Here is a 144179-nt window from a genome sequence, read left to right as displayed (position 1 = left end):
ATGTGTTACGTATTCTGGGTTTAAAAAGTGCTTTTTATAGCTTTCTGTTAAATTCTCCTTGCCCTACCTACAGCTTCTCCTCTTGTACAGCAAAATCATTTTAACAAATCTAATGTGTGCACAAGCTTAGCACACAAGATTATAGGTCTAAATGGGAGGGAAGTGAGAGAAATTAGGGAGAAGCGTTTTCTGAAAAATCTGTTCTTGCAGTATGTATATGTATCTTATCATTTTAACATTCAGTGCAGTCACTTAAAGAACAAACAAAAGAGCAAAGAGCAGAGGTACAAAAAGGGCGATTAGAACATTGTCAAAAAGGAATAACACATAAAAAAATTCATGTCAATACTTAATACAGTGGTTAAGAGGTTAAAATAAAAATTAAAATATTCTGACTTGTACATCATCTAGCATTTAGACAAAATTAATGACAAAATGAAATGAAAGTGGCAGCTCCCGGGCTGAAAAATGAAGCCAGTGCGGAGGTGCCAAAAGCAAGGCTGCAAAAGCAAGTCAGTCCCCATAGACCCTCATGTTAAAATGCTGAACTTTACAGTAGAAGTAAACATGTTTACAACCTGAAACAAAAAAGGATTTTGATCTCTTTAGCACATTCATTTAGAACATTCATGTTTATAGAACTCACCAACTTGCATTTTATCAAGGCTCAAAGTTATGCATATTTAACAGTGGGGTCTCTTGAGTGACAGGCTGCCTCCCGATGGTGTCCTCCGCTTCTCGGTCAAATACACCCCTCGCTCCTCCACAGCTCCACCCTCTTGTCCAAAAAAATGGCCACTTCTGGCTCCAAAAAACCAAGATGGCGATGGCCAAAATTGCAAACTCGGGAAACAACAAAAATCCCCTTTTTAGATTTTACTATCTCAAGAAATTGTGGCTCAAGGACTGGAAGAAGTCTTGCTCAAGAGTTGCCAATCTCATGAGCTCTGGAACATTCTTTAAAGACAAAATACAGACACCGTCAGAACGTATTTTGTTTAGCACTGAGACGTGACCACAATATTTTGGTCAGAGAAAGTATGTGAGCTGTGACTGTTTTTGCTATACATAACATGTATATTATATGTACTTACCAGTATGTATTTATTAATTTATGGTCTTTATCTTTATCTTTATTAGGATCCCCATTAGCACCAGCAACAGCATCGGCTATTCTTCCTGGGGTCCAACATACATACAACATACACATAAACATTCTCACTTATAACAAACACATATCAAACATACATTTACACGTTAACAAAACAAAACAAAGCAACGACAGCTCCCTTAGTAATAAACAAACCACATAAGAAAATCTAATGGTCATCATTTAACAGACATCACAGATTTACAAAATCCCTTAACTCATTTTCACATTCAGATTTCATTCCGTACTTCAGTACTACCTTAAATAATGTAATATTAATACACCAAAAAAACAAATCAGTCTGAAATGACCTTATCCTTGTATTCTGACCACATTTGACACACATTAATTCCAAAAAGGGTATACGCTGACTACAATTCCATTCAAACTAGAATTATTCCAATTTAAGAATATGAAATATGTTAAATCATGATTCATTAAATACTAAGAGATACTGTTTTAACTGCATTTTGAACCGATCTTTATTACTTTCATGAGCAATATGAACTGGCAGAGAATTCCAGCCAACCATAGCTCTATACAGAACTGTTCTCTGTATTATACCTATTCTCACTTTCGGTAATATGAACCTCCTTTCTGATGCACTTCTTGTTCGATAACTATGTTGAACAAAATGGGAGAGCAATCTTTCATGCAATAATTTTGGTACTCTTGTCTTCTTAGAAAATTCAATATTCAATCAGTAGACTAATTATAAAGATACTAAATAGCTGGATGCTTATCTGAGCGCAAATACTAGATGTAATTTTAACAAACATGGGGTAGGGTGCCAGCAGTATATGTGTCTGAGCTCTCATGAACGTCCATTTTAAATTGAAAACATTATGATATAATTGTAACATAGGAAGACTAAGTTACAAGTCCACTTTATGTATGTATATGGGATCACTCCTTTAGAGTCTACCAGCCTGTGAGTCCTCACTCCTCACTGTCCTATCTGATGCAACATACCAGCCTTATTGACAAGTTTTCGTTGCAAATGGAGTGTGTACGCGGTGTGGCTGCCCAGGCTGGAAGGTGCACATATGGGCCGCAGCCCCGCAGCGGAGGGCTGAGCCTATGGAAGTCTGGAGCCCTTCTCTCCACAGGTTTAGTCTACACCACTAGAGGACTAGGCCCCACATCTGGACATGACCACCATCAATGCCATCAGCACTGACACAGTGCCGAGGCACGTGCACCCCTGTGCCCACCACGGGGTATTAGAGGACAGCACAGGCTGGTGCAGGCCCAAGTGAAAGAATGGAAAGAGGCTGTAACACTTTTCACTGATAGGATACACAACAAATACACCTAATATTTAGATAATGTAACATGCTGTTTAAATGGTGTGCTGTATTCTGCATGTAGAGCATCACATGCAGGTGTTTTTTCCTTAGTTACGAGACAACCAACAAGTTTCTAGCTATGCGTTGCTCAGTCACTGCATATGGCTTCATTTTTCACAATTCAGAAATAGCCAAAAATATGTATGTGTGTTTTTTCTTTCTGCAGCTATGATGTGAGGAGCCCCATTGAGGTGTTAGGGGGTAGTAAACAGATATGGAGCAGAGCGGACTCTTATGGTCTACCTACCAGCAGGCTACTCACAGTTCACTACACATGGCACACTGGAGTGTTCTTTCTCTTTATGACTTTCTGTTTTTCTGACTGTCTCTTACACACTCCGTCTTTACCTCCACTGTCTGTCTGCTCAACCTCAGAGCAGGATATCACAGGTAAGATGCCAGTTTGTCCAAGTTCACCAAAGTGTGCACACAATGTTCCATATCACAGGTTGTTTCCACACAACCACACACATCTGGTGTTTGTACCTCAGCCATAGAAAATTTAAGAGTCACTTGATCGCAAAGAACAGACTGTTTCCCACTGTCTTTCTTTTCTTTTTCATTCCCTCTATCCTTTTGTGACACACGTGGGAGAGCAGGAGCATCCAACGTCGCATGTAATGGTAAAATTCCAGCAGCCTCACTCGGATGTCCCCTCTTCCTGCTATTCTATATATGTCACCAGGCCTTTTGGAGGAGGCTCTTATGGGAGCCGTGCTGGCGAGAGATTTGTCTTCGCACACTCACGCACACTTGGCATGCACATATACATGCATATACACAGATGCCTGACACACATATACACAACCAAAGAGGGATAAATGCGAGGGATCAGTTGCAGGGTCTGGGTATGACCGTGAGGAATGCCAGCCGAGGGCTGTGGTCTGACACCTCTCGCTGTCTGTGTCACTGTCAGCCATGGGAAACACTGCGGCCCAGGAGAGCTCCGGCCAGAGGGTGACGTGATGGGGCAGGATGTGTTTCCAGTGGTGAGGTTTAACCGTGCATGCGGACATGCTCAGAGACCTGTGGAGGAAATTCTCAGCACCCCATGGCCTCTTTTTCTTGTGGGTGTCGGGAACGGTGTGCACCAGCCGGCCACACACACACACAAACACACACACATACACACACATTTTACCCAATTATCAGCCCTTTCACTATGAAACACTATAACTGATATTTCATCTTTAGTTTCACCTGCTAACAGCAGATCTCTATCTGGAATCTTCCTCGCTTTTTGCCTTACTGTACTTTTTTTTTGGACTAAATACTATACTAATCCAGAGGAGCATTAAAAGGCCCCTTGGTGACCATATGGTGGTTTAATAACTCTTGCTGGAGTGATTCACCCAGCTCTACAGTGGAAGTTATGACTGCTCCCTGATGCTCTCCATAAATCCAAGCCTGTGATAAAAGCATCAGTCATTTACATTCAAAAGCAATCTGGAATTTTAATTGTTCCCATTGCGCCACACGCTGATTTCCTTTGACAAGAATATGAATGGTTTCTGTGCTTAATGGACCATGACAATCCTTCAGAGTCTCACAATACAGCCACACGTTTTCAATCACAAACTGTGCCCTTCCATTTATTCTCTTCTTTCTCTCTGCCTCTCACACAGTGTTTATTTCTCTCACCCCCTCTCTGTAACCCATCCCTGCTCTCTTCCCTGTCCCTGAAACCCTCTTTCTTGCCGTCTGATAGAATTAGGGAGTCCTTGAACCATGGTGATCACACTTCCTGAAGCAATTACTATTAAGCAGCGGTGGCCAGAGAGCGTAGTGCGGAGGGCGCTACAGAGGCGGGAGGCTGTTTACATGGAGCCCAGCAAGGAGCTTGGTGACACCCACACCAGAAGCAGCCAGAGGTGCTTTCAATAGGCTGGCAGAAAGAGAGCGTGGGCATGCGGGGGCAGAGGGCTTAAAGGGCACTGAGCTGTTTTTACAGGATCCAAGCTGTCAGGATTTTGCCCACATGGTATGAAATGTTAGGAAACGTTACATTACAGACAGATGTACCTCAGCTTCACATGGAAAATCAGAGGTCCGGTTACACACACTGTATACAGAGAGACAAGAAATGAAGGCAAGATGAAAAGAGGCTAGTTGAGAAATGGTTCCTCACATTTATGGCAGTTTGGAAGTTGCTTATGAAATGGAGATGTTCTCCTTTTTTGTACTGTGGCATTGGTAAGCATGTTTCAGAAATTACAGATTGGTGCAGACAGATGTGCAGATTCTGATAAACATCAGATGTCTAATGCTTATTTCTAGATTTTGACAGCACCCTTCAATGTGTCAAAAGCCAACAGTCCAGACATGAGTCTCTTACAGCTGGAAGGATTTGTTGCACTATTGTGTTATTCCACTCTATTTTGAGACGAAAAACATATAGGAGTCTTACAGAGGGTCTGAAGCTTTTTCAAAACCTAATATCCCTCTCTTCGTGCCTGTCAATACAACCACCTCCTCCGCCCCATCAGCACATCATTTTATTCAACATCATGGACCTCAGGACAAATTCAAGCGTAAACCAGCTGTTTATTTTTGGAATGGTCTGCGTTAAATCTAATTTGTGCAGGATGGGTGCTGGGAGACCCAGGAATCCCCTGCAGCCTTGAAGGAGGAAGAAGAGGAATGTGACCCCCAGAGGTCAGCGGTCCCCTCTCCTGGGTTACAGGGGCTCCTGCGCAAGGGCTGGGCCAGGGTCACAGGTCAGTAGGCTCGCTCATTCGGCTCTGCCCTGGCGCCTGCCGGCACAGCCCTCAATTTGTAAAGCGGTAGAGGGTGACCCCAGAGGGCCTCTCCTCGCTTCCCTGGCCAAACACAGGTCTTAAACACTACCAGCCTCCCCCTGATTCCCTTGTCTCCCCTTGACTCCCCGTCCCAAAACCAGGACCTATGGGCTAACAGACACCCACACACACACACACACACACACTCAATACCAATCCATCCTTAATAAGAGGAATTACCCCAGGCAGGGGCAGGAGAGAAGGGGAGGGGGGGAGCAGGTATGCCGCCATCTCCGCCTCATTACTCAGTGGATTTATGTAGGATCATATGCCCTGTGTGTAGTGGCGCACTCGGCCGCTTAACTTCTTGACCTGCACTGTAAATAAGTAAATTAATAAATACAAAGTGAGGCTGTCTGGGGATAGACATGGATCAGAGAAACTCAGATAGGTTAACACAGCAGACTTAGTGAAGAGGTTGTCACTGGCACCAGATTTAAGATCCAAGTGCTGTATGACAATTTTAATGTTTCAGTGAATAAATATAGAACAGCTACCCACAACGATGCCAACTTCTGCAGCTCATGCTTCGGAAAAAAGCAAAGGTAACATCCAACGTCTGACTGTCTGCTTCTGAGTGAGTTGCCAGTCTGTCTGTTTCCACTGATGAGAGAGACTGAGCTGTTTCTGATACTGACTGTTACAGAGAGACCAATTATCCTGGCCAATGAGGACAGGCCTCTGACAGCATAATTACAGGCAGCCTTGCCTTGCAGCAACCATATGCCTGGGTATGGCTACCAGTCACCCAGCAGTTGGGAACAAGAGACGAGAGGAACGGAGAATTGGGACGTGGGGGTGGGTCTGAAGGTGTCTTAATCCACCAGGACCCAATGTCCTGTCTTGTCCCAGACTCTGGGGCCTCTCTTTGGGCTGCTGAGAGTCGGAGCTGGGGCCTGATTTGGCCCAGCTGGAGGAAGCGGGCGATCAGAGTTCAGTTGGTGCAGACAGAAGTAAAGTAAACAGCCGTGGTCACTGGGCAGGCCGTTAGCAGGCCTCGGACAGATGAGCAGGGGGCCGGGAAGACCACACACATACACATACAGCCAGACCACACAGGGGCTGGAGCTCAGGGGCCTACGCACGCAAGCACACGCCCCATCGGCAGGGTTCCCCAGTGGGCAAAAGCATGCTGCAGGTCAGGGCGGAGCAACATGGAGCACAGAGGAACAACAGACTGGCACAGGGCTGTCCAGGGACCCCCAGAGTGCCTGGATGTTCCTTAACATAGCCTCAGAACGAGAGAGAAACTGGCATGTCTGGTCCCAGTGACTGGAGACATAATCCTCCTATACAGCAGAGCTGTAAGAGAGAGTAAACACAAACAGGAAGAGATTCATAAGTACGCTGCTGTTCCACTGCCAAATCTTAAAGTGCAGTTTTGAGAGTGTGTCCGGCTCCACGTTGAAGGCACGCACTCTCTTCTAGGGAAAACCACACGTACATTAGCTGGGAAATCACATCATGTTGATAAACCAAAAGTCAAATAAGCAATTGTCAACAAGATTTATTTTTTATTTTAGTTATTTGCTTTGCAAAATGTCCCAAACGGGAAAACGGCTACATTGGGGGACATAGTTTACGTTTCATCAGTTATTGATCTTTACATTAAGAACTCATTACGGTGCATATCATAGACCTCTTTTTTTTGTTTTCCAATAATTTTGTACAAATAAGTGCATTTTGATAGAGTTTTTCTGATGCTGAAATGGGGGTGTCGTATAACACCAGATAAGCTTGAGTTTAGTATTTAGTGTAATTGAAAGCTCTCTCAATCCAACCTTGTACTTTATTCACTGGAGTGGTATTTCAAGAAAGAATGACACTTTGCGGGGGGACAGAACCTGAGCAACTGTCCCTGTTTGTTGCTTTAAAACATCACACAAACAGAAATTCATAACCTAAATGTAACATAAAATATGATGCGGTTCTTATTTTACTTTTATTTTTATACTAACAAAATCCAAAACAGGAAAATAGCATATCACATTTCTGAAAACTCTCTCACACACCAACACACACACACACACACACACACACACACGGTTACGACTTTGGCAAACACATTAGCACGCAAAGGCTAAACAAAAATAAATATATACCACACAAACACACTCACACACAGACACACACACACACACACTCTCCCCTTTTCTCTCCACATAACCATCAGTCTCTTTCTTTATCTGGACAGTGTCAGAATGACCCATGGGAGAGCCTGTGAATGTGTGTTAGTGTGTGTGTGTGTGTGTGTGTGTATCACCCTGACATAGGGTGGGGTGAGGAGTAATGCTCTCAATCACAATTACTCCCCACTGCCACCAGTCATACCGCCTGCCTCGCATCACCTTACCACTGGCACATACACGGGCATGTACACTCACACTCACACGCACACAGACACACACACTGAAACACAAGGTCAGCATTTCCACTGGAAAGACATGATGTACTCTGAGAGTTCGGCAGCGGGTCCAAGCTCACCTCCACCGAGGATCTAGTGCAGCTGTCAGAGGGATCAGGCAGCGCAGGGCCGGCCTGCACCATCTGCCTGCTTACAACACACACGCCCTTTTCTGTGTATCAGTAATCCTCAGCACCCTGCCTCCCTCTTCTTTCATCGCTTATCTCCACATTTAATACCACATTTATGATAACGAATGACAGGTAGCTTGGGCTGTGATCCCTCCTCATCTGGCCTTTATCTCATAATGGTACGAGCTGCATTCTTCCTTCGAGCACAGAGCCCTGCACGCCTTGATAAATCCCGATCACAGGGTGGGCAAATCACTTGCTTAAAAGTTTTTCTGGCTGTAAACGAGAGCAGTTGAGAAATAAGTTCGGGAATTGCTGCTAATGAAATATGCAGGCCGTGTGTTTGTCCGTAAGATACATGTGCATGCATTGTGCATGAGAATGAAAGGAGGCACAAGCAGCAGCATCGCTGTATTGTCTCGGGACGTGTTGTTGAGCTGACCTTGAGATTCAAGGTCTCCCTGAGTAAAAGGAAGGACTCCTTAGCAAAGTCTGATTGAACTCTGAAGCTGATGCTGACGTTAGCTATTTGGTGTTTTTGAGCTAAGCACAAGTTGACAGTTTATGTCTGGGGGTCAAGCTTGACAAGGACGTGGTATGGTTCAGTGTCTGGACAGGAGGCCAGGGTCACTGGGGTGAGGAGTGGCTGTGATTTAAGGTCACGGATGCATGTCTGAGGAAAAGGATTGGCTGTGGTCTGTAAAGGTAGAAAACGCTGTTGTGAGGCAGACGGATGATTGAACGTTGTGATGGTGAGATTGGGTCATGGTTGTGGTGAGTCTAGGGGGGGTCTGTGGTATTGAGATGTGGAGGCAGCGAGTTTTAGGGGAGCTGGGCACTTGTATGCTGGGTAGGGAGCTGGTGAAGGTCACAGAGCAGTGAAATATGACTGTCAGGTAGAAGGGAAGAATAACACAGACTCTGTCCTTCCTGCTTTACCACAAGACTGTCTGGGTCCTCGTCGGGTGACACAGTGGGGTCATGCCCTGTACGAAGGCTAAGACGAGGTTCTCACACACACAAGTGCATATTAATAAGATGGACATTCACTGACAAGACCCTCATCCTATTGGACGAAAAGAAGTGTCTAAAGTGTATCTGCAAACTATAAAATAAGTCAAAGTCTGCTTTGTCAGTTGCTTTTTTTTTAGAGAGAGAAATACTGCAGTCAAGATAATAATTTAGTCAATTTAATTAAAATTAATTTAAATTTGGGGCGTCTGTGGCTTAGTGGATAGAGCAGGCGCCCCATGTACAAGGCTGTTGCCACAGCGGCCCGGGCTCGACTCCAGCCTGTGGCCCTTTGCTGCATGTCATTACCCCTCTCTCTCTCCCTCCCATCTATAAAGGCAAAAATGCCCCCCAAAAAATCTTAACATAATAATAATGATAATTTAAATGTATTAATTAATTTAATTTAATTCATTTATTTAAAAAAAATAATAACAACAACAACAACAACAATAATAATAATAATAATAATAATAATGATAACAATAATAATAATAAAAATAATGAACAGAGTTTAAAAAAACCTTCTAATTAAATTATATCTTTTCAGTTACTAAATTGATATCACAGAAACTAGTAATGCTTTATTATGATGCAAATAGTATATACTTTTTTATCATTTCATTATTAATATATTAAAGTATTATATTATTATATTAAGTATAGAATGATATTTAACAGATTTCCTCTTCTCCATCAGGATTTTTTTTAACTGAATTAGCAAAAGTAAGGTTTTTTTTTATCTATATGTAACTGTTTCATAACTGAAAAAGACCCATTGTTATATTTCACGTATTTATAGTAGTTATTGTCGTTAATGAGACTTGCAGAAGCCTTGATCCACATGCTTCAAAGGCCAGAAGTATTAATATTGTTTTCAGACATAAAGCTGTGGTGAGACTGAGCCTGACTGAAAGTTGAAAGACTTTGGCTCTGACTCCTCTATTGTTTGATCAGACAGCAGAAATCCTCAGCTCTCTAAATTGGTCCTTAATGAGACTCGCACGTAGGCCACTTCCCTTTGACCTCCGACATCCTCACGCTTGTCCCGCGATTCCTCTTCGGAAAAGGAGGACCGACTGGCGAGGAAACCTTGCTGAGGGAGTAGAGCTGCTGCACAGGAAGGCTCGAGAGAGAAAGAGAGAGAAAAGAAAGGTGATTCATTCAATTTTCAAACGTGAGCATTTGATCCTAAAATGCAACAACACTCACCGTCTTGGATGCTGCCAAACGCTGCGTAAATTGCGCAGGCCGTGCGTCTCAGTGATAAACCTTGTGTGTGCAGATGGTGACCTCTGAAAAGTCCCACAGACTTAATGATGATATAATTAATTCATTTAATATAGAAAAAGTTGGTTTAATACATGATTATATAGTTAATAAAAATAGCATAAGCCTTAACACCATTACTTATATATTTATTTATCTTCTTGAAATCTTAAACACCAATATCATACAAAAATATGATGCACTTTTTCAGTATAGCAGTTGTTGTTATAATGTCTTCTTTATTATGTAGCTTTTTATAGACAGCAGCACTCCTCCTTAAAATGTCATGTTATTCTCAGTGGTAAAATCCATATTCAGAGTTATGTTTAAGGTCTATCAGACAGAGTTGGATGGATGGGCTCAAAGTGCACTCTCCGTCTGACTTTGAGATGTGAAACACGTCCAACTCTCACTGCTTTCCAGATGATGGCTTCTCTTTTTTTTCTGTTATTATTGCTGTCTAACATGTCCAGTACCGACGACGCTTTGCACCAGTTATATAATCAACACACACTACCCATGAAACATTAAAAGTCTGCTCTTAAAATAGCACCTGCGCTGAAGCTGAAAAACAGCTGGCTGTCTGTGTCACAGCTCTGTCCAACAGATGAATAAACTACAGGGCCCTTCCATGTTGTTGACCTAAATGTTTTATTATAATTATAATCATAATTATAGTTATAATTAACATGGGAAAAAAATAGCAATATGTAACCAAAAAAAAAAAAGACATCAGGGAGCATGCAGGACTGGCCACAGATCTGATCACAGAACAGTGTCAGTCATCAGTGACTCCTTCAGGTGTAGGCGGCCTGTACATTTTAATATCAGGCGAAGTATTTTGAAGACAATCAGACCAGCCCTTATTTTTTAATCTGTTTTTTTGGAATGTCTGAATATCAAATGAAACACAAACACACCTGGGTTTGTGCATTTATTCTGCAGGTCAAGGCCAGGTTCAGATTTAAGCCTAGGCTACAGTTAATTTTGCACACAGAGAAATGGCTTTCCCATGTTCCACCATGGAAATTTAACTATGTATATATATATATATATATATATATATATATAAAGATACAAAAAAATACATTTCCATTTTACACTGTGCAGAAATGGAATGTTTTCTTTAAAAAAATAAATAAAAACATGTTTTTTGCTTTTGGAAAACTGACATTTTCTATAGCTATTGCTTCACCTTAGAAGTGCTCACATTTTATCCTCAGTAACCCAAGACATATTCACATAGAGCCCATCTTAATTTCCTAGTCTGTTTCATTACATTACATCACATTAATCTGTCAGATTCTTTTGTCCAAGACAAAGTTTCAGAGTTGGAAAATAGAAAAGGCTTTCACAACACTGGTGGCTTATTTTAATGTTCACTAATCAATATCACACACACGCGATGACAGTGAGTGTGCAACTGAGTGACCAGTGTGAGTGAGTGTACGGTTTTCTAATAGATCCCTCTAGATGGCGTTAACATGCTTCGAGGGTCTGTGGATTATGATGTGAAAACAGACAATTCACTGAAAAAGAAAATCTTAATTACTGCTCTTTTATTTTGTTATTTTTGTCTTATTAAAAAGAGACTTATCTTTATTTCATTCATCTGTGTCAGTGGTGTGTTGGTATTTGGCACAGGCAGCAGCTGATAAGTTGTTTGTTGACAAGAGATATTTTGAGCGCACAAGTGCGGCATAAAGCATTAAAATAATATGACTTACTGGAAAACAATACTCAGAATGAAAAATGTGAGTTACAAATCTATTTTAAACAAATTAAAATCTGTGTAAATCTATTACGGTTGAGATAGAAAATTGTTCACAAATGGAAGAATCTACAGCATCTCTCTGTCTCTTTCACACACACCCACACACACACGCACATACACACACTGACTGGGTCATCTCTCAGAGACACTTTGGTGTGCCTGTTGCCCTTTCACATATTTTCACATATCTGCTGCACTAAATGCTCATAATTGATGCATCTGTCGGTCAGCAGGCAGCACATGATTGGGCTAAAACAGTCCTGTGAAGGGGGGGGGGGGGGGGGGGGGGGTCATGAAATAGAGTCTCACAGACCCCTTATATCTAATGATTTGGGGTCCCCGGGTCCCAGGCTCCATGGCTGTGTGGTCCTAAGCAGACACAGCAGGCTCAGTGAAAGGCAGCCCTCTCCTCTGGGACAGAAACAACATTCATTCTCTGGATCAAATAGCAGCATAACACTCTCGTCGACATCAGATCTCATTACGGCACAAAAGCACTGTTGTGTCACTCAATATCAAACAGAGACAAGCATTTAGACAACTTACAAGGTCAGTGTCAACAGAATGTGGAAACACGTTCACCTTGTGAAAAGATTTCACCCAGTAGAATTTACGGCAAGTTTTTAATTCTCAACTTAATCTTAAGAAAAAAACATAATGAATGGATATTACCTTTTTTTTTTCTTTCAATACTAATTTTCTTTTTATAAAGGAATTCTTAATTGCTGGTGTTTCTCATGTGTCCAAGTTTTTCCCCTTATCTATATATAGAAACAGTAATGGAATAAGATCCTGAGGCATCCAGAGATGGAATAAAAGCCAAGGGGATCTGAGTGATTGCTACTATAAAACGTCTCCCAGGCCTTGTAGAGCTGTAAAGGACAAAGAGAGATAGTCGAACAGGCCTGTTCTCAGGCTGCAAACAGGCGTCTGGCTGCCTTCAAGACAGCTCTGTCTCTCTCCCTCTCTTTCCCTCCGAGTCCTGGGCTCTTTCTTTTTCTCACTTTCTCTTTGTTTCTCTTCCTATCTGCCTTTCTCATTTTTTTCTGCTCTTTTTGTACCCTTAACTCTCTAAGTTGCTTCTCTGTGTCTCTTTTGGTGTGTAGAAAGCATCCAGCATCAGTCTGACAGGGCTATTTAAGGGTATGTGTGCATGTGTGTGTGGGTGTGCGTGTTGGCGGGGGTTAAGGCAGAAGTCTGGGGAAACAGTAACCAGAGAGTGTCCCTGATGTGTCGGATGGGGTCACAGAGAATCGGGGGTCTTCTGTGACCCATCACTGAGCAGAGCGGTCGACAGGGAGTTCTTATCACACCGCACTGTCATTCACAAATCAGCTTCTCCATACACGCATACACACATGCGTGCATCTGGCGTGCATGCATGCAAAGCAGTCTTTTCTCCTGAGTTTCTGTATATGCAGTCGTCGCACCACATATATCATCTGCTAAAACTTTACTGTCCGACCTTTATTTGTTATTCATCTACTTTCCCTTTAGAGACACACACAAGCACATGTGGATGCAAACACACATAAGTATGCATACAAACAAATACACAGATTGACGTCACGTTCAAAAATGATGGGGTGTTAATGTGTAATTAAAATAAAGTTGAAAGTACATCCAAACCTCACTTCAGTGTCAAGGTAAACAGATTAAATTTCACAGTTTCCAAATCAGAGTTTTCCTTCACGTGCAAAAGTATTCAAGAAAAAGATAAATTATGAATAACAGCCATTAAATCCAAATTTACCCACATTCCTGTGCGCTCATTACGGGCAGAAAGTGGATTAATGCTTATGTGGGTGAGTGTTCAAGTACTTTAATTCTAGTCTTTTGTTTGTGTTGAGTGTGTCTCTGTGCCTCGATAGTGTGTGTGCGTGTGTGTAAGCGGTTGGGGGAGCAGCACACTATGAGGAGAATTCATGTTAGTCAGCTCTCAGAGAGGTCTCAAATGTCTGTTTTCCTGACGTGTGATCCATAAATATTTGAAGTGGAAAGGGCTGCGCTGCGTTGTAGGACAAATCTAATTAACCCAGAACTTCCTAAGGGTTCCTCCGTCTGCGGGGCTGCGTGGGTGTCTCTTACATCGCCAATTCACCTCCCTAAAAGGGTCTGACTCCTCATTTAAGCCACTCAAACCTTGATATATCAATCAGTCACTTGAATTAAAGACCTGATTTTGGTAGAGGAGTTGGGGAAGAATTACTGAGAGGAAGAACTGCTGATTTCTGCTCTCCATGACTTTGTCTTTATGATAAATATCCATTATACATTCTGAAATTGTCTTGGAAAGCATCATGGGTTCACACTCCAACTCAGGAATTTGCTTGGACTAACACAGTGTTAATATAAACATGAAATTAATAAAATATAGTGGAGGGAAAGCACCATGTTGCATTTTGACACAGCTGCCTGAAAGATGATAGCCTGTATTTAAAAGTGTGTTGCCACTGTGGTGAGACAGAAAAGTAAGACAGAGACAACCATATGACCAGAGACAACCCTTTTTTTTCTGTCATTCTGTCCTGTTTCTCATCAGACGATCCATATAAAGTTCAAATTACGACACTTGGCATTGTTTTTTTTTTTAACTCCAGCCCAGTCTGTGTGTTGAGTACACAACAACAGTAGCCTATGATTCAGTGCATTATACATCTCTTCCCTCTCTGTTCTCAATCTGACCCGGGCAGGAAACACAGTGCTTCTGAAATACTAAAGTGCTGCTGATTCCGAGATAGTCTGCCATCCTTTTATCCAGATGAGACATGAGGCCTCTTCTCCTTAAAACCAGCGCTGGAACGCCCAATTGAAAAGACGGCTTGGGTGAGGATGTAGGGAATGAAAAGCCATGCATGGATCTCATTCCTGAGGCCTGGGGTTGCTGATTTCATTAGAGCGCACCACACTATTAGAGCCGCCTCAGTTTGCTTTGCACTCACTCCGAGCCTCACATTTCCATAATGCAGCAGCGGATTCAGTTTCACACGAGAGAGCCACGCTCAAACCATTTCCGCCGTAAACCGCTCGCTTAAGTTATTATACATTTTCACAATAAATACAAAGGGAAACGTGGCCAATGTCTCGTTAGAGGAGGTTAGTTCTAAAGCCACGTCAACCCACGTGGTGTTCCTGTTGATACAGTGTCATGTGTCGACTCTGTGATAGAAAAGTACTCATTACTGTACTTCTTTAGCACATGTTCCACTATATTTTTCAGCAGATTTTTATCCATAACACTGGCAGCCAGCTGAGGAGTGTCTGCTCTTTGGCAGCTGCACGAGTTGAGGTAAGGTGAAAGAAGGTGCTGCGTGCTGTAACAGGTATGTCTTCACCTCCATGAAAGATCGCCAGGAAGAGCATGGCCTCACAGGCAGCCAATGAGATCTGTTCAGGTCCGCTCTCTGAGAGCTGCCAGCAGTTATTAGACACACAGACGGAAGGCTAACGCCTGCTCCAGATGTTCCAGCACAAGCAGCAACAGGGAATTGGATGAGACCTTGAATTAAAAAGCATCACACACTGAACATATAGTGCACTTCCCCTGTGCCCCTTAGAAGTGCTATTCCATTTCACTGCATACCACCAACAGTGGACCACTGAGGCAGGATAATGAGAAGGGCCAATTAGGAGCTGAAGTTTCAGAACAATACTGCCTTTATTATGATTCCTCAGTAGCATTAGCACAGCCAGTGTGCAAGCTGCCTTTGGAATACAGTCACAAATCAGATCCTTCTGTTTTTAGTATGAAAAGGGGGAAAATCTGATTTTAGAAACTTCATTTATTTTTTTGTATGTACTTCTAACTTTGTTAATGGAGTGGTGTGTGTTTTCTGCAGTGGTGGAAAGTCACTCAATACATGCACTCAAGTACTTTGGATGTACTTATTTCCATTTTATTCTACTGAACGTCATTTCACAAGAAAAAAACTGTACTTTACTGAACTACATATATTTAAAAGTCATATTTTCCTATTTGTAGTTTACAGATATCAGATATGACCCATTGCTATATATCAAACTAACTAGCACTATATAAACCAGTTAAAATCAGCTCCCCTCAGACAGAACATTAAAAGCATATTATGTAATTTTCTGCCGCCAGGGGTCTCCAATCAAAACAGTAACAAGAGACAGAACAATGCCATTACTACAGTTTCTCCTGGTTAGGATTCATTCAGTGTTTATTGTTTAAGAGGTTTTCACCAGGAGCCCAATTATCCACAGAGGTCTCCTGCTCTCCAAAACAAACAGACATAGTGATGTAAAATATCATTGTTTCTCTGACACAATTCGGCATGACAAAGACAGGACCCGAGCTGCTGCTAACGTACACTCTGTTTGTTTCTCTGATAACTCACAATCCAGATGTCTGATGACTAAGATCCTTCATCTGGTTAAAACATATTGTTAAAAACGATCAAGATCTAAAACGTGTATCCTAAAAATGTGGATTAAAACAGGATAAAAAGTCAATTTATAACAGTTTCTGGCAGACAATAGCAACCCTGATGCAATCACAAAGGAGATATGTCGCCACTGACAGGAGGCAGCAACAAAATAAAACAGGTGGTGTCCTTAATTAAAATTACAGATTTCTCTGGGTTGAAACTGTTGGGAACATTTGGGATAATGTAGGTACACAATTCAACAAAATATATAATACTGGTCTAGTTTTTAGACATTTTAATATGAAAAAGTTACATATTAAATCTTTACAATGCTGCTAATAAATGATCAATATTCTGGAAGTGGACATTGTAAATAAAGACAACTTTTTAATTCTAATACCTAAAGTAAATTATGCTGATAATAATTGTGTACTTTTAGTTAAGTAATACTTTAAAGGCAGGTGTTAGCACATGACTTGTCTACATGTTAGATCTATTTGAAGTCCACAGAAACCCTTCGGAGTTTGTGCATTTTATTTTCCATACAACAAACCTTTTTATCTATAAAATGACCGAGACAGAAGTGCAAGAGCATTTATGCTTTTCTGAGCTGTGATGCTAATGAAAGGCTACTTCACATAACAAATGAGACATTACAAAGAGTTGTTTAGTCTCAGTGGTTGTTTAGTGCAGACCACCTCAGGCCCAGAATGACAGACAGAGAGAGATTTGGTTTGGGTGAGTGTTTTCCTTTGCCTGTATGGTCCCTTGTGGCAGCAATCAACCTTGTCATATGAAGCAGTCTGATGGTGTGTCTCAGTATTTATTATTAATCTCATATGTGTCTTACAGTAAGAAAAATTAACAGCATTTGTTCAACACGTTGCAGTCTGGTAGCCAGAACGAGACATCAATATTATCACAAAGTGGCAATTTGGAGGTGACACTGTGAGCCAGAGCAGCTCACAAAGGTTCTGCGAGTCTGTAAACTTTAGACTTTACGCACAGATAACATATGAGTCGTGATTTAAGTGTTTTGATTCTGTCGCCGTCTCCAAACCATCGTGACACTATTAGCATTTGTGGGAAGGTGAAACAATCAGTGGAGTGGGGACAAATTGAGTTTCCCAGCTCAGACAGAAAGCCACAGCAACTGATTCATCAGCCACCCCAATTAATACACCCTCAGAAGGAAAAAAAAACTCAGTCTCAAGTGGTGCTGTACTTAAGTTCATTTGTCAGATAAAATAAGATGAAAAACCTCATGTATGAACCGGATGAGCTGACAAGCATCAAAGAATGTCTTTGTAGATAATGTAATTATTCAACTAGTTGTTAAAACTATACCCTAACGGATAAAACTACTGATTTGTGGAGTTTTAAGCCTCCAAATAATAGCTCCCCTCTTCCCCCTTCTCCCTCATTTGGGTCTTATCTAAGTTGTAGTGCTTGATGGTGAGACAGTGTTAGATCATGGAGGGAAATAGAGAACATGCGTGCCATGTCGTCAAGTCAGATAAGAGACTACTCAGAGTGTGTGTCTATGCTTAAGTGCAAGTTTATATGTGTGTGTGTGCGTGTGTGTGGATGGCGTAGAAGAGTCTGGGTCTCTGATTGCCTTTGCTAGGCTTCCCACATTAAAGTGGCCTCTGCCTCAGGGAAGAGATTCCTGGCTGCATGGCAAAATGGAGAGGGGTGGGGAATACGGCAAGGAATAGATATGGGAGAAGGGAGTAAAGTGGGAGGGTAAGGGCATTTAGGTGAAAAGGAGCTGCCAAAACAACTCCCAGGCTTCATCTGGCCTGCATCCAACTGTCCGACACACACTTGTTCACTCTCTCTCTCTCTCTCTCTCTCTCTCTCTCTCTCTCTCTCTCTCTCTCTCTCTCTCTTTCTCTCTTACAAACACACAAATACACACAGCTTCGCCCCCACCACATGTTCCTAAGTGCGGACCGCCCAGGGGGTAGCCCCCTAACCTCCCTGCCCCCATATCCCGTTCCTCTCTTCCCCCTCTCAGCTTTAATTGAGAAGACAAATGGATCTTTCAGAGCCCACTACCACGCCACCATACATCAGTCATGACAATGTTAGCTTTATAACGGCGGGCTTGCCGTGAGCCGAACCATATGTTTGGCCCGCGCCACACGCACGAGCAAACACCTCAGTACCATGCTAATGGCGCCCCAGTAATTGCCTGTTGTTTTATTATTAAAGGTAATTTAGGCCCTAATGGAATTCATTCAACATTGTGCATCGGCCCCACCCAGACGGCCCTGTGGAGAGACCGCTCTTCCTGTGTCGGACATCAAGAATCCCTTTTATCTCTCCTGAAGTGAAATATTATTCTACATGATGACACATGCGACAGAGAGCCAGATACCATCCCCTTTTTCATGCTAGCCTCTCACTAGCCTCTGTAAGACAATGTATTTTCCCACAGACAGTTCCTTTCATCAGTCGGATTCTCTGGTTTCCCCTTCATATTCTCTGATGAATTGGTATGTTGTCTTTAAAAATAACAAAAAGCAGCTCGACCCTTTAAAAGAAAATGTTTATTTTGTTAGCATGCAATAACTACAGCTCAGGTAAGATTTGATAGCACTCATGGTCCTATAGGTTGTAGTTATTAAATGCTGACAAAAAATGCCACAATGTTGCTCAAATTTCATTCTCAAATACTATACTGTTTGTATTTAGAGTCAAATATAGCCAGAAGAGCCCACTATAATGTAACACTGAAAAATAAAAGCTAGCAAAATACAAGTGAACCCAAGTTTCCTCTGTTGACATTTCAACAAATCAGATTTGACAAATTCGGAGCTTACTGGGCATAGTAACAGGTACTGACAGTACTTCAGGGGTAAGAAACAACTCTGCATGTCATAGCAATGTTTAGAGCAACACCGTCTCACAAAAGTACAGTGCATGAAATTGACAACCTCTCGACAATGCATGGTGGGCATTAAATGTGTTTAGATTACATGCTGGCGAGGTTTAAAGACAAAAGTACTTGGTCAAGTTTAGGAAAATAAAGTGGTTTCAGTTAAAATAACTACATATGGATCATAAATGACACAAACTTCCGTACTTTTATAGAGTACTTTGCATAGTTACATAAAGTCCATAAGGTCACTTAACTGTGTTCACTTTTGGTTTCACATGAGACACAAACAGTAGTCTCCCGGTTGAAAGTCCATGTTGTTGAACAGACTTACTCAGTCTTTACACTTAATTCTTGTGTCCACCATGACAAAAGATCCTAATTGACTTTGCATTTGCATTGCCAGCCCACCACCACGCAATGCGTAGTTAAGATTTCGCGTCCATTTCATATATTTCAATAAAATAAGACTGCAATGAGAGCATCACTAAATGCTGGGTATGATGTATCACCAAGCACCACTTTCCATATTATCTGGCCAATGTTTAACTGTGTAACAAATGAACGTATCCTCATACAACATTTTGTGTGATATCTTAAGCGCCCAACAAATTATGTTATGTTCTTAATAAAGTTATGTAGTTAACAAAAGTTATGTAGGTCAGTTTTAGGAAAAGAACACGGTGACGACATACCTTAAAATGACTCACAGTTCACCTGGTTTCATGCGGATCAATACACTGGGAGAAGAGACCCATCCACCACCCCAACCTGCCCTGTAATGTGGACTCCTTTCTCTTCTCCCATCAGCGCATTGCTCAAATGATCGCAGCCCTCCCAAATACATGGGTTATACACGAATTACTGGATCATGATTACAAGGGATACATATAAACATCATTCGAAGCATTGCTTTTTGTAGGTATATGTTCAAACAGTGCATTAGAACAGTCTGAACAAATACAATCTCAATTTTGCATTAGCCCCATAGCTTAACATAGGTCTCTTCAGATGTAACACTGATATTCAGTTAAGTTTAGAGAAACCAAACTAAAGGCAGAGCACAAAGAGGTAACCCAAGGGGCCTGGAAGTGTGAACATTCCCAGGGAATATCTGTTTAGAAAGCTTGAAACACATGAGTGACTGGCATCAATTTTTGGATAAATAAGAGCCAGTAACAGCTAACAACACAACCTGAGAACAATGTATTTTGACCATATCCGGTGTGTTTTGACAAGAGTATTTAAACCAGAGAACTGTAATTTACAGAATTACATCAACATCAGCATAAGAAGTGCAAAACAACATAACAGGTTAAAATAGAAATAATGTATGCACAGTCACATAATAATAAGCTGAAAGGAATGTTTGCCTGCGCATGAAAAACTAGTTTCGATGTCATTGTCTGATGTCAGCATCCGGAATCTGCTTCAGATTAATGTGAGTGGGCAGCAACAGACCACTGAAGCCTAATTTATTAAAGGCTAGATACGGAGTTATGAGAGTGTGATAACTCTGGATTACAACACAACTGTAGAGAAATATGATGGATTGTTTTAAAGAAGCCCATCTTAAAGTAAAACAGATACTGCTCACGTGAGAAAATGTCACATAGACATCCACATAACTGAGAATCTTAAGTAAGATTTACTAATGAGCTGTGACTTACTGATGACTTCTTCAACCTCTGTCAGTGAAAGGTCACTGGTAACATACATACATACAAAGTTCTGTATGTCCTGCACAGTGCCAACCCGTTCTCATCCAAACTTGTCAAATACCGCTGCTTTGTCAGGGGACCTAAACGTCAAAATTTGATGTGCTAGGTAGCTTCCTGCGTCAGTTTTGGATGTTCATGGATGGCATCTCAATAAACGCTTGTTAGATCCATTGTGTCTTTTCAAACTACATTTCCATTTTGACAGGAAATGTACAGTTTCTGCTCGTTAAGTGTATACTGTCAGGTTTAGAGAAAAACATAATGTTTTGGCTTAAAATAAGTACGGTTCTTACTAACATAATGTCACGTCACGTCCACTGACTTTAGGTTTCATACAGGAAACAAACAGTGGGCTCCCGGATGAAAGTCTAGTGTTTGTTTGACTCATCCACCTCCCCTCCTATCCGCCCAAAATGGACTTTCTCGTTCTTTTAAGCTATGGTAGTTACCAGAAATAGCTGCCGCCTGATGAAAAGTGTCCCTGTGTGGTGGTGTCTGACACTGACCACCACTGACAAAGCCGCAATATTTGAGTGAGAATGGCCTGAGAGTGCATATCACTTAATCTTTAGTGTCTTTCAGCTTTTATTTTCACTTCCTGAGATCTCCAGTGTGCTCTCTCTTCTTTCAGCCTGATTCATTCCTCACCTCATTACCCAATACTGTACGTCTTCTGTCACTCTTACCCACGTCTAAATCTCAGTTTCTTTGTTTCCCAACACAGGAAGCCAGTGTGGTACCCTGGGATCATCTGAGGCTGTGTGATCATCATTGCTCCTCTTCCTGCGCCTTGCTCCCATGGTTTTTCATGCCTAGCGTCCAGCATGCCTATCCTCTGACTGGACTTACTCTCATCTGGGGCCAAAAACACCAAAATAACAATCTTCCCTCCCCTCATCTGCTCACTCTTACACTCTGGTCTCATTTCCACTGTCTTCCAGCGACCCACATGTGACACTGGATTTTATCACATCGTTGTGAGCATGTTATGAGGTGTAACCCACAGCGTGTTAGATTCTTTTTTTCTGTTGCTATGACATTGGTCTTCTCTTACTTTTTCTCGTTCTTCCCATCACAGTTTCTCTCTCTGTCTCTCTCTGTCTCCCTCCGTGTCTCTCTCTCTCTCTTGTTCCCAGCAGCATGTGAACATTAGCCGAGGTTTTTATCAGAGGGCTTCCAGCAGAGCTCCAGCAGGCCTTCCCAGGAGAGGAGGCTACAGGAAGTCGTAGGATGATAAAAACTGGGCCATTACTGGGCCAGCTCAGGACCCCAGGGTTCATTACCCCCCCTTCCTCCTAATCTCACTCTGTGACTGCAGCACAACATAATCCTGAACACACCTCAAACTCATTACATTATCAATCTGTGCTGCCTTATCATTCACAGGGGAGTTTTGTCTTGGATCAGGCTGGAATTGTGCTTGTGATACTGGAGAAAAATTACCCTGACGGTCTGACCTAATTTGCTAATTAGTTTCACTTCATTCACTATTTGAATCACTAAAAATCTGAGATGTGGGAAGATTCAGATGTCTGGAACCAGGCAAGAATAAAAATAGTTTAAAGGAGGCACAAATATGTGAGAGCAAGAAAAGACAGCAACGTGAGATTCTAAAAACTCAAAGAATTTTAGAGGAGGAAGGTAGGAAGTAGAAAATGTAGTCAGATAATTTCCTTTCCAACAAGTACGAAGAACATTAAACCTCTCTCAGCACTGAGCTATTACTCAGCACTCTGCCAGGCCCTGAGAGCGGGTGCAAGGAGGACATAAGAACAAAAACAGCTGCTTCTGAGGTGACGTCACAGCCTTGAACACCACTGATGTAGCTCCCAAGAATAGTACACAAAAACATGGGGCTGCAGCTCTTGAATAGTAGCATGGGGATGCAGAGAATTAATTGGCAGCATTGGTCTTGTTGAAGTGATGACAGCTGATAGAGAGAGCAGCTGGAAATGACAGAAACACCAGAGCTCAGCACCACGTAGCTCTCAGCAGCAACACTGACAGAGAGCAGCAGAGAACCACCAATGGAGGGAACACAGGGAGAGACAGGAAGGGAGCAAGAGGCATGTTAGTGATTATTTCACAGATGACCAGGACAAGATTAAATGATCTGCACAATTTGTTTTTTAATTTGATGTGATTTGTTGGATTTGTCTGTCATGTGAATGTGTCATCTTTTGCTTGGATTCATTTTTTATTCTTTAAGTCTTTTTTTGAAGGAGTAGTTGGGAGTGCAAGACAAGTGGATTAGTACCCCTCTCGTATCTGTACGGTAAATATAAGCTACGACAAGCTGCTTGTTAGCTTAGCTTAGCTGGAAACAGTTGAAAATAGCCAGCCTAGTTCTATCCAGAGGTCAACAAATTTGCCTACCCGCAGCTGTACAGCTTGCCAATTAACATGTCATTTCTTTTTTGGTTTAATGTGTATCAAAAAACAAAGTTTAGGCACAATTTGTTACTTTTGCATAGAGCTAGGCTAGCTGTTTCCCCTTGTTTCCGGTCTTTGTGCTAAGCTTAGCTAACTGGCTGCTGGCTGTAGCTTCATAGCTCACAACGGGCCCCCAGGAATGACGCTCAGTCTTGCATCCAATTTTTTCCCAGTGGTCAGTTGTGGTATTGCAGCAAAACAATCCGCTATGGCCCAAAAAGCATTTTCCCTGTACACTACCATTATAAAAGAGATGTCTGAAAAACTGTTGACAGAAATAAGGTCAGTTATGACTCGTCTATAATGAATATTTTATCCGTAGAGGTTTTATATTTGTAAAACTTTCCTCGAGTCGAGAAAAGCAATGTAAAAATGGAGACACCATCACAATGTTAAGTCTGAGCTGAGCTGAACTCACGGGTGGCAGCAGCAGGAGAGAAAAGGGGGAGAGAAATACCACTGTGCATATTCAGAGGGCCACAGAAGCATACCCGGAAGCTAGAAACTGTTTTGGCATATGGTGAGCAATTCTACTGAACTGAAAAGGCGCCATCTTGGAGTCCAGCATCTAGTTATTTTCATACATTTATGGCACAAAAGCACAAACGTGGTATCATTGTTCTCATCTGAATCTCTGCAAGATACAGTATTTTTATTACAGTTTACCAGAATGACCCTCGTTCATAGTAAGTAGGTCTATAAAATGTTCCTTGTTGCTTCTGACATTCCTCCGCCAATCCAGAGAGAGCAGCCAAATGACCCTGATGCTCCTGGGACGCCCTGTTCCCCTCCCCGCTCATACCAACAGATCAGCCCAGCTAGTTTCCTTATCTGTTCCCCACTCAATTACCCCGTGCTGCAGAGGGCATTTGAAGACTCAGACGAGTGGCCTGGAGGTTACAGTGGGCTGAACTGAGAGGAGGCACAGGCTGCTGATGGCCTTTTAACCCTCCTTTTACAGAGATAATGAATGAAGTGATGGGATGTAGAGGCTCAAAGGTTCAGTGAGTTAACCCCACTGGTAATTATGGAGAAATATTTGTTTGTTTATTATGTAAAATCTAGATAGTAAAGTGATCTGCTGGTCTGAAAGGCTGGGCTGTATTGTAATCCATTTTGTTGTGAATTCAATAGTTCTGCTGTTTTGTCTTGTGACGTATGATTGCACAATTTATAATTTAGTTGAAGTTAAACATCTGCCCTACATATTTCACTGACTCCTCCCTCAGCTTATGACATGATGCTAGGCTACAGTTTCCAGTGAAGACTGAGAAATAGTGTTTGATTAGTGAGAAAAATTATCTATTTTTAACTGTCTTACAAAAAAATTTATCCCCCGTGATAGTGAACATGACAGTAAAGGGATCATATTCAACTTTATTCACATCCGACAAGAAAAATCTTAGAGATTAAAATCAACAAGCAAAGAAATTTTGATAAATAAAATAAAAATATGTAAAGTTACAGTATGTACAGTAGGCTATCAAATATATCTATGTGTTTTTATTCATTCAACATTAAAAAAATAGCAGTCAAACAACAGCGTACAATAATGTCTGATTATAACATGAAATATTTCATGTTTTCTAATTTACATATAATTTTTATACCCTGTCTTTATGGAGGTGGTGTTTAGGTCCTGGTTGGCAGGTTTCACCTGCCTATTTGACAGTGACAATTTAGTAATAAATGTATGATGTTATCTGTCATTGATATTACACTGTACTGGACAGTTGGATATTGTGCTCCATCATCTCTATAGTATTTTTGGTATCTAATCTATCCCAGCTGGCACACGACCAACCTTCAACATTGAAATGTAGTTTAAATTATGTCAGTTGTTATTTCAACTTTAAAATAACAACAACTGATGGTGATGAAAAGGTTAACAAAATTCCCATAAATCGATATTGAAAGAAAGGTCTGTTTTGAAATGTTTAAAGTGTATAAAACAACAAAATGTTCACAGGAGGCATCTGGAAACATCACAAGCCTCTGTCCATGATTTGAGATTTGTTTTCCTTCAAATAAGACAGAGAGCATTGCTTTCATTTGATAACTCAAACATTTTTTGAGGCCAAATCAAGAGGTCTGTGTGAGTCTGATTTTTCAAACAGATTTGTGCCAGAAGTCGGGTTTCAATCCAAATGTAGTGCAAATTTTGACCAAATTTTCAGAATATCAGCAAAAATAAAAATGATAATTTATGCAATTTTCCATCAACTACTATTTCAGTATACAAATATTGGGAGTTGTTTCCTCAAGATAAGCAGTAGGTGGGGCTAAGTCTCTAGTCAGGTGATATTCCACTATACCACTGTAGAAGAAGAAAGCAAAGGAAAACGATAGATGTCCAATAATACAGAGCACACTGGTCAATGGCAATTAAGAGTTTTAAACACCTACAGTATCATTACAGCTCTGTGTTCCTGGTAACAGCCCTGTGTGTGTACATACGCATGTTAAAAGCCATCCAGAGATGCTCACAGTGGCCTATGCAATGACAGTAAGTCATGATTGTATGTCGTCCTTTTTGTCACTGAATCTTCCAGTTTTCATTGCACTTGGTTGCATTTACCCTTTATGGATACACCAGCTTTTTCACCTTCCCCAAGCACAACAAGTTTTTGCAATATTTCAAGATTTTTTTAATATTTGGCATTCACTTTTTTGCCAAAGTTGAAAATGTGATTAAAAACAGGTGGATGGGAACACACCCAGAGAGTTGGGTTGAGAGAACGTGGCTGTGTTGAATGGAGAGGGGAGTTTAGCAAGGAGAGCTACCATTTCTTGTCACGTCTGTGTCTCTGTGTCTGCAGGATGTTTCCCTCCTTTTAAGGCAGCAGTGATGTTCTGCTTTCTTCAGTAGTGGAGCTACAAGGCGTAATGTAGCAGGAGATGTCCAAGGAGCCACATCTCAATTATCCATCACCTTAATGTCCTTCCACAATCACACACAGACCTTTGCCGTGATGATCTTTCCTGCTGTTAATTGCAAGTCTGATTTCATCACTGAGTAACCTCTGATTTTTGGATATTCTTTTTCATGGTGATGAAGATCCAAAAGTACTTTAAGATCAGTTTAGACTGTTTTCCATTCCTCTGTGTCCTATACACAGATGAAATTACCAGTTAAGCCTGCTTATAATTTAATTTTCCTTTAACTTCTGTAAATCCCTCAACGCCATTTAATCAGAATTTCCACCCTCATACACAAATAAACCTGCTCATCTCTCCACCTTTTCATCTCACTCCTTGTCAGTGCCATTAACATTAGAGATCAGGTCTGATTGCTCTGTTCTGTCATGTTATCTATCATCCACAGATAGAGACTTATCTCTCTGTCAGCACCCGGCTGCTTCATATAAGCTATCACACTCCTGGTGACAGGGTCTTCTCACCTGTCCATCCATCACAGCCAAGACACTCAGTGGCATCGCTGGGTGTTTTTATGTTTATCAGTAATTACAGGAGAGGTGTTGAGACTGGAACCAGCTGGGTGAGACTCAAGCTCAGCATTCAGTCAGCTGATACGAGTCTGAGAGGGAGTCGACAACAACAAGTGAGTAAAAACCTCTTCAACATGTCTGCAGGTCACACTATCCTGTGTAATTTCACATGAGCGCTGCTAATATTATATTCTGCCTCTTAAAGTAACAATCATTGGCGCTGAAGTGATATGCACACATGGGAAGTTTCTTATGTGAAGCACATGGTCAGCTGGAGCTGGAGGGATCTGATACTGAGCTCAAGGACGCAACAGCAGAGCAGATTGTTACTGACATGAGGGTTTGCACCAGAAGCCCTTTGGCTGAAGGGTGGTCTCCCCACTCACTGCACCACTCCGCCAGCCCGAATGCCATCAACAGAGAAAGATTTAAGAAAGACTTTGTTGTGTATACGAGCATGCCTGCGTGTGGGTCTCATGTGCATGTGCGCAGAAATCCGACTGCAGCAATGTTCTCCCCTCTCTCTTTTTCTTCATGTGTGTTCCACGTGTTCCAGCCACATTTCTGCAAATATTTATACCGGGTGTAAAACGCTCTTGATCTCTCTCCCCTGTTTACTCTCCTGTTCTTTCTCTCGACCGACTCTCACACTGACCTTTTTTCATTCTGACTGAGAGTGACAGGAGGGAGGGGACAAGAAGTCAGGGGGGCAGAAAAAGAGCAAGTGAGTACAGAGTGAGGTCAGGGGAAGAGAGAGGGAGTGAGGAGAAAGCCTCGGGTGGAGAAAGAAAAGAGACCTGAAGTGAGAAAGAAGCGAGCAGGGGAGTGTGGAGAGAGCGTTTAGTGTGATTGATGACTTGTCATCTTATAAAAATCAAAATCCCCATCTAGCAAAGCCCTATTTTAGCAAAAGCACACAATGCAGTCGTGCAAGGAGGCCTATTGGGCTAATTGTGGAGTAATTTGACATCTGTTGACGTCTGAAAATGTGTTAGCTACTATTGAGCGAGAGAGGGAGAGAGACGGAGGGAGAGGGTGGTGTTGTAATGAACCCTGTTTGATTTCTAAATGAGGCACATGCCGCTGACCAAGCTGGGTGCGCACGCCTCTGAAATGAGAACAAAAACACAGATCTAGTTACAGGACTGAGTATCACATTTGTGGTCTTTGTCATCAGCTTAGCTGCGTTCAGAGCGCCTTGATCAGTGGGGCTCGTGTAATGATATTTAGCCTAAAAACATGAAGTGACGTGTTGCTGAAACTAATGAGCTTTGTACCTGGGTGGCCTATTAAATACACACATACACACACACTTACAAACATATACATGTTGCTCATCTTCTCAGCATTCATTTGTGTTTGTACTGTCATGAGCACCAAAAAAAGTCTGTAAAGTAGTGCTGGATATTAACCTTGATCTATTGTTGCATTCACGTGCTACTCATTGATCCCATTTCCTGAGTTGAGAAGGCGTTCTTCCAATTTCGGAATGTTTATGAGATTTTAAGTCAACATGTGGAAATAACATAGACGCTACAAAGAGCATTGAACAAACACGACGACAACAGAAAGTGCGAACTTCAAACTATATACCACTTTGAAATTGTGTTGACAGGCCAAATAAAACCAGACTTATGATAAATGATCTACGCCATGCTTTTTCCTGAATATTGTCGTCACGTTTGGTGTGCGTTTGAAACAAATGGTAAAAACGGGCTATTCTAACGAAAGTGCTCCAAGGCAAAAAAGAGAAAAAACATGACACCCTCTTTCCTACTGGTGGTGTTTTTTGTGTGATTTTATGTCCAATGTGTTAATACAGTATGTCAAAATGAAAAAAATAACTGTAAAGTCCCACAGGTGAGGTTGTGCTGAAAAAAATGATACCAAACAAGGCAAGGTAAACAATTTTTATGGTGAAATTTATGAAAAGTGGGACCAAAAATGGTCAATTATACCCTTGACCACAAAGGGTTAATCCTGATAAATAACTTTTCTCACTTATCCAGGTCACTTTATGTGGACGGCAACTAATGATTATAACCTAATATGACATGCAACCAAAAAACTGACAGACAATATGTGAATTAATAAAACGTTCATCACCATCAACTGAACATTTACATTTATCCAGCATGTTTCTGCATATATCACATCAGCTTGGCAAGTTGTGTACCATAGTTTGCTGTTGTTTCGATTCAGTCAGAAACTCATTTTCCCTATTATTGCCACATTACATGGACGCAGGATGAAATCCTAATCTAGGGGCAAAAAGTCCTCATTCAGGATCAGTTACAGATGTTATTTTACAACTATCAACAGCTGTATGCCCCAAAAGGCAACACATCAGTCATGTAATTCATGTATTTTGGAGATACCCGTCATCAGATATACGGGGCATTTTATTAAACTAACTGTTAAATCATTAACATCTCAGTAACAGAGAAAACATTTCTCCTGTCAAGACGGCATTAGAAAAGCTCGTTTGTGGATTATTTTTAAACAACTGATGTTTCAGAGCTGCTAACAGGGTGCTAACACGTCTCCAGCTGTGACGAGTCCTTCAACTCTACCTCCACATTCCTTCCAGTGTAAAAGGCTGCTGTTCTTGATCTGTGGAAGGGAAACAGAGCTGGTAGCTGGATTCCTCCGCAGTGTGTTGGCAAAAGCTGTGGAAGAGGCCTTAGGATCATTAGTGAGGCTGGCATGAGAGGTTGAAGGGGATCTGCTAACACTCTGCCATTATTCAGCAAGAATGAAGACAGCTTTTGCCTGACTCTAATCACAGCAGCAGTTTTATTCTCTTTTAAATGGCAGCTGTCAAAATAGGTCTTTTAGTGCAAAATAGTCAGGCACGTTCCAAGCATTGCCCATGATTAAATTGCTGACCGTGGCGTGCTATGGACCTCTGTGCCCTCCCTCACACTCTGTGCATGACCTTGCAGCAAATCTGCCAGACTGGCCTTGCTCTCCTCTGTGCAAAGTCTTGGTGAACACCTGACTTAAGAATAAAGGAGCTCAAGAGAGACAGAAAAGACAACATGAGCAAGAAGGATGCTGATATCAGGCGAAATGGAAAATGTTGTATATAAATAAAGAATCCGAGGCACGGCTAAAGGATGAGAGAAGGGAAAAAAAACAAGGAAAGCTGTCCTCTCTATGCACCAGTGCATGACATCACAGCACTCCCAGCTTCCATTAAGGCCTAATAAATGAAGGGCTAACGAGGCAGAGTGGGTGGGAAATATGGGAGGAGGGGACGTGGGGTGGTGGGTGGTGGGGTGTCCTGCCACTCCAAGCCTCTGTCAACCCCATCAGGAACACTTGAAGGAGGGGCAGGAGTGGAGAGAGGTTTGTAGCAAAGCAAGGGTGGATGGAGGCTAAAAAAACCTCTCGGCCCATTAGAGAAATCAGGCCGGGACTCTAAAAACACCCTGAGAGCAGAGAGGCCGAGTGGCCCTGGTGTAAACATACGGTGGGTGGCAGCCCCCGAGCTCTCTGACAGCCAACGGCGGCCATGATGGATCTGTGGAGTTATCTCATTTTCCACTGTTTTAATTAGAGGCCAGGCTGTGAGCCTCGGCAGCTGGCTCCGCTGTACTGACTCCTGCGGCCTGACAGAGAAAAATGTCCACCGACACTGCTGCCAAGTTCAGCCTGACCAGAGAAAGAGGGGGAAAAAAATCATACCTCTGGGATCCATAATCCTGTTTACTAAGCAGGTTGCACTTTGATCGATATTTTCCTCTGATCATTTGAGCTCTTCATATTTATGGGCCTCTCACAATGTGTTTTGTTTCTCTAACTCAATTCAAATGAGAGAGAGCCATGTGGGTAATTTGGAGGAGAAAAAAAATCACCTATATTTACAGCTAATTAGAGCCATGCATCTTAGATGACAATGATAGGATGAGTTAAGGTATCAGGTATCCGTCCACAAAATGGGTCTGGACGAGAACTCATGGTGTACCCTGTTATTAGGTGGCACTCTCAAGCCTGTAATCCAGCAGAGCACCACAGTGATGGGGTAAGAGAAGACGAACGACAATGGACTCAAACTACCTCACACAGTTATGAAGGGCCACAGTTTTTATCTGCATGTATGCAGTCAGAGGTTGGAGGATATAATGAGCTCAAATTAAAAATAAAAACGCTTAAAAATAAAATCCTCTTACACATATTATCAAATATTACTCCTCGAAAATTCAAAAGTAATGCAGGAGAACCTGAAATGTTTTCCATAGGTGTTCTGTAATTTCAGTGGATTTAGTTGCTGTAGTAATCTAGAAAAATCCCCCCCTTTTTTTTTTACAGTTGTTCTGTAATTTTGACAGATTTAATTTATGGTTTATGGGAATACAGGGAATTAAAGGTTGCGAGGGGAGAGAGCTCAGTAGTGGTCGTTTTGGGCAAAACTCCTTTTCTATAATCTAAAATCAATAAAGAAGAGTTCAAAAAGCTTGAAAAAAAATTCACCCAGACAGATAATGATTTCATTAAATTTGAAAATGTCAGTCTTTGGTAGTAATTTCTACTTTTCTGCTCTGTTCTGTGGCTGCAGCTGTGCAAGTGTGGTAAATCATTTTTTGTAAAAACCAAACATTTTTTAATGATGTACATAATTTTGACGAGACTAGATGGACACCATTTTAAGATTAATGGAAAGGATTGGGAATTGGTTGTTAAAAGAAGGTTGTAAACAATCAAGTTTAATAGAAAAGCTGTTTATATTCCTCTAAAAAAAGTTGTCGATATCTGAATCAATCTCATTTATCTGTTATTAGAAAACGAGCCACAGATTTATACGAGGACATTTCCTAGTGAAATGTGGATAACAAGCCTTTTCTACGTCCCCCTCCTCGAACTTGTTGAAAAGAGGAGAAATGGAAAGAAAGTGCAAGCGTGAAAGCTGTTTTACCGAGCAGTGGAAGAGAGGAAAATAAAATCATGTCATTGTTGTTTACACTGGACCCCCCAACTGAAGGCCTGTGTGTGCGAGTCTGTGTGTGTTCCACCATTTTCACTGTTTAGGCTGCGTGTTATTGTGAGTCGGCCTCAAAGGAAATTTTGAAATTCACCACCGGAGACCAATTTAGAGTTACTTTGCTGAGTACTTCTGTGCTCTGCGTTCACACGCAAATTTGTTTTTGGATTGTAAAACATTATATTCTTAAAAACATGCATTTATGTATTTATTTTTATTTAAATACTGTACAAAAAACAGTGAACACTACTGACTAATCTGCACAACGTTAGCCAGCTGAGCATGACGTTTTACAGATAATTTGGCATTTACTTTATTTCTTTTTTCATAGATTATTTAAACCTTTTCCTGAAAACAATAATCAGGGTATGCTAATGACCATTTGATGATGTGCCAGGCAAACACACACACACACACACTGTAAACACAGACATGGATGCACACTCACAAACACACAAACAGGTACACACATGCATCCAGATGCTTTATGACCTCAGCGAGTGCACTGACGGTTTTCTCAGCCTCTGCCATGTGTTGAACTTCCTGTTGGTTCAGTGACCTGCCTCCCGCTCACAATAGAATAATCAGTCTGGTTTTTACACACAGGTCAGTATCTCACCATTACCTTATCTCTACCTCTTTCCGTTCTCTTCTCTTATTGTGTCTCTCACCACGCTGCTTCGTCTCTGCAGCGTTTCTTTCCCTCTCTTCTCTCTGCCTGTTTAGAATGAACAGCGGCCTCCATTGTAGAATGGCAGGGTGTTATGACAGCAGGCTACTGTTAACTGTGTTTGGTTTGGGAGGACAGGGGAACACACTCATGCAGACGCCTTGTAATGCACACACATACACAAGGACATTGACATCTTCATCTTCAGTACTGCCATTGTACATGAGCGTGCTCACACACACACACACACACACACACACACACACACACATACACACACACACACACACACACTCATGCATATCTGGCATCAGCCTCTCCAGATGGAGCTCATCCCCTGCCTGCCTGAAGCCATATTTTGACTGTTTACTCAGAATTTCTCTATATCTGGCCATTGTTAAGCCTGCTTGGCTCTGTGAATACATTCAGAAACATGTTTGAAGTGGGTGTGTAGTATGCGTGTCATGTGCCAGTGGAGAAGCACTGCAGTATGTGTGAGTGCGCGTGTTGGGTGAAAGTGAGAGGATTTTAATAAGTGCTGGGTCACAAATGTGCAAGTGTTGGGTGTCCAAACATATCTGTGGGGCCACTAACTTGTGAACCGTTTGACCTGCGCAGGTGGGTGTTATTCTCTGAAGCGCGTCTTGCCTCCTCAAGACATTTGTTTGTACACATGATGAGTTAGTGTAAGCTGCAGCAGGATGTTTGGGACCTGAACATGTGTGAGAGTGCACATCAGTGCGTGGGTGGGTGGGTGGTGGGTGGACGGTCGGTGTGTGTGTACGCGTTTGCACCCAGACGTTAGCATGAGTGTTTGCAATGCCCTTAAAAGTCGCGTTATTCCTCTGAATTAAAGGCTTTCGTCGAGGAGCTTGAAATCTGTCATTGTGTTAAATTACACGTCTCCTATAGTTGTGTAATATAGTATATCGTAGCTGCTGCACAGAGGGGAAAATAAACGCATTTAAATCGTAGAAATAGTGGAAAAATGAAACAGTCGACAGAGCGGAGCCTCATTGCGCTATTGTCTTCCTCTTCTCCACATTCACTTTTTCCACATTTAGCATTGGCTGCTTTGATGCATGCTCAAGGAATGCAGGGTGAGTAATCACAGGGGGGGAGAGGGGGGAGGGAGGAGAGAGGTGGATTACACTGATGAACTGGAGAGGTGATGGAGACAATTAAAGAGGCCACAGGGTGAGAAAAGATGGACATTTAAGAAGAAAGAGAGGGAGGATGGAGAGGGAGAGCAGGAAAGAGAATAGACGGAGAGTAAGAGGGGCCTCCCTGCTCGTCGTTACGCCTTGTGCGATCATTTGGGTTGATTTGGATTAATGCTTTAATTGGGAAACACACACAGACCGTTAACATCTGTATCCCATAGCAGTGGAGTGGCCGCCAAGACAAACCAGTGCTGCGTCACACTGACATATTCCCCCCGGTAATAAGAGTGCTCAAGTAAAGGCTCTGTGTGAGAGACACAGGGGTTTAATGGCAAAATAGTCCGGGCTTAAGACTGGGGAGCTCTAGGTCATTAAACTGGCACTGCCAACCCAGAGCTAAAATCTCACACACACACACACACACACACACACACACATACACACGCACACAATGAGCATCTGTAGAAGAGCAGGGAGCAGAGAGAATTATAGAATTATGTTTGGCTTCACAGTATTTCCACTCTGCCCATCCTGCCCTGTGCATACAAAAGAAAATCGACTCACCGCGTTTTACAATTCCCTGAAATGTTGTTAGCTCATTGATCTACACTTTTTAGCAGGTTTGATAAATGAGAGGCCAAACTAACAGTACGAATCTTGTGAAAAACAGCAGCACTCTTAATGATAATGTGATGCTGAGGATGAATACGGTCCTCCTCACGCTGCTCTTTAAAGTAACTTCAAGGAACTTTAATTTTGTGGTGATTTTGGCTGTTCCTGTGGACAAAAGCGGTAGTGTTTCCCAGAATTCAGACTGCATTTCCAATGAGCACCACCGCCTCATGTTGTAAGATCATGCTACATATACTAGAAGAGCAAAGCCTGGTCATACACAGATCTGTGTTGGACAATGTGGGACTCACTACCAACCATCACCATCAGAATGAAGCACCAATGATCTAAGAGATGAGGCTGTGTCTGCACTTGCTGCTATTTCTGTCCAAATGTGCACACATAACACACATTCTGTATACAAGCATGTTTTGTAAAACCTACACATGTATTTCTCTGCTTTTTCAGGAGCTGCATGTTGGATGTTCAATGAAACACAGGACACAGAAAGGTAAAGGCCGTGCGCCACAGACAGCACACGCTCCATGTGAGCATTTTGACCACCAATATAATAACCTGTTCTGTTCACAGCAACACATTTCAGTATCACCTGACCATTTTATCTCATCTCAATCCTTCATTCGTGTTTATGTGCTTCTGCTGTAGATGTTAACAACCTGCCTGCTGTGCTCATAGCTGGAAACAGCTGGATGTAGCTGTGTGTGTGCATGTATGGTTGCACATTACACACACACAGCACGCTAGAAAAGTATCGTTTTCTCTTTTTTTGTGGTATGCCACTGTGCTTAGTACAAATAACGTTGCTTCCACCTGACCATATGTAATGAAACACAGAAAAGTATGAGTAAAGCAGAAAAGTGTCTGTTCTGCAGTTGTTTGACTTTTGAAAACTAGAGCCAATCAAAATGTGGGACATCTTCCCATATAAAGTGGGACACCTGGTCACCCTGCCAGTGCTGGAGAAAGGTCTGGTTGAAACCATCATAATTCTGCACTGAGGGAAAAAAAACACTTTGTTTTGTTTGGATTTCATCTTGCGCAGTGCTGAACCAAGGATGCAGTGACAGTGCCCCTGCAAAACTATAACATGCAGAGAGCAGCAGGGGAAGAGGAATCCATCTGAAATAGGCAGTCAATGGCAGAGTTACACACGAAGTCTACTTCCTGTGAGTCAGACTAATTACTGTCGTAGTCCATGTTGGTCATCATGCTTATAATCACAGAAAGCTTGGCAGTGCTTGCTTTTGTTGACAAATGCAGATAACATTAGCTTCATTTAACTAATGTTAGCCAAGGTGTCAGCTAGGGTTTTTTTTAGACATATGACATAGTCATCTAGGAGGAGGAGGCCCAATTCAGGGATTTGTTTTGAATCCTTTGAATCCTGTAGTTCTCTCCATCTGTTTCATAAGCAACCAAAGTTGACTCATTTTCACCTGCGCTAAGTTTCTGTGCCTTTGAGATTCCTTTCATTCTTTGGTCAATTCTTCTCCTTCTCTTTTTGCTGATCCTGCCCCAGTATCAGCCATACAGAATATAATGTCAAAAATTTCCTGCCTCTCTTTAATTGGCAAACGTACTCACTACAAAACTTTGCCTGGGGAAATTTACACATAGGCTTTCTGTTTGTGTGCCATAAATCATCAGATTTGTTTTGCTGGAAATCAAACCAGGTTGCAGGCATTAAGAATAAGTATATAGAAATAACAGCCAGTCTTCTCGCTGATGGTCTTGTTTGCTTATGTAGGTCACATAGAGACTGTTTCAGTTAGAAACTCCTTGTAGCTGCTGTCTAGCTTGTCGTTGAATGTTTGATTTTAGGTACCGTCACTGGACACTATAAAAGAAAAGTGCAGAACTTGAGAAGCAACTTGTTTCTTTTGTCATGCTGCACAATGTGAGAGGGAATGATCAAAAAACTTAGCAGAGGTGACATGTGACATTATGCATATGGTCGGTCATCCACCCACTGAAGATGAAACATTTGTGGTGTGACAGTTCAATCAAACACTTAAGCCTCACAAGCTTTACAGAAGAGGCAGTAAAACCAGTTTCAGGCCTGTTCCAAATTGCATCAGTCTGAACTGTAACTCTAAAATCACTTAAGGCCAAAATGTAAAGTTTGAACGATTTAGAATCTGTGCAGCATTTGATATGCAGAAACAGATTGACACTGTTAAATAGATTGAAAACGGACTATTATTTTTCCTTCTCTTTTACTGTAAGTTTAATGACTTTAACTGACAGTTCTGTACTTGTCTGTCTTTATAGATTAAACAGTTAATTTTTTGTCAGACTAGGCATGATGTCAGAGGGGTAACACTGTAACATGCATGTGCATAAAATTCATGAGCACACACATTCTTAGAGACAATTGTGAGAAAGTGTTTTCATCGTGACACATCGTCATTCATACGGCCGGGCCGCCTCAGAACAATGTAAGGCTACACACCCTGTCTGTGTGACTCTGTGACCTCTGGGACCCCCGTGCCCCTGACTGCCCCTCCTACCCACACTGGATCCCTACTACAACACTCCAACATTGACCCCCATTCATTTAAACCGACCTTTTCTTATCAAGTCTGCCAGTTTTGGCTGTCGCACACAGATACACGTAACCAGCCCCTCTCCTCCTCCTCCTCCTCCTCCTCCTCCTCCTGTGCTCCACTCTCCCTCAACCATACACATGTCAAATCTCTCCAGTTTCCTTCTTCTGCATTCACACACATCTGAAACCGCATGCTGTGGGAAGCCATGCTGACTAGATGTTCATGGGCAGCGCAAAGAGCAGAGTCTGGTGTCGAGGCCTCAGATTCAGCGCGCGAGGCCAAGAAATCAGACCTTGCGGAGGGTGATTAATACTGCAGAAAGCCTAGGCTTAGTGAAAGGCCACAGCATCCAGAGAGCATTCCAGCCGGGCTCGGAGCAACGGTGCTCACACACACACACACACACACACACACACACACACACATACACACCGACTGCCAAGACGGCTTTCGTGACTGCTTCCTCTGGTCCCTGTACGGTTTCACATTCACTCCGTTTGATCATGCAAGCCTGCGACTCACATCACCATACCTAATTAACAACGAATGGTGAGGGGAGACACTTACACGAATGCAAACACACTATGGCAAGTACAGTACACACACCTCCCTGGCACAAAACACACACACTTGTGAGCAATATGACCCCTTACTCATGTATGGATTAACAGTGCTGCCTGTCAGATACACACAGTTGCTCTTTGGCCGCGCACCACACACAGTGACCACTGGCTCACACACACACAGAGTCTCTGCGGGAGAGCACAGCACAGTCAGAATTATTATAAATAGAGATTTATGAATGGAAATGGAAAGGAAAACAAACACATTGCATAAGAAAACTCCTTTATTCTCTGTATGGGAGTACTGACAGAGCTGTGGAGGAAGATGTTTACAACACAGATAACGACCGCTCCGAGCTCCGATTTCATTTTGGGAAACATGCTGCACCTAACGATCGGTTTCTATCAAAACAGCAATCTGACTTGGGGAAGAGGAAAATCCACAGGGTGAGAAAAAGAGAGGGAGAGCTCTGGCATCTTCCTGACACTTTAATGACCGCCTGTCTTCACTGCAGCATGCCGACAAGTTTCACCTCAACCTCGCTCCATCTCTGGGCCTCAGGGCTTTGGGGTTTTGGCCAACCTCGCCTCATAAGTGTGAAACTTTAACATGCCATCTCAAGCCAGCCTGGTCTAATGAGGCTTAAGAGCACCACCAGAAAATAGACAGACTTGGCATCATTAGGTCCAGTATGTATGCTGCTGTCCTGAAAGACACCGTCAGAAACCTTAATCATTCACACCAACTTTGTATAGCCGCATTGCTCAGAGCCAAGAGCATGCCTACTGTTCCACAGGCAGCAGCTGGGACTGTCTGATTGGCTCCATCATTAACTATCCCTGTCTGGCTTTGATGGATTAGCATGAAGGGATGGGAAAAATATATTGTTGATGTTGGAGGATATCTCTGTTTGTGAGCCTCTTTGAGCCCGTCCAGTAAAGAGTGACCCTCTCATCATTCACCGGCAGGAAAACACAAAGATCAGACAGGCCCTAGGGAGTATAAACAAGGGGTGGGCCAAATTATGGGTGCTAAAATGTGGCAGAGAAAGATGGTTTCTTTGTGCCTACTTACTGTCTAAAAATACAGCCATGCCAACCCAAAGGGACTGCGTGCCCGCAGAGGTATCCATGCCAGCACCTTTTATATAAAGCATCTCCTCTTGACTTGTGAAGTGTAATGAGCATCCTGAAACATTCAATTACAGATTTTCTACTAACGAGATAAACAAAGCATCAAACGCAGCTCAAAACAAAGACCTTGATGAGGAGTTTGTAGTCAGGTAATACTGGATGTGAACGTCTCTGAAGTTACGGGGGCGGAAGGTGTTGACAGTGTTAGTGTGTTCCCTGAGAGAGCAGCGCTGGTGTTTTCCCATATTTACGTCAGTATTTACGCATGTGTGTACAGGTCCTCTGAGAGGTTTACATATTGAGGGGTAATAGGATAACTCTGGCCTCTACCAGCAGAGAAACAGGTGCTTATCTTGTCAAAGCTGTTGTGCTAAGCCGACCTTTGACCCCTGGTTAAGAGCCAATTGAGAAATTAAAACAAGAAATTTGCACGCCTTCAACCCCCTCCCCTTCCCGCTCTTCGCTCCTCTCTCCGACATATGCGATTGCAGGCACAAAAACGCATGCATGTGGTAAAGGTCAGCCAGATGATGAATCATTTTACAGCTATTTCCTAATATCCTTCACTGTGTTCTGCAACGCAGCTTGCTGAAGAGAGCGGTAAATGAGAAGAGAAAGACATTAACTGGGAAAAGGAAAAAAACCTGAAATGAAGAGAGGGATATGGAGCGAGTTTTAGCCAGCAGTGGACACACAGAGCTGAGTTTGGGGGTTCTGGCGTAATGTGGAGGAAGGGAAGATCGAGGGGTGTGAGGAGGGGGAGTGGACGGGGAAAAGCTCACCGCTGTGTGGGGTCTGTCTCGCGTGCGTTCACCAGCGGGGTCTGGGTTATTGATTTTCAGGCATGAAGCAGGAATATTGTCCAGGGTTTTACTTTGCTCTGCAGAGCCTGCCAAGCTCTTTCTAGTAAGCCTCCTCCAATTACACATGTCTCTCTCTGACAGATAGACTGACACTGTCTCCTCATAAATATAACTGCAAACTGTAACATAACCACAGCGACTGTGTTATTAACAACAGTGAGTCCATTCATTCCACTTTCACAATTAAAAAAATCACAAGAAATTAAATCAGTTTCCCATTTCAGGTCACTCCAAAGTAAATGCAAGCTAAATTAAGACTTATGATTTCACTGTAAGGCTGTCCAAATACATTTTCCTTTTCTATTTCCTCCAAATGTTTGTAAAATTCCTACTAAATATATATCTCTAAGCTATATGAATAAGATACGTGATTGAGCTACAACAGCTTTCAAAATCTTGTGTCAGTTGTTTCCACTTTGACTGTTATTTCCATGTTAAACACCACACAACATGTGCAATTACCCATCAATAAATAAATGTGGCAGTGCTCATTTTACCACAAAACTTTTCTGAGCCCATTTCAAAACTCCGTCTGAGCCACAAGTGAAATGAGTCTACAACAACTTCTGTTGTATGAATTTTTGAGGGGAATAACCAGAATCCACATTAACATGTATCATCATCATTTTTATAACAAGCAAATATCAGTCAGATGTATAAATGTTGGCCTGGTTATCAAGCTAAGAGTGACTGTTATGAGAAAGCAACTTTATTAGCCTCCGTCATGTCTATCATCATGCCCCTCACACCACACATAGAACGCAGACACAAATGCATGCTGACATGAACACTCCTTCACATATGCATAAACACAGATGCATAAACAAGCAGCTGAATAGCTGAGGGAAGTGCTCAGGCAGACCAAAACAGACACGCAGCACTTGGAGAGAGCAAAATTATACGAGCCTCGGATATCAGTTACTTTGGAAAACAAAGTGAAACTCAAACACACAGCACCGTTTCATTTAGGATGCAACTTCTATACAATTCAAAGAGGCACAATTTATTTTACTCGGAAGACTGCTACATTATGATTCTTTAAATGTTGAAGACATCAATCATGTGCCACTGATGGAATAGCAGTTCAGTTCATAAAAATCCTCTTCCAGTGACATGAAAGTTAAACAAGTGAAAACAGTGCAGTGTTTTGCCACTCACAGAATGTGATGAAAACTGTGTGGCCGTGCAGCAGGAATAAAGGGCCAGGAATAACAGCATGAGGTTTAAAGAAAGCGCTCTCATATTCAAATATTAACACATCTCCTCGGCCTCAGCTACTGACTGCTGTACGTTTTCCTAAATGAGACACCTAAAAAAGCTAAATTTGGGAAAAAGCAACAGTGGGAGAGCCGACAACCTGACAGCCTCAGCAGCCCTGTCGGTCAGGCGTCAGTCCAGATGTGTGGCTCTGAACATTATTCAACCCTTTACAATTAAGACATAAATGAACTGATTTGAGGATTTGTTCATGTCTCCCTCTAGGATATGAGTGAAATACTAATACATAATGTTTGGGATCGTGATGGGAAGAGAAGGACAGCGTCAGGACAACAAACAGATCTGAAGTACAAAGTAAACTTACTCCAAAATCCTCTGCACTCTCATACTCCAAAGCCGAAATAACAAATAAAGTACAGATCATATTTTGATTTAAATGTGTTGTTTTTGATTATCCTCATTAATTATCCCTTTCGCCAATCAAAATAACTCTTCTTCTTTTGCGGTCTTTGAGCACTACACAATGTTTAACCCTACCTCCCACAGAAAGAAGCTGTCAAGTGTTTGGGGTTAGACAAACTGAGCCTGTGTGTCTCCCCAGTAATCTTCAGGCTGCGGAGGACTATGGAAGGTGGAGAGGAGCCTGTCCTGCTGCAGCCTGAGGGCTCACAGCAGATCTGGGATTGAGGTTGATAATGAGCAGGAGGATAAAGTAGAGTTATGGAGGTCTTATCACCCCGAGCCCCTGGGTCACACGGCACTGCTGGTGGTCAAAGACTCCTTAATCATTACAAAAACTCACAGCTCTGATCAGCAAACAGGTATTAGTTGTATATGATGAGTTGAGTCTACTGGAAAAATAAGATTAGGATTAAGATTTCATTTTATGATCAGAAAAACAATCTGAATCTTCTGTCCCGTTGGATATAAAAAAGAAAACAAACATTTGTGTGTCCACAAAATCAGTTTTCCATTCATTGCCTACAGAGCAATTTCAGACTTTATACTGTGAGAGAGAGTAGCTCATGTTCGCAAATATTGATCCAGCTTTCCTAAACCATGAAAATAATATATTGGAGGTCTAAATTTAGGTGGTCTTCCCCTTTAATATGATTGCAGGGAGTCTTTAAGACAGGGTGGCTTGACTCCTGGTCAGCTGAGCTTTAAAAACGCCCCTGGGTGATATCTGTGCTGCCCAGCCAGAGTGAGCTGTGTGGGGGTCAGAGAGGGAGACAGAGATGAGTGTGGCGTGTGGGGTTAGCCAGACCTCAGGCTGTGATTTGTTGAAGTGCATCAGACGGGAGTCGACCAGAATCTGAATAAATCACCTCAGTGGCACCAGTGACAAAACCTTGATAATGCCCCTATTTTAAGTGCGTTTGTGCGCCTCTAAACAGGCATTCATTAATGTGAGCCGGTAAGTGGGACAATTGTTTACCTTTTGAAGAGAGGAGTCACTTTTCACTGTAAGGATCCCCTTGAGACATGTTTAATGCATAAAGAAATTCTCTGCTTAAAATAATAATGTTCTGTCTGATATGGCTTTTCCACAAACATGTTCAATTAACTAGTGGAAATTACATCTACTCTTTCTCTATCATTTAATATATGAATATGCAAATGTTCTTTTCCAACATGTAACTGCTGCACCCAAGATGTCTCCTACACTATTGAACAGTCTATTTTTGGTTTATGTGAACTGGAAGTCGAAGTTTTCTCATCATACTTGTGTAATTTGCATATTGGACCACCAGTGGTTTTCAAACTAGTTGTGATGTCACCAAATCATGCTCTACGTCAGTGGTTCCAAACTGGTCCAGCCATTGGGTCCAGATTTCTCCTTAGTCTTTAGTTTGAGGTCCCACAGTTTAATACATTCAGCGTCATACTTGCGTTAAGCCATGTCGTCAAACTAGTTTGTTGCCTCTGTCAAGTAGGTGTCCATTAGTCACTCACTCTACACCAGGAAACTGCACTTCATGATAAAAGCTCTGTGCTTGAAATTCACTGTACTTAAGAAAAAAGTATGTTTTTTTTAATATAGTTGACACGTTTGCGAGTCACTTGTGGTCCATTCAGAATGGGCCTGGGACCCACTTTTGGACTACGACCCACCAGTTGGGAACCGCTGCACTACCTACATGTGAACTGAGATTTAAGGTGAGCACAAGGACACTTTCCCCCATCAGCAGATAAATTTAAAAACTGTGGTCTGGTGTCAAAGCTCAAAGCTCCAAGTGACAATGAGCACAACACATTTTTGAGCAGTGTCGGACTTTAAAGGGCAACTTCAGTATTTTTCAAACTGAACCCTATTTTCACATGTTTTTGTGTCTAAGTGATATATGGCAACAACAATTTTTGAAATTTGTCCAATACTGAGCGAGACCCCTGCAGCCAGCAGCTGCAAAACATGCTGCACATTAATGGGCAATTGCGCACCGTCAATTTACGTCCATTAAAAGTGCCTGTTTTTGGCACTGACAGGCTCAGATTGTTATTATAAATGTCTGACAACATTATGGAAAGGATCCTTACAGAGTCAGACCTTTTTGAAAGAGTAAGATCCTTTTTGTTTCACCAGAAACAGCATTGAAATCGCTGTTGGAAAGCCACCAGACTCCATTTAAATAAAGGCATTTTAGCAGTCATTTTAGCAGGTATACAGCTGGCATATTTTCACATCTAACTGAGGGTTTATTTCAACTAAATCAGAGTTGGTAATTGCTGGAATAGTGAAAGGATGAACCAAGATGGCCTTCCTTAGTTTTATTTTGTTTCTGTGGAGTTTGAATGAAGTGTGTTTAACTATGATAAAATTGAAATAACTAAATTAAAAGTTTATTTAAATTGAGTCTGGTGGGTTTGACATAAATGATTTTGGGTCTGTTTCTGATAAACAAAAATGATCTTTATCTTTAACAGAAAGGTCTACCTATGCAGGGATCTTCTCTATAATATTTTCAGACACCTAAAATAACAATTTGAGCCTGTCAGTGGCAAAAACAGGCACTTATAATGGACGTCAATTGACGGTGCGCAATTGCTCAATACTGTGCAGCCTGTTTTGCATGGGTCTTCCTTATCACTGGACCTATTTCAAATAATTGTTGTTCCTATTAGTTACTGAGACACTAAAACATGGAGAAACACTGTTGTACATGTTGGAGAGTACTGAAGTTACCCTTCCTCAACAACAAGATGCAGAGACAATTGGAAAAGCTTCCCAGATAGCTTGCAATGTTACACAATACAAAGTTGAATTAACGCTGGCAGATTGGGGAATAGGAGGTCAGTGTAACTTGTGGGAGTATCATGCAACTTCTCAGCCAGGATGAGACAAGCCAGTATTGTCTTACCATTACTATTCTTACTCCAGGCCGACCACAGACACAGCAGCTGATGAAAAGATTGATTGGAGGAGGTTAAAAAGCAATTTGATACTGCTGAGTTTGATTTAATGACGCGTTTTAGGATTAAAACAGTATCAGCAGCAGTGGGCGAGCAGGCCGAGTGGGTGACAAGGAACAGAGCTGCTTTCTGCTAATCACTATCATTCCACTTGTGAGGAAACCTTCTGTTACGCTTTGAAATAAAATTTAAAAAAATCTGAATATTTCTTCACAACAAACGTCAGCACAGATATTCAGGACCGTAGCAGCAGTGGTTCATCAGCGTTTCCGTAGCAACAGTGGTGAAAACAGGAGCAGGCCTCCACTTCTTCCCTCATGTCAGTATGTATCCCATTATGGTTGTACTGTGTGGACAGAAGAGCTCTGCCTGCTCGCCACAGCTTTATTTATTTTACTGTCTTTCATCTGCAAACCACTACCAATCTGCATCAGAGGGAAATCCACTCTGTGTATCCCATAGGTGTCATTTAGGATTGATTCCCTGGAATTAGCAGACGTCAAAGTGGAACCATGTGGCTGTCTGTCTGTCCATCTGTCTGTCCTTACCAACACCTGTGATAAGGCTGTTTAGACACGGAGAAATGATACGAGACATATTACTGCCTTTGGTTATCCACACATTAATTATGGCCTCTGGGGATCCACTGAAAGTTCACCTCTTGAGTATGTGTCACAGTTAAATATTAAGAAGTGATAATAGGCAAGAAGCAAAATCTACCGCTATCCAGATTTGAGAGAAATGCTCCAGAGACTCTTGTGTTAACACCAGATTAACTATTTTCCCCCTCGATAAAACATTTTAGACAAAACCTTTGAGATCAGTGCTGCGTCGCCTTGATTCACTTTTAATTTTATTTCCATCTCTGTGGTACAAAACCAATAAAATGTTAAAGTGTAAACACGCTCATCAGCTCCTCTTTTATCTACATGGCGACATTCATGGAGATTTTTTTTAAAGCATGCTTGAGCGCCTCTGGTTCACATGACCTCTTCAAAAAAACTGAATGTGAATCCACTTTTAGCCGAGCCGAAATCCAAGGTCAGACTGAGATAACTGGGCTCCAGCCATTAAGCCCATCAGGGATCAGACACAGGTCATTATTGATTATCATCTTTGAGTAGTAGTGGCTACTTATTTCGCTATGTAGACAGTATGACCAGTGATCCATAACCCTTTGGTTGTTGGAAAAAACTTATGACAGTGAAGTAAACAACGGGACCACCAACAGCTTCGATATTGCTGAATGTATCCTGGCTGTGTTTATCATACGTGTCTCAACACCACCACAGAAAAACAGAGAATTCATCAGAAGGTCCTTAAGTGGTTCTTGACTTGAATTTGGCAAAGAGCGAAACTTTTGTAGTTAAATTTAACTTTAGCAACACATAAAAGAATTTGCAGGAGGAATGTTAATTATACAAAAAGAGACTTTTTAATTCAGTTCAGTTTGACTTCTCTCACTGTGCCGTTTGGCCATGCAGTTTGAGTCTGCATGTGTAGCATCATCTGCACTTTTACTCAGAGACACAATGAATGTCTAAGTTAATGGCAGAGTCCTGTCATGTCTTGAATGTTTTGTGTGCATGTGTGTGTGTTCACATATTGATTTCTGATTTTTGGATTGCTTTAAATGAGACTTTAACAAACCTGGCACAAGGGAAACTGGGAAGGCAAAGCAAGTAGTATACAGTACATCATAGAGAACCTGCTCAAATAAGACCTGAAGAAATATAAACATGCACCACCACCAAGTCCAAATTTCCTTTTATTGCTGTAATGAAAATGGAAAACCAATACAAATTCCAATGGTAACAATGTCAAAAACACTGTAGCAGCAGAACAGATTTGCAAAACAGCCAGTAGTGTAGTGGAGGGTATACGCAGGTGTATACCCACTTCATTTACTGTCTGTCTGTTTAAGTATTTGTGTTGATGGAAATGTGTACAATAATTTCTGCAATGTGTAAAAGTTGAAGAAGAACACTGCAGCTACTCATTGATAAGTTCAGTAACATTCTGGCTGGCTGACATTGACATTGGGTTAGGGTTGAACAAAAAGCACATACAGTTTGGTGGCTGTAGGAACGTGAGAGATCATACAGTGCTCACAGCCCTAAAGAAAACAATATGATTCCATTTTTCATCATGTTTAAGGATCAATCAGTTTATGTATACAGTTCCTAAAACCGGCCTAATTGTTTTTGCCGAGGAATTTTCAAACAATATGGTATCACTGTTGTTTTTGCCTGCGTGAATTTACACTTTCGTTTGATTGCTACATGGAAGCAATCCTTCCTTGGTTCGGTTGAAAGAAAGAGCGAGACAGAGTTGACTGATCCAACATGAAACATCTGCCACCTGATTGATTCCTGAATCAAATTGCCCATAGCAACGGCTCAAGCTTGGGCTTTTAAAAGAGCTATTCCACCCTAATACATGGCCCATTACCAAATGGCCATTCATCACATTAACTCTGCCTCGAGAGAGCTGCCAGTGTCTCAGTCAGTACAGTGCCACAGTGCTCTCTGTCTCCAGTCAGGACACACTCAGCAGCATGTCCACTTTGCCATGACTGTGTTTACCTCAGGAATACACAAACGCAGCCTGCCGCAGGCTCTATTAACGAAGCGAGAAGAAACCTCTGCTGATACACTCAACAGAGACTGATTGACCCTCTCATGTTATATGTGGATTTACTGTACTGTACTACACTGTACATATGTTATTTGCCATTTTGCAGGTTTTACAGTCATGTAAAACTGTAAGTTTTGTGAAATTGTTACACTCTATATGCAGTTAATGCAGCACGATTTTCCCTCCACTGTCCTTGAATAACCATGATCTTTCTAATGACAATAAAAACACTGAATGTTGGTTCTCAAGGATACAAATGCAACAATCAGAGCACTCACATAAAAACACAGACTATATATTGTTTTAAAAAAATTCACAAAAATAAACACTTTGGCCAAACCTTTAATTAGCATGAAGCCGTGTGCTTTAGCTGGAATTAAGGAGCTTCAGGCCCAGCTGTGGTGGAGCCTGATTACTTAATAATATGGTGATAAACACAACTATCAATCAAAGCCCCTGACAGGACTTACAATTCAGGAGAGATCAGCCAAAATAAGAGCTGCTGACTCTCTCATTGTGGCGGTGCGCATGGGGGTGTGTAACAGGATACTCGCTACAGTCGGCAATGAAGTTACTTGCACCAATGTAATGATGGAAAGAAATAAAGTGTCACTTTTATTTACAGAGCGCTACTGCAGTGACTGCAGCTGTCTCTTGAAAACAACAGTTGTGCAATCTAAAATCTAAAGTCGCTTGGTGCGGAGGACAACAATGACACCATGTTTGAAACATTGGTCATAGCCGCAGTAAACACACCTTACAGTGAAAATAAAGTCCTAAGGAACACAAAGCAATAGGCAGACATTTTATATTGCAATGAGAAAATTATCTTTATAATAATGTATTTTTAGGGCCATAAAACACACAGTAACCTTTAAGGCACATTATCAATATAAACTGCTGCACAGACTGTTGGATGATGTGTAAGATGAAGAGACTGAAAATGTGATACCTGTATTATTGTAGTGCAAACCAATAAAATGACTTGTGATTTGGGGATTTCTACAACCTGTAATGTATTTTTTGTTGTTATAAAAAAAAAAATTAATAAACAGGATTTCACTGGGATCATCAGGAGTGACTCTTCCTGGCCTGCTTTCATAAAATCCACTTTTTTTTCTACATCAAAACATAAACTATTTTCCCCTAAATTTAGTCTCAGGTAAACCTGTGACAGACACAGTGTCGGACAAAATATATTTTAAGTACTAGGGTGTTTTTAGGCCCTTTGAGTATGTGATTTACATATCTATTTTGCAGGAAATCACAACCAGAAATGTATAATGTGGATGAAATTAATTGATTTAAAGGGAATCTATGTGAGATTCAAAGCATATGTCTAGACACGATTCTCAACATGGAGGTGGCTGAGCTAGCAGCTAGCAGCTAATGGTGCTTGCTCCATAAACAGTGATAAACAAAGACAACAGTGCTGACTGAGAAATGGTGATAACCTGGGGGAATTGGAGGGTGGGCGTGACGACACTGTGCTAATATCAGCAGTAACCACCTTGTGAGCGCAGTGCAAAGCAGCTGTGATGAGGGGATATACACACACATGCACCAACATACACGCCAGACCGGCTTACCACAACAAACCATAGATAAACACAGATAACAACACAGACAGAGGAAGCGTGAGTTCATTCTCTGCTCAGGATGTCATTAATCCACTATTTCTTTACATAGCAAATAATCGTGTTTGGTGCTATTATAATGCTCTGAATGTTGCATGCAGAACCTTTAAGGCTTTTTTTAATCTTGATATCAATATAGTATACCAATGGTAATTAAGAAAATCTAAGTAAGTACATATCATTTCTAGTTTTAGTGATTTTCATTTTTAACTTAAATTGAGAATGTAGAAAAGTTTCTGAAATGTTTCAAGATGATTACACAGTCAAATGTATATTATAATATACATATATATAATATCATCATCAAGCTAAAAAAAAATGGTTTTCTGGGATGTGTGGACATACAGGTTTTTATTCTATGACAGTGACATGTGTTTTACCTGTCCTAGATGGAAACTTTTTCTCCTAAATTCAGTTTACACATACAGTATATCCACACACAGACACATGTCCTCGGTGACTACCTCTTGTTTTGGCCCTTGCCGCAGTCAGAGCTGCCTTTTCCTCGACATCAGTCCACTGCGCTACTAATGTTGCTGTTTTCTGTTGGTCTGAAGTCTTCGCAGCGGGGATGACGTGAAATAAATTCTGGCTCTGAGAGGTAAATCACTGCAGCTCTGGGGGACTGCAGCTATTCTCTCTCACCTCGCCACTTTTAGCAGACCGTGGCTGATTTCCTTCCTTGCGTGACTCCGGAGTGTAAACACACAGCCAGAGTGACTCATCACTATTTCTCACTTCCATGGTCTGATATAAACACATGAAGGGGTCAGGTGTCATTTTGGGGTGGTGAGTGGGTGGGTGGAGGCCAGTATGTCTCCCCATAAGACATCTTCCATTCTCCAAAGAATTCACAGCTTCCTGTGGCCAAAGCCGCACGCCTGCCCACTCCAGCCTGGAGGAAGGAGAAAGAGAAACACAGTTAGAAACAGGGAGAGAGAAGGACAGACAATTTGGGTGATAGATTACCTTCTCTGCCACGCTGCTCTTCAGCAAAATGGAAAGAATGCAGTCGTGATGAGGCTGTATCTCTTTTCACCCCAGACAGGACCAGAAAAAGAGTGATGGTCCGAGACAAGATGGAGGGGATATTGTTGGCTTCAATTGTGTGGCATAAATTAACTTCACTCTGCTGCTTGTAGTGGCAAATTGATTTATAAGCCATGAAATCTTGTTTACATGCAGCCGCCAACTTGTCTTTTGGGCTGATTGGCACTTTGTTAAAATGGCATGTCTAAGAAAGTCCTGATCAGCACTTTGCCCTCTTGAGCCCTGCGTTATTGCAGGGTAGTCGGGGTGGAAGGGAGGGACAGCCACTTCCTTTCAGGCCCCAATCTGAAGAAGGGCCAAATACAGTCCAACATCAATCACTTTGCACTCCACAGCGTTCCCAGTGCCATTGTTATAGAGCAGACCAACGGAAATAGGCCGGTAGCAGGTGGAAATAAAAAGCGCTTTGACAACTATAGGGTAAAATTCCTCCAAAGATCGTCACAACATTTACACAGGCCGAAGGGAGCAACGTCTGGCCGTCAGCACCAGTCTGGATGCACAAATATCTAGTCAGCAACATTCTCATATGGACTAATACACGAATACATAGAGAGCCATTACAGGCACACAAAACCAAAGGCAGAGACACAGTGACAATATTTTAATCTGCATGTACTATTGAGGCAGCCATATGCAGATGTAACAGAAGAACAGGTGGAGGGCCACTAACACACACTCTCACCAACATGAGTCCTCCTACACTTATTGTCATAAGCAAAACAGTCTTCTTCACAATCATATTTGCTGAATTGCTGTGATGACATTAAGAAAATTTATAAAATATATTTTATCAGAGAAGTGAATGAATACAAAGAGGAGGAAATAATGTGCTCTTAAGTGATACAAACAGCATGCTCATTTTTGTCATAACCCAGTCAAATCGAAACACACACACATCAAACACACACTGCTTAAGATTTTCTCGTCAGCATCAAGTAATCTTGGTTATTTTGTTTGTAGAGTGCAAACAGGAGCTGCTTATGGCCCAGGCAGCATCACTTTTCATGATGCAGATTTTCCAAAAGTCAAACAAATAAGCAAGATGCCATTCAATGAGGGTCATCCTCAAAAACTTGTCATTGGTTTTAATCAGACTTGCTGTGCTGTGCAGGATCAAGTTAAAATCAAGTTGTACTAGTGTTGACACAACAGTGGAATTTTAAACTTCAATACAATACATATTCCATACAATACATATATTTATTCCACAGTTCACTGCTGCCTTAATGCAATAATCTGTGCAATAACTAACAGTGTTATTGCAATAATTAAACTTCTACCTTTACTGTATATATTCTGTTTATTATCTATTTTTGCCACTGTATATGTGTATATTTGATAGGTTACTACATTTATTTTGCACTATACAATTTATCTTTCTACTCTTGTACGGAACACCTGTAACAAACTGTTTCCCCCTGGGTATCAATAAAGTATCTCTGATTCTGATTCTGATTCTGAATAACTTGAAAGTTAAATTTGAGGGCATAAAATTAAATGTTTTTATCAAAAGATAAATATAATGAGGCTATCACATGAGGACAATGAGTCTTCTTTTTTTGATTAGTTGCAGAGAATAGCATTAAAAATTAGAAAGAGCGAGAAAGCAGCTGGTGGTGAAGTCTTGATGCTGTGGAGAATGAGTACTGAAAGCGTTTCAAATATTCAGAAACAATATGTATCAATAAATTAATAGTTCTGACATCACTATGTTGTACAGGTGTTATATTTTTTTATGATGCTATGACACTGACGATATTGAAGCCTGGCGTCTTGTGCAACTTGACATTAGATGGTAAAGTGAGGTGAAGTTCAAGGTCCATGCAAATTGGATGAGAGAGCTTTTTACATGTTTTATAATCACAGACACTTCAGACCAGCCTTATCATGGCTTTCTTTAATAATGTACACAACCTCTCGCTTTTAAAAAACCCCCACACACACATAATATGACCCAGTGCAGCAAGACTTGTATTTTCCAGCTGTTAAAATCTACTGTTGTATCTATTTTCATCCAGTGCTTAATCAATTACACAGATTTTATTTAGACTTACACTTATATTGATTTGAAGGTGAGGTTCTAACATGCTTTATAATTTTATTTTATTTTTTCTATATTTTGTGAGCAGCTAAACTTAAACATTTATGTACGCAGAGTATCAGTGACAGCAAAAAAAAAAAAATTACACTGTGATTTTCCAACAACTTCCAGTGCATGCCCAGTTACTTCAGGAATGAATGTAAATGTTGTGATATAAACAGATGCAGATACAGACAGTAGCTTTGCACTAAACTTCCTCCTCTACAGCCTCTGACAGGATGCACAACAACAGCTACAGTGTTTGTGCCTCTCTTGTCTTGCTCCCAGCCTCTCCCTGTCCTCTCCTTTCCCTGGCACTGCCCAAAGCACCCACCACACCCACCACACCTCCCCCACAGCTGTACTCCTCTCTTTGCTCGGGATCATAGGCTAAAACCTGGCAGGATCCCTGTCACATGATGCCCATGCGTGTGATGCTTCACTGGGACCCCCCTTCACTCAGGAAATGCTCTCGGCCTTTTTCCCACCCTAGTGTTCCACTGTGGAGAGCCGGGCATTACAACCGAATCCAGTTACCATCCCAAAGCATTCCTGACTGATTCCAACCACTGCCTGGCTATGGGTTCCCACAGACAATGAGGATATGCCCTAATTTCAAACCGGCTGGAGCACTGGGTATCAAGTTGTGAACTACCAAAAGCTGTTTATGGCAGAACAGAGGAGTTTGAGCTCCACAATAGGCAATTACCATGCCCACTCATCCCCCTCCCCTTCATTCAATTTGTGGTTTGTCTGTAGGTGGGTTCGGTTGTGCACAGATTAAAAATAGCCAAGCCATTCCAGACAAAAACTGCGAGGGACATGGAACACACATTGCACAAATGATATCTCCCATTGTGGTGTACTGTTTGGGAATTCTTAATTGCTTTTTCCGAAGCAGCTTGCCACAGGAAAATCCCCCTTCAGAGTGAAGAAAAAAAGAATAAGTGGGCTGTGCATAAACACCATAGATATTATGTAAACGCGCATGTAAACACGTACGTATAAACCCATGTCGCCCCATGTGCACCCATCAAACTACCATTAAGGCTGTATCAAAGGAGCTAACCTGCAGCAGAGCCGGTTGTGGCCTGCGTCTGCCCTCCCTCTCTCTTTTGTGTTCTCCACTGTGGTTTCTGCTTCAGCTCTTGTTATTGATGTCTCTCCCTGCATCAGACAGACCATGATGGACCGGCCCTGGGAGGTGTGCAGGGCCACAGGGTGGGGCACCAAACAGGCTCCCACTCACTGTGTGGGACTGAGTCTTCCTAGAAAGGCCACAGTGGAGAGGAGAGGAGCAGTGAAGCGGTGTTGAAGGCGTCTAATGGAACATTTCAGTGTGTTTTCACTGGACTCTTTCCGGGAATAAAGAGTTGGATGGCAATGCACAACATATTTGTCATCCATGTTAATTATCAGCACTTTGCACAGCTGTGGTTACACTGAAGGTGATCATAGGAGCAGAAATCATGGCTGCTTTAACTCAACATGCATCAAAAAAAATAATTATAACTCCATTTATTATTAGAATCTCAGATTTTAAAAAAAATATATATTCATTTGATTATTATGGTATAAGGTAATTTTAAAATTAAATGTCTTAAAAAAGAAATTATGAAAAGTTATCCTTTGAAATATCAGTATTATTCAGCAATCCAAGAGTCTTAGTTTAAAATACTCAATATTAAATTTAAATGAATCCCTTTCTTTCAAATTAAAACATCTAATATTTTACTTTTGCTCATTCTAAATTAAAATAGATATGCAGACCACACTCAAATATAACAGTGGAACCAAGAGGAACCTAAAAATGTAAGTGATTCAATATTTAGTCAAGCTGATTTGATGTCAACTTAATAAACTTTGATAAACAAACACTGGAGACATTAATAGGGGGAAAAAAGCTGGACTTTATCATTCTGTCCCTGCTGAGGTCTAACATATTGTATTTTTATAAATATATTTGAATGTTGTCAATAAACCAAACATCCTAAAAAATCCCCAAACACCAATTTAATTGTAAAACCTTACAATATTCAGGAACATTGGTATTTTTTTCTTATAATTTTACTGTATAAATTGAGGATGGATACAAAGAGACACTGTCTATCAACCAGACATATAACAGCCTACACTGAACCCACAATCACAGTTTTTTCCTCATGTCTAAACCTTGAAGTCTAACCTCGAACAAAGTAAAATATATATTTTTTCGTTGTTTCAACTCTTAATTTCTTCATGCTCTGGGTGTTTTGTCCTGTTTCACACAGAAAACAGCTTGCCAACTTGCTAAAACACCAATTTGCTATGAACAGGTATTGAAAATTATGGAACATTTTCCCTGCAAGTGCTAACCACATTTGGACAGTTTGGAATTTGTAAAACCTCTGGACCTGCCAAATCCTCCCCACTGCTGTCCTTCAAGGCAAATTATGTGGTGCTGCCTATGATAACAAAATAAACCAGAAAAAATTGAACATGTGCCTTTATTTTTTTTTTTAATTTTTTTAATCATTGTCTGAAAGGCACGTTTTCTTTTCAACATACAGCTGTCAGAAAGCTTAAATCTGCTTTAACATGTCACAGAGTGGTGAATATACTGGAAGAGAAAAATAGTGATGTGAGTGGGCTATCTTTAATTTGACAATATAGCACACCAGGGACTGTTGCGGGAAGACGATGTGAAGTTTTCACTGAGGAGGCCCGGGTTCTCACAATAACGTTTGCACCGATGACTCATGCGTCTTGACATAATGAGCTCCTATCTGTAGAGCGCTGGTTTGTTTTTAACAATAAATAAATACACTGTGTTGAATGCTCCATGATGCAAGACACAAATGTCAAAAGGCAACCAGACGACCTAAAGCTTACAGATTATTTTATAACCCCTGCTGTGGAAGATAATGAGGTTTGAGATACGTGGAAATGCCAAATCTCACACTGATCCGATATTCGATTAAACCACTATAAATTCGGTTTCATTAAAAGTCTGCAATATTTACACAACATCTACCACTCTAAATGATCAATTATAGCTGGTATATGATTGCAAATAACTGTAGCTGTTGCTGCAGGTGTGCAGCGGAAGCAGACAGGTGGTAACACGTGACACCGCATTCTGCCAACCAATGAGAAATAACAGAAACTCCTGCCAAATATCTAGACACTATATTAACAGTGAAAGAGTTTCAAAAAATCATTTTACTCCTATGTATAATTTATTAGATGTGAGACCTCCCCTAATCCAAAAATATTCGGAAATATAATAATGTAAAAACATCATAAAGGAGGTTGTTATCAGCCAAATCTATATTATAAGTCCCGTTATTAAACTTGATCATCATGTTTTCTAGCCTATGTGAAATTACAAAAATGTTCCAGGGATTATCCTCTGCTAGAATCATGTGTGATGATTTTTTTAAGCAAATAAAATGCGACGAAAGATAACATAAATAAACTAAATGTATCTGAGATCAGCTTAATAACCGCTTCACAGTTTCCATCAGACTGTGACACCTGCGTCACGACGCACGGGCATTTAAACCTCCCCTGAGTCAGACAGCAGGGTGAGTTGTGTCATTTGCTCAAGGACACTTCAGCAGGGCGGATGTTAACAGTCAATAAGTTTGTATTAATTCCCATAAAGACCTGTTTCCATGACATCTCTGTAAAAGTGTTGTGAAAAGTAACACGGACAGCCTATTCTGTGGAGATGCTGTGCCAAGGGACTACTTTCTTTCATCACACACACACACACAGACACAGACACAGACACACACACAGACACAGACACAGACACAGACACAGACACACACACAGACACACACACAGACACAGACACAGACACACACACACACACACACACACACACACACACACACACACACACACGGGGGCACGGAGCAGATATCTCGCCAAGAGAATTAAAAAGTCGTCGAGCGCACTTCTGCTGCAGCTGATTACCGGAGAGGGTGGTGCCCATCAAATACACTTCAAATCCATGCAGAGACGCGGTGCGCGCAATCAGCGGTCTGCTAGCAATCCCGTCCTTTCTCGTTCACATAAACACCACTTAAACGAAAATATACACGGCCACCTACAGCGCGGGGAAAGTGATGAGGGGGTACCCACCTCGACATTACACTGTTTTCAATTAAAGCGACAATGCTGAGTGAACTGCAGGCGACACTGCGGAGACAAAGAGCCAGGAAACCAATTAGGATGCAGCTGCAAATTAATTGTTTGAAAATAAAATGATAATAATAAAAAGTTGTGTATACACTCAAAATGCGTAATTAAACATATTGTCGCAAAAATAACAATTTAATATATATTTTAAACATTTAAAATATTGCATTTGTTTATTTTAGAGTTGCTGTAATATGAAGAGGAGATGAACAAGTTTGTTTTCTAAGACGCACTATTTTTTTATCTTCAGTATTTCCGCGCAAAAACATCTTGCCACTTATGTGTGTGCATCTAGAGTTACAATATTTACATGCTCATCCTTTGCACTTGTAGTACTCCATAATATGAGAAAATAGAACAAATAAAATCATGAAAATCTCTATTTTATTATCAAAAGATCAGAAACTGCAGGCCCTCACTAATAAAGATCATATGTAATTTGTAAAACCCGCCATCTTAAATGAATTTCAACCTTTTTACCCCAACGGGATTTTTCTAAATATATGTTGTAATATATATTGGAAATAATATTGATTTAAAATAAAAACATTTTTCTGTTTTTCCAGATTGTATCACTTCAAGACAACCGTTTGAACACACGACATCAAGTGCGTACACTACAAAGAAGTTAAACATTTAATTTAGGCAACTTATTTGCTCCACTAACCGAGTATGTGATTCTCATATGTTTCTGTTGCTTCAAAACCTGACTCAAGTTCAAGTCGGATGACTTTAAGGCCGGTTGATCGATCACTCTGTCGCACTGTCCTCCAAACAAAGTCCCGGCGGCCTCTCTGTGACCCTCTGCGGCCCTCCGAGGAGAGAAGCTGGCTTATTTCTCAAAGATGTTCGCATGTAGAGAACATTTTATCTACAAGTTTGACACTTAAAATTCTCTGAGTCATTTTGGACCGGGCCTCATCTCCCCAACTGTTCAATGTGTCTCTGTGATCCCAAATCAAATTACGCTGCTGACCGCTGCAGCTGCTGGATCTATAATCCGCCGAGCTGCCTAATTGGTTAGAATAAGCAATAATTTCGAAGTTAACCATGACGTGAGTTGTTCACACGATGAAGCACAGTGTTGCCTTGTAGTGTCTGTGAGAGCACAGCCTATGATGTCAAGATTTTAATGTGCAATGATGAAATTAACCTCCAAAAAAGCGCCACAAGACAAACCTGAACGCACTGTAAATATCAAAGTATTCTGCCTGATAATAATGTTCAGGTTGCACAAGGAAAATGCCTAAATTATATATTTTTGGCCTGCTGACGCAGTGCGCCATGGCACAAGAGTTGACAGACGGGGGAATGTAACCAATAAGAAACTATGTATGTGTACATTTTCTGCAGTACGCTGCAACAACGTGATGTTAAAGGCTCCAAAATTGGTTTCAGTGCACTAAATAACGGTAAGACAGTCCGGAAAGCCTGTCAGGACTGTGCACTCTGCGGTGTACCTCCACCTAAGTGGCCGAGCATTCCTGAGGATGCAGCGCTGTCAAATATTTCATGATGGGACGTCATGGAAAAGTGCATGACTTCGTCTGCGATGGAGCAACGGGGAAGCTCTGACCTCGGGACTAAAGCCTTAGTAATGACGAACACGAGCGGCCACCGACGCTGTTACGGCAGCTATTCGCTTTTAAAATATGTTAAAATTACCTGTGAAATATTCTTAAATTCTGGAGACATACTGCATAGCTGGCACACACACAACAGTGCATCTGCTGCTCTGGTGATGCTTGTTATTTCCGGTTGATCACTGCATTATTATTGAATATTAAACTAGAATCTTAGTTAATAAAATACAACTGGTTTTTATAGATTTTATTGACGACGGAAGAAGCACTCCCGGAGCAGCGCATCACCATCCAGCACTGGTGCGTAAACATTACACCACGGCTTTGGGTGGACATGCAACTTTTTCAATATATATATATAGGCCTATACATAACAAAGAAAGAATAACATGACATGGGGCGACTGAGCGTGTGAGAAAGAAAAAGCGCCCTAATGGAATGAAGTCATCAGTGGTAATTAAATGCAGTGGGCAGAGGGAGGACGGGAGCGCGCCTGCCCCCAGTGCGCGCTGGGTGGTCTGCTACGCTGATAAATGTGTGGCCCTCACTCCAGGCGAGTGGCCGAGCAGGCACCGGTTAAAACAATACTTACATTCATTTATCCGTGGGTTTAAATCTCCTCTGCAACAGCGAAAACTAGCAGCGACACGTCTGTCACCTTTGGGCTGACAATGAAAACCTGACAGTGGATTGATTTCTCGCTTTCTGTGGCAAACCGCCTGAAACAAAAGAGGGACTGGGCATTTCCGGTAAAAAATCAATAAACACTGACATTTCATTTATAAATTAAAATTTGATTCAAATACTTCTCATCTCATTTAACCTCTAAACATGTTGTCACGTTATTTTACAGAGCAAAAAAATATTTTAGGAGCTGCTCCTTTACGCACAGGCAACATGGTCTGGCTTTGCGCACAGAGTAAAAAATCTTCCTCTATTTTCTCCGGTGTTATTTTCCACTGTGTCAAAACCAACAGTCATCACGAGCCACTAGAAACAGTCACGCCGACAGAGATCAGAAGCACAACAAGCTCGACTAACTGAACCCATGGAGAGGCAAAAGGTTGCAGACTGCGGCTATCGAGATCTCAAGGGAACAATAAGCAATCTACTGTCAACAGTTTTAGGTTATGGACCGATCGTCTTTCAGTAGCTCTCCCTCACAGCTGCGTAAAAGGCAGTAAAACTATCCAAAATTAAGCGTTTCGAATTTGGGAACAGACACTGGAGAAGCATCTTCTTCTGAGTGAATTACAACTCAGTTAAAGCAAAAACATTCTGTGGAGCTTAGGACATAATTAAGGCTTCGTTTTCCTAATTATCCTATAAGACACCATGTCACATAAAACAAACTGATCATCCACTGTGGCGCGTCATTAAAGCGGCCTCAGTGATATTCTGACTGAAAAGTGTTAAATCCACTTTACCTTCATTACTGGATGATCCGATGGTGAACTGCCTGCAGGAGTCGATCTCAAGTCCCCGTCCGAGTTTCTGTGCGCACAGCTCGGCAGAGCCTCCACCTCACTCCTCCTGCGTCCCTGCGTAAATATTATGACTGCATTACACAAACAATATTCATGTGTAAAAAAAGGTCCAACATCTACACGGGGACGCCGCGGACAGACGGGCATATCGCATCAGATTGAGTATTAGCTGATCTAACGGGGCTTTTGCTTGATTTTTTATTTAAAGAAGGCCAGGGAAAATGTTTACATTCTGCTGTATAAACATCCTGCCCATGTTCCTGTCTATCTTTTACAGAAATCAAGAGGGTGGCTTTGAATATGAGGGGCACGCTCTCTGGTAAATACTTTTCATACAGTAAAAATGTTTTATAAAATATGTCAGTAGTTTAATAACAATAGAGACACGACCTGTTTGCCGTGCTGGTGCATCAGACATGTGGCCTGGAATGGAGAGATGCTATTTACACGGCAGGTTTGTGAATCTATAAAGTTTACGTAAACATAATCAATATTCATGTTTAGAAAATAGAATGGATATAAAATAAAGTTAGATAGAAAACACTGCAATCACAATCTGCATCTAAAGGCCCTGTCCAGTGTAGTTACAATCACTGTGTGGTCACATAATACATGATAATCCATTTAAAATTCGCTCTACTCCACAGTATAAACCAGTAGGGTATTTAAGATATTGTGGGCTATACGGGAGATATATTCCTTATTTCAATGTAAGGAAGGGAAAAAAAACATTTCCCTGAAAAGTGAACGCACACAGATGTGCATGCTTACAGCCCACCACTGGAGTAGGAGGGAACTGGGCGGGTCCCAACATTAGGATGGCCAAGACATCCAGCTTCCAATGCGCTGATGGCAACAGATAAGTAAAAAGTGAGCTCCTCGGACGCACGACAACACACCAACTGAAGTGGAAAGCGGCTCCTGTTCTGCTCCTTATCCCATTTCGGACGCTGCGTACAAGGCGGTACGGCTTCAGACTGCTGCAGGACAGAATCAAAAGGAAGAAGCTTGAGTTAAGAAGACACTCGCGCCTTTGGCTCGTGCGTCAAGTTTGCCTTCTGTTACTTTTTTTTGGCTCTTTATGTCAGCGAATTAATATCGAAACTTTCGGGTTTATAGCTGGAAAGGTGGAAAGCAATCATTTCTTTTTGCCATCTCGAAGACTAAATTTAACTAATGACGGCAGAGGTCCAGCAGCCCCCAGCGCAGACTCCTGCCCAGAGCAGCCCGATGTCTGCCCCGGAGAAGCCGCACGGACAGACGGCGGTGATGGAAACCGCCTCCTCCACTACGAAAACCAAAAAGACAAACGCAGGGATCCGCAGACCAGAGAAACCCCCTTATTCATACATTGCTTTGATAGTCATGGCTATCCAGAGCTCTCCGACCAAGCGCCTGACGCTCAGTGAGATCTACCAGTTCCTGCAGAGCCGCTTCCCGTTTTTCAGGGGCTCATACCAGGGATGGAAGAACTCCGTGCGTCACAACTTGTCTCTAAACGAGTGCTTCATTAAGCTGCCCAAGGGCCTCGGCAGGCCCGGGAAGGGCCACTACTGGACTATCGACCCGGCTAGTGAGTTTATGTTCGAGGAAGGCTCCTTCAGAAGGAGACCCAGGGGTTTCAGGCGCAAGTGCCAGGCGCTGAAGCCCATGTACAGCATGATGAACGGCCTAGGATTCAACCACATCCCCGAGTCCTACAACTTCCAGGGGAGCGGCGGGGGCCTGTCCTGTCCGCCCAACAGCTTGTCTCTGGACAGTGGGATTGGGATGATGAATGGACACTTGGCAGGTAACATGGAAGGGATGGGTCTGTCCGGGCACACCATGTCACACTTGTCGACCAACAGTGGACATTCCTACATGGGAAGTTGTACAGGATCCACTGGGAGTGATTATCCCCACCACGACAATTCCGCCTCCCCTCTGCTCACCAGCGGAGGAGTCATGGAGCCTCATCCTGTCTACTCGAGCTCAGCCTCGGCGTGGGCTCCGGCCCCCTCGGCCTCGCTGAATAACGGGGCCTCCTACATAAAGCAGCAGCCTCTGTCTCCTTGTAATCCAGGGGCGAACCCGCTGCAGCCGAGCTTGCCCACACATTCACTAGACCAATCTTACCTGCACCAGAACGGGCACAGTACTACAGATTTACAAGGTAAGACAAACAGCAGGCTCCTAATTCACCTCTAATTTAATTACTTAAAATGCAACATGCTGCGTAAAACTGCAGAGAATTGTATAAAGAAAACGCGTGTGAGAAAATGAAATCAAAGAAATAAAATGCAGGAATACTCACAAATGCGAAACCATTTAAATACCAGAAGGTCCAAACAATATTTTCTATGCAGGGTCAAGCCTGGCGCGTCACAGATTTTTATGGTCCCGTGCCAAACGTGGGTCTAATGGAAATATTCAGCAGCCTCACATTAGTTATTTGGAAATCGCTGCGTTTAATTTGCTGTCACTAAATACAGGCTTATTCCCTTTGTGCAAAATTGAAGAATTACAAAGAACTCCATTATGGGAGACGAAAGAAAGAAAGCGCCTATTTTCTCCCGTGAAAATGTGAGCTTCATCTTCTCAAATTTAACTAGATGACAGAATAAAATCCAGATATCAAGGGACTCAACCTCGCATGGTTTTAGTTTCTGGAAGTGATATAAAAAAAGAGAGGGAAGGGAGAGTCTGCCGGGACAGTTTAGAGCCGTGCCAATCTCCGAGCAAGAAAAACAAGCGCGGTCAGGACCAGCCTGCCTTGCCCCGAGGCCCCGAGTCCTCCGGGACTGGCGTGCAAGAGGGCCACTGTCAATTAGCCCTGCAAGCCCGCCTCCCCCTTTTGACAATCTTAATCGGGCTTGCTAAATGGACTTTGGGTCTGGGAGGAATATGCACATGTTTCTGAGTGAAGCTCCATATCTGCCCTCTTCAAATTAAATACAGAAAATTCATCTTAAAATATAATTAATAATATTGGGGAAAATATTTGACGTTGGGTTTTCTTTTTACGCACAAAAATTGCGTGCCAAAACAGCATTGTTTAGGGATGAACACATTTAATTCAGCCTGGTTTCAAGTTTATATAGACCAATATTATTATATACTTTTATTACTAATATATCCATGAAATTAAAGTCAAGCTAAGAGGAAATATCTGCCATTAATAAGTGTTAATTAAATAATTAAAGCCTGCAGAAATATTTACATGAATGTTTAATCATCCTATTATTTTTAGATGCTTTTTCAGAGCTACAGCAACATTTAAAGTCTAATTAATCCTATTTGTGACCTTACTGATCTGCACTGTTTTTTAACCCCTATTTGAATCTACCTCTCCGCAGGTATTCCTCGGTACCATTCCCAGTCTCCAAGCATGTGTGACCGAAAGGAGTTCGTCTTCTCGTTCAACGCCATGACGTCCTCAGCGATGCACTCACCGAGCAGTGGCTCTTACTACCACCACCAACAGGTCTCCTACCAGGACATCAAGCCCTGCGTCATGTGATGCCTTCACGGACAAAAACCTGCAGCCCACAGGACGGTGTCACAGACTTGAGCCATGCAGCAGGGTGAACTGAAAATAAGAACAAAACGAGTTAAATAACCACTGAGAGACATGAAGGCATGCCCCGGCCCATGGAGAGCGCTCACTGCTTCAAGTAGACCGGACTACTTTTCTGTACACACAGCGACAAAGACACGGAGACAGGCCAATCACAACGCAACTACATAATAATGATAATAATAATAATATATAATAATAAAAAATATACTTTTTTCATGCCATCAACATCGACCAGCGGGGTAAAGACTGGGTGTATGAAACCCTGCTGCTGTTTGGTACTTAGTCCTGCAGAGCGGATGACTACCACTTCACACTTTTGTTTATTCTTTAAGTAGGCCAATGTAAAAAAGCACACGTCCATTTTCTCCGTCTGAAGTTCTTACTTTTATTTTCTTTGACAAATTAGACTGAGGCTTTTTTTCCTTTTTTTTTTGGACATTCATACCAGCGTTGAATTCTGAAATGAACAATTATGGACATCACATATACATGTCCATATATACTGTGTAAAAAAACGATGAAGGCACTTTTTGAATAGCCTATAAGCGCATCTTTTTATTTATTCTGTAGGCCTACATATTTTAATTTCAGGCGAATTGGCCAAGGTGGTATATTCTGTATTGGCAATATTTGTCAGAACGCTTGTTATTTGTTTTAAAATGAAAATTTGAGGATATATTGTAAGCACTGTTATGTCGTTTGTGTTAGATATAGACCATTACTTTTCTGCACTGTATACTTACATAATGTTAGGAGAATTAGCAAGGGTCCATCAATGAGGGCTAATCTTTAGGGCTATATTACAACAAATCATTTGTAAGAAATAAAATATATCTGTTGGGCTGTTTCAGCCTAAATCCACAAAAAATATCGATTTCATCACACACACATGGTTCATTCCAAAATTTGGGAGGACACTGCAAATAAATACTCCGCAAAAACTTTTAATCTAACGTCAGTGATATCTACCACACAATCAACCCAAAATTAGAATTTAAAGAGTGGCGCAATTTGTGTTTGTTTTTTTTCCCCCAGAAAAATAACAATATTTATAATGTAGGCTTGCAATTATTTAATCAACCAAACTAAAAACAAAAGGGTAATCTGAGTTCATGTTTAGTGATACTGAATCCAAAAAAAGGAAAAAATAATAAGGTCCTCACTAAAGTAATACAGAAAAAAATGAACAAATCTGATTTGCACAAAGCAATAATTAAATGATAATAGATTTTAAATAAATGGTTTTAAAAGTCACTCGTCTTTTGCCCTCTATGTAACGTGTACGCAGCAATTAAGGCGGAACAAATCAGAGGCAGCACCACCATCGCTCTGCTTGTTTCCATCCAATGGATAATTCTAAAAAGCTCAGGGGTGTCCACACAGGTGTAGATTTTATCCCTCTCAATATTTAGAACATTTGCATTTGTCCCAATAAAAACATGAAAGCAGCAGGACTTTTTTTTCCCAATTGTTGTTGTTGACATAAATTGATGCAAAAAAAGGCAAAAAATGGTGCCGAAAAAATCTCCAGAATGCAGGAAATTAAGTGTTTGATGCTCAAAAAATTTCTGGCAAAACACCTCAAACCTTCATTTCATGTGATCCCCCTAATGTTGAAACAAAACCTACGCCCTTGGGGGCTCAAGATGCATAAGCCTTTGTTTGAGACTTGTTTTGTCTCAAAGCCCTAACAACTTATAAGAGAATAAACGGTCCAGTGGGTTTTACATAAAACACGCTAAGGCTTCATTTTTCATCTCAAAACACTCTTTACTTCTAAAATATTTCACAAATATCAAGTGCAAAACGCAGAGCACAGGCACAGGAGTAAGATACACACAAATTATGAGTAAGTGAATGTCTCATCACATCATGGAAATACTACAGGCCACTAATTATATTACAGCATATTACAAAAGGAACATGAGCCAACTTACCAAAAATGCTCTTCACTGGATTTCTTATTATTTGCTGAATATAGCAGCTGCACAAGTCATAACTGTTGGTCTTACTGGCTCGTATAACTGACTGCATATTAATGCTAATGTTAATTTGAATTGGCACAAATAAGAACGTGGAGGTAAAGTTTGAGGTTTTAATGAAGAAAACAGAAGTATGTGCTGTTGAAAATAATAACAGGTGCTCTTAATGTAGGAAAACATGGCGGGCAGTGATCTGTTTCCTGAGCATCCACATTTCACGCAGTCAAATTACTTTTGCAAGTTAGATCTGACTGAACTGTGATTTAAAATGTCTTCTAGCAAGTTTAACTGCAATGCCGTTGAGGCGTGTGTGTACATATACATCTGCACTTCAGGCCGTACACATGCTGTGTTTAAATCCGTGTGTAGCTTTGAAATCTCACAACATGACCACTGACTGAACCCCAGTAAAATGAGCGTGCCATCGAGCACAGGCTCAACAGCAGGGGGAACAGCGCATTAACAAACTGATGACATTTGCCGAGGTTCAATGCTCTGGCGGGCCGAGGGAGAAGAGATGGGGCTCCACAGCTGTTCCCTCACCAGGCCTGGATGACAGCTCCATAAAAAGCCCGAGGCCTGCTCTGTGCAGACAGACATGCTGTGTGCTTGTGTCTCAATACAATCAAGGCCTCAGTGAAACCAGGACACTTGTCTGGCACTGCAGACTGACAGGAGGGGGATCTGTTACCAGGTAATGTCTGTGCAGAGATGCAGAGGGACACGATTAAAACATGATAGGGGACAAGATAAAGGTTATTGGGTGCTGTCAAGTCTGGATGAGTGGCTCGCATGTGTTTAATCATTTTAGTGTTTCAGTTTGAGTTAATGTCTTGCTCTGTAGCAGCAGTACTGCAGGTAGAGCCATCACAAACAAGGTGGCAATAAGTTGTCACACTAAATGATGTGTTTGCCATTAGAACACCACTTGGATGCATAAAGGTTTGCTCATTTTCAGTTTGCTCAGGATTTGTGTTTTTTCAGTTGGTTTGCAGATTGATCTGCAAAAATCGCAATCAGTGCAATTTCCTAAATGCTGCAAAAGAATGTGAAGACGCCCCCGTCAAATATTTGTCCAAATCAAACAGAGACACTACAGTTTAGTAAAAGAAGACACTAAGCCGGCAGGGTTCAGTCAAACGCTTTAGTAGAGAATGTTATAATGTGTTACAAACAGATGCATCAACACTACAACAGTTCAGCCAGGCGTGGTAGCATCTCTTAATCGTTAAATGGAGAGGCTGGCTTCATTCTCAAACTGGCCTAACCAAACAGAATGCCATGAATGTGCCATTTCTACCAACAAAAGATACAAACGTCACAGTTTAAATGTAAATGTACAATGTCTATTTCCAAAATATTCTTAATAAGACCTAAGCAAGTAGAAAGCACAGTGAGCAAGTAGTAATCAAAAATTAAAGCTCCAACGAGGCTACACAAACCTCTAGATTTGTTTTTGTGAATTAAAATAGGTTTAGATGTTTAATAGCTGCATCGAGATAAATGCTAGTCAGTGTAAACTGAAGGATAATTATGTTTTTGTTTTTTTTAGAGTACCTAAATCCTTGGTTTTGTGCAAGGATGAGTAGTGCAAGTTTTTAACTGAGTGAGAATCGTCACAATTAGGGCCATTTAAAGGCATATGTATTGCCGTAGTCTGTAATCAAAATGGCTTAAAAATTTCCTATGTTGACGCCTTCTAAATTTGGTTGACGGGACAGTATGATCAAGATTTATGGCAATTTGTGTAAAATGAGCCACATTGCTATTTTACAATTTGGCAATGGAATAGGAAAATAATAATATTATGGTCAATTAAATATTACAAACTGTGTGAAAATTGGATTAAATATGTACGAGTGGTGACAAATGTGTTTTGCAAAAAATTCAAAATGGTGGAAAATCATGTGTAGTCAAACACCGGTGTGGCCTTTATGGATATATAAATGATATATAAGGTATCTTAAATTGTACTCATATGCTTTCTGACTCAGTAACAATCAGGGTTGTATAAATTGTGCAAATGACCACATGGTGGCGTTATCTGCAACAAAAACTAGCCAGTCCTTTGGCCCATTGCCGCAGTAAAATGCGTTTTGAAATAACCAACAAGCAAATGAACAGGTCGGAAACCAAGGACCTCTTGGCGGAGGTAATACTGACAACTGGGTGTGGAAATAAACTGAACTGAACACTTCACAAAAATCTACTCCACACTTGTATTGTAACAAACAGACTGTATATTCAGTCTTTAGCTCAACAGGATAATAACTGCAGTCTATCTCTAAGAACGACTCAATAAACACCTCCAAGGACTGAAGGCTCTCGGGACACACAGACCAGGAGGTGTGTGTGAATAAACAAGGCACATAGGTCTATTGTGAAATGATATGTACAAAATACTTTTCTAGTAAACTTCTTTTTGTTTCAATAGTTGCATATTGTACTCATATTGTAAGCTAATTAGCCTTAGCAGTCACTTTAGATGGTTCAAATAATTCATGTCCGCTTGTCATAAATCCATAAATATTAAAAAAAAACAAAAAACTAAATTCTTCTTAAGGCATTTAAGGTTGCTCCACATTTAATATTTCCCGGGCTGATTATTATTATATTATTGCTCGGTCTTTTCATTGGTGTCACTCTCAGTATCTGGCGGTGCCATTTTGGATTTCGGACCTGTTGATGGTCTTGGTCTCCTATTGGACGCTCCGGACCTCTTGCCTCCACGCTGGCTCTTGGCCAGCTCAGCCTGCAGACTGTGACCATTCAGACTGAGATCCTGCAGAGCCTCCAGGGCCTGCGCTGCAGCCTGAGGGTCGCTGTAGTCCAGGAAGGCCCTGTGTTGAGCTCCCTGCCAGGTGAGCCTCAGTGGGGCGGCCTCTCTCTCTCTGAGGGCAGTTTTCAGCTCGCTAACACGCAGCCCCGCAGGGATTCCCCCCAGGTAAACTGTGGTCACATTCAGAGGGAGCTTACGCTGAGAAGTCACTTCACCTCCACCCTCCTCTTGGCCCTTCTCCCTCATGTTCTCTCCTCTTCTTCCCCTTCCTCTCCTATTGATCTCTCTCTCTTGGTCTCCCCCACCATCTCCTCTGCTGTCTTTCCTCACTCTAGCTGGGCGCTGTCTAGCTCTCTGTTCTGACTCCGCTATTTTCTCCTCTTTGGATTCTCCCTCGCCTTCTTGCTGCATGTTCTGCTTTGGCCTCCGTCTGGTTTGCCTTTTGGGTTGACCGGTCTGCACACCAGGCTCTGATGTAGTGGGCGCCACCCCCAGTGTTACATCCTTTCCAGCCTGTTCCTCTAGAGCACGCAGCTTCTTCAGGATGGGGATCTTCTCCAGCTTTTCTGTGTCCAGCTGAAGACACAAAATTGGATGGCCTCAGTAAGGCTGAAAGGGGAGGGGTGTCACACACACACACACACACACACACACACACACACAGAGCAAACAAATAGCCCTGCTCTGAGCCAACATTATGCTCATACCTACTGATGAGTTAAATTAATAACAAAGTGAAAGCTGACAAATTAATTTGGTATTATTCCATCCTGCTCACAGCCCGTGCTGCTGTAATAGCTATCTTTATAGCAGCGGGACATTTCACTTCCCAAGCTGTTAAAAATAAAGACAGCGCACTTGATTTGTTGGGCCTGTAAGTGTCTTGGCAGCCTTTGATATGAACCAGTCCTGTAAAGGATATACGGGGCTATTGTTTTTACACTGGCCTGTTTGACCTGTCGTTCCCCCTGCCCCTGCAGAGCCAGGCTGGCTGGGTAGAGGAGCCTTTGATGATCAGACATGGCCTTCCTGCCGGTGAGGTCACTGGGTCCTGTTTACTTACATGCGTGTTTTAAGAAGCCCGGAGGTTGCACACAAACTCTCCACACGTTAAGAATAATGCCCCCATCATGTCTAATTAAAGACAAATTATCAGGTGGAAAAACACTCAGCAGCTTTCTGCCAGTGTCAGTGAATCAGAGGCAGTTTAAGGTCCAGACTCACATTTAAATATCGACAAAAGATAACGTGTGACTTTAAAATGATCACAGTAAATTATCGTTTTGTTGGCTGTTCTTTTCCCCCATTGTTTTTCAGTCTTTTGTGTTTAAAGCTGGTTGTTTTGTGTCTTAGCAGTAGTGTAGTCACCATATATATGTAAGCACTATTTAGAAAAAGATAAAATGCTGACTAATTCTATTATAATTATCATTACTGACTGAAAGAGTAAACAGAAAATAACAAAGAAAGACTTATACTCTGACAATTATTGGAGCAGAGAAATTAAATGCATACGGAAGTACAACTGATATACAAGTGTTCTGATGAGGTGTGGTGTCATTACACGTCCATTAGAGGGCGGTGTTGCTGAGCAGAGAGGCTCAATGAACAGAGAATCTCTGCACTAGTTGCTGTGCTATCTGTGTCAGCTAGAGAGTCACGAAAAACAACAGCTACAGCTAAAATATTACAGCACAACTGACCTACAACTGTCTAATAACACATACACTTTATAAACAAAATGAAGGATTGTTTGTAACACACATGTTTCAATCGGATAACTTTTAAAGTTCAACCCAAAACTGCATCCATTACAACCAATTTTATCACTCAAAAAGTACAATTGTGTCAAAAAAGTAACTCAGATGCAAACTGTCCCATTGAGGTGTGAGAATATTTTGCAGTAATTTAAGCCTGAGCACTTAAAATGCAGCACAACACAGATTACTAATTCTGTAAAGATCATACAAGTTGAAGCATCACCATGATTGCCAAATGCTTTTTATAGTATAATCACTAGAGTAGGCTGCGCTGCCTCCATACTGTTTCTCATTAAATTAAACAACTCCTAAGACTGATCATCCATACGGACTGAATTACTGATGGCCTGCTTTAATAAAGCTGTTATCGATGATGACTATTTATGTTTTATATCCTTTACCCATGTTCATTGATGCAATATTTATAAACAAACCATAAAATCAAATAAACCTGAAACTGAAGTCTGATGTACTTTATGCCTGCATTGTGGACTCAGTGGACATAATGTCACTAGACACAAAACAAACCTTTATTTTTATTTACCTTAGTCCAGATGATTCCCTGTGGCTTGGGGATCCCACAGTTAGTTTTAATAACTCTGGTGGGTGTGAGGATGTAGTCCACAGTCAGGTCATGGCTTTCTATCAACCCCTCTGGAATGTCCACCACCTGAAAGCATCAATATCCCAATTAGCACCAAAGCAACAGGTAATTAATCACGTGTTTAATCATTAGCAGCATTTTTCGAACAATTTTAAGAATTAAGAGAGGAAATTGTTGAAATAGTATTTTCAATTTAGTTACTAGTTACAAAAATATATATGCATGTGCTCACATCAGTGTGAGCTGAAGACCTTTGGAATTTTTTTCACACATTTGCCTTTATTTTAAACATTTTACACACTAAACCACAAACTGTAGGAGCCATGAATTAATTTAGAAAGGAACACATTTTGTAAGATTAGTAGGATTAATAAGTTTTGGGATGAAGACAACAGCAGATGAAGCGCTCATGTGGGTTGCAGTATAATGGTATCCAGGAAGGTGCTCTTTGGTCAGGAAGTGCAGTACATCTTGAAAAAGGTGGCCTAAATGAGGCCACCTGTGAACGCTGCAGCTTTATGCCCTGATGAAGGCCAGTGAGCATGGCCTAAACATGTTGGCGATTTTAATGTTCATCATGAACTAGCCATCTAATATGGCCTTTTAACTTTTGCACCAGAAAAGAGTTGCCTTGGATTTTGTTTTTTCAAGAAGTTTTGGGATGGTTTATATTTTTGTATCGTTAAATGGGTTTTTTTGTTAGTATTTTGGGATATCATTATTCAATATCATTTTGTGACTGCGGTTATTGGGCAAATCGGGTCACATGGATATGGGGGGTTACACTCATAATCTATATGAGCATCTCATCTTCACCTGTGTGGTTTTTTGGTTAGAGAGAGAGGGTGAGTGGGTCGCAGTATTTTTTGTTTAACGCTCTGTTCTTTGTTCGCTGTAAACATTTTCATTGTTACTTTGTGCACGTTATAATAAGTTGATACCGTTTTATGAATATATTTATTTAACATATTTTTGGATCTTAGCGAAAGTTAAACAAGCCCAGCCTCAGCCTCTAAGCAACTTTCAGTTTTGTTTCCTACAGTCACTATACAAACTGATGACTTGAAAAAAATACAGACAGTGATAAAATTATAATTTTATTTGACCACTGTGGATATAGCAAGCACCAATTGATAAATGACATTTTAATGCTGCGGTGTTTATCAGGTTTTTATTTGATAAAGTGAGTCAAAGTGCAGAGAGCTTTAATCAAATTATTTAACCTGTTCTGGACAAAATAAAGAACATAATAAAGTTCCATGACACGACATGTTCAGGATTCTGACGAGAGAGTAACTAACCTGGCAGTCATGGACAACAGTCACCACCACAGTGGACTCATTCACAGCTCCCATTGAGGCCATCATGCCGTACTCAATGTCGGCGTAGCCCTCTCCTTTTCCAAGCCGCAAGCCTGCATGAGGAGACAGGAGCCACAAAGGGCAGGTTTTACATTATGTGATAAAGAATAACAGCCTACATGAATCTTCGGTGCAGCATTTTCCTGTCTGGATTATATCAAAGATCCACTTTATGTGCAGAATCCAGAAATAACCAGCATCTGCATCACATTCAACATTATTTAAAAAGAAATAATGTAAAAACAGGATTTACTCTAAAAACTGCACTGAATTAAAACACGCTGACATGTTGAGGGTGGCTGCAGTAATGTTTTCAATTCATAAAAATAACCTAATCCAATGTAGACTGATGGGAACATGGATGAGCCCTGTGCAACAAACGCTTAATGAGAACCATGTGGCATTGTACACTTAGAGCCATTTGGAAGTGTATGCATTATGGTAAACATGTCTGTTTCACCGCAACACTGCACCAGTTATCTCAGGCATTTTGAAAATGAGGATCAAAATACATTGTGAGTGATGGGACAATTTACATGGAGGGCAGAACACAGCAGAACCCACAAGGAGAGAAATGGATCTGATTATGTCCCCATTCTCATTTCTGTTCTTCTTCAAATCTCCCTGACAGGGTGTCCTGGTGCCTCAGAGGGCTACAAACACATGCGATGATCACAACACAATATTAAATATGACTCAAGATGTTTGTCACATGCCATGTCCTTTTAGTCTACTGTCATTTTAAACAGTGTGATAAACAGCCATTGAAGGATAGAATTTCCAAAGATCAAAGTGCTGGTTTAGCTGAGTCACTATCTAATAAATGACTCAGTCTTTGGTCACGGTCAAATATTGCTGCCCCTGTAAACACTGTGATGTCTATCACATCTCAAAATACACAGTATTGGATGGAATAACATACTGATGTTAGTCGTTAGTACTTAAAATGTCCGGAGTGCAGGATTAAATGGTATCCAGCAGTGACGTTGCAGAACTAAAACTTCTCCAATGTGCCAAGCATGTAGGAGAACTACTGTGGCTGACGCAAAAACGTGAACGCTTATTTTAAGGTAATGAAAACACATCAATTCTTATTTTCAAGTCATTATAAACTAATGAAAACATAGTTGTGAATGTTATATACAATTTCTGCCAATAGATGCCCCTGAATCCTACACACTGCACCTTTAAACTGAAATAAATAATTTGTAAGTTTTTTAAATCAGCAACAACACAGGCCACACATGTGGCTTTAGAGTGGTGGTCTTAAAGGTGTCAGCCCTGGTCGATTTGGTGACACCTGCAGTTAATTACTGGTGGTAACAACAAATGTGGTTTAATACTTCAGGTCACAGAGTTCTGGGGCAGCAAAATAAATCAATAAGTTGTTTTAATTAAGAAGTCAGGCAATAATCTGCTTTTTTTCCATCATTCTGTGAGCAGCCGAGACCTGATGTAACACTGCATATGGCATGAGCCTGCAGACAGCACCTCATATTAAAGGAGTTGGTCACACCACTAAGAAGTTGGAGGTGTGCAGTCTGTTGCCTGTAGCTCTTCATCTAACATCTGTTGCTCCTGCTCGTTCCATTGCTCCCTGCAATATTTCAAACTGATGTGCTGTCAACAAATGCCGAAAATGGCCGTTGTTTTGTTAGGCAGACACATTTTTGATGAATGATGGTGGCAGTGATAGGCTCAAAGACAAACACATTGCATTTCCTGCGATTACTTCATATCAGAGTCAACTCGTGTTTGGCTTGTTAAAGGCTTTCAATGTGAAGCTAATGCAGTAGAAAATGTTGGTTTTGCATTAGCAGTAACTTCATACAGCCTTTTTTCCCTCGACACCCAGTGCATAATACTGCTGTGTCTGTGATTTTTATAGCCTCCTCTTGGATGCATTCTGCTTATGATCTGGCATCTCATCGCTACCTTTTTATAGAGTCCCAGCCTCACCTACACGCTGTGCTTTCTGAATCACAGCAATATAAGAATAAAATAAGAAAAGACAGGCAGAGGGAACACATTCACACGCTTCTAGTGGGTTCTAAGTAAAGATTGAGAGGGATTACTTTTGTAGTCTGAACATTGTTTTTAAAAGAAAAGCCTACATAAAATACATTTAACAGACCAATCAATCAATCAGTCTTTGAGACTACTAATTAAACTTCTGTCTATTTATGGTTAAAAGAGTGTGTTTTATTCTGGTTTTTGTAAGATTTGAATCCTTTACTGTCTGTATGGTGAAACTGGTCCTGGACTCACAGCACTTAAAAGGGTATATCATTAGGCATGTGTTTATACTAACAGATTATCTGTTAGTGAGGCAAATTTGCAATATCATAAGGCTCCCAGAATTGTTTGTCACCTTTCTCTGACACCGCCACAGAGCCGACCACCACCAGGTCGACCTTTATCTTCGCATCAAGGCCAACGGGCACACTGAAGTCTTTCACACCCTGAAGGAAGAAGTTCAGAAGATAGAAGAGAAGATAAAACAGGTTTAGGTAAAATCTTGGGTGTTTATGAATCATATTGAAATGAATGAAAATATGTAAAACAAGCAAGTTGAAACCTGAGAGGAGGAGCATATGCGTAGCTGTTCTTTGCTGGCTCCCTGGGGAGGAGTGATTTTATTGAAGAGGCCGGTACGAAGACGAGGAGTTGGGACCAATAAAGTTTTCCGCGCCTGCAAAAGATCCCAAAAATTAGCCACCAGGCATTTACAGTTACTAAATTTGATTAGCAGATTAAGACTGGATTGGAGTAGATTCAGTGAGTGATGGCAGAAATATCAAAATACTATGTAGATTCATATTCAGTGGATGCAAAGCACTGATATGCATGAAATATCACTTCAAGAGGAGAAGCTGAGGATATAATACAGAAACTTACAGTCCAATCTAACAAGCTCTGGTGTCTAATAGAGAATTTGTAATCATTCCTCTTCAATAATTCTTTTGATTTCTAATTTGAACCCCTCCATGTGAACCATATTGACATGGTAACAAAACATTAATTTCTGTAATACAGCCTGAGGCACTCTGGTTCTTGATGTGTTTTCCACAGTGCAGTGCTACCTGCAGCACTGCCAGTCGGGCACCCTCCAGAGGTTTATCAGGATCCACCTTCACCTCAGCGGTATGGGTGAACACCTGCAGCTCAGACACCTTGGCACAGGCTGTGAAAGCACCCTGGTTGAGAGAAGAGGAGGATACAAGGGCTGACAACAGTTGCAACAGTCCACTTACTTCCAGAGTGACAAAGCGCGCCTGCTGCTGGGGTTTGTCTGGGTTTACTTTGACTGTCTGGCTGGACTTGAACTCGTGTAGGTCTGCAAGTCTGTCGCATGCTTGGTTTGCACCCTGGCCAGTGAGTACACAGTGAAAGAGATGCATAGATGCAGAGACAGGACAGCCATTAATCAGTCAAAGTTCAAGAAAATCAGTCAAGAGCTGCTGTGAAAACCTCCAAACCTGGTGTCATTATAGTAGCAATGATTTTACCCAGTGTGGCATTTACTGCCTTGGAACAAATGTTATCTACAAATATTTACATGCTAATTTAATTTTGCAACATATGGAACACAAACGGTGACTTGTGTTAATTTACATAAATTTAGGAAAAGATTACTTTGTTTAAGAAATTTCAATTTCACTACTTCTGAAACTGAGCTCTGTGAACAAACAAAAAATATTCAAACTGTTTCGAGGTCCAGTGTGTAGGATAAAGGGAGATATACTATCAGAAACTGAATATAATTAGTGTGTTTTCTGTAGTGTATAACAACCTGAAAATAATAATTGTTGTGTTTTTGTTGCCTTACAATGAGCCATTTATATCTACATAGGGAGTGGGTCTTCATCCGTGGAGTATGCCATGTTTCTACAGTAGCCCAGAATGGATAAACCAAACACTAGGCCATTCACATTTCCGCATAATCATGATGGCCACCATGGTTAACAGGCCCTCTGCAACAAACAGCATCAGAAAAACACTTTTATTTGGTGTTTTTAGCTGTTTAAATCACAGGGTCCATTTCTTTTGGAGAGGAGGAGACCTCTGCAGATAATTTGGCTCCTGGTTGCAATCTGCAAATTCACAGCTAGATGTCACTAAAACCCCCTATATCTTACACACTGGACCTTTAATGGACGTACAATAGGCTTTACTGTGTAATTTCATCAGCTATAACTATTACTATTAATTTGTCTTGTTGTAAGCACCTCTGTGTGTTAAATATTTGTTTTATTGTAGTGTTTGGACTCAATATTCATAATACATACTACCACTACATTGACTATACTGTGTACTCGTGGCCCCCATGTAAGAGACAGTTAATATGTATATTAGTGTGTAGATGTGTAGATTTGGGTCACAACTAGCTACACAGCAGCATTACACTGGTCCCTCACTGCTCAAATTAAATTAACAATTAAATTGCTTTAACCTGCCTTGAAATTAGGGATTCTGTTGTGGACAGGCCTGGGGAAATTAGCCAGATTATTGTCTTCGATGTAGTCCCAAACTTTCTGACGGATGTCCCATTTCGTGGCTCCTGCAGAGAAAACGACACCTGTTTTAGTGACAGACCCAAGGTGCAGTGAGGCTAACATTAGCCAAACTGCTCCACATTAGCAAGCGTTTACAGCCATTCATAGCCACACAACCAACGTCACAGACATTTAACCCATCGAAATTACTCCTATAACATGCTCCGTTATGTTACTGGTGATATAAATTAGTTACTTCAACAACTAAACGGGCTTCGTGGTGAATTCAAAGTGAAGCAAGACGACGCTGCGTTAGCCAAACATTTCAAAATGCTCCATGGTAGCATGCAACGACATTCATTTTTAACGACACGAGCATTCAACCTACCAGGTTTTATTATTATAGACGGCTCCATTGTGTTATTGGTGATAGAAATTAGTCTCTGATACAAAACTCGGTTACACTGCACGCAGGAAAGTCACATGTGAGAGCTGTAACATAAGACTGATAGAACAGCTGCTTGTCAGTGTTTATCACTGCTACGGCGGCTCAGAGCAGTCAAATTTAACCAAACGCGAAGCTGAAAACATCAAACTGGCAAATGACAAACAAGGCAAACTGTCTGGGAGGGAATCATACCAAACATTGTATTACAGTAAAGGTTGGGAATACCTGTACTTTGATTATTTCTATTTTTGTTTACCTCCTTCGTCTTCTTGGCTTGGTAAGTTTGTTTAGTTCCATTTAACAATAAGGTGATTCAAAGTGCTTCAGACAAGGCATCAGAGGCCACAAGGCATTATACAGAGACAAAAAAAAGAAAATAATATTTTTTAAAGACTAAAATAACATGAAATACAAAAATAAAACAAAATGAAAGCCTCCCGAAAGTGTAACAACATTCAAACATATGCCGATAATTTTTAAATTCATTTTATAATTTATTTCAACAAGTGTGTTTTTGGATTTTTAATTTACTTCAAATATTAGGTCAAAAAAGACAACAAAAAGCAAGTAAGGTAACAACGGCTACGACAGGGCAATACAATGAGTACTTTTCCAAGGTTCAAAATAAAAATAAAATAAATAAAACAAAGGAAAGAAAGAGGACAAAAAAATGCGCATAATTGTGTTGCATTCAAGAGATTAAGACAAGTAGACTTCTGTAGCCTTCTCCCCCTCTAGACGTGTAATAAAACGTCCCCATGTCTTATCAAAAGTAGAATATCTACACTTAATCATGAGAGTAAATTTTTCTAGGGCAACGGAGTGTGACAGCCCAGTAAGCAAGGTGTGTAAACTTGGTCTACTAGGGGATTTTCAGAATCTGGCTAAGGTGGAATATAATTTATTGCTTTTAACTTTCTCAACAGTATTAAAGTAGCAGTATACCTGCACTTACAGAATAAAATACATGCAAGTTAACCTGTTAGCATGAGTAGTGTCACTTTAGATAATTTGCTTCTAACACAGCCATACTGTTACTCAGGTCAAAATGTGAATGCTGATGTGACTTTTACTCTTAGTTTTAATTTTATAGTGTGTTTTAACATTCTGCTTCTTAAATTAAGGGTTTAAATGATTTTTCTTGTGATGGTGAAGCACATAGAACTTCATCTGCATAGAAATTGCACTTTATATGTTAAAACATATGCAGGGATTTTTATTTCTCAAAGCTGAAATCAACTTTGAAGCTGGTCTGGAGCAGTCATATCTGGTATTGTGCTGGTCAAACTGTTTTACTGTAAAACCTTGTATTGTATAGCAGTCATGTACTCTGTGTGTGTGTGTGTGTGTGTGTGTGTGTGTGTGTGTGTGTGTGTGTGTGTGTGTGTGTGTGCATGTTCATTTCAGGCAGCCCCAAGCAGCTAGTGATGGGTTTATAGGGGAGGACATGGGAACGTTGGGACAGCTGTGGCATGGAGCATTCTTGCTAAAGCTGCTGCAGGAGTCCAGAGCCGAGATGATTATAGTTGGAAGAAGAGGATGGGCAGTGTCCCTGGTGAGGAAGGGACCGATTCAGCATCTGCTGCGGAGTGCAAACCAGCAGGATGGGGTTGTGGTTCAATGTGGGTCTTGCATGGCAGCTGGTAGTCTTGCGTGACGCTATAATTGTTGGTAGGCTGTTGTCAGTGATGACAGTGTGGTCTTGCAGGGGGCAGCAGTAGGGAAAAAAGTTTATATTTGTAAATGTGTGTGCAGAAAAATCATCTCATCCTTGAAGGCAAGGTAATTGGCCAGAAGCTGACATCATATAGTAAACTGAAGATGGATGCTTAGTGTGACTGATGATGAACAGAGATTTTGTGGGATGAACTGGACTGGGCTCAAGAAAGGATACAGTATCCATTTGTGATGCCATTTCTGGGAAGTGTGACCTGAGAACATGATAATTAGCTGGTTGCCTCTGGTAAAAAGCTTTTCTGATCTGGATCCCCATCCACTGTGAGTCATTTGTCATTTACTCATTGTATGAAGTTATTGTTCTTCAGACTTTTCAGTAGCAACCTTAAAAATAGGAACATTTGGATTTGGGTTTTTAGGTTTTTATGCTCAGTACATTTGCTCTTGCCATTATTATAAGTAATTCACTAAGGTACCATCACCTCAGAGGACATAACATCAGCTATCAGTACATGCATATTAACATATTGCATTTAGAAACTACAATTTTAACATTTCTTCACCAGATGTTTTTCAGTACTGTACCTCCCTTGTATACAGATGTAAGTCAGACAATGAAACTATATGAGAAAGGAGGAACACAGCTTGAGAACGTGGTAATACAGCTGAAAGGCCACAACAGTAGCGTGGTGCCTCTGTTGAAACACTGTTAATCCAGTACTGGCTTATCAGATCTTAGATATTTTCTATCTTTAAATTAAAGAACACAAACACAGTTTCTTATATTTTACTGTAAACTTGACAGTAAGTTAAGCAGCACCACCTGCAGGCCTTTAGGTTTCATGTGCCCTTTAGCCTAGTTATTAAACAGCAGAGAATTAATATCAAATATAATGTCCACCCACTTTGACCTCCATCTTCACCTGATTTTTTTCAGGCCGTCTACAGGTAGTCATCAGTATTTACACGTGTGTGTAATCTGTATACTGCAAAGTCCCATGAAAGAGCCCCATCTCCTCACAGTGTACTTTACCTCCCTGAAATGACCACATTAAATCTAACCCATCGTGGTGTTCGAGTCATGTTTCCCGCAATCGTACTGGTCAGGATTTTGCAGTGAAATTCCAGTGGATGGCTGTGTTTGTTGCAGTTTTGAAGTAGTTGCAGATGGTCTGAAGTATCCCACTGAAGACAGACATCTTGGAAATCAAAAACTGTTTGACATTCTCCCCCAAGTATTGAGAAAATGAGGAGAGTCCTCATCTGCACTTTGCTATACAAGCAGCTGTCAGACATGTTGGAAAAAAACTTTGTACTTGTGAACTTATAAGGATCTTTCTAACAGTAACACTTTAAGACATAGGCTAACTGTGACAATATGTGAACACAAACAAGCAAATATGAGTAAATATATGAGAGTATACTAGCATGCACAATAGCAGGATCCTGAAACTGAAGCAGCTAAATGGAATTCAGCCATCAATATTTTATTATTACACGGTGCTTTTCTTTCTGTGACATGTCAACTCTGTTAAAAGGCCTATAGCACAGGTTTACAGTTAAATCCTCAAATGTAAAGGACAGTGTATAAAGGACACTGCTTGCTCTGTGATTTTATGAAATGGATATACAATATTGCACCACCCTGCAAGATATGTGACATAAGGGTAAACTCTTGCATCTTACATGTAATTTTAAAACACTTTGGATTACTGCCCACAAATTTACAGTGTATTTAGATGGCAGTGTTGATAGTGATACAATAAATCCTCTGGAACTTTTATTGAGAAAACAGTTACAGTAACAATACTAAGAGTCTGTAGCCATGTTGTCAGCTCTGTGAGGCTGGACTTTGTGTTTTGAGATAAATGCTAACATCAGCATGCCAGCATGTTCACAATGACAATGCTAACATGCTGATGTTGAACAGGTAGGCTGTGATGTTTATGGTCACCAACTTAGTTTAGCATGTTAGCATGCCAAAATGTGTAATTTAGCAATGAAGAGAAAGTACAGCTGAGGCTGATGGGGATTTCATTAATTTAGCAGGCACCAAACAAAAGTAGCAGAGTCCCCATGGTCATGGTAACCTGGAAAAGTCAAAATCACATTTTACAGGACTGGAAAAGTCATAGTATTAGTAAAATCCTTGAAGGTTTTGGGAAAATAATGGATTTTTGGATGTAATTATGTTATGCACAGTAATATTCTGTGGATAACCTTCAGTGTAATGTAACATGACAGCAAACTGAGCAAACCCTCAATTCAAGATGTCAAGCTCAGCTCACATCCCAGCTACATCAGCTGATCTCAAACAGCCCAATCAACTGATGGAGCAGCTGCTTGATGGAAGGGAGTCAGCTGATGAACCAATTGGCGAATCTCATTCAGGGCACCCTGTTTAAACTGCTTTAGCTTGCCTACTGTTGCTGCTTCCTGTGCCAGCTGCTTTGCAACCTGCCTCCACCCCAGCTCCTCCTTTTCTTACTGTGTCTGACTTATCAGTGTCATTTCTGTTTGTCATTGATGCTGAATCAGTTCTGTTCCCGGGGGACTTTGCTGCTGCTCCATGTAGGCGCATGGAAGGGCAAGGAGGTTTGCTCTCTCTGCCTTAGGCTTTCCTCATTTGTAGGTGGAAGGGCAGACTTGTGTGCTCTCTCTGCCTTAAGGTTTTCACGTAGACGTGTGGAAGGGCAGAGAGGTTTGCTCTCTCTGCCTTAGGCTTTCCACGTAGGCGTGTGGAAGAGGCTTTCTGCGTAGGCCTGAGGAAAGGCAGAGGCCCCAGAACAGAGCCATACCACCAAATATAGTACTGCAAATGGAAATAAAGTTTTTTTTGGCAAAAGTGTTCCTGACTGAAATTTATTTACTGTAGCTGTTGACGTAATGTAGCTCTAATATGTGTTGACATATGACTTTTTGTTTACAATATACAATAATTATAATACAATAATCTACATTTGGAGTACACTATACTATACAGTTTTTGCTATGTACTTAAGTTGTAACAGATGTCACCTTTAAAGAGCTGCCAAATCTGATAGATATTTATTTATTTTGGGGCCATTTAATAATGTTTGTAACTAGAAAGGGGTTTGAATTATTTTCTGTTTTCTAGTAGGCCCTACTGCTTCTTGTTGCAGACTCCGGTCACAGGGGGAGACAAAGGGCGTGACCCTGCTGATGGTGGTACAGCTGTGGTGTCTGTGGTAGTTTTTGGGACGTAACAGGAATGCATGATTACCTGAAGGTGTTAGATCTCGTCACTAGAGGGCGAGCTCTACCAACAGATTCCCCTCAGCAGACAGAAGCACCATTTCCTCCTTTTCTGAAGGCATGGGATTCAGATGGGTATATTTGTTATTTGAATATCCATAAACTGTATCAGATTGCTACATATCTCTTTTAATCATCTGCCTTGCTGTCATCCAGGCATATTAATCTCTGAGCTGTGCATATTTGTCATGAACAGACCCATCATCAGGTTTAATAACTTGCCAACAAGTATATCCACAAATTGTGATACCACAGTCATGCACACGCACACAGGGATACTCATTCACACACAGGCGCACAGACAATGTCCTCCCCCCAGTGGTCCATGGACCTCCCTGACACCCCATTCTCTGTGTCTCTCAGTCTGGGCAGGCTGCCAGCCCAGCCCTCCCTCCCTTTCTCTCTCTCCCTCTTTGCCCTGGATCTCTCTCTGTGTACTCTGTACATACCAAGCCAAGCCTCACAATGCTGCATTTACTAAAACAAGTGGCTTAGAAATGTGCAGTGATGTCGCTGTTCCCAGACCTGCCTCTCTCTGTTCTGGACCGGCTCAGTGAGGCAGCGCACACACACGGCTCTGATGGCAGAGCGGGGCAGGTGGACTGAGCCAGAGGAGAAACCAACATCACCTGTTTGGGAAATCTAGAACGAGGGAGGACAAACAAAGAAGGAGGAGCAGACTGTTTGGAGAGCAGAGGTCTAGCTGTGTCTACCCACTCACCCCACCCTGCTCTCCCTCATATGCACACACACAGACACACTCTCCCCTTGCCTCTCCCTGCCTCCCTCCCCGTTTCTCTCCTCCACTCTCCGATGCTGGTGTGGTGAACAGCAGGACACTCTCGGCTGAGCTGCATGGAGGCACAGGGAGGGGCAGGGAGCCCAGGTAAGAGCCATTTTCTATCCTTCCTTATCTCTTCCACGGATTTTTTTTCCACATCAGCACGGCTGTTTGCAGAGTGTCTTTGTCTTTTGGATGACTTGTGTTCTGGATAGTCTGCCTGCTGTAACTAAGTGTCTTTTCTAAAAACAGCATGTTCAATATGTTTAGATTTGTATAGACACTTTCAGATAATGAGACTGAATATTTGTCAGAGGAGCTGGTTTGAATCATGAAACTACATTTTCCTGATTTTCTATAGGCAAGATTTAGTCACTGATATATATATATTGGGGCACAGGGGGAGTTCACCGTTACTCTGTCTTAGATCATTTCCCTCTCCTATAAAATCCAGTTGTGTGGGGTGCGTTTCTACATCCAAGCTTCATGTTTAATTTTGTTGCCTAGCAGTGCTGTCCTTTTTGCATGCACACACTGTAGGTCAACCATGCAAAAGCTTGGACTGATGAAATACAAATTGCAGCACAATAGTGGACGCGTATGGCCTTTGTGCAAAGGCCATTCAGTGAAGCCAGTGCTGTGTGGCAGATTGCACATTGCCTCAGTGCCACTATTGCACTGTAACATCTAAGCATTCAAAGGGCTGATAATGTAACTATGATACAGTGTAGGCTTTCTATTGACGGGTATCCATGACATTAGCTTTGATAAATAAATAAAAAAAATCTGCATCTCATAATGCACAAAGTGAGGCAAAGCAGTAGAGGATAGTTTATTGTTGGTGTATTACATTAGCTGCCTCTGAACCCACAGTGTGCACTCAACCACTATTAAAATGTTGCTTTATTACTCCATTGTACCTTTGGGTAAAACAATGTCTATGCAGCCACTATAAGTTGCAATTTCAGCAGATATAATGGCAGATGCTTTTTTCCTGCCAGGGCTTTGTTCTACTTATCATTGTGTCCAGCCAGTATCTGAACACTACGCGTTCATGCTGCCAGCCAGAACGACATGCCCATGACAAACTGGGTTATTATTTGGTCATTATGATGAGATTGAATTAGAGTGAACAGCATTATTATAATGTATCACAGGACAGAGTGTGACTTCTGGAAAGCAGTATTTGTACTGAGGCTGTTCTGAACCAACAGCTACAAATCAGCATTCACAGCCCTGTTTGGGAGGAAATAATATTGCTGGAAAATGCAGCAAAAACACTGTAAACTGTTTGGGAAATTGAGTCTGGAGTCAACATTTATTTACTTATTTCTTGTGCACAGTAATCTGCTCAGTTGTTTTTAGAGAAATGTGTATAGAAATGTTCATTGTAGAGCAGTTTGTACAGAGATGGAGAGCAATCAGCAAAAAGGGTGTTGAGAGAGGATGTTAATTCCTCCTGCCTGCGCTACAAACCAAGATTGATTTATTGAACCGAGACACTGAGTTTGATTCAACTTCTGGCAAACCTACAGTACATCATTCTCATATCTCTCTTCTTTCGTCAGCTGTCTGTCTGTCTCTCTGATTCCCAGACAGTCATGGCTGACAGCCCGAGATATGGTCAGCCATTGCCTGAAAACACCCCATTTCTGATAGTTAACCAGCAGTAACTTAGTTTCTTGTTATTTACTCTAACTTCTTCACAGCCGGTTCGGCAGGTGGTGGCTAGATCAGACCATCTGTGTAAGCATGTCCTCCTTTACACTGATAATACTCTGACTTTCTTGGAAGCTCTTTTCTTCTGTCACCGACAGACTAAGAGCCAGAGTCATCTTCCACCAAAATACTAACCATTTGGGCATATGTGAGCGGACAGAAATGGGAGAATAGAACAGCAGGGAGTAATATAGCTACACAGGGATGGTACGTGTGTCTGTGGTCTATAATAGGAGTCAGTTCTTAATGTGACATGCAGTAAAGTCATGTGCATTCTACATTCCTTAGAGAGCAGAAATAGCTTATCTTTTTAAGAATGCACTGCAAGTTGCAACAACCCACTGTTCTTGTGATCACATTTCCTGACAAAAGGCAGATTTTCCGGTTAATGGATAAGATTAGGGCTTGAATGAATGGGTGGATAGATGAATGATTACCTGCCTCAGAGCAATGTTAGAAAGGTCAGGAACTGCGATCCTGCATTATTTCTATAATGAGTGTTTGCTGTAGAAGGTGATGGAAATGGAAACCAAACTTGCTGCTTGATAGTCTAAATATTGAATAAACATTTCATTTTAACAGCAGAGGTAACTTTATAGTCTTTCTGTTTCTGTGGCTCCTCGCTGGGGAAATCAATCAATAGCCGGCAATGAACACTGTGCTTCTCAGGGTGAAAGCAGAATCCATCATGTTGTGGCTTGGCCTTGGCTGTAACAGACTTTTAATCTGAAATGAGAAATTCAACTGTCTGGGAGCATACTGCAAGTAGAAATAGCCTCACCACCCATCTGGTGAGGCCCATCAGGAATCTGCTATACTCCCACACTTCTTTCCATCAACTCTGCATGTTATCATAAAAAAGCCATACTGCCGTCATCTTTGCTAAATGGTGCTTCACAGATGAGTCTTTCTTCTGTTATAATTTCATTTTAAATGTCAGTTTTTGATAAATATCTTGTGATATAATCCACCCTGCTTGATTTGTTGCAGTAAAACAACCTTTAATCACATCATAGGCTACTGTAATTTGGAAAATGAGATAGTTTATGTTGCAGTTTAATATTCTGTATTCTCTCAGTTGAATGTGCAGCCCTCCTGTACTCCTATCCTTACCTCACTCAGCCTCATCACATACCCCACTGTGCTTTCAGCTATGTCAAACAGGCGAACAGAGTTTGTGCATACTGATGCATTTGAAGGGATGCTATTTTAGGTAACCTCTATTTTCAGACTTTGTTAATAGCCTGCGTGAGCCTGTTTTTCCTATTTTGAAGGGATATTTGAGATTGAAGAGTGTGACCAGGCTCTCTTTATAGACACATCAACGTGACAGTAATGTAACAGCTGTTGAATTAGATGTCTGCCCACAGCCAAGTAGACCAATCTCCTTTCAAGGAATCACACACCTATTAAAACTTTCAACACTGTGTGTACACATAGAATTAAACATATTGATACAAGATTGACTGAAGGCAGAGTGTGTAGACTATGAATGATGTAAAGAATAAAGAAGAGCAAACACATTGTGTATATTTAAGCATTACAATGGACAGGTAAGGAAGGTACCCGGTGATAAATGTCAGGAGTTTTGGTTATTGAGAAGGAAAAAACATGGGTTATATAATGAGGACAATTAACAAACACAACCGGCAAATACTGTAGCCAACACTGACGTCTTTCGGTACATGAGATCTCATGTAGTTCCTTCCCCATCATTGCCCCAAGATGTGTCTTTTTAGATTTAACTGCATTTTCTTGATGCCTAAATTGTTCTGTGTAAGATTTAAACCTGAGATCTACAGTTAAATTTTAGGTATAGCTCAGATCTTTTAAGTAGGGTTTTATGAGGTACTTATCCATAAGCAGTGTATTAACTACAGCACATGGCGGCTGGCACGCCCCCACTTTGGAAAGGCCGGCTAAAAGCAATATACTGCTTTGGACAGGGTCAGCAGCAAAACATTAAAAACATTTTAGCCACCTAAAAATCAATAACAGATTATGTACACTATATTGTGAATATTTTCATGGCTTTACCCTGCCACATACAGCCATTTCTGATGAGGAAGCTGTTCAGTCTCCCATCTATGCTCTCATCAAAGCCGCCAGACTCCATTGAGAAAAACAGTTATTTAAGCTTGTTGTACAGGGGAGTGGCTTTTCTAGCGCTGCCTCGATCACTTAGTTTGTTTGTGTTAGTGTGTGACTTCGGTGAATCAAAAGTAACCCTTTTAAATACCAAAGTCAAACAATAACACAAACAAAATACGTGATGGCAGCAGTGGAACAGCAGCACCTGTGTTCAGAAATGTTAAATTACTGTTTTTCTCAGTGGAGTCTGGCTTGCAAGAGAGCAATGTAACAGCTTCAGTTCCAGGACATTGTTGTCTCACAGTAAGGCAAAGCAGTGAAAATATTGTAAAACTTGGGTAAAATCTGCTTTGCTGCTGCCCCCCATCCACAGCAGTGCATTGCTTCTGTGCCAGTACTCCTGCCTGCTTCTCCAAACTGGGGTCATGCCCACTGATATCTACTGTGTGTAATACACTTACTATGGATAAGGACCTCATACATCCCCACTTAAAGAGATTCAAACCATCCCTTTAAGTAGAGCAAATAATCCACCATCTCTAATGTAATCCTACATTAGAAATCTAAGAACCTTTGATCAATATCTCCACATTTTTATTCTGTGCTCCCTCTCACTATCTGTGTCTGTGTCTACGTCTTAATAGAGCCCAATAAAGACATCCAGAAGCTGCTGAAGCCCTCCAGCTCAGGTGACCTATCCAAGGAGTTGTTCCACCACCCAGCAGGGGAGGAGGAGGAGGGTGGCCTGTCGGGGCACACTGCTAGCCTGCTGCACATCACTGAGAAGAGACGTGAGTACTGAGAGAAGAGAGGGCGAGCTTGTGAAACAGATGAATATTCATTGGTGATAAAGAGGTGTTATAAGCTAATTATGGGTGGAAAATGCTTCGAGCAAGATACCTGATCGATAGCAAGTGTGTTCAACAGGAGGGCAGAGGATATCCTGCTGCTGTTAAAGAGTCAATGACAGTCACTACTGGATTGATCTAATGTAGTAACACATAATGAATTTCACATATAGCTATATATCATTAACGTTTCTCGCATATACTTTTGCACTATCTACATCCTCATTCAGTAGAGTCCAGGTTTATCTTCACTTATCTTTAAACCCACAGAATGATCACTGTTGTTTTAGGTTTTTAAGGTCCCACATTCAAAGACCACTGCAGCTTAACCTTGGTTGAAAGGACTCATTGTGCATTGGTCCCATACAGAGGCTCCCCTGTACGCACCAGACTCAGAGCCCAAGGCTCAGAAACACAGAGAGAGATACTGGGGCTACATGGGTGACAAGGCAACCTTTATCTGCTTCACTAACCAAACACTTTTATGGAATGACAGCTCATCCAGAGGCTAATGTCTGTGTCTCAATGATTTAACATGACCCACTAACTAGCGGAGGCACCTGGCAAGTCAGCTAATAGTATGTGGCAGTGAAGCAAGGAGAAAGAAAGAGTAAAAATGTATTCAAAATGATCACCATCTTATTACAGTACATTAATCCCACCCACCTCCCATCCTATTATTGAGGGATCAGGAATAAAATTTAAAAAAATGTATCTGCTCTTCAGATTTCATTGAGATTATTCATTAAGGTTTTGGCCCATTGCAGCTTCCTCTTACATGTCACAGAGACAAATGACTTCCTGACGCAGCAGTTTTATCTCCAGAAAGGGGACCACAGTTGCTCCTGAGTCATCTGAAACATTTATTTTTAGGCCTGGAGCAAAGAGCCTACCTTAAAAAGACAAACATTTCAATATCTCAGAGAAGAGCAAGTTGTCAAATCACTAAAAAACAACAACATGCAGGTAGACTAGATGCACTAATGCATTCAAACACATAGAAAACTGCAGTGCGGCTACATTTTCCTTTTGTTTTTGTGATTGCATGCATGGAATTGAAGATTAAAAATTAATGGTGACTGCTGTGCAGTAGTCTTGGAGCGAAATAGTGTTCATCTGTTTGTATTGATCTTTAACAAGAAACGTCAAAGGGATGAACAGAGAAATATGGGATTCAAAAACTTATGTACAGCTTAAATTAAAACATGTCTCCCAGCTCTGTTGGATTAAACCATGCTTTATTTATCAAATATTTTCAGCTAACTTGTTTTCATCAGGGTGGTGAATAAAGCATGGTGCTCGAGAGACGAGTTTTGCAAAATGTTTCAAGCTTGATGGTGTTCACTGTGTGCACATTCTCAAAGTAAAAAATCACAGCCTATCTACCTGTCAGTTGTTGATTAGAAAACAATGCACCCAGTCGCTGTGAGGAAAAAGCAACACCTGCAACAGAATATATTGTTTTTTGCCACTGTCATCATTGCAATCTGTTCAGGCTTGACTGATGACCTTAGAGCCATGATGAGAGAGGGAGGGGATTACACAGATTCAGCATGCAAGGCACATCCCCTCTGCTCCCTTATCCCCTTCTCCCAAATGTGAACTCCTCCCTCTTACCCATCTGCCCTATTCTCTGTTCCTTCAGTTAAATCTGTCTGTACCTTTCTGCGTGCAGAGGAAAGGAGAAAAAAAATTAAAAGGAAAGGAAAACCTTCTAATGCAACATCAAACTGAAAGCATGCAAACAATTATTTGTCTTACTGTGATATTCTGAATGAAAGGAAATATCAATTTACTTTTCGGTGAACAGTAGTGCCTTTTATTTCATACACATTAACTACAAAGGCATGGATATGAAGTGTGAGATTAAGGGCATGCTGGAAAAATGAAAAAAAATAAAAAAAAATAAACCAAGGCAGAGTTGAAACGGATCAAAAGACACAAATTTGACTTGCCACCAGGCTGTGGGCTTGCTGTAAGAATATGCAGTGGTCTTTTACATCATCTATCTGCTTTAGGCGCAAAGTCCTTTCTTTTTTTATGTCTCAGCGTGAATTCTTTATTGTCAGTCCTCCCCACTGGCGTCTCGAATCTCCCCTGATTGGCTTTTGAGATGGAGGCAGTTGTTTCAGTGTGTCTGCCTGGGAGAGAACCCGTACTGATCAATTATTCAAGGAGAAAGGGTGTGGGAGAGGAAAAAAGAGATGGGGAAGAGGTGGTTAAAAAACAAGCGCAGCAGAATGGGAATAACCTTGTAACCAATTGAAATAACAGCAGAAAATAATGCAGTGTTTTGTTTTACATAATGCATCCCTTCCTCTATATCTGCTTTCTCTCTTTTTCATTTGTCTCTTTTTTTAAACATTTACCTTCGTACAGCTTCATCTCTCCTCCGTCTCCCATCATCCTGCCGCTCCCTCTCTTCTCATCATCTCCTCCTCCACAATTTCTAACCTCCCTGTTTCTCTGCCTTCGGTTTCTTCACTCTTCCTGAAAAGAGAGTCAAAGAGACTGATAGCTGTCAGCAGGCACCCTCCACCCTGAGGGAAGAGTAGAAACACAAACACAGTCAAAAGTCAAGTGATGAAAAATACGAAGTGAATAAAAAAAGGTTCTGTGAGATACTTGTCAACTGATGATTGAATTTTGCTGTGTTTCTCCTCTGCATGTAGTCAGCCACTGTCAGACAGCAGACAAAAGCTTTGGATGTGAAATAGTTCTGACTGTTGACAGCTGCTTTCCATTACTGTTATTTAATTATATGTGGTTCAGTGGTTATTGGTGTAACTGAAACTGGTTTGCTTAACCGCTTAATGAAGTGCCTTCTAGAGACTGTGTATTCTTTTATACTGTACAGCAGTAATGTGAAGTGAAGCCTCAGGCAGCTCGTTCCACACGCTGATATGGAAGTTGGATTTTTGCAATATATGTTGATGGCAGGACCAGCTAAGCCTGAAGGCTGATCAGTAAAAATCTGTCTTTATCGGAACAGTAACATGTGCACTAAAACTAACATGTGTGGTCCCTTTGGTTAACTGCTGCATTATTAACGATGTTGGAGACTGACTGTGACTAAAAAGAGGTATGGATGAGTCAGACTCAATAGGAATGAGTAACAGGAAGAATGATAACATAAAAAAAAATCTCCTTTTACTTACAGCTTTATGCTGGAGCAGACCGATCAAGATACCCAACATCAGAGTCTGGGGTTGGGTTTTAATGTGAGATTTAATGGGTGATATCAGGATAGAAGAAAGGTGTTTGAAACATAGACTGTATAAAAATAATTGGCTTATATAGCCTTTGTGATGTCCCCCATTGGTTTGTAGACTCTTGTTTTGAAGCATGGCTGTTTAAAAACAACTACGCAGTAGAGATTTCAGTTGGCCAAGCTGGCTACTTACGGTTAAGGGAATAAGATAATTCAATCATGCAGCTCTTCTAGACTTTCCAAATGTTATTGGACCTAATGGATCAAATTCTAATTCAATCAGGAGAGACAGGAGAATGGAGTTAGGATAATATTTAATACCAAATATGAGACTAACAATTTGTGCTTATTAAGATTTAACAGAAGTCTTTGGCACTTGGACACCAGAGGGAGATATATTGTAATCGAGGGACATCTGAGTGGCAGCAGGATAAATCCCCCCATGTAGTCCAGACACTGGTGGTGGTGGTGGTGGTGGCTGATGACTCTGAGGCTGATGGCTGATGAATCCGTGAAGACTGGGTGGTGATGGGGAGGTGGAGGGCGCACACGACTGCAGCAAGAAAGAACTACAGCAGAGAAAGAGGCATATTTAAAATAAGGAGCAGGAAAATAATAGGCTGACAGAGAAGGTGTGTCGCTGTGCTGTTGGTTGATTGTGAATCAGCTGATGACTCAATTGACAGACCCAGACAATGACACCTAGAGACAGTGAGTGAGCATATGTGCAAGGAATGAATGGCAGGGTGAGAAAGAAAGGTTACAGCCTAAGCTTGAAAAGTGCCTGACTTAACTTTCGCTAGAGCTTCTTTAGTGAAATGATTAATTTTGCAGGGGTTTTAACGCTCAAAAAACTGTATCTACTGATTTCCAGACTTCTCTTTTGCCATGTAAGTCTATTGGAAAAGGTCTTTTGGGACCATACAGCATCACACAGGTGTAATTACACAGTTTGGCCACTATAAAAATTAGCTTAAAAGCCTTGTTCACTTCCTGAGGGCCTGTTTTTAAGCCTCAAGTTTGGCATTTTGGCCTTCGTCATCTTGGATCTTTAGAGCTAGAAGTGACCAAATTTGGACAAGAGGGTGAAGCTATGGAGTAGCAAGTGGTGGGTCTGACTCATAGACACTTCACAGACAGCCTGTCACTCCAAGCGGCCACTGCCTTAATTACATGTTTTTAAGCCTTAATAACATCTAAACGAGTAAGTTACATAAAAATTCTCCCTCTGTACAGCTTAACATTTGGTGTTTTTGGGGACTGACTCACTCTTGGAGCCAGCTTCAAGCAGCTGCTGGAGAAACTGCAGTTTTTCCGCACTTCAACACTAGCTACAGTATTCAGCCCTGGGGGGCTGCAGCTTGGTTTGCACTGATATTTCCAATTTGTAACATATAGAGGAGCAAATAGATGGGGACTTGAATGGAGCCCTGGGGGATCCCACAGGTGATTACTGCAAATAAAAATGAGAGATCACTTGTTTTAAGGGAATATGTCTTCTAGGGAGTTCAAAACTGAGCTGGCATTGGTTAATTTCAATAGGTTATTTGTCTTAAAGGCTTAAATGTTTAAAATAGCACTATCACCTCTCTTTCTCTGTCTTGCCTGCCCTTTTTTAGTCTTTCCTCATCTTTATTTCCATTCTCTGTCTTTATTTCTCTCTTTGTGGAAAATTCTAATATAGTTTTCTGTGGAGCTTTTATGTGCTGGCCACACATTCACTGGATTTGTAAATATCTGTGCATATCAAACCTTGGTCAGAGCTGGTATGTGACATAGTCTTGGTTATGAATATGACAGTAGAGTAGAGTAGAAAGTTTGGAATAAAGGACAGGGTAGGTTGGTCTTTGTGTTTCATCCCTTTGATCACTTTTAGACTTCAAACTCCAGAGTCTCATCACATTTTTATGTTCATTTCTTATTTGTAGTTTCTCACAGTCACTGCTCCCTATTTTATTTATTTCACGTCTCCTGGCAATTATGGTGTTGAGTGTTTCTATATATCTATCTATATCTGACACATGGCACAATGACCAGCTACTGCTCCAGCATGATGATCAGTCTTGCTTAAATCAATAAGTGCTCTACAGGGAGGACGGTGCAGGGAATTAAATTCAACAGCAGACAAAGAGCGGCAGGAGAGTGGGCTTTGCCTCTTCAGCCTGAAGCATTAAACAGTCAGGAAAACAGGCAGGCAAACGACACTGGGATAATAACAGCTTTCAACCTGTCACGTAACCCATCGTTTTCTTGACAAAGTCACGCCCACAAACAACCAGTAAAGTGTCTCATTCAGACTTGACGTTGCGCGGCATGCAGGCATCCACTGATTCACAAGGAAATACAAACACACCTCCATCTGCCTGCAGTATCCTAACATCTTTCTCACTATAATGGTGAATTAGTTCAGCTCTATTACACAGAATCGCTTCCTAACTAAAGTGATGCTGAGACAAGCAGGTGCTCTTGGACCTTTGCATGTATGCAGAGTATTTGAATAAATTTCACTTTACATCCATTAAAATTTCATCTTTGGAGGCAGCCTGATTGGAATGCAGGACCCGGCACGTTGACACACACACCACATGTGAATTTGACCGTGTTGTGTGCGGCAGTAGTGTCTCCTGCCTGTCGAGGAATCTTGTGCAGGAAAGAAATGAACAGGTGCAACACACCCAGGGGAAAGATGGAGATCACAATGCGTTGAAGAACTGGCTATTTTCATCTCCTCTGACTTTAGCTCTTGTTTCAATTCTTCATTGAGTGCCTGTCTTACACACAGGTGTCATGCTGAAACAGAGACACTCACTACAGCGGCATGCTCCAAGGCAGACTGGAGAAATCTGCTGTGTATGAGATATTTCTGAAATAGAGAGCACTTAGCTCTCCAAGAGATGTACTGATAAAAGTGAATAAAAGATTAAAAATGTTCCTCGTTGAAATTGATTTTACTGTAGTACTGCAAGAGCCAGCTATTGATCTGATCATGAGTACAATTAAGAGTGCGTTTCATGATGGGCTGAGGAGCTCTATGTTGAGAATATCTACAGTTTATCTGCCACTTCTTTTTAAACAGATTTCTGCACTGTCAGCAGAACAAACAAACAAAAATGGGTGGATCATTTTAATCTGTTAACATCCATCCAGACTAAAAGTATGTTTTCTCTCTCTCTGCTTCACAGAACCACTGAGCAGTGTGTCTTCTTTAGAGGTGCACTTTGACCTCCTGGATCTGACTGAGCTGACTGATATGTCTGACCAGGAACTGGCTGAAGTTTTTGCTGACTCTGATGAGGAGAACCACAACGAGTCCCCAGCAGGTAAGGCCTGCAAATAAGGAGAATATATGCTCTTACAGTGAACACAAATCATTTAAAAGTAAAAGGAGGGGGAACCTCATGGCCAGTGCACAGATTTTAATTCATGCAAATGAAAATACAAATGATCCGACACAATTTCCTGTACTAGCAAGACATTTTCTTTGTGCACTTTTGCCCTGTAGCTTTATTTCTAAAAAGCTTGGTTGCGTCAGTGTGTAACTCGTATCATTTGATTATTGAGAAATGCATTTCTTAAATTAAATTCCCTCCCTGCAGTCTTTCCCCTTAACTCAGTGGCTTTTCAGGAGCAAAAATGCCTGCAAAAGAAAACATAAATCAGTCATTCTTAATGTGGTATTACTCAGTGTGTTTGTGTGGGGATGTACGAGAGAGTTTCACATCATTATGGCTCGGCAGGGTCCTTTAAGGGCCTGCTGAGCTATGATGATTTAAAATGTCACGTGACTCCCTTCTGAGACTCATTAAAAAATACTTCACAGTGTCTGGATAAATGCCCTTAAAAGGTTAAACTGCCCTTTTACATAGTCAAACTCTGTTTGAGTCTTATGAGGGACAGTTTTATTTAGATTGCATCAAATAATAATAACATTTAGAATCACAACTAGGAGTGCAACCATTCTGGAAAGCAGGAATTAAGGAAACAATGTTGTGTTGAGCCTCATGCACAAATGCATACTAAAGAGGAGAGACAGCTCGCTCTGCATGTGTGTCACCGCAGCAGGTACAGGATAAAGGCAAGCACGTCTTTCCCCTGCTTCGCACAAGGAAGCACAAAATCTTTCCCATGTTTTATTCACGACCTCCGAGCCTCATCCTGCATGCGGACGGTGAACTCTCTCCTCCTCCGGCACTCCTGCCTCTCAGCATGCACACAGGATTTCATGCCAGCTCAAGATTTAAAGGTCCACCGACACAGTTTAGACAATTTCTTTGAAAATATTGTGTATTCTGTGCACAGACTGTGCAAGTCAAAAAGTTTAAAACATCGCATTCGTCTTGATAAAAATGTCAGACTTTCAATTGTGATGCTGTCATCGGCTCGGGGTGTAACCAATTCTCGTACTTTGGCTGAGAGGAGGTTCAAAGCAGATATTCATCTTTCTGCTGACAGCGACTTGAAAAGAACCTAATGTTGGACTCCACTAAAGCACAGGGCCGGACAAAACAGATTTTGGATTGTAAGACATACTTCTCACCCCACTGGAGAGACATTGTGAAACTTTATAAGGAATTCTTTCTACATGCCTCTCTTAGCATCTCCTTTACCTTTTACAACAACAGCATTATCTCTCTTCCTTCTCTTTTCTGTTTATTACTAATGTTCAATATCATGGCACCACTTGTTAAGTGTGAGTTATGGTCCCTGTGGGCCATCTGTGCTGTATGCTGCTGTCTGCGGCTCCACAGCCAATTATTTAAATTAAAGCAAGAGCATCTTATGCACAAGAAAAAAAATCATGTTCTTTGTTTCTCAGTAAAACCTTGTGCATTGTTGAGTGCAGAGTGATTTGTGCTTGAATAAAATGTATTACCAAAACTCTAAGCAGTGTTCTAGTTAATTATAAACACTGTGGGGATTCTTAATTAAGGCTCAGCCAGTTTATTTCTCACCGCTGCTGGTGCTAAGACAACTGTAGTGTAGGGCGGATTTATGGTTGCCCAGATGTGGATGTCTTAGATCATAGCAACAAATTTACTTAAACCTGCAGTAGAAGATATCTTGAACACTCTGGAGCAGCAGAAACAAGACGTGAACACAACACTGACATATTATCCCCCTTAGGGTAGACTCCACAAGTGAAAGATATGTATTGTAAAATTCCATTTATTTTTAGACAAAAAAAGAGACCCTAGGTTAATAGGTAAGAATTTTAACTGTTTGATATTACAATGAAACTTTTCCAATTAATTACTTAGATTAACCTCCTGAGACCCGAACCTTTATTTGGTATGGATTTTTATTTTCTCCCAGCTAACTGGGATCAGCAGGACCTGACAAGTGTAAAAAACGAAACATTATTGACGATAATTAAGTCCCAGTGTCCTCAGAGAGACAACCATAAAGTCCCAGTGTCCTCAAACGAGACAACAATTAAGTCCCAGTGTCCTCAAACGAGACAACAGCAAAGTCCCAATGTCCTCAGTTGAGTATTTCCTAATTAATCCTAATTAATTAATCTTATCTTGTTACTGTTGCTAAAATTGGTCAAATTTGTTGCCGTATCAAACCACAAACGTTACTAATCACGAATAAACAAGTTTCAACCATAAAATATGATCAGGTTTTGAACCTTGTCCACTTTTGTGTTGGGGTCGGCTGCAGACAGACTTGGCAGAGATGGCTGCCATCTTGTTTTTATATAGATTAGTGTATTGTGGTCTTACTACCACTAGATGGCACAAAGAGTGTCCATGAACGAGGACAACAAGTCTAAGTTAAGTAGAATGAAGTATAAGGATAAGTAAACCCAAAATGTGATGTGTTCATATGGACATGGGGTCTCAGGAGTTTAAGACAATCATTCTTTGTATTGGGGTGTCCAGTAGCTCAGTAGGTATTGTGAGCGCCCCATGTACAAAGGCAGTGTCCTTTCCACAGTGGCTGCAGGTTTGTTTCTGGCCCACAGCCCTCTGCCGCATGTTGTCCCCTCTCTCCCCTGTCATCAGATGCAAAAAGCCCCCAAAAATAATCTTTAAAAATATATATTTTTTGCATTGCAAGTTTTCTGACATTTTATGTTTAAATATCCAAATGAGGCATTATCTAGAATATGCGCTCTTTGCATACATTTGCAGAACAGAAATCTGAACTAAAATTAACACCTAATTGTGTATTTTGGGTGTTTTCTTTCCACCAGATATGAATTTATTAACAGGTGCTTATTAACACATGCAGCAATTTCAGAGAAACAATATAATTCATTTGGAGTTGTGTTTCTTTCCACCTCAAAATCTTTTAGCTCTATTTTTGGTAACTATCAACCCCTGCGCAAATGATCTGTCTCTTTAGCTGCTAAACGCCCCACTGTTTTCACCAGCTAGTCACTAGCTACGTCTGTCTACTGTTTGGTGTTGAGCAGTTCGTGTATATAGAGACGTGGCAGCACAGTAGTCTGTTAACTTTAAGATTTTAATGTCTTAAATGAAACACTTGCAAGCAAGTTGCTAGTCTTGGGTCATCATTCACTTCCTATCAGTTTTACTGTTTAACAAAAAATGACTGTGCTCCTTTAGAAAATGAAATCAAAGGATTTATAACATTGTTTTATTCATGAATTGATGACTTCATACAAAATGGGGTGACACCATTTATGCAGCAGTAATTAGATTCAGTTTCTTTCAGATTTAATGCATCATTAGAGATCACATTCTGCCATGATTTGATTCGCATCAGTTCAGTCTGATTAATGGTAATAGCTCCAAAATGTTTTACAACCTTTCAAATGCAAATTTAACAATAATGAAACCCATGTATGATGCACTGTCTCGAAGAGTTTGACTGGCAAATCATAAGCCTCAAACAACAACCAGTCAGTAAATTACATTAGTACATGACATACATGTTTACCTTTAAACCCATTTTCCCATAGCCAAGCAGACTAAACAGTTTTCCTTGGTCCACCCTTCTTGGCTCCCCTCTCCAACACCACAACCACACCAAGTTCCCTCATTAGTCACAGGCCACAGCTGCTTTTCAGCCAGGTGCAGGAGACGCAACAGCCAAGAGGCTTTCAGTCCAGCGTCTCACATCCGCTGCTCTGCTCTCTGCTAATCAAGATGAAGTCCTGCTGTCAGAAGACATACAGCTGTATATCACTGCTGATGATGTTAAACGCCTCGGATCTGTGAGAAAAACAAAACCTCAACAGTGATTAAATGTTTGCACTCTCAGGGTGACACATTCAGATGATTGATCTGTTTTTATTGTTAATTAATGCAAGCGACGACCTCACAACGACCAGCGTGTGTCATTCACTCTTGTATTTTTACCTGTAAAAATAGATCAGCCATCTGAGAACACAGCAAACTTTTCTCCCTTGTAAAAAGTCTTTAACCTTTCGGCAAGTGTCGTGTCATTTTGTGCAGCACCTTTCCTTAACTTCCAAAAATCTCTCACTGCTACCTGTCAGCTGTTTTTGGCTCACACTCTCCACGGACAATCCTCCTGTCATCCACCCTCCATCCCTTAGCTTGTCTTTATCCTTCATTCCCAGTCTCTGTCTCCATGTCTGCCTCAGATATGGCTTTTACAGAGGAAGGATAACAATCCCACAGAGATGCAGCCACCAAGATTTCTGTCAAAAGTTTACAGACTGTAGAGAAACTGCCAAGTGTTTTGCTTATAAGGTTACATAAGATTTACAGAAAATCGTATGTGCAGTAAAGACATGAAATAATTTCTGGTGTTAAGCAGTTGCATGGAGTTTTGGTGCTGTGAATCATTTTGGATAAAAGGTGTCTGTCAAACAACCTCAAATATATATTGTGCAGGAGACACAATAGGATGTTAATGCTTGACTTGCTCATTATTTTCCGCAGCACAGTCGGTGCACCATCACGTGACATTTTTTGATACAAAAATTCTCATTGCCATTATGAAAAATACACTTCTCCTAACTACGCTACAGTATTTTATCATCTAAGAAAGAAAATTATATATTTCACACACGAACAAAGATATTCTATTGTCCCATACAGATGTGCTGTGCAGACAATGACAGAGTGTGTGTGTGAGAGAGAGAGGGTTTACGCAAACACTGACTTATTGCACAAATCTCAGCTGTGAGGACCAGCTGTTCTATTTCATCTGGATTCCCTAAAACCTCCCTCATAATTTGGCTCTGTAATTTCACGCAAGGCAATTTTTCGAGTTTCAGTAAGTCGGCTTATTTGTCTGCACAGTCATCAGTGAGTTCAGGGTGGGGAGACAAAGAGTCCGAGTTTGATTTAATGAATTTGTGTCAAAGGTTGCATTGCAAATGTGTCAGTATTGAGCCGTGCTGTGCGAGCACTAGTCTCTATGGGAAACTGCTGAGTGTGTGCCAGTGTGTTGAGGGCATGTAGGAGTTGAGGGAGAGGTTAAAGGAAGAGGAGTGGAGAAGATGGGTGAGCGAGTTCATGCTAAATGTAGGTCCTTGAATAATTCACTTTTCCCTGCTGGAAACAAAAGCCTCGTCCTTCAAAGCCATCTAAACAGTGATCATAATCTAACTTACTATGCTAGCACATTATTTATAGATGCTTGTGTCTTGTTTGTTTTGTTTACGCTGCTGTCTGTCTTCGTTTTGCTTTTGTCCATTCCTCTCTTTCACTTTCAGCTCGTTGGCAGTTTGAAGCCTGATTCAGATTGCATCTTTCATGGACAGTTCAGCCAGAATTAGTGTACATAATCAGTTTTACTTCATGGCCAGAGAGCTGAGAACATACAGTACTTAGTGTTTCATAAAGAGTCTCTGTGTAGAGAAGCTCCAGAGGCGCAGAATAAAAGGCTGACTTTGTCCAGTAGGTTTGCTCTTTGTTTTATACTCAAATGAGCCTATTTACCCATGTCCCTGAAAAAATACCACAGGCATAGCTTTGGCCTCATATTCTTTGTTGTTGGAGCAGTAACGAGGTTTTAACTGATGACATTGCAGACTATAACCTATTGTGTTTCTGTCAGGCTGATTTCTGTTCAAGTCATATTAGATATGTTTTTTTTTTGTTCTATGGATTTGTAAAAAAGTAAGGCATGAAAGGATGCAGAAAACAGAAACAAATTCATCGTCCATTTATAGTTTGTTTAGTAGGCAGTGTCTCCCAAGAGGGTCCCATCTCCTAGGAGAGACCACAGATGGTTGTCACACTGTTTGTCTCAGCACATATAACTCCCTGAAGTTTTGTGTTGGAGCTCTCACATTTTGACACAAATAGATAGCAATGTTCCCAACATCTCCAGCTATATCACATAATTAATAATTGATGTCAAACACAAGGAGTTCTATTACAGCCTGCCCCACTACCAGGCTACGTTTTAACAGTAAGTGCCGAGTGGTTCGCAAAGAACAAAAAGAACTCACCTGTGACTTGAGGTGCTGTTCCTGTTACTTTTAAAACTTTAGAAGAACTTTTTCTGCAACATTATGTTGTGCTTTGAACTATACAGAATATATATGTATAAGATGCAGGCAAGGACAGCGTACACGGAACGGTATAACCAAGTATGGGCTGGAAGTCCCAAGGTCAGAATGGAAGATGCCTCCTAAGGTGGTTGAGAATGACCGAGTTAAGATCCTGTGGGACTTCCAGATCCAGACTGACAAACTGGCGATGGCTAACCAACCGGACATCGTGTTGATCGACAAACAGCAGAAGAAGGCAGTGGTGATAGATGTAGCAATCCCGGGCAACAGCAACATCAGGAAGAAGGATTTGAAAAATACCAAGGGCTGAAAGAGGTGCTAGAAAAGATGTGGGAGAGTAAAGGCAACCGTGGTGGCAGTGGTAGTAGGAGACCTCATCTGAGGTCTCTGTCCAGAAGAGTGCAGTCCTAGGAACAGCTAAGATACTGTGCACAACCTTCAAACTCCCAGGCCTCTGGTAGAGGGCCTGAGCTTGAGGAAGACACACCACCTCCATGGGGGGGGATTTATTTAATATATATATTTTACATTTTACCCAAGACACTACTCTCTAAACTACAGTTGTAATACAGGTTACATAATTCCAACTTCAACAGTATCAGCACTAATAAAAGTATAGTCTTGCATACATAACATAACACTGATCACATGACCGGTCATCACTTCTTGGTGAAAGTGGTGCTTTTACAACCATCCCCTTATGTTGGTGTCTGCGGCGAACAGAAAGATCTCACTGTAAACACAACTCAAGACTCTAGACACAAGCAACAACACAGCGGGGCACATCCTAACCAGTGATGCCGAAGTAGGCATTTCCCACTCTGCTGTCAAACACCTGCAGTGATGTCACTGCTTGGGCTGCAGCCAGAAAAGAAGCATGTTGTAAAGTTGTAGCCCACTGAGAGGCAATACGGCAGCAGCTCTCTGTCTTGGGTCATTCAGTGGTTATTTATCCATTTATCCTTTAGGACCACAAGAGCACTTTTTATAGACCCTGCATAAAAGATCCTTTGAATGTAAAAGGTCAGATTCCAGCCAAACATGCTGCCTTTGGTGCTGCTTCAGGCTTTAAAAGTCAATACAGATTAGTATCTTTGAAAAATACTCACCACAGTTCACAAACACAGATTGGGCTGTGCTAGGATTAGCATGCACAGATAAAACGAGCGTTGTTTCCCAGAGATGGGTTTAATTAGACAGGCGCTGTCACACACTGTACATGCATGCAATTATATGTGCACATATAGACACAAATGTGACAGCTGTTTTCCTGTGCTGTCACAGGTTTTCTGTAGGAGAGGCTCAGAAACACTAAGTTATGCAGCAACACGCTGACTGAAGAATCTAATGGCTGCTCGCCAGCAGCACAGAAGGAATACAATGCAGTAGCCCATAGCTCAGGGTACTCTGTGCTCTGTGTATGTGACTGCACGAGAGATAAAAAAGTGAAAGTCTATGTATGTTGTAGAGAGGGATGTAATTGGTATACCTGTCCCCTGTGTGTGTGTGTGTTTCAACTATTTTTCTCTATTCATGTTCTTGTAATTAGATTTCAGGGCAAAAACAGGTCAACAGAAATCTCAATGCACACATGGGATGGAACAACGCCATGCCTAACACACACAGTACAGACACACATTTATATAACAGCATAAACACCAGCAGTCAGTCAGCAGGTGGTCATGGCGCTTGCTGCAGCAGACTGCCGCCGAGGAGATTGTTGTCCCTCTCATTAAAATCCAATGGAGACGCCATCAATCTTCTGAGATCAATATGTCTCCTCTACCTCCCCCTTTCTTTCATTCTCACTCTCTCTTTGTCTCTCAGTCTCTAATGTGTGTGAGGATATGGATGTGGCTTCGGGGGGAGATATATAAGCCAGGTACTGAGTATGACCTTCACTTAAGAGACCAGACGCTGATATGGGACGTGTAAGGAAGAGCAAGTTGCCAGCTCTCTATCACTCTTCCCTGCTGTTGCCTGTTTGTCCTCTTGGTAGGCTGGACATCCCCACCAAGTGGTGTAAAGCAGCAATGATCACAAGGCTGAAAAAAAATCTTTTTCAGTGTCTAAATTTAAAACAAAAGAAATGGTTGGTGTAGGATGGCTTATACAAAGAGAAAGCAGCTTTTTGTGTGAGGAATTTGAGATGAGTCAACAAGACTGGTTCAATTTTTATCTCATCCTTTAAGAATCCCTCAAAATGTAATCAGTATGATGCTGCAGGCGTGCTATAAACACTAAAGGCTTTAAATGGCTGGTGAGAAAAGCAAGCAGGAACTGTATCTTGCAAGACCTCCAGCTGTCAATATGCTTTTACAGGTGTAGAGTTATGTGTACTGACGGCAGTCATTAAGACAATTGTATTTCCTAGGTCAAGTTGTGTGAAACATGACTGGTGTGCAGAATTATTTGCTTGAGTCTTTTTTTCATATTCGTGTCCATCAAGCATGGGTGGATTGAGAGACAATGAGCCCCTGGGCACAGACATGCAGAAGGCCCCACCACCTCTTTACACAGGAGCAAGACACACAGACTTTATAGATGTTTAGCCTCTTTTTGTTGTTGTTTTGTGTCTTTTTGTAAGTGTTACAATTCAATTCAATTCAATTCAATTCAATTCAATTCAATTCAAACAGCTGTACTGGCATATACAAAGATATGTAATTACTGAAGAATTTCATAAAAAATAATAAATAAATAACTAAAATAAGTAAAGGAATAAATAAAGACAAGTAAAAATAAAAAAGTAATCATATTTTACATGTTACATACATTCATACCTTATACATACACATTTAATATACAGGTGTCGCGTACAGGTTCTAGATTATACTGCTTTTTTCCACAGATGAATACATATTAATTGTTAGTCCCTCAGGCTGTGGCAGGCAGATAAATATTTAGCTGCCAAAGGAGCCGTTGTCCCTTCACCCAGGATAACTGCCAGTTTATGTTGTGGGGTTAATGTCAGAAAGTTTGGAATTTGCTTGGTTATTTCTCCAAAATGGAACTCTCTGACTGAGGAGAACTTTTCACAGCGCAGGAGGAAATACATTTCTGTTTCTACCTCACCTGTCGAGCAGTGACTACAATCTCTGCGGTTTTGTGGCTCTTTGGAGTTTCTTTTTGTCTGTGGTTGTTTTGCCCCTATGTAGTCTTCTATCTATCTGTCTAGTCTCTTTATAGTTGCTTCGCATCTCTTTGTAGTAATAATAATAAAATAATGATAATACTATTAATGCATTTTATTTATAGTCACCTTTCAAAGCTCTCAAGGACACCTTATAGACACAGATAAAACAAGCAGCAATGTATCCACAGATCATAAAGTCAAATGAATCAGTAATAAGGTAATGAAATAACTAGACATAAATCATAATTATAAACACTGGGTATAAAATCATCATCATAACGTCATCATCATCAGTGCAAATCTCCATATGTGTGTCACCATTATATCAGACTGATGCCAGCTTGAAAAGGTGTGTTTTCAGACAGGATTTAAAGGTGGATAGGGAGTCTTGTGGGTGACAGTTTCAAAGGCGGGAAGCAAAATGGCTGAAGGCTCCAAAACCCACTATCTGTCCCAAGTGGACAGATAGTGATGTGAGTTGGATTGCATTTTTTGTGGTTGTTTTGCCACTTTCATGGTCAATGTGAGTCACCTTGAGTCTCTTTGCAGCTGTTTTGCCATGGATGGATTACTGAATGGGCCATATTGGGCACAGGCCCAGGGGCCCAAAGTGTCAGGGGCCTCGCTAGCTTTCACCTGCGAAACGGCACTCAAATTAACACGTACCACGAAGGAATGCACAATAACCACATGGAGATGCAAAACAAATACAAAGCGACACAAAATGAATAAAAAAGACAACAAAATAGAAGCAAAATCACCACAAAGTCCATGTGTGTCCAGAATTATGAACAGGAGATGGTGGGGCCCATTGTCCCATAATCCATCTATGTTTTGCATCTCTTTGTGGTCGTTATATGATTCTTTGTGTTCATTATGTGTCTCTTCCTGGTTGGCACATGTTCAGTCGAGTGATATTTGCAGGCCAGAATGTCCCCTGACACTTTGGGCTCCTGGGCCTGGGCCTGGGCCTGGGAGGCTCGTCCATTACTCCATCCACGCTGCCAAAACTTTGGATTCCTGTTATTAACAAATCCCTCTGTGTTTGGTTCTCAGGTTCCCACCAGCCTGTGCTGCCCAGAGGCGGATACATGCGCTCCCCCTCGTGGACACGCTGCAGCAAAGTTGAGCCCCCGCGAGAGAGAAAGCACCACAGCGACTCGGACACCGCAGAGCCCTTAATGAAGCTGGAGAGGCCGAAGCAGCCGTGACATCTGATGTGAAACAGCAGCGAGAGAAAACCCAGAGACAGACAGACACATCCAGAGCGGGAACACAAAGCGGACCAAGAGGCCCCCCATCTGCCACTGTGCACTCACATAACGTTTCATGGTGCTGACGAGTTCAGGTTGAGCTCTGGACAACGTGTTCTGTACTCTAAAGATGTTGAGATGTGCAATACACAATCTCTCCTTCTCTCTTTCTCTCTCTCTCTCTCACACACACACACAATCATTGTATTTTTCATGCAAGAGGTTCTTAACATACTCTGGGCTGCCAGACAATTTTAAGCTTTGTTTTTGAATGACAGACAGGGTATGAGGTCAGAAGAATAACAGCACCTCCATCCTTACAGCCTCTCAGGGTGGGAAATAGCCTGGACAGTGAGATTGGTTTCTAAATTGTGTCCACAGCGTGTGGCCAGTCCTTCCATGTGAAGTTCAGACACTGGGATTCACATTGAATTACCAGGATTTGATTTGAAACGTAAATCAACAGAGCTGATAAAAATAAAACATCACTCCGAGGCTATATCTTAATGTGTTGGCTTGAAAATGTGACAGGGTTTTTTTTCTGTTGCCTGCAATAAAGGTAACTTATCCAGTGGGAGTGGACATCACTGAGGCCGCACTCTCTTTCTCCATCGTGATGAGGACTGTGTGTTGTTATTATAATTGCCTAAATGAAAATTTTTGCACTTGTCTCACTGGATTGTATTTACTGTGCCCCGCAGAATTATTGGCATTTGGTGCAGATGACACACAAGATAAACAGACCAAGTAGCAAGCTATATGCAACACACTTTTCCAGACATTCAAAATTTATTTGAAGAAACGTTTTCTGATTTCTTTATCATTATTTAAAAAGTGATGGCTGCCAGAGTTGCTGCTGCTAAGGTAATTAGAGTTGGTCGACGCATTGACTTGATGAGTGATACTTGAAGCAGTTAGAAATTGAGGGAGAATGGCATCATAATCAGGTGGACTTCAGTGAGCTTTGCATGAATGCCAAAAATACAACAAAGTGCCAACAATTTTGTAATCATCTTTTAAAGGATGACTTCAACTCATAATGAAATATTTCACATCTTTGTAAGCAAAGATCATAGCTGATTACTTGCTTTATTTATCTCACATTTAGCTTGTCTTTACCAGGAGTGCCAACAATTCTGAATGCTGTGACATGATGGATCAAAAGTGACACTGGGATGATAGACGAATAAATAAGGGTCTTGAAAAAGTTGTCTTCATTGTGTCATTTATTAACTACACTTATGAGATGCAGCCCCATTCTGTACTGTGTGGCGAGCATGCGTCATGATATACATCTAAAAAGTCTTCCTCAAATTAAATTAAGTTGCGCAGTATCAAAAAATAGGCAAAGTGGGAACAGCTAATTAACTTGTATTCACATGAGACTGTCAGCAGGTTAACAGTTAATTTTGTGTCCACTGTCGGTGCTGTTAAATATTAATTAGAACAAAGGCCAAAAAAAGTGTGCACTGCAGAGGAGAGATCACACTGGCTGCTCAGCATCTGAGTAACAAATGATTATGAAAAGTCCTTCAAATATTTCTAATGCAATTGTGGCTTGATCACACAGGGGTTAAGGCCACATGCCCCGTGCACACCGCTGTCCTCATAACTTGGTGCAGGTGATGGCTGGAAACATCAGATTGAGGACAAATGAGCAGATACACCTCACACAAGATGGCTGAATTGTTCTTCTTTCAATTAAGTCTTCACTTGAAATGATACAAACGATGTGTTTCACCCATGGCTTCATCAGGTTTTGATGATGAGTGATGAAGCCATTAGCAAAATGCATTGTTTGTAACATTTTAAGTGAAGACTAAATTAAAAGACAAAGCAATTCAGCCCTCTTATGTGCGGTGTATCTGCTTATTTGCTATCAAGCTGGAATAAAAATATTGTTAAAAGAGTAAAAATATTACCCTGACATTTTTAGAAATTATACACAATAAGAAAAAACTGGGCTGATAATACAAAACAAAGATACTGAGAATAAAGAGACGGACCTTTGGGGTATAAAAGTTGTTTAATATCGGTGTGAGCCACAACAGCCTCACATTCATTTGTTGTCACATCATAATCCTCACTGACATGTACAAAGGAATATTCATCAAGCAAGAACAAGGATAGTGCATTGTCAAGCAGGCACAAAACACACAATATATTCCATTTACAACGATATACAACCAGCCTGCTCATCATATAATAATGTTTGTTCTTTTTTAATCTGGATGAAAAAAATGGTCCAGTGTCAAGCTGGTTCGGGTCCTTAAACCTTCTACTGGAAAACCTGATAAAAAAAAATTTAAAAGGGCCTTCACTGCCCATACTGCAAGGCATTTAGTTCAAGTACATCTTGATTTTAAAACGTATTTACGTGGCTCAGGAGCTACTGGCTTAACCATTAAGACACTGTTAACATTGTGATGACAGTGTGTAACCAACCCTCGTGGGAGGTGCTCTCAAATACATGAAATGCTACATGGATAGTTATACAGCAGAGATTGCGTGGCTTAAAATTCGGGAAAACATTCAAACATAAGCCACAACTGACAGAAAGGATGACAGCAATTTGTTGTCATGTTAATAAATGTTCTAAGGCATCGAGATGCATCCATGGAAAAGCCAATTAACCCTCTCTTTACTTTAAGACCCTAATTAGTGTGTAACACTCACCAATATGATTAACAAAAGAAAAAGGCTAAAAAGCATAACCAGAGTGTGGTGTGAGTGTTGTGAACAAAAACTGTCAGTAAGATGGTTTTATTGTAACAGCTGAGAGTCAGTTAAGAAGACGGAGACTGTGAGGTAGTGTGAGCGTGTGAGAGAGCGTGGCTCATCTCAGCTGTTCCCAGCTCTCATGGGTGTCGACATCAATGTTGACTCTGAATACTTTGGGACACTGAGAAGGAGACGACACCCTACAGTACATGCGATCCAATGACATTGGTAAAATCGGTGCACAAAGCACATTAACAAACAGTTCTAACAGCTGCCTTTAGTGGAAAAATGAATAAGAGCCGGGCTAAGAAAGGGTTAAAGTCTGTTGGAAGACTATAATGGTGATGAAAATGTAGATATTAAGAATTACTTCCTTGTACGACGGTGTGAGAAAGAGTAAAAAGACAGTCAGCAGTGCCTTTGAAAACTGAAACATCTGAGAAGCCTGGTCTCCCCCCTCAGGAAAAACACATTTATATATTTAGCTATCAACATAATGAAGTGGCGGCCGAGGCTGGAAGCATTGTTATTAGCTCTATAGATGTATGGTTTGATAAAGGCAACGAGCATCAGTATAAAATCTAACTCATATGATACCATCACATGATACTAGCACAGTGTGTAACTGAACAATGCACATTACAGCTAATATAACTGTCACATGATGTCCACTAATTGTGAATGTTAAAATGTATGTCTCAGTCAATTTCTGTTTTGTAACTTGAGCTCAGTAACTTTTCAGACCATGGCTACAGATGACTCTGTGGTGTGTACATCAGTGTCGCTGCACTGTAGGACTGAATCAGAGCTTGGAAGGAAGGCACCTTCAGTGAAATGTTCACTGCAAACTGACCTGACTGTAAAGTGATGAGTAATTTTTTGCATAATTCCCCCAAGAATATAAAAACTACAATTTAAAAAATGTTATTATCCAGGCCGTTTACGACCTGTGCAGGACATCTCCATCCCTCCTTTTGCAGCTGTCCGTGAGATGAACAGGGGATCACTCTCAGAGCCCTGACAGTCTGGACCAGATGGCGCTCGAATTCTCACCTGAATCCAGTGGAATATTTGCCCTGAGGCTGCATGTCCACCTACAGAGAAAGGGCTGATCTGTTTTGCCGATTCTGGGGCTGTTTTTCCTCCCCTTTGTTCCAGTTCTTTAGCCCTTCAGGTAGAGAGGTGTCCTCCTCAAGTTCCCCCAGCCCTTCTACAAACTCCTCATATGAAGTCTTCTCTTGAAAGGGACGGGCTCCTAGCAGCTCCACCATGTCGGCTTTGTCGAGAATCTCCTTTTCTAGAAGACGTTTTGCCACCTGCAACACATGACCAATAACAGTAAATAACTGGTAGTTTTATGACAATGGCTGACTACATTAATAGACAAGTTATGATATCACAAATAGATGTTTAGGATGTCGAGGTTCACCATCTTCCTCACAATCCAAACGTTTTTGTTTTGTTTTTTTAAATTGAACAAACCATAATAAGCTATCAAAGTGCTGCATCACACTGGCTCTTCATCTATACATCTATTCACTGAGCGATAATAGATCTCACCTTTTCAACCATTTCCTTCCTGTCAGTGACGAGCTTCAGTGTTCGCTGGAAGGCAGAATCTATAAGCAGGCGGACCTCCTGGTCTATGAGCTGGGCTGTGGTTTCACTGTAGGGCTTCTCAGTTACTACATCACCCTGCTGGGGGAGGTCGAAGGACACCTGACCCACTGCATCGTTCATTCCAAACTGTACAACCTAAAGTACGAGGAGAAAATAGCACTGTAAGTCAAAGGACAAACCGTTTCGTATGTGATTTTGGTTACAACATTCTCTGACTAACAAAATGTGCAGAGTGACCTGTAATAGTCTGAGCAGTAAAAAGACTCTAATCTTCAAGTTGACACTGCTGCAGTCTGCAGGAAGCTACTTGTTAGCAACGCTCAACTGAAATAATAGTGTACAGTGACAAAGGAGCTGCAGTGTTTATCCTGTCACTATTGTTTTGAGAAAATCAATCTTGAAACACGCTTGGTATACAGAATGTAATTGCTAATTTTGTAACTGGTGTTGCAGTTTATTATTACCTATTTTTAAGGAATACTTACTTGCAAAATGACCATTTTTATATAAATTACTCACCACGACTCACCATTGAATTTGTTAAGAAACCTTTGTTTTTCTTGCATGCCTCAACAGTGCCCATAGAATCCGAAAAAGGAAAACATTCATCATGAATTTAAGTAATCAGGGTCCGTATTTAGCAACAGCATAACTATATCAAGACATCTGTTTACATACTCTCACACAATTTGAGCAGAGAATACAGACCCTGATTACTTCTATTTACGACAAATGTTTGCCTTTCTTAGATTCTTTATCCACCATGGAGGCATGCGAGTAAAACAGTTTTCTTCAATGAAGTCAAGGTAATGAGGTGAGTTCCTTCCTTTAATATGAGTCATCACCACCTATTCAACTTCTATTCAGCATATGAGAGTGTTTGACTCCCAATCACATAAAATCTAATGACAATGGATTATTACATACAGGAGTTTACTGCCTTGTGTATCTGTTAACACACTCATTGTAAAATGTGGTGATTACCTGTGCATACGCAGACTGTGTCACCTTCCTGAGGTCATCCTGAGCCCCAGTGGTGATTCGCTTAAAGAAAACCTGCTCAGCCACTCGACCCCCCAGCATCATGCACATTCTGTCAAACAGCTGCTCCTTGTTGAACAGGTACTGCTCCTTGGGCAGATACTGCGCATAACCTAAACCTTTCCCTCTGGGAACGATGGACACCTGAGGGAGGACATTATGATTTATAAATTAACAATATCATTGTTTGGTGAGATCCTCACAAGGTAAAAACAAGATTATGCAATGCTGCAGAAGAATTCCGACAGTCAAGCGGCACTGTGAGAGAAAAGAAAAAGGAAACAGGGTGACTACCTTAAGTAGGGGGTCTGCATGTTCTAGGAACCAGCCTGCCACAGCATGTCCGGCCTCATGATACGCTACAGTAGTTTTCTCTGGGAGCTGCAGGACCTGAGTCTTTTTCTCCAGACCTGTGAGCAAAGAGGGTGTCTTACCAAATTGCAGTGCATGTGTGTATGTTTTTTTTTTTATTACAAGAACTAGGTTATCTGCATAAATGTGGTTAACTTACCTCCAATAACTCTCTCCACTGCCTGCTCAAAGTGCTTTGTATTGACATGTTGGTTGAGGTGACGCGCTGCTATCAGAGCAGCCTCATTACACACATTAGCAATATCAGCCCCTGAGACACAAAAGGAGACACAACAACCAAGTTAGACTGTGCTGTGACAAAAAAAATACAGCAAGAGATACAGAGGACAAACTGTATGATCCTAGATTGATGCAAACAAACACACATCTCTTGCTCTTACCAGTAAAACCTGGGGTTAGTGCAGCGAGCTTCCTGGCTAAAGCCTCTACTTCTATACTCGTGTCCAACTTCAAGGGTCTTAAATGCACTTTAAAGATGGACGCCCTCCCTTTAATATCTGGTGGGCCTGTAGAAGAAAAGAAAACAGACATATCGTGAATTTCAGGGCTTTCTTTTTTTAAAACAAAATGATAAGCAGTGAGCAAAAGCAGATTAAAATAACAGATACTGCAGAGCTAACATCATATATGATAATGCAGCTGATACAGAGGCAACACTACTCCTGTACATTGCTGAGCAAGGAAAGATAAGTGTGTCTCAGATTGTAAGACTCATCAGGATGGCACATTTACAAATATTACAGCAGCTGGTCCCGACAACCACTTAGCTCTTCTCCTGCAGTACAGGTGTTCATGTCATACTGCTGATTTTCAAGATGACGCTGACAAGTGGTTCACGGCCAACACACAGCTTTAAACACCAAGGTTGTTTATGCACTTAGGATTACTTCAAGTCAAACAACAGCAGCATAAAAGAGGAAGTAAAGGACATCAGCTACACAGAGTCAATTCCAAAATGCTGGTGCCAACAACTATAATGTTAAATTGATTTTGTAAAGCTGTGCATCAAACTAGGAAGCAAAGACAATATTGAAAGACAATGTGTGACCAAGCAGCTCCCTGTAAAGCAGCAGAGAGAATTGTTTTCACAGGCAAGCATGAGATCTATGACATTCATCTTGAAGATAGCTGTCAAAAATGCAAATATTCTAGAGCTTATATCTCAAGGTCTGTTGTCAAAGTGGCGGCTAGGATTGACACAAGGGTAGAGAGGAGAGTGTGATGGAGCATTTGAAGGATCCATCAGATCTCAATTTAACAGTAGTTAAATTTGTGGCCTAATAAGAAGACCTTAACACAATGCATTCTTCATGCAGGCTAAACCAACACTTGCTTTTGTTTCAAAACAAGTGACATAATGATATAAAAAGTTAGGTAACTTATTCCTGATCAAACATTAACTACCTCGGCCATGTAGGTTATAGGTCAAGTTCACTTTGTTTGTTTGTCAGTGAGATTACAGAAAAACCATTGACGAAATTTTCATTAAATTTAGTGGACGTGTGGAACATGGCCCAAGAAAGCACGCATTAAATTTTGAGTGGATCCAAATCACAAGGCGGATTTTCAAATTATTTTTCCCTTTGGAAAGTTGGCCTTGGTGGAGGTCTGTGCACTCTGTCTGCCCCTCTAGTTAGTAATGTGGCTAATTTAAGCACCTTCATCAATCCAATACTGTTTACACAGAACAACAGAAACACTAAAAGACAGGGAGCTGAGAGAGTCAACAACACAGAGAGGAGCGGTGTGTCCCATCCCTCATGTTGGCCTCCAGTCATCTAATCCTTCTTTTATAGAAAGCCAGCTCTCTCATTTTGACCCAGTTTTCTTTGTCAGAGAGAAAACTGCCCGGCCCACTATTGTCCAGCACTGCTGGCGTACAGCAAATTAGATCTTAGCAGGCAGAAAAAAGATCAAGCATTTTAACCACAAAGACAAAAGCGCACAGTATGCAACACACGCTTTTAATGACATAACAAATGAGCAGGCGCAAAAGAACAGACGCAAATCTGAGAGGCTTGAAGCTAAATTCTATGGAAACCATAGAGGGAGTGTGTCAAGGTCAAGCTTAGCACCTCGTCTGAAGCAGGCAAAAACAAACACAAATCTGCAATAGCAGCGACCACGTACACACATGCATTCACACACACAAACACACTCAAAAACACTTATCACTACACTACAGTGATTTATGACGATGCAGTGAAAGCTATTAAGGGTTCTTTCTTAAACCCGGCACGGCGCAGGACAGCACAAAGCAACTGTGATTCATAGTTTCCGACCAACACAGTTCTCATTTTCAAGAATAGCACCCATGTTATGTAAGTAGCAAATGTACTAGCACCCGTCTGTGCACCCATGAGCATGTAGGTCTTAGAATGAGGTGTGGTCAGGCACATTGGTGGCACATTTCTATTCTGAGGCAGCAGAAAGTGACTGTGCCATTGACCAACAAAAACTTGGTCTCAAGTCTACAACGCAGTATTTTCCTGCTATTTAAAGGGCACATTATTCAGGTAGTAAGATGCACCTACATACACTATGTTTGTTACATAGACAGGGTTGCGTGGATGGGTTGCAGGTGCGGGAAGTAACACAAAAATAATAAGGAAAATACTGATTACATTCTTACATTCATCTAAAATGTAAACGTAGCAGAGAGCAGAGCAGAGCTGCTGTCCGATTCCCAATTAAGAGAGACACTGTGCTCATTTATGCACGAGGAGCAGCGTAACTTTATAATTTTGTGCTGGGTGCAGGTGGACCCTAATTGGTTGAATTCATGCTACACCCAAAACATACCTCTGATTAATTAAGGGACTAAAGACAACCCCTTTGTCCCTTGCTCCTTACTTTGTGCCCAGATTATGCACCATTTAGCTCACAAAAGTGCAGCTGGACAGGCCTTTAATGCACTCGCACCATGCACTTAAGACAATGTGCTATAGAGCTTTTAATAGGGCCCTTTGAGTCTCTATAAAAAATGTCAATTCTCAAACCAGTTCTCATGCATCCACAGGAGAGCAGGACTTACAAAGCTAGAGAAGAGGCAGACAAGTGCTACATTTTTACCTATGTATATATGTCGATCAAAACGTCCTGGCCTCAGCAAAGCTGGATCCAGGATATCAGCTCGATTGGTACCAGCTAAAACGACCACGTTAGTGCGACTGTTGAACCCTGTTGAATGACAAAAACAAATAGCAAACAAAGTCCTTGCAAAACATTGCACCAGGAATGGGAGAAAGGCTTGAACTCTGACAAAGATCACGTAACTACCTACCGTCCATTTCCACAAGCAACTGGTTGAGCGTGTTTTCCTGCTCGCTCTGGTTGCCAAAGTTGCCCCCGCCTCTCTTTCTGCCAACTGCGTCGATCTCATCAATGAAGAGGATGCAGGGGGCATTCTTTCGAGCTGTGGCAAATGTATCCCTAATCTAATACGAGACAAACACAAAGAAATCACTTAACACCAACAGGGCACCTCTTCCAAGTGCTCTATATAAGGTAACAATCCAAAGAATCATTGTGTTTACAGATGCTGTGGACCATGAGCTATGTGTGCCCCATCATTCAGCTTTAAAACTACTTGGATGAGTGTGGCATTTAGCCTGGTACTGACCCTCGCTGGTCCCACGCCAACAAACATCTCCTGGAACTCCGATCCATTTACAGTGATAAAGGGGACATTGGCTTCTCCTGCAGTGGCCTTCGCGAGCAAGGTCTTGCCAGTACCAGGTGGACCCGATAACACAGCACCCTGGAAACAAAGGTGTTGCTTAATGAGCAATAGAAATGCCTTAACATATACTTGACACAGTGGAGAAATGTCTCATTTTAAAACCCTTTTCTTAGCTCATATTTTTCTTTGGAGGAAAAAATTCCTCCCTATGCCACAATAGTTGATAAACCTTTGGAATCTTGGCTCCGAGGTCCTGGTACTGCCGTGGGTTCTTCAAGAAGTTGACAAACTCCATAATCTCTAGTTTGGCCTCCTCACAGCCTGCGACATCCTTGAACTGAACGTTGATGTTGTCTTTTATTATCTTGGCCTTTGATTCACTCATGCTGAAGGGGTTTACTCGCCCCCTACCCCCACGGCCCCCTGCCATCGGCCCCTGCCGTGTGGCAAAAAGTAAAAAGCCTACCAGCAGTAAGGCTGGGAAAATGCTGAGCAGGAGAGTCCTGTGGGTGAAGAGAAAGAAGCTCCATTAGGACAGCATCAACATGAGCAAATCCAATATGCATCAAAATCACCGGGCTATCGTCTCAGCTACTCATCAGATGAAATTCTCACCCATCACTTTCACTGCTGTAGAATACAGGAACTTTCTGTGAGTCCAGTCCCATTTCCTGTTGGGCCATCTCCAGGTTGTGCTCAAATGAGTCAACACTGCCAATATTGAACCATAAATAGCTCTGAAACATACACACAAAACAGACAACATATAACATGCAATCAATATACATTATATGTTTTAAATTTTGAAGCAAGACTATGTGAAGTTTTTGAAGATGAAATAGCAAGGAAGACATACTTTTTCCTTACACAACATAAATAAATGTCTTGTTGCTACAGTCTTAACTTTATCTGGAGGGACCTGTAGCTTAGGGTGGCTCATGTTGGCAAACTCTTGATCGTGAAAGTTTATTTTTTGACTTGGAAATTAAAGTTTGACCAAATTATACCCAACTCAATACCCACTTTGCAGCATTGAACCTAATCAGTGAATTGGATTTGGGTGTATGTATGGCTCCTCTCCTCTTGTGTGACTGTTAAACTACACATCAAAATACCCCAAACCTAATCAACAGGGTGAAAAACGAAAGGACATAAAAGCATTTTCATGCAACTAACCACTTCTGACGTGTCCACTCCATGGGCAGGAATTACTTTGACATATTGTTTATTTACAACCTCCAGGTGTGCCACCTGTGTAGAGAGCACAAAAACCAAGTTGTTCACAGGGTTGCAAAACAGAAAGGTAAAAGGCACCTCCATTCAGAGGGTACCAAAACTATAACCCTTTCTGCCTCTTACCAAGCCTCTGTTCAAGTAGTGATTCACAAAGTCCTTCCAGGAGATCTGCATCCCCGTCTCTCGGAAGTAAAAGTACAAAAAAGCTGAGACCATGCCGGCTGCAGCGATGGCAGAGTAGCGAAGTGCTTTTTCATCCAAGGGAAAATCATCCTGTTAGATGAAGAAATTTTACCATGTTATTAGTGTTTTTGTGTAGTGCGTTATGTGAGCATTACTTGAAGGCAGTTATCAGCAAATTTCTGGACATGATTCACACCTGAAAGCGCGTCCACCAGTGCGATTCTTCCTTTTTCCCTCCTCTTCGTCTTTCGTCCCCATCATCATTTGTGTCCCTCTCCTCCCTTACATGAGATTCTTGATCTTTGGTATTTTCGTCTAAATGGTAACAGAAGAACCAGTCATACACTGCAGAGGAAAGGAGAACAGAGGGTGCACATATGCTGCTTGTGATGATGACCCCAACCTTCCTCACCTTCAGCGGATTTGTTGACGCCGGTGCTTTCCTCATTCTTTGGGAAAAACTTTTCAAAACCTAAACCAGTTCAACAGCAAACACACACAAGAAAAGAATTAAGTGCAAATGGCTCACATTGACCTGAAAAGATGTAGGTCAGTGTGTAAACTTATTTAGCTTCATTACACGGTGTAACAGCATTAGAGGGTACACTACCTCTTGGTGGTTTGTTGGAGCTAAGCAACCGCGCGAGCGAGAAACTGTGTTGATATAATCCTCCACATCTCCTCTGGACCAGTGACGCCTTCTGAAATACAGATACCATATGATGAATACGTGGACACGAAGTATACGGCAGAAAGGCTTCATCTCAACATGCTGTATGTAGCAGACGTTAAACCTAATGTAAAATGGCAGACACGTTACATTAGCAGCTATTATCAATCACTCATACAGACTAGCTTTCATGTTAATATGAGATATATGTCCTGCTTTTTTCCAAAGAACATTATTCACAGGATTACTGAAATCTCATTATGGTGTGGACATACTGGACTGTGTCACAGTTAACCTAATTTCATTACAACACTGTTGCAGATAACCCACTTATACAATGAACAGTTCCTTTAAAGCTGCTATTTACTCACATATCTGTCACTGGGGAAGATCAAACATAGATGAAATTATACTTAAAGGTTATAAACACTTTTAAAAGTAAGTGGAATGTGTTTCTTTCACACAACTGCAAAATCTTTGATTGTTGTCTATCACTGGAGCAGCACTGATCCTGGGTTTATGCAGCTAATACTGTTGGGGTTACCTGAGAATAATAAAAATCTAACAACTGAGGAAAGTGCTGCACTGGGTCAAGACACTAGGTGTAGGTAACTGAAAAAAATCAGGTGTTCCTCAAGGATAGGGCAAATAGTCACAAAGGAAGAAAGAGCAATGACTGCTTCAGCTTACTATGTGAAGACGTCCATGGTTTGGGCTGGCAGCCTATAAAGGCATCAGAAGCACTCTGATTATAAATAAAAATCCTTTATTCACATGGATAGACCGTGTGTTGGAAACGTGTCTTCATCAGGGTATCAGGGCAACCTGATGAAGACTGTCTAAGGTTGAAACATGTTGGTCTATCCATGTGAACACAGACTACCAGCCCACACCATGGACTTCTACACTGAGTAAGCTGGGACAGTCACTGCTTTTTATTCCTAATAGCTGATATGATTTGTTTTTACATGATCACATAACATAAGCAAACCTTTTGTTCACATATCAAGGTATAGCTCATTAACACTGTGATCTTGTTGAACCATAATCTTTGTCATCAAAAATGTCAGAAATGTTCCGTTTTAAATGTTGGGGATTTTTTAAAATATTAACTGTGAATTTAAAAAAAACTGAGACACTTCAGAGGAACACTTCATCAACAAAATGACCATTTGTAAATCAATTAGTCATGTAACCTCAAATTCTAAGAAAACTTTGTTTTTCTGGCATGCGTCCACTGAAAACCGGGAACATCTCATTTATCTAATTGTATGCTCAGTACTTCCCAAGCATAAATATTTTAGCTAAAAAACAAACGCTTAGTATTGGAGTCTGGCTTCGAAGAAAGCATAGATACATTTCACTTTCAGATTTGAGCAAAAATGCATGTGTTTGTGAAGTACTGAGCATATGACTGGATAAATGAGACTTGGATTATACTGCATGAGTTGTGTGAGAGTTTGAAGACGGATGTTATGATGAGGTTTAGCTGTTTCTAACTCTGTTTACTTCACTTAATTAGGAATGTTTGCCTTTTTTGGTCTCTGGTCACTGCGGAAATATGAAAGAAAAGCACAGTGTTCTTCACAAATTTAAGATAACATGGCATGACTTAGTGATTTACAAAATAATCCTTAAAATGGAATAAAACACTTAGTGCTGCAGTTTACTGTAATTTCAGCCCATATCTGCACATCAGAGTAATAAAACAGCTGCCAATATCAGCCTGTCTGTGTATGGGTCAGGCTCTATTCACCATGCAAAGTCCATCAGAGAGAAAAAAAGAGGAAACTCACTGTATTACATAATGTTTGTTTCATTTGAGTATGCACCATTCCCTTGTGGAAAATACTCCTGAGATAAGATCAACAATATACTGTATATCTGATGCATTTTTATTTAGGAACACAATGTTCAGGGGCTAAGTGCAGCCATTTATCTGGCCATCAACAGGCAAAAATTTAATCTGCACTATCAGTTTCTTTGATCTCATTATCCTACTGCAATAGAAAAGCAGAAAGTCCATTTAGGGACATCTCATTCCAGCCAGTGAACCTGTGTTACATCTAATTTTGGAGGAAAGAAAATGAAAAATAAAACAACCTCCTGTGCAAAAAGTTCACTACTTTTAGATGCCAACTTGCGCACACAAGCGAGTTTTATACTTATTTAATAATTTGCATATCTTATAATATTTGCTTTGCCTATTTTAAAAAGTAAATGCAACTGAATGAGTACATGAGGCGGATGTGTGAGACGTGCACGGACTGAGCGCGCCCCTCCCCACCACACAGTCACAGAGACACACCCCCTTCAAACACATCATTATGAAACTGAGGAAACTGACTCCTAAACTAAACATTATCGTACGGAAATACCATGAGAGTGTAAACAACTGAGGAATGATACATAAACAGTGCCGCAGCTTGTTTGTTTACAGGTGTTTGGGGGGTCTGCAGCCTGCACCGAGGAACACTGTGTTCTTTCCCACGACAGACCCAAAACACAGCCACACAGGGCTCAAACTCCTGCTACACACTCTTATTCAACACATGCAAGTAGCTGCTGTAAAACATTACGTTTGCATACATATTTGTTTTTGGAAAAGAGCGCACCGACTTTACATAATAGGAAAAACAACAGAAACAATGTCACCGTACCGACGCCAGTGCGCCGCCGCTGCGTAAAGTAGCCGAGATGTTGGATAACTCTCGGCTCCAGGTCCGAACCGCCCGCACCCGGTTCCGAAAGGGTCCGACACCTGCAGACAGCAGCCCCATCGCGTCTGCTTCTTTCTCTGGGCTTTACTGGAGTGGAGTCCAGTCGTCGAGCCCCAGAAGTACCGTCAACACAATGCCAACTCGTACTCTCGCGAGATCTCAGTTACAAAACACCAGCATGAGGTCTCAGATAAGGAGCGTTTCACTAAGTCCCATTATGAGATGTTTTCTTTTACAGGTTTAGGATTAGGTTATATCTGAATGGAACATCTACAAGCTAAAACCACTAAGATAATATTTTAGTGTAGCACAAAGCCTGGGATTTAATTCAGTTTGAAGCCTCTGTTTGTTTTTGTGTTTTTCAGGAGCTCATGTAAAAGGGGGAGGGGGTCACTGGGTTTCTTCCTCACATGCTGCAAACCCATGCACACATATGCACCAATTTGTTTTAGACCAGAATTCCTGTTTATAATGATGCTGTCATTAACATATATATTTTGTATATAGAATATTACATAACTTTACACAGTGTTTGAATTTTGGTTCAGCAGCATAAGACGTCCTGTACTCTGCGTTAATGGCAGTAATCCAACTCCTCCTCATGTACACACGTGTTCTCATGGAGCCAAAGTAGGCGTGAGTGACTGATGCAAATGTGCCCAGAACATACTATATGACTATATGACAAAGAGGTGTCGGTTTCATTCTAGTTCATGGTCCATATATAACCCAGTTTAATCTCAAGTGGGTCAGACCAGTAAATCATTGCATGATAACCTATAAATAACAGCACCCCCACATTTTTCCCTCTCTGTTAGTGTAAAGAAGTACATTGTGAAAATGTTCACCCAGTTACAAAACAGATGATGAACGTCCGGAGATGTCTCAAGAAAAAATGTCAAATTCAGTCAGTCTACGAGACCGGGTATGGTTGTCACATTTTTTACTCTTGTTTAAATTGCTCATCATCATATCATCTTTCAACAGTCATTCCTACATTAAATAAATGCTGAGCTTGAAATGGGTATCCCTTTTATTTTTCACAACCTATTGTAACAAGATGTAATTAACCATCAAAGACACTCTGACACATTGTGAACACCAATCCCATCACAAAATTGGTTGTCACAATGACTAGGGTTGGTTGTCCCTATATTTATCAATTGGGTTTCAGAAAAAAAAATAAAGATTTAATAAAATGTGCAACTTTTTAGTTTTTTAAGATAAAACACCACGCAAGTTTTGAAATTAATACCACCTCCATACATGTACTCATCAGTGTCCCTTGTGTTGAAACCATAAATTTGTACTCTGCGTTTGTTTGAATGATCCTCTGTAATGAAACTAAAATAAAGGAATTTACAGTGTTGAAAAAAATCTAGCCTTTATCAAAGCTATTGCTTCATGACAATTCATTACGAATTTAACATTATTAAATAACATGTAACATGTATGTAACATTACTATAAGTTTAAATGTGAAACAGCCTGGGTTGAAGTGTGTAACTGTAGAGATACAACATTGCTTTTGTGACAACCAACCTGTGGAACAGCCAACCCTGCTCTCCCCTACTCACTGTCGCTACATGTGCATTTTTCTATACATTTCCACTCCTGTGTAGTGCTGTTGGCATCATCACAAGAAAAGTAAAGTGGAAGCTATTGAGGAAGCAGGTTGCCTTACAAACCATTTATTATTGAAACGTTTTGGCAGTGTCTTTGGAGTAGGGCTCCACCAGTACTGTTTCAAGATAGATGTTTGATACGGATTCTTTTGTGCTAAAGCTGCAGGTTGAAAATATTTGGCACAATGTCCAGTATATCTAAATATGACCACAATAAGAATTCTTTCACAGAAAGAAAGAAAGAAAGAAAGAAAGAAAGAAAGAAAGAAAGAAAGAAAGAAGACTTCTGAAGCAGCATTTCATATGAAGAAGGCTACTTAGAGTTTGCTCCTGAAATCTGGCATCTCAAGGCACACCTGTATTTATAACTGTGCACAATAGCCTCTATTACATTTGTTTTGACTCTTATCACAACATAAATGTTTGTTTTTATTTACTAATATCGCATAACAATTGACAAATCAACCATTACTCATGAAATATTTATTAACAAAATGATCCAGGGATTCAGTTTAAACTTTTTAAAATTCCGTCAGAGCACCGATAACAAATCCATTTATAAAGTAAGATAATGTGGTGTGTCACAAATGTATAATCCTCTTGTGCAAATGGTGACAAATAGGTTCCTCATGAAGATTTTAAGTTTAATTACATTTTTTAACTGAAGTTTGCCTCTTTATTAGGAAATGAGCGTGTACAACATTGATACAGTCGATTAAAAATTCATTCATATCTTTTTGTATAGGCCCAGTTGAATATTGCAGTAATAATGCGTGCTTATCATAAAATCCCACGGCATAGCAGTGTGCCATGTCAAACCATTTGAGAACCAGTCTTAGACTTCACAAACGCATCAATATTAGATGTGTAAAGTCACCCAGAGGGCCAGATTGGACCCTTTCGCAAGCTGGTAACAAGTGGTGGAAAGTAAGTAGATTTACTTCAGTAGGCTATTACTACAGTAGTAAATACAAGCATGTGTGACTGACATCCTTTTAAAACCTGTTTCTCATTAACATTTCTCCTGGAAAGACAAATGGTTTAGTGAAAACAAGGGATGTCGCAGTGACTGAGTACGTGCCGATAATCTAATAATAATTTATTTCTAATTCTGTAGCTGCCTATTTAAGTAGCAGTACACAGTTCTGGAGAAAGATAAATGATTGTGAAGTCTCATTCCCAGGTTATCAAACATGAACATTTTTGGGTTGGTGGTTCGGTCCGACAGCCAACAAAAGGCTGTTGGTATTCGACGACCTGTGAATGAGACATAACAATAAACTATCTTTCTCCAAAATTGCATCTTTAAAAGGCAGAGATTATAATTAATAATAATTCATCCATGAACATGTGAAAGTTGAACTTGACTTAAACGCAACACCTCAGCTTTAATGCATTTCATGACTTTATTCATGCACTACTCCACATGTTTTACATCAGGGCATGGCTTTTACGAACACCATGTATGTCCATTAGTTTGAAAAAACAAAAAAAATTACAGTACATCATGCTGAAAGATAACACAGCCAAAACTCATTATTTTAAAACAAATACTTTAGGTCAACATGTACACATTACCAAAGGTGTCACTTAACATCTTTGTCATTGCTGGACAACATGTGCTATACATACTTTAAGACTGAAACCATTAACATGATGGTAAGTGTATTAAGACGTTTGGATAACAGCTGTATGTAACCTGACTATTTTAGGCACACATGAGTATTCACATCTATTTGCTACACACTGCACTAAACTGAACCGGATTAAACACAGATTAAACGGTCTAAGACTAGGTCACAGTTTTGAACAGAAGGAGAGCACATTTAAATCTTTGATCCTTTTCTTTTGCAGTTTAACAACGATCCTTACAGGAAAATTCATGCGATGGTTATAGCATATCCATTGCCAGTATATGTATTAATATTTTAAATTATGGCTGTAATGATTGTATAGGTTTCACATATTGACAAGGGGGGTAAATAACAATTAAGAAACTCAAAGCAGGCTTTTGTTGGAAAGAAATATTGCTTTAAAGCCTTGAAATATTTTTCTTTTGACCTTATGAAATGTTGAGCAGATCATTACAGATATGTAATATAAGTGGAGGATGGGTATGGGCTGGTTTAGGGACAGGACCTGCGAGATAAACAGTGTCAGGACCCATGATGGAATATGTGTAAAAAGGAGGAAGAGAAAAAGTCATGGTATGATCGCACCGTCTATTTGATTTTGTAATTGTTCTCTTCTTGTAAGCTAACGAAATAAAACACACAACTAGAGGCTGAAAGGCAAATTTCCAGGTTATATAATTTTGTCATGTAGTTGAAGCTGTATTGTAATCCTTAAAGTTCAAAACCATTTTCCGCATATGGCAACCTTATAGTTAAGTTTTCAGCAAAGTTGGCAGTATAGGTTAATGCAGTCGAGGCTCGTAACAGTTAATATACAACAACTGCTGCATGCATCATCACCTGCTGACGAGGTGTCTTTTCTCTATAGGGCATTTCTTTTGTACATTTATACAAGCAGACGCACATACTAATGCGAATCACTCACACAGACACACATACACAGTGCTCAGTACATCCAGTTTCAGTACGAATTAAAAAGTTGGATAAAAATATATATATATATTAATTTCCAGATGGGTTTCTAAGTACCCTGCTTCATCGTGTAGTGCACGGAGGATAAAGACACTACAGTATAAACATATGCACAAAACAAACCAGGGACAAAGACGAAAAGCTTCTGTTAGACTTATGTTGATCGAGCAGAGCACAACATGAGGCAAAGTGCAACATCCAGTAACATCAGGTGGTCCCGTCCAGACTCATGCGTCTTTCGCATCTGGTTCCTCATCCTGCTTGCGTTCAGTCATTCGGGCACAACGTGGACAAGTTGTGGAGTTGTCGTAGTAGCAATCTCTGAAAAGACACATACAAACACACACACATTCATTTGTTGAATAACAGGTCATATTAATTATGTCCATGTGGGTGATGTAGGGTTTATTTCTTTTAAACGAATAGTTCAGTGCTCAGGCAAGAGACTCCCTAAAAACTTGGTATTTCACCCAGATGGGTTTTGCAGGATGCAGCAGTGCACACTTCAGCGGGCTCTGTGAACGCCTCAGCCCATGAGTGCATGTTCATACTTTACATGATAAACTGCGTGCACCTTTAAAAGGATGAGGAAAAGTTGTGTTAGGGGAGTGCATATTTATTTTGTAACACTGGGTGGCACCTGGACTGTAAATAACCTGGGTTTATTACTTATTTATTTAACTGGGTGGTAAATAGACTGGGGATAGTTGTGTATTAGTTGTAAATAAATTTGGGAATTTGTTGAAATAATAAATATGAGTTTAAAAAAGAATTGTAAGAAAGGGGTAGAGACACAGAAGTTTTACTTCTACCTACTCCTTTTCAGACACTGTTATCTTCGTCTTGAAAGCACACATCTGCACAGAGGACGTATGACACCGCCCCTGGGTGAAATACCAAGCTGTTACGGAGTCCCATTCAGGCAGTTGTACTGTAATGCTATCTACAGTATGTTGTGAGACAAACTCATTCATGCCTTTCTTATTTCCCTGTAAGCAGCTCCAAGGTATGTTAATACGTTGTGATCTCAGACTAGATTAGCCCAATAACTAGGTGTCTTTGGGATTACGAGGAGCTCCACTCAAAAGTAGGGACTGACACTTTTTTGTAGTGCTAAGGCACTATTTGATATTTTGAGCCTGTTACCACAATGCTATATTTTAAACTCCAATCACATAAATTGCCACATTTGTTGAGTCTGACCAGTTGGTGGTGACTAACCTGTGGAAGACAGCAGAGCAGTCGTGGCAGACCGAGGTATGACTGTCAAAAGGGAACAGTATGTCTCCTTCCTTACACAGCTCACACACAAATCCTTTGGCCTGACAACGCTACACACACACACACACACACAGCACACACAAAATGAGACAGAAAGTCAGGGTTCAGGATAGTTATATGTTTTCTATTCTTTAAGCAAACAATACAATAGTCAGTAAGTACCTTATGTCTAATAGTGGATAATACAAGATTAAGTGATGTGTGATTCACACACTGGCAACAAGAGAACTCATCAGTATCGTTCTTTGCTCTGTATGTATGAGCTCACCTCACAGTCTAGTTTGATGTGCTTAGCAAATGTGGTGTGAATCTCTGTGAGGGAACAGCTGAGTCTGCCACTGTAGATGTCAATCAAATCCTGTAGTGAGTACATGTCATCGTTCTCCACAAAGTGCTGCCGATCTTGTAACTGGGAGCGACACAAATACAAAACAAAATAATTCATGAAAACGTGAGTTTTATTGTCCGTTAGAAAGTCTTGTAAATATTTCACAATTATCTATGCAGGCCGTGCCAATTTCTGAAATACTAGGAGGACCGATTATAAAACATATTTGAGTCAATACTGAACTTGTACCAGCAACAGACAAGTTTACAGTATTTGTACAGACTGATATCACATGCATTGTCTCAGTTTTACAAAAGGAGCATTTGCTGACACTGCCCAAACTCTCCACTTTCACCACATGGTGGTGCCGTTGTAACATATTACTTATTGGTCACATACCTTCGTATCATACCAGTCTACATAACGCTTTAACTGCACTGCACAAAATCAGTTTAGTAACGAGATGCTGACCTGTAGTAAAAGCCGAGCCTCCATGGCCTCCTTACAAGTAATAAAATAGGGTTTCATCAACAGAATATCCTGACGGAGTTTCTGTAAAGGAAAACACACACACACGCATTGCTGTCAGTCTCACAAAATACACAGAGTTGCAGTTGTTTCCCCATCTCACTGCATGTGCCAGCAGTCTCAACATAATAGCACCTGATGCAAAACATAGTGACGAAGTGCCAGGATGGGTTGGATGACAAAACGACGAGGAATGCTGAAAAATTTCACACCTTCTTTTGGTTTGGTTCACTTTCACACTGCACTTTTTAAAGCGAACCAAACTGGCTGGACAATGTCATGCTGTTAAAACAGCTGCTCGTTTGGGGGCAGTATTGCCCGAAACGACCCCTGACCAGGAAAAAAAAAAGCATGAGGAAGAAGAAAACCCGGCTCATCGATTGGCCAGGACCGAAATTGGAAATCCCCAAAACATGGAGCAACACCAAATTTATGCATTCATACACCTCCTCACTACTCCACATCTGCCCACGAGACATTTTCCAACTTTTTCTTTACCTCTGCTTCTCCTGGTTCGAGCTGTTGGCTTTGTTTTTTTCTACCCAAAATGCATTGCACTCTATGTCACTTCCTCTCTTTGGTTCACTTCCTCTCTTTGGTTCACTGGATAGTCAGTTTGCATTTCCCACTGTAAGGGAACCGCACCAGGGTTCACTTGCAAGTGAACCGAGACCCCCAGTTTTCCAGCGGACCAGGGTTCGCTCGTTTGGTCTGCACCAAAGTTCGAGTTCACATGAGCGTTCACACCACTCCAAATGAACCGAACTATCTGTGGAAGCGGACCAGGGTTGGTTTAAAGTGGACCAAACAGCACCAGTGTGAATGCGTGCTAAGAAAGTCTTTAAACTCACAAATTCTTGCAGCGTCTTTACTAGTGCTCATGGTGACACAAGTAATTTGTTTCCTATTTAACCAGTGGGGTCTGATTATGATGGTTTAACAACAGTAGACTCTAAGGTTCCTGTTGTCACTTGATATATTCATGTATTCTAATACGTTTCTTTTTTTCCAAAGTCCATGTCCATATGTCTCTGTGTGTTCTGTGTTTCTTACTTGCCTACAAGACAAATTTCTCCTCTGGAACAATGAAGTTAAAGTTGAGGTGTAAGTTGAAAACAGTGAGGCTACCCACCCTGATCTCGACCAGTTCCTCCACAAAGTTGAATAGCAGCGGGTTGATTTCTTTCAGCTTCAGCACAGGTCGTGCCAGCATCAGGGCCAGGTAGCGCATTGAGGAGCGACAAACCTGAAAGAGACACACTGTCAGAACGCAGACTGGCTGAATATGCCCACATGAACATACTAATACCCCTTTCATATCAACACACTGATTGGATTCATAACACTCCTCCTGACCTGGTTTTAACTTGAAAGTGGGTCAGATGCTGACTGGCAGGCAATTCAATTAGAAAATTAATGTGAGATGACGTTACTGATGTTCAAGCTGAACCCACTTGGGTAATTCTTTTTTACTTTATAGTACGAGAAAAGACACAATAACACTGTTTAACAGACTGTGTGGCGCTGCTCATGACTAGTAAATTGGCTTTGACATGTAAAATTGGTGGAGTGCTTCTTAAAGTTTATTTGATGATTCCATAATGAGATTCTGCATAATTCTGATGTTTGGCAGTAAATTTTCTAAGAGTACATTGCAAATTTGAGTCTGTTTCAACAGTGACAAGCACATGGTAACCAACAGTTTGACAACAGTTTCAATATATGACTCAAATGCTATTTTAACACATGTTGAGAAGACCTGCATCATACACTGATCTCCTGTTTGAAAAGGTGTGACTTGAAGTTATACTTTAATCGATCAATAGTTTGATGTATAAAAGAAGAACGGATGCTTTTAGATGTGGCATGTATTCTGTTGTGGCTATTGAGGGTACCTTGCGTGCGTCAAACTCCCAGTTGTGAATGACACGAGCCGGGACGATGGCGGTGTCATTCCAGTGGCATGTGCTGCAGTAATACTGTCCTGTGTAGTCACACTGTCTGGCTTCAGTCGGCACGCCCCCTGCAAGATAAATACGACACAGTACAGTCAAACTATGACAAAAGAGAGCAAGATGTACTTAAAATATATTTTAAACACTCTGATATAACATGTAGTACTTAAATAGAAGTTTAACAGTCACTTTTTGTAGCTCAGTCATTTCTAGTCAGCATTTGTTTGCACATGCTTATCAAGCGAATTTAAGTTCAATTCATCAACGCATTGCTTTTAGATTCTCTGTTTCCCTACCTCAAATTGCCAAACATACATTCACAGTCAGTTTGTACTTACTCAGTGAAATAGGTGTGCGACATTCTGCACAGCGGTAGTCTTGCCGGTCTAGTCCTATCTCAGGGCAGATGCTGAGCTCGTACTCCGACTGGTGGCTGACCTTTGACCTGACGCAGGGCTTGGTAATCAGGTTCATACACTTACTATGGCAACGATAATAGCAACCTGAAACAAGAGAGGCGTGATCAGATGGCATGCAACTGCATTACCACTATACCTGATGGTAGGGATGCACAATTCCACTGCAGAAGAGGCTTAATGATTACTAAAATTAGGTGGGAAAAAAGTGTATATATGGATAATGGTATCGGTTATCGGCCTAATAAGTTGTTACATATTGGCATATCGGATATCAGCAAAAAATCCAATATCGTGCACCCCTACCCAATGGGTCTGGTAGGAATGGCTGGTTAATGAATTCAAATAGTTGTACAAAAACACTCCCACTGATTCCACCTTTCATTAAATAAATTAAAAAATAGAAACCTTACAATATGAAATGAAAATCTAAAATATTTTAAGTTTCTGTATGTGACATTCAGAGCATTAACACAGCAGTGTAGCACCCAACCCCCCTATCCCATCTTGGTTAACACCATTAGCTCTGTCTGCACTGTTGCTGTTGTTACGAGCTGTTTATGGAGTTAGCACCATGAGCTGCTAGCCACCAGCTCAGTCACCTTCATGATGAGAACCATGTTGAGGCGACTCATACACTCTGAATTTCGCAAATAGCCCCATACAGTATAAGAATTCCTGTTCTACTAGCTATCGTACTATGAGATCAGTCAGTTAAAATTATTTGCCCCATCTCTGCAGCACATTTTGAAGTGACTGCGTGCACAAGAGAACAAATGAGACACTGAGCCTGGCAATGAATCTTTGAGGAAGCACCACATTGTAAGTCTGTGCATGAAGCTTTGACAGATTAAAAAAGGGTATTCGGATGGAGCTTGTATGATCTTGCATGGAGTTCTGAATGATCTGTGTGCCCTTAAAACATGCTATTCTGTGCTATATCAAAATGATGTATTGTACACTGTGTCTCACCTGTGCAGGTATACCAAGTTTGAATAAGGCCCCAGATAATAGTGCTACATTTGTCACAGGTCTGTTTCACACTCTTGCTCTTTTCCTTGGAGAAGCGGTGCTCCAGCAGGACTCTCAGATTAGGCTCATCTTCCTCGGGGTCCTTTTAAGAAACAAGTGGAAAAACAAAATTTACCACAACCGTTAAGATCGCAGTAACACAGTTCATGTGTGGTTTTGGCAATGCCTTGCTGCAGCGGTCGTAGGTTCGACTCCGGCTTGCAACCATTTGCTGCATGTCACCCCCCCCCCCCCCCCAACTCTCTCTCTCACCCCATTTCACTCCGTCCTGTTCATTAAAGGCAAAAGCCCAAAAAAAAATCTTCAAAAAAAAAACAAAAAAAAAAACACCACTTCAACATGACACAGAGGATCATTAGCATTCTCTATAAAATGCATTCAAATCCTAACTGGACTAGTAACTGACTGATTAAATGATTTGTTTATTTAAGTGGTCTACACTAGATTTTACGCAGGCTAATACTGCGCCTTCTGTGACTAGAAAAAACACAAGAAACTGTGCCATTTGAAATGCAGAGTTATTGCAGGACGTTGCTGCTTATAACCAACCTGTTTATCACCTTCTTAGACTCCAAGAATGCCTGCAGTGCTTGTTTTCATTTATGTCGTACAGGGCAATGGCTAAAAGGCCAAAAGTGACCCAGTGAAAACAAAAGAAAGCCTTTACTTAAAATGTGCCCTGAAGGATTTCTTTTGAGCTTCTCAGCTGATACTGATCCCCACCCACTAGCAACACTTCTCAGCTACACACCAACTACTATATAAATCCCTTATTTTCCAAACGCACATATTTGCAAGATCATAGCTAAGTAATACATTTCTATCAGCTAACATTTTGTGTACAGCTGTGCAGTCCTTCTGAACTAGCATCAGCTATTACAATATCATGTTATCTACTTCTCCATTTACTCCTACATAGCCACAGATGATGGCATAGATTCAACACAGAATTATAAACTTTTAGCTCCAACCTTAAGTTCTTGTAGTTTGAGACGAAGGTGGATTAGTTTCACCACAGTGTCCTTCTGTCGCTCCGAGTGTTCTGGCAGCTCCAAGATCAGCTTTTTACACTCCTCTATGGCCAGCTTAAGCTGTTCGATGTCCGACGCCACGAACGAACCCTGAAATAGTGAAAGCATGTGCAGTAAATACAATAGGTAGCTCTTTATATCACTCTATGCTTTCAGTTTGGGAATAATGCTTCACTTACCATTGGCCTCGAGAAGTGGTCTTCAGCTAGACCGAGGTCCATGGTTCGGTCTGAACTGTGTGTTCTGGATCCAGAGAACAGCTCAGGCCTTGCTTCTAAAAAGAAGGGAAAGTGGCATAAAGCACTATTCTTCTCCTGAGTACACACACACACACACACTACGGTCTGGTAAGACTCTCTCAGTCATGCATGCTAATTTCGCACACATGACTGTGGACGCTACTCAAGACAATTCCTACACTCTTGACTCACCACTCAGGAAGTCCAGAGGACAAACAAAAGCTCAACATGGACAACTGAAGGAATCCCACCTATAGTAGTTGTCTTATCAGTTCAGGTAATGTGTAACCTAATCAGGTGACAACCAGGTGAGACTCCCACTGTGTCATTAAAACTCCTGCTAAACTAGCTGAATGAACTTTGAAGTGATCATGTTTGCATCTACATGTTTACAATCCATCCGTTCCATAAAGATTCACGTGGTATGTTTCAAATCAATTAAATCACAGCACTCACATTTTTCTACTACTGCTGCTATCAGTGGTATGACTGTATGTGTGTTTATGTGAAATTATTCACTGTAAGATTAAGAATTAATACTTCCAGAATCTGAAAATGCAGAGTTTTTAGGAGATGAAAGGAGTGATTATTAAATAGTGTTGACCTCATGCTTTCTGATGTATGTGACCACAATAGCTGCCTAGAGCCATTTTAGCTTTTGGCCACTTGGGGACAGCAGAACAAGCTGAAACACAGCATTGAACTTATCACCTTGTAAAGTTGTTCACAAACTTATTTACACATCCAGCAGATACAGAGCAACATTTGTATTCATTTGGAGACATGCTTTATCCGCCAGTCAAGGTCTTAAAATTAAAATCTCTTAAAATCTCTTGCTATGTTTGGTCTTCATCAGCTCCTAAAAAAGACATTTGACTCTTGAGCTGCTTAATGCTGTACTGTGATGAGCAGCTCGTCACTACCATTGTCTATGCTGTTTGTTGGCAGTGCACATAAATTTATTACCCACTGTAAAAAATACTGATGAGTGCAATTTAAGCAGAATGTGGAATAAAAGGCTCAATTTAGCTTTTTATTTTAACTTAGCCCTAGTGTTAGACTGAAGAAAAAGTCTAGTAACACATTCCCAAACACAAACTTTTGCCAGCCTTCATTTTTTAAATTAATTTGTATGTACATTTTTTGAGGTTGTCTTTGTCTATGTGACAATATTAAAAGGGAAAAAAGGAGACAATAACATTGCACAATGTACAGCACATGTTGAACCAAAGTGTGTCTGCCAAATTAAATCTGTGCAAAACTGACACTCTGATCATACCTACATGGTATTAGTGACTACTGAAATTACTCAGAATGATGACTGACATTTTGACTTTAAACATTAAAAACAACAAAAATCACTATTTCGATTATCACATATTTTAACAAACTTACTCTCCATCTTACTAAATAAGTGCGGACAAAGGCTGTTGTTACCTGCATACACCTCAGAACAAAACATGTTGGGTGAATTCAGCTTCTCAGTGCCAGACAGAGAGAGGACAATGAAGCAGAGAAACACAGATCACAGCTCAGTGTGTCAGACTTGTCTGTCAAAATGATTGTAATCAAACAAAGACATCTTTCACTCCCAAATCCTAAAATACAGGAAGTGTTACTAAAATACTGCTTACACTTAGGCTTTTCATTTCCTCCTATTGTATATCTAACTTCCTTTTCCATAAGCTAAGAGTAAGTCCAGTGTGCTTATGCTTTATGTGTTAGGATCTGTTCTGTTGGATCTGTAAATATTTGAGGGAAATAATCTGTTAGATCAGTCTCAAGAGGGAATCACTGCTACATACAGTGAGTGAGGCATACTGACATGATCTAAGCAAATAGTAGACTCACTGTATTTGGCACTGTAAGGAGAGCAAGTTTGCTTTTGCAAGTGAGTGACATTTAGAAATGCAGAAACCATGGTCTCAGAACACACCACAGACAGACCACAGACAGAGCACATTTGTTGTTTTTACACAACAATGGCAAGTAAGAAACAAAGTTTAATGGCTGCTTGTCACAGTTCACCAGACTAGACATCTTTTCAGAAGAAAACAACCATTCAAACGACGGCTGAATGTCCTGCCAAAAAAAAAAAAGACAGACACAATTTCTGGCCTAAGTATAAATTTGCGTCATCAAGATGAGTTGGAAGACATTCATTTCTTAACCTGATAATTTTAAAGGCCGCTCCTTTTCATGTAAGCACATGATTTCTGGGATTGTCCCTAGTGCATCAGGAAGTGACACAGGAGTGAAACCAGAGTTGTCTTGTGCTTGAGTCCTAATCCATGTATATTGGCAGCTCCCTACAGTGAAATGTAGCATATGACATATAAAGTCCAGCTGCAGTCTTAACTAATAAAGTGCTTTTTCTTCATGAGGTCTTGGAGATCACCTGATAGAATAAATCAACCCATAAGTTGCAGTGGAGTGCAGTATTAGCTGCTGTCAGTCACCAGAGTAAATGTTGTTTTTATTTTTCCACGTAGATCAGAGTAGCATTGGCAATGCTGGGCGACAATCACCAAAACTGTCCAATGTGTGATATCAGGTTTACGCCTCTTGGTTCAACAAAAATAAGTTAGAGTGTACATCAAATAGACTTGAGCCTAAAGCAAATATTATTCCCCTGAACTGAGCCACAGGTGTGAAAGTGACCTTAATGTGAGGTCATACTCTGACACTGACACAGCTGTGTAATGGTTAGCCTGTGAGGAGCTTTACCGTGCAGTGGGGGCGTCTTGCCTCCTTGCAGGCCATCTTCCTCCTCTCGACGATCGAAGGGATTGAGGCGTGTTTGGCGGAAAAGTGCAAGTCTCTCATCATACTCCATTTCATTGGCTACATCTAAAGAAGAGATTAGAAACTCAAGACCACATTACAGTCTAACAGGAAGCTCAACCATGGCTGTCATCATCAGGATAACCTCAGACTTTACAAAGCCACATCAGAGCCACAGAAGAGCATACAGTATACACGTTTTCACAGGCTGAGTGGAGTATATGAATTGATTTCTTTTTTTGCCACGAATGCTCAAATTGAACTGATATATTGATGTGTCAGCAAGAAACTGGTCCACATCTCTTTTAAAAACATGGACTGCTTTCTTAATGTGCTATTAAAGCCACAAGACAGACATCAGAAACCTCAAAATACAATTAAATACATCTCCTTCAACTTTTTCCTGTTCCTGTTTCCCTGCTTCTTGTTCACAAAAGGCTGTGTTGTATAACATATAAAATATAGTATGCTAGAGGATCAATTAAAAATGTCATAAAAAACAAAACCACAGCACTGCTATTAAAATCCATGTGCTCTATTTACACAGACAATAACACCACTGTCACTTAGCAGGGTGTGAAGCAGTGTAGCAGGAAGTCATTTATAAATGATGGTAAAAATACAGCCATGTAATTCACTATGTATAATTCCTTTATGTTATACATTGAACTCAGTACATGGGTCAAACAAGAAAGCACTGCAAAGCCTGAGTAACGTTACACGCACAGCTTGAAGCCTCACCTCACCGACTGTAACCAATCAGGGCTTTTGTTGACAGTCCTCCCCAATAAAGTGCTAATATTATTTGGAGTATTGCTACTAAACATGTAGGATACTGAAAGTAATAATTCACAGCTATGCAACGAATATAAAAAGAGCACATTAACAGCATTGTACAAATGTTGACAGACAGCTAACGGCAGCTAGCTAACTAGCTTTAAAAGCAAAACAACCATTTGCTTTGATGCTAATGTCGGTTAATTTAACGTGTCGGTCAGGGCAGAGACTTACCCCGTTGTCGACCTCATTTATCATTAAGGACTCGACAGCTGTAAAATATATGTTATGGTCGATGCTTTTGATTAAAATAAAGAGTTCTCCCAGTGTTGTTTTGCCACCAGCAACATCACATCACAAGGCGAAGAAAACGTGAAGTCATCCATTGTTGTAATCGTCTATTTCCGGGTTGACTTTTCAAAATAAAACCCTTCATATTTACCATGCAGTAGCTTTGTGTGATTAATACAAGGAAAGTTAGAATAACTTTGTTGAATTATCTGTATTTACTCAAACAGTTAAGTAAAGACACAATATTTTGCGTCTTGTACATATGTGGCACACTAAGCAACGTTGTCTCATATTGAAGTAATGTATGATGCTTTTACTTTGAAGTTAGACCTCTTTCCTTCCTTTCTTCCCATAAAATATTAGGTACCTTCCAGATAACTTCCATAAAGATGAAAAAGCCTCACCATCAAAGTGTGTCATGGTGGGCTTTTCTTTCCTTCACATGCATTACAGCTATAGACCTCAGAACATCAGATGACTGCTGATTGAATTAGAGATTACACTGATGACAAAAATGGAAATTTCACATTATACTGCAGGGGTATTCAGAAGTTGTTACTGTATCAGTAATCTGTCAGAGAATAGATGATTTTCTGAGCCGTTTGTCTAACAAATGTGATGAATATAGGTTTCTACAAATGCCCTCAGTGTTGCAAATTAAGTGACTTTTTAAAATGGGAGAGAAGCATTAGGTCCAAGGGTTAAGCTGTTTCATGCTTAGGCAGGACCAAAACTGGGTTGGCACTGATTGGCTTCAATATGAAAACATAACCACATAAAGGGAAATAGGATAACTGTATTATTACAAGAATGATCAAATTGCTATGGTAGATTACTATATTTTAAGCCACTTCAAGCACCACAAACCATATTCTGCTCCTCTCATTCTCAGACTCTTTGACGTGATAGTAGAATGTGATTAAAACAGAAAGAAAGAAAGAAAGAAAGAAAGAAAGAAAGAAAGAAAGAAAGAAAGAAAGAAAGGATCTCCTTAGTAAATAACAGTGCAATCTGATTGCTCAGTTGCATCAGTAAGGCTGATGTCCCTGACCTAAACCATTTCTAAGATAGAAAACATCAATACATATCAGCTCAATACAGCAAATACAGTATGTTTCACATAAATCCTATACATTACACCAGTTTGTCATATTGTCTGCCATGCTCTGTCTCTTTCAGTGCCTGGTAGATGTAGGCTACACTGAAGGGCGTGCGCAAAGTCACAGCTTATGTGAACTACAACAAGACTGACCTGTGCTGTAAATAGCTTCATCATCTCTCCTATAACACAGGGTTTTGTTAATGAAAATATGTCTTGAAACTTGTGCAACATTGCAGTGGAAAAACAACCTTCAAAACCTGATCAATCAATGTGGTGAACACAGGATCAGTGTAAAGCCAAGCAACTGTAGAAAAATCTCATATAAATAGTGAGGATTATTTATTTAAAGGGGAAAAACAAACAAACCAATGATGGTGTCATCTGTAAAAGTCATCTGAAAAAAGATGGCAGCAGCCTTTTCCAAATCTGCAGTATACAAAAACAGCCACTACTCTTGGTGCCTTTTATAGGGTCCGGGCAGCTAAGCTGCCAGGACACTATTGTAATCCTAGGTCTTCGTCTTCTTCTTCGTCTTCTTCTTCGTCTTCTTCTTCTTCTTCTTCTTCTTCTTCTTCTTCTTCTTCTTCTTCTTCTTCTTCTTCTTCCCAATACTAAAGAAACTTTTGTACACTTAAAACTATTAAAAAATTATGAAGTTCATCACTCTGTTTTTTTTTTCAAAAACGGTAAAACTTCTTAAACCTATCTCCTCCCACAATTTTTGCTCAATTGACACCAAATTTGCTACAGAGCATCTTCAGACTGTCCTACAAAAACTATGTTCCTCAGATTTTTGATTTATCAAAAATTGAGCCTACAGTGCATCAAAATGTTTGACTGTAAACAGTACTAATCTTCAATGTTCATTAAAAAAATAACAAAATTCTAGAGTCATGGTAGATGATGTGTGGCAAATTTCAGAATTTTATCTCAAAAACTGAATTTTTGACAGCATTTTGAATTTTGCTCTAATGTGAACAATTGGAGTCAATGTAAAAATGGTAATTTTAAACATCAGTTTTTCACTTATGGAGCAAATCAATCATTGTTAAAATAAATTACCAACATCTCCATGCTGTCTAGATGCAATATGTGTATTTTCAGATTTTTGTTTCGAAATCTGCTTTTCCATGCATGGACGGCTGCTAAACCTGCACGTCTGGCTTAGTCAATTTGTGAAGCTACACATTAATTGTCACTGACTAATTAGCTCAGTGAGCTAGAAATTGATTCTTAGTCTCAGAGGTTGTGAGTTCAAGCCTCAGCTGATGCAAAAGGCAGATTGTGTTGCTAAATTCCTAAATGTTTTCCAATTCTTCTGCTTGTTGCTCAGAATTGCCTAAAAATGCCCTGGACCCGACCCATCAGCTATAATTTTATTTATCTATTTTTAATTTCAGTATTTTTCAGTTAGTTGTCAGGGTAAAGTTACTGTATATGGGCTTTGTGTGCGTGTGTGTGGGTTCGGGGGTTAATTAAAGTAAATATAGTATATAGTTGCCCACATCGTAATTCTATTCATCCCCAAAAGGCAGAGACATGCCTTTTGGTCATGTGGATAATTCTGAATCATCACTGCTTGAGGTGGAGATTCTTCTCTGCTGTAAACAGAGCTGCTTTGTGTAGTAACATAAAGTCACAACCCTACTGTAAACATGCTGCTCTGTGCAGATAATACAGTCACTATTCGGTCATCCTGCAGGCAAATCAGCAATAGCCTAATTACAGTCAAGTGGCCTGTTTATGTCTGTTTCCTCATGTTACTTATTCATGTAATAAAATGTAATTTAATTTGAATTATCTATTTATTTATTCTATTATTTAATTCAGTAACAATGAGAATGTTTGCAAATTATGTCAATATGACTGTAGTCCATGGAACATACAACAAATATCTGATTCTGAAGGTTGCTGAACATTTTTATGATAGCATCACCAGTTTGAGCAAACTGGCATAGGTTATTGTCAGAGAGTGATCGCACTGACTGAGAGTGTCCATCATGTTCTTAAGACGAGCATCAAGGCACAAAACATATCTGACTTTGGCTTTAACGTTGTTTAACAGGTAGCCTCTTTCTTTAATAATCACCCAGGGTGTTATCTGATCAATTAGCCACTGGCGAATAATTCTGTGTCATGCCCAGTATGGAGGATCAACCCCGATATATCTTTTTATATAAATTCAGTAACTAAAAATAATAAACAAATTACATTAAAAGAAAAATAATATGATGTATTTATTGAACATTTTTAGAAGAATTCCTACATTTACTTGGCATTCTATAAATTGATTTCAAATGCTTATGTAAATTACATCCAAGTTTGGTAAAAAGTGTGGAGTACATGGACTAAATCGTTAACATTTTTTTATCAGCAAATATTTATTTCCAAACTGTTATTTAAATATATGCAAACAAGCTAATATAAATAGCATTGTACTCATCGTTTATTTATTTATTATCCCACTTAGAGAGCATGGCTTTCTTAAGTACATGTACACCTATTATTGACAATATATATTTTTTTAATTTCATCTAACATATCACTTAATGTTGGCCTCTGCTTTTGGAATGAATCTATTGGCTGTTATTTCATGAGATAAGCTGTATTAAATAGTGGTGTTGAGCAGTTTTAGATCATTTTGTTCATCAGTCTGACATAAACTTGGCTGCTTCCTGCCATAAATATGATGTTCCTTGTCCCCCCTCTATTCATGTGCGTTTTAAAAATAATGAAACTATGCAGTTACAAATAAAAACTTGAATATGACCTGGTTTTGCTTTGAGCCATAGTTTCTTTGTGCTGTAAATGACAAGAACTGGAACACTGTAAAATAAGACGTAGAGACAGCTCGTCTTTTTGGTAATGGACTTGTTTGTTTCACTTGCCATCATATTAAAGTCTCAGAATAAACATGGTAATGATATTTTGAGATGAATACAGAGCATCACTAACACTGAATCCATAAACATTTTTAATCTATCTTTGTTTAGGCTATATGAAACCAGAAGTGTGATCTGACAGACAATCACACAGGTGAAAGGTCCATCAGTTTAACTGTCAAGCCACTCTATCTTTTCATAAAGACCTTCTAAAAACACACTCAAATTAAAAATTATTCACAGTTAGTGAAACTTGTGATTCCAGGAACAAAACCTCAGGCCAGATCTGCACAACTGTAAACACATTGTCAGCGCCACACTTACAAAACACTACACACACTGTTTTGTAAAACACTAGAGACACTTAACTAAATTAGACACAGAAATCTACTATGATGCACTTCTTTGACATTTCAAGGCACTGTTTTTCCAAATGCCCCACCTATGAACCATTAATCAAACACAGCTATCAGACACTTAGGTAACTGTAAACTCACCAATCAGGTGTAAGCAAAATGCAACAGGTGAGTGAGCCTGTATTCAACAAAAATGGCAGGCAACCTGCTATTTTTTTCATGCATTTTTTCTGTTTTTGTCTCCACAATATATATATATATATATATATATATATATATATATATATATATATATATATTAGAATATGCTCTGTTCTGGTTATCAGTAAAAAATGTAACATTGTAATATTGAAATGCAAGGAAGATGAATGATTTTTATAATTTGGAGTAAAGTAATTATTTTCATCATGTGTGCAGTAATGGCCTTGGGTGTGTTTTGTCAATTTATTCACAATATGTTCATGCATCTTCAATATCTCTAAAAAATTCAAACCCAGAGTCTTTTTGGATCATTGAGTAAGGGAACATGGGCACAGTCTCCATTACTGCAGCTGATGAGCATATTTTAATGTGTTTCACTGCACTAGGACATACAAATAATAGCTTAAAATAACATTTGATCAGATGATGTTGTAGCAGTATGTATGAAATTAAAAAGGCCATTCGACTATCCGTCATAATCAACCAATTACATGATGCCGAGTGGCATGTCCAGGCCTGTTGGAGACGCTTCATCCAGTCACACGGCACGTTAATACTGTCTGTAAATTGAAGATTTGTGCTCGCTGTCATGTAGAGGAGCGAGACAAGGCTGTGTTTTAACTTTACGCATGGTGATATAAGTTGTCACCACTGTAACATGAACGAAATTGGCACAGATACCTCTTAAATTCTGCTGCCACGCTCCCTTGACGCACTCACAGTCCAATCTGCTCCTTAAGAATGCTGATGCTGACTCAGACGCACACATTTCTGACTGGAGTTGTTTGGATAAATTAATATGAAAATGTAAAACGGGCTTGCATCACGACACTGACTGATTGAGGGCATTCCTCCATGAGACGGATACAGGACACTTCCAAATTTCAAAGAGTCATTAAGTAGCTTTGAATATGCCACCAGCTGAGGCTTCGGCGAGGCTTGAACACCGTATTTTTATTTGAATTTTTTGCCCCAACCTGGGACTCCGGAGTTAAACTTAATATGAATTAGATCTGATGATGTTTCCTGAGATTAGTGACTATCCGTCATATTTCAGTCAATTAGTCTACATAACTCTGAGTGCATTATCTGGTTATGCAAGCACGTTAATCAGGTGCGTTTTGGAGCAGCAGCTGGAGGCTCAGATGGTACCACTTCTTCCGATTAAATGAGTCAGAGGCTACAAAGCACGCGCTCTCACGCTGCGCCACCGCTAAACGCTGCTTTTACGCACAAAGTAATTTGGTTTTATGCGCAAAGCGATGCATGTAGACAGAGCTCTGTTTCTGGGTTGCAGTTCAGCTAAGTGTGGATGGACACATGAGGTTTGCGTGTGTTTGGGTCGCACGTAGACTGAATAAAACGCTGCTTATATAAGTAAAATTTCAAACTAACAGACACAGCCAACAGAGTTTGTACTTAACGAGCAGGACATTAAAATGTTCTGACCCGGAGCTGATCCTGATGGCGATGATTTGTTCCAGAAGATTCAACTTGATAAATTTGGAGTCTCTGCTTTACAGTTTATTTGTCTGATATGTGGAAAAGTACAGGATGTCTGTAAAATGTAATCGTGACGGGAAAATTAAGAATCATAAAAATGTTATGAAGGTGCAATTACTGCGCCACATGCGTAAAAAGTGCCCATCCGTAATTATTTTGGAGAGGCTTGTATCGTTCCTGCTGCTGTGTGATGGCTCGGGTAATAAATGATACATAGTCTACAAATAAACGGATTATTCAGTGACACGTGAACATAATCGGTAAAATATTTGAATCTAATGACTCTGACTCAACAGATTAAGAAATTATAGAGCAATGAGAAAGAGAGTGAACTCAACAAAGACAGCCTGGTTTCGAGAACACACATTGGTTTTTGTTTTCTCAATGCCACCTCCGGGCAAACAAATTAAAACAAAAATGAAACAAATAGCCTAAACATATGGGTCAACCCCCTGCAGCAAGGCGATCTATAAAGTCTTTGTATCTGCGGGGTGACAAATTGTTTTTAGACACAGACCACCAGCTGTCACACTGAGGGGTCCCTTTTTGTTTTCGTGTTTCGTGCCCTTCATAATCTTCTCAACAACAATTGTTGTGACAGAGTTCAAAGTGGCCTGCAAGTGGTAAAATAATGGTAACAAAACAAACATACCATTACAATCAGTACATTTTGTCAAGAAAAAAAATGAGATAAAATTAAAAAGATTTTTTTTAAAAATGGTATTGCCAAAATATTTAGACTGCATGTCAGAAATGCAGACATAATTTATAAATATTAAAAACAGTTTTATTAGATTTTTGCTCTCTCTGGTTCTTTTTTAAAAAGCTGAAACTGAGATAGAATTTGATTTAAAAATTTTTTTAATGTGGGCCAACAATGAAATGATTTATAACAATTCAGATTTCTATTTTTTTCCCTTGAGAACCGGATGAGGATGATGATTTATATTTGTTCCACTTGGAAATCCCCTTTCTCGACAATGATGCTATTTGTTGCACAGCAACTGAACTTGATCATGAGTTTAAAAATGGAGCATTTCAAAAACGTTTCTGTTGTGTTACATATCAATGGCCCTTCTGTCTACTGAGAGCAAATGTTGTATTAGAGATTTTTTTCTTCTATGAGGCAGAAAAAATGTTCAGGTTGCTACTGTGTGTTTAAGTTAATTGAAGTGTTACGCTCCAGTCTTCTATCTTGACTTATCATCTGCAAATATTGCAATATAAGGACGTGATGAATTGAGACTTTCACAATTAAGAAACCATGAATGGCCTCATTTGGACAATCATATACAGTATATCTCCTTATTTGAGACCGCTGACACATCCTGTGGTGCTAACTGCACAGCCACCTCTGTGCTCTTGTGCGTAATGAAGCATTTGGTGTGAATATTTAGTCTTCAAACAACCTACTGATGAGCACAGGCTACATCATAACAAAAGTAAAAACCATTTAAAATATATAGGAGGGGTAAATAATAATAAAGCTGTGGTTAGTGTTTTTGGCCTCTTTTATTTGGGACAAAAAGATAACATGTCAACAGTTTCAAGGATTACATATAACACACACATTTTCTATAAAATAGCTGTACAACATATTCCTGTTTTACTGAGTTTAAAGTTAACATAGGTTACATTCTGCAGTTATTTAGTGTCACCAACAACATTAACAATGTGTGTTGAATCAGGTTTACCTCAGAGTACTGTATGCAACCCTGTCTCATCATCTTTAATAGAGGTCATCTTTTAAGATTTAAACAGCAGATACCACACAACCATAGTACTGTACATTATCCTCTGTGACAACTCCCACAAGAAGAAGAAAAAAAAATAAAGTTATGATATTAAAACAAACAATACACTTTACGATGCTACAAAAGGTAAAATAAAAAGTAAACTGGGTATTAATTCAAAATCAAAAGGACACTAAATTCAGTGAAAACAGGGAGTGTGTAAATTATAGGTTACAGCAGCAAATAATACGGCAAGTATTTTTCAGGTACTACAGTGTACAACATTATTGTCAATACTAGTATGTAAATTTCACAGGATATGGTATCATTATCTAACCAGTAATGTTCAGTTATTTTTGTCTCGCCTGATCTGTGAATCTTTTCTTCCAGTTTGGAAACAAGCATGCCAAAGCACTTAAACAGCAGCACCGTGTAAAAGAAGATAAATTCTACACTTCATTCTTCACTTTCTAAACGTCAGTTTGTCTAAGATGTTTGCCCTATTTACAGAAAATCCTTAGGATCAATAAGGAATAGGATATATAGGATAATTCAAAGTAAAATACATGATACAAACAGATTAACAATTAACAGTAAGTGTCTTAATTTCCAGAGCAATAGATTGTATCCCAACTACAGTTCATGACAATTCAATCATTTGACATTTTTAAAGTCTAGACTGTCTTTCATATAAGTGATCCAGACCCAAAGTCCCACTTGTGTGACCCACATAACAGAAATGAGGCTCCAAATGTTTTGGAAGCTGACTCTGTTTGCACATAGCCCATAGAAGAAAACCACACACACACTTCCAGAAATAAAACTTTGCCTTCTTTCATAAACCCTCAGGCCTGCCACCAAGAGAGGGCGTCCGTGTGATTATGCACATCTTATTTTTCTTCCATCAGTCATCAATTATTTTTGGGGGAGTAGCCTGATTTACACACAACGCCACCAATTAGACTGCAAGGAGCCTTTTTGAAACAACGCCTTTCTTGTGTATGACATCTGTTTCCTGCCCCTCTTACAGGCTTCAACAAACTGATCTCGGTCAGTCCATTGCAACATTAAATGAATTGTTTTATGTTTTAACTGAATAAATGCTTATCTTTTTTTCAAGTGATGATATGCGCAAAGATTGTTTTGTTTTTTATCAGCAGGCGGCGTTAAAATGACGCAAGGTGGGAAGTCTCAAGGCCTGGACATGGACATCATCTAATACCAAACCCCACGTGGGAATTGTCTCTATAACACGTCATAATATTGTATGTAAAAGCATGTTCTTTCAAGCACTGAGATTAGCTGACTCTGAATATAAGCTCCTGCACCATAGATCCAAATTCTGGCACAATAGAGACATTTATATTTCAAAGGGGTGTAACCCATTAATCAGCCCAAATCAANTATATATATATATATATATATATATATATACAAAAAAGGCAGCTGCATTACACAACATGTAGCCTATGTCATCTCAGCAAAGGAAGAAATTCAGCTCAGAGATATACATGAAGATATTTCCAGTGCGGATTTTCAGGGTTGTTTTTTTTTTTCTTGATTTCTGAAAAGTGTCGACAGCATTTAACAGCAGGAGTTCAGACAGATCACATATTTCAATAAACAAAGAGAGGCACTTCATACAAAAAAAAAATCCAAGTTGATTTACAGAGAAAAGAATACAGTGCTTGTCAGCTACTAAAATTCAGTCCAGTGGTTGTCTTCACTAAGAAAGTTTCCAAACTAAGGATCACTTAAAATATTCATTGTTGGCTCGGGTGTTTCACAGTGCAGGGACCTGTGCACACAACGCAACAGCAAATGAACCAGCACAGAAGCCTGAAGACTTGCGTGGAAATAATAACATCCTCGAGGAGATGTACAGAAGTATTTATCAGTCGCGCATGTTCAGAAGGCATGTGCCAGTTCATTCATGCATCAGTCACGGCTTACTTCAGCTTCTGACACAAAGTACATTCAAGAAGATGAGGTAGCCGACATTGTTGATAACCCGATGCTCGTCATCTTCCTGTATGTGCACGGTTTCATTCAAACACCGAGGCACCAAGAGCACAGGACCAGCTCCTGCAGGGTTTTACGCAGCTCCTGGCTCCGGTACGCGTAGATGAGTGGGTCGATGAGCGAGTTGCAGATGATGAGGATGAGGAAAAGGTTAAAGTTTCTGAAGAAACAGTTGCAGAAGGGACTGGTGGGGCAGGTGAGGATGAGGATGAGGTGGAGGAAGAAGGGGCCCCAGCATACAATGAAGACCCCGAGCAGGATGGTGAGGGTCATCGCGCCCTTCGTGCTCGTGGATTGGCGCCTGCTTTTGTGGAAAGCCACGATGCGCCGCGAGTGCAGGTGAGCCAGGAGGAACATGTGCAGGTACAGCACGGCGTTAAACACCAGGGTGGTGCAGAAGAAGGTCACGAGGCACACGATGACAGCGTTGTCGGTGTGGTAAACAATAAACAGGATGCTGGAGGTGATGCTGGCCAGCCACACCACCACGATGATGTTGACGGCGCGCTGAGTGGTCATGATGCTGTGATAACGCAGCGCGTAAAAGATGGTGATGTAGCGGTCCGCTGCGATGGTGCACAGAAAGGACAGCGAGGACACTACGGAGCTGCAGATCATCACGTCGATGACGTTGTCCAGGTGGCGCAGCATGCCAGGGTGCACGTCCATCAGGCCGTGATCGTTGAGAAGCATGAACATGGTCTCCACCACGTTGCTGACGCTGACCAGCATGTCGGACACCGCCAGGCAGCAGATGAAGTAATACATGGGCGAGTGCAGGTTGCGGTTCTTGAAGATGGCCAACACCACCAGGATGTTCTCCACCAGGCTGATGACCCCCAGCGCCAGGAAGAGCTCCTGCGGGATGTGGATCTGCACGCAGCCAAACGAGTTTCGCTCTCCGGCGGTGGAGTTCGTCTCGTTCTCCAACATGTAGTCAGTTAGAGGGATGAAATCCACATGGAGGATGGAGGGGTTGTGCTGGGACCTGTTGGTCATTTCCATGTCTGACCTTTTACCTGATGACTGATTTAAAGGGTGCCCTGTTGGATTTTACTGCAGCACAGTGGGAAAGCGAGCGTCACCGGTTGTCTCTTTGGTTCAGAGGATGCTTCACCATCAGCTGTTGGAGTGACGCGTTGCAGCACAGTTGGAAAAATCAAGCCACTTGTTCAGGTGTTGAACCCATCATCGCGTTGACTGTCAGATATCCACACAGCGTCCTCCTAACCTTTAATAACAGGATGAACTGTTAAAAACGAGGAGAACAGTCGCGTTGACGCGCTGCAAAAGTCCGGAGAGTTTGCGCTTTTTGGAGCAACTTTTCTTCTTTCTTATGGATGCAACTTTTCCAACACAGAGATCCATAAAATGTGCGTCTTCATCCAAACAATGCGCTCACAAGTCATCGTTTTCCATTCTCACAGGACGTCCGAGCATCTGCCAAACTCCCCGCTCAGACTGCTCTGACCAACATGGTGAGAATGAACAAAGTGTCTTCTTGCTTGAACATTTCTCACGGTGATGCCGGATTCAGAGGGACCTCGGGCGCCTCCTCCCCTCACGCCAACGTCAGCTGGGCTGTGGTCCTGTATCAGTCATGTTTGGCACGCCCGCAATACTGGACAAGAAATGGGGAGGAAAGCAGGGCGATGAGCAGCGTTGTTCAGCCAAGTATTTGATCTTTTATCCCTTTGACATTTTTGTTTCAAATAAAACCAGGGCAGTTTTCTGTTATCTTTACGACTTACCAGTCACAATGTCAGTGATCCCCGTAAGCACCAGTGCAACAATGTGACCACTTCATGTCAGACCCCTTCTTGATCATTTATTGACGTACTGTGAAGTTTTTTTTCAGCACATAAAATCTTTAAAGGGCACTTTCTTTTGAACTCCTGCATTTATAGTTTGCTTATCTAGAACTCAAATCACTTTTAAAGGAAAGGTTCATATTTTTTTTCAAGTTTATCTTATTATTCTCATATCATAATCACTTACACTGAAATTGCTTCAAGAGGGAGTCACTTTGTGGCCTGCAACAGAAAATTCTACAGCAAACAAAAAACATTTCACTGTGCATATGGTCAGTATTTACACAGACAGGAAAAAATATGAATCCATGCTTTATACAATTCCAGATTTAGGTTTTCTCAAGCTCCAGTTGGTTGAAAAAGCTCTG

The 144179-nt window shown here is 40.8% G+C and overlaps 6 protein-coding genes across 10 annotated transcripts; 2 read left to right on the top strand and 4 right to left on the bottom strand.

Annotated features, from left to right (window-relative positions):
* Window positions 1–59484: 59484 nt before the first annotated feature.
* On the top strand, window positions 59485–63817 carry foxf1 (forkhead box F1). The gene is made up of 2 exons (XM_050049422.1): window positions 59485–60772; window positions 61956–63817. The coding sequence occupies exons 1-2, from the start codon at window positions 59794–59796 to the stop codon at window positions 62117–62119; spliced, it is 1143 nt and encodes a 380-aa protein (XP_049905379.1). The 5' UTR covers window positions 59485–59793; the 3' UTR covers window positions 62120–63817.
* A 155-nt stretch (window positions 63818–63972) lies between these two features.
* Window positions 63973–75688, bottom strand: mthfsd (methenyltetrahydrofolate synthetase domain containing). Of its 2 annotated transcripts, none has more exons than XM_050049659.1 (8): window positions 75550–75688; window positions 75123–75226; window positions 73920–74033; window positions 73244–73357; window positions 73037–73127; window positions 70606–70718; window positions 69245–69370; window positions 63973–67516 (listed from the first exon to the last, which is right to left on the bottom strand). In XM_050049659.1, exons 1-8 carry the CDS (start codon window positions 75575–75577, stop codon window positions 66776–66778), a joined length of 1431 nt encoding a protein of 476 aa, XP_049905616.1. In that variant the 5' UTR covers window positions 75578–75688; the 3' UTR covers window positions 63973–66775. The 2 variants fall into 2 exon arrangements, with proteins under 2 accessions (XP_049905616.1, XP_049905624.1); XM_050049667.1 differs by lacking the exon at window positions 73920–74033 and adding an exon at window positions 73749–73862.
* Window positions 75689–81018: 5330 nt separating this feature from the next.
* dbndd1 (dysbindin domain containing 1) lies at window positions 81019–104271 on the top strand. The gene is made up of 4 exons (XM_050053640.1): window positions 81019–81448; window positions 85798–85944; window positions 92395–92532; window positions 102868–104271. The coding sequence occupies exons 1-4, from the start codon at window positions 81418–81420 to the stop codon at window positions 103020–103022; spliced, it is 471 nt and encodes a 156-aa protein (XP_049909597.1). The 5' UTR covers window positions 81019–81417; the 3' UTR covers window positions 103023–104271.
* Window positions 104272–105071: 800 nt separating this feature from the next.
* LOC126392377 (AFG3-like protein 1) lies at window positions 105072–117449 on the bottom strand. 3 transcript variants are annotated; one of them, XM_050047750.1, is made up of 17 exons: window positions 117250–117449; window positions 114530–114620; window positions 114332–114391; window positions 114116–114234; window positions 113860–114009; window positions 113677–113751; window positions 113116–113237; window positions 112730–113003; window positions 112441–112578; window positions 112102–112255; window positions 111891–111998; window positions 109199–109324; window positions 108958–109068; window positions 108741–108856; window positions 108390–108590; window positions 107346–107540; window positions 105072–107101 (listed from the first exon to the last, which is right to left on the bottom strand). In XM_050047750.1, the coding sequence occupies exons 1-17, from the start codon at window positions 117367–117369 to the stop codon at window positions 106880–106882; spliced, it is 2382 nt and encodes a 793-aa protein (XP_049903707.1). In that variant the 5' UTR covers window positions 117370–117449; the 3' UTR covers window positions 105072–106879. The 3 variants fall into 3 exon arrangements, with proteins under 3 accessions (XP_049903707.1, XP_049903723.1, XP_049903716.1); XM_050047766.1 differs by having other exon boundaries at window positions 108414–108590; XM_050047759.1 differs by having other exon boundaries at window positions 114530–114617.
* A 2877-nt stretch (window positions 117450–120326) lies between these two features.
* Window positions 120327–132315, bottom strand: def8 (differentially expressed in FDCP 8 homolog). 2 transcript variants are annotated; one of them, XM_050049347.1, is made up of 12 exons: window positions 132145–132315; window positions 131077–131199; window positions 128290–128384; window positions 128051–128200; window positions 127020–127161; window positions 125970–126134; window positions 125572–125699; window positions 124809–124922; window positions 123620–123700; window positions 123089–123229; window positions 122761–122870; window positions 120327–121860 (listed from the first exon to the last, which is right to left on the bottom strand). In XM_050049347.1, the coding sequence occupies exons 2-12, from the start codon at window positions 131183–131185 to the stop codon at window positions 121767–121769; spliced, it is 1329 nt and encodes a 442-aa protein (XP_049905304.1). In that variant the 5' UTR covers window positions 131186–131199; window positions 132145–132315; the 3' UTR covers window positions 120327–121766. The 2 variants fall into 2 exon arrangements, with proteins under 2 accessions (XP_049905304.1, XP_049905315.1); XM_050049358.1 differs by having other exon boundaries at window positions 128290–128381.
* Window positions 132316–142027: 9712 nt separating this feature from the next.
* mc1r (melanocortin 1 receptor) lies at window positions 142028–143969 on the bottom strand. Its single transcript, XM_050046079.1, has one exon. It carries the CDS (start codon window positions 143003–143005, stop codon window positions 142028–142030), a length of 978 nt encoding a protein of 325 aa, XP_049902036.1. The 5' UTR covers window positions 143006–143969.
* Window positions 143970–144179: the final 210 nt, after the last annotated feature.

This window comes from Epinephelus moara, chromosome 1 (assembly GCF_006386435.1).
Source record: "Epinephelus moara isolate mb chromosome 1, YSFRI_EMoa_1.0, whole genome shotgun sequence".
NCBI classification, from domain to species: Eukaryota; Metazoa; Chordata; class Actinopteri; order Perciformes; family Serranidae; genus Epinephelus; species Epinephelus moara.
This window is presented reverse-complemented; position numbering and strand designations above follow the sequence as displayed.

Coding starts and splice junctions, on each gene's coding strand:
- foxf1 (XM_050049422.1), top strand. CDS start 59,794: ATGACGGCAGAGGTCCAGCAGCCCCCAGCGCAGACTCCTGCCCAGAGC. Junction 60,773..61,955: donor CAGTACTACAGATTTACAAG/GTAAGACAAACA, acceptor ACCTCTCCGCAG/GTATTCCTCGGTACCATTCC.
- mthfsd (XM_050049659.1), bottom strand. CDS start 75,577: ATGGAGCCGTCTATAATAATAAAACCTG. Junction 73,128..73,243: donor GCATATGCTCCTCCTCTCAG/GTTTCAACTTGC, acceptor TTCTTCCTTCAG/GGTGTGAAAGACTTCAGTGT. Junction 67,517..69,244: donor AGGGAATCATCTGGACTAAG/GTAAATAAAAAT, acceptor TTGTGTCTTCAG/CTGGACACAGAAAAGCTGGA.
- dbndd1 (XM_050053640.1), top strand. CDS start 81,418: ATGGAGGCACAGGGAGGGGCAGGGAGCCCAG. Junction 81,449..85,797: donor GGGAGGGGCAGGGAGCCCAG/GTAAGAGCCATT, acceptor ACGTCTTAATAG/AGCCCAATAAAGACATCCAG. Junction 85,945..92,394: donor GCACATCACTGAGAAGAGAC/GTGAGTACTGAG, acceptor TCTGCTTCACAG/AACCACTGAGCAGTGTGTCT.
- LOC126392377 (XM_050047750.1), bottom strand. CDS start 117,369: ATGGGGCTGCTGTCTGCAGGTGTCGGACCCTTTCGGAACCGGGTGCGG. Junction 113,004..113,115: donor TACAGCAGTGAAAGTGATGG/GTGAGAATTTCA, acceptor CTTCACCCACAG/GACTCTCCTGCTCAGCATTT. Junction 112,256..112,440: donor TTGGCGTGGGACCAGCGAGG/GTCAGTACCAGG, acceptor GTCTCGTATTAG/ATTAGGGATACATTTGCCAC.
- def8 (XM_050049347.1), bottom strand. CDS start 131,185: ATGGAGTATGATGAGAGACTTGCACTTTTCCGCCAAACACGCCTCAAT. Junction 126,135..127,019: donor AACTTGGTATACCTGCACAG/GTGAGACACAGT, acceptor CTCTTGTTTCAG/GTTGCTATTATCGTTGCCAT. Junction 123,701..124,808: donor AGGAACTGGTCGAGATCAGG/GTGGGTAGCCTC, acceptor TTTCCTTTACAG/AAACTCCGTCAGGATATTCT.
- mc1r (XM_050046079.1), bottom strand. CDS start 143,005: ATGGAAATGACCAACAGGTCCCAGCACAACCCCTCCATCCTCCATGTG.